The sequence below is a fragment of the Sus scrofa genome, chromosome 4 (assembly GCF_000003025.6).
Source record: "Sus scrofa isolate TJ Tabasco breed Duroc chromosome 4, Sscrofa11.1, whole genome shotgun sequence".
In the NCBI taxonomy this organism is placed as follows: Eukaryota; Metazoa; Chordata; class Mammalia; order Artiodactyla; family Suidae; genus Sus; species Sus scrofa.
Genome location: NC_010446.5, coordinates 109,099,316 through 109,243,494, shown reverse-complemented (window position 1 = coordinate 109,243,494; position 144,179 = coordinate 109,099,316). Strand labels below are relative to the sequence as shown.

The following is a 144,179-nucleotide window of genomic DNA, read 5'->3' as shown; positions in this document are numbered from 1 at the left end:
TCCATTTCTAATTTTAATAACTGTATCTTCTCTATTTTAATCTTTGCCAGTCTTGCTTTGTAATGTTTATTGATATTTTCGAAGAACCAACTTTTGTTCAACTGATTTTTCTTTATTGGTTTTCTATTGTTTTATTTTTTATTACTCAATGAATTTATTACATTTATAGTTGTACAATGATCATCACAACCCAGTTCTATTTTGTTTATTCCCACTCTGTTGATTATTTCCTTCCTTCAGTTAGCTTTGGTTTTAATTTTATCTTTTTCTTGTTTGGTGTAAAGTTAGGTTATAAATTTGAGATCTTTCTTCCTAGTAATTATATGCACTTATCACTACAAATTTCCCTCTAAGCACTGCTTTTGCTGCATCTCATAAGTTTCTGTATGTTGTATTTCCGTTTTCATCTACCTTCAAGTATTTTCTTTTTAAAAAAATTTAATATACTTGATTTACAATGCTGTGCCAATTTCTGCTATATAGCAAAGTGACTCAGTCATATATATATATATATATATATATATATATATATATTATTTTTAATATTATTTTTCATCACAGTCTATCCCAGGAGATTGGATATAGCTCCCTGTGCTATACAGTAGGATCTTATTGTCTATCCATTCTGAATGTAATATATGCATCTATTAACTCCAAACTTCCAGCACATCCTACTCTCACCCCCCACCCCTGGTAACTATAAGTGTTATTCATGTACGTGAGTTTGTTTTTGTTTTGTAGGTTTATTTATTTTTGATTCCATATATAAGTAATATCATACGGTATTTGTCCTATTTCTAACTTACTTCACTTAGTATGATATCTAACAGCATCCATGTTGCTACAAATGGCATTGTTTCATTCTTTGTATGGCAGAGTAGTATTCCATTGTATATATGTACCACATCTTCTTAATCCATGTATCTGTGTTGATGGACATTTAGGTTGTTTCCATGTGCATAGTGGTACATATTTTTTTTTTTTTTTTTTTTTTTTTTTTTGCTATTTAGGGCTGCAGGTACAGCATATGGAAGTGCCTAGACTAGGGGTTGAATTGGAGCTACAGCTGCCAGCCCATACCACAGCCACAGCAACGCATGATTGGAGCCATACCTGTGACCTACACCACAGCTCTTGGCAATGCCGAATACTTAATCCACTGAGTGAGTCCAGGGATCAAACCTGCATCTTCTTGGATACTAGTCGAGTTTGTTTCCACTGAGCCACAATGAAAATGCCCACATGCATCTTTGTGAATTATAGTTTTGTTCAGATATATATACCCAGGAGGGAAATTGCTAGATCACATGGTAGTTCTACATTTAGATTTCTGAGGACCCTCCATACTGTTTTCCATAATTGTTGTACAAATTTACATTCCTACCAACAGTGTAGGAGGGTCCATTTTTCTCCACACCCTCTCTAGCATTTGTTATTTGTACAATTATTAATCATGGCCATTCTGACCAGTATGTAGTGGTACCTCAATGCAGTTTTGGTTTCCATTTCTCTAATAATTAGTGATGTTGAGCATTTTTTTCTTGTGCCTACTGGCTATCCGTATGTCTTCTTTGGAGAAACGTCAATTTAGGTCTTCTGCCCATTTTTTGATTTTTTTTTTTTTGAGTTGCATGCGTTTGTGTATTTTGGAGATAAGCCCTTGCTTGCATCATCTGCAAGTATTTTCTCCCATATCATAGGTTGTCCTTCTTATTTTTTAAATGGTTTCCTTTGTTGTGCAAAAGCTTGTAAGTTTGACTAGATCTCATTTGTTTGTTTTAATTTTTATTCCCATTGCCTTGAGAGACTGACATACTAAAGCATTTGCATAGTTTATGTCAGAATGTTTTGCCTATGTTCTCTTCTAGGAGATTTATGGTGTCGTGTCTTATGTTTAAGTCTAATGCTAAATATTTTCTAATTTCCCTCATGATTTCTTTTTTTTTTTTTGCCAATTTGTTGTTTTAAGATTGTGTTCTTTAATTTCTAATTTAATTTGTGGGTTTTCCAACATTCCTTCTGTTATTCATTTCTAACTTTGTTCCATTTTGGCTGGAGAAGATAATTTGAATGACATCTGGTTTTTAAAATCTACTGAGAACTCTTTCATGGTTTGGCATATAGTATATCCTGGAGAATGTCCTATGTGAACTTGAGAAAGAAAAAAAATGACAGATCACTTTGCATTCAGAAGGATAGCTAGAATTAAAAGGTCAGTTAAGTTTCAGTCTGATATGTATGGAGATTGGAATACTTTAGTCCAGTAAAAAGCTGAAACTAAAAATTAAACAACTCTTTTCAGATCAGTCAGAGAAGTGAGGTCACAGGGCAAATCACCACCTCCAAAATTGGAGAGACACACAGATACAGAGAATTGCAACTTACCAGAGCAGAAATCCCTGTGAGAACCATACTGCAATAGTAAAGCCTAAAATTTAACTGCCTAGTTGCTGGACAAGTCTGAGAGTTAAAAATTCTGGGTGAGTAGGGGCTGTTTTAAGGTTGCCTCCCATGCCTTTGACAATTTACCTCTAGGAGCTCTACTAGGTTCACAGAGTGAGTACTAGAGAAAAATCCTCTTGTGCTTCCAGCAGGAGTTGGGTAAAAGTAACCATTTTGAAACATGCTAAAGAACTCTATTTTTTAAATTTTCTTTTTAAATTTAGTTTTTGGGTCACACCTATGGCACGTGGCAGTTCCCAAGCCAGGGACTGAACCCATGCCATGGTTGTAGCCTGCACCACAGCTGAAACAACACCAGATCCTTAGCCTGCTGCACCACAAGGGAACTTCTAAGAACTTTATTCTTCTTAAGATCTGTCTTCAAGAAAAACTATCCTACCAGAACCTAACCTACTAGGGTTTTTTCAGAACCTAACTGTTATGGTTAATTTTATATGTCAACTTGACTATATACCAGGATACCCAGATATTTGGGTAATTTTTTTTCCCTGGAATTTTCTGTGAGGGTGTTTCTGGTTGAGATTAGCATTTGAAGCAGTAGTCTGAGTAAAGAAGATTGCCATCCCCAATGTGAGTGGACATCATCTGATGCTTTGGTGAAAAGAACAAAAATATGGAGAGAGAATTTGCTCTATCTCTGCTGACTGTAAGAGCTGGGACATTAACCTCTTCTTGCCTTAGGACTGAAACTTACAGTGTTCTTATTCTCAGGTCTTTGAACTAGAACTGGAAACACACCAGTGGAATTCCTGAATATATAGCATGCAGAGGGAAGACTGTGGGACTTCCCAGCCTCCATAGTCATATCACATGAGTCAAACCTTTATAGTAATTTACTATATACAAGTGTGTGTGTGTGTGTGTGTGTGTGTGTGTGTGTGTGCACAGGCACATGTGAATACTTGTATCTCTTATTGTTTCTGTTTCTCTGATGAACCCTGCCTAATACACAAACCAGTATGTGGGAAGTGAAATATCCAACTCCCTGTCCCACTTAATTGGGAAACAAGTGAGAAGTACTTTTAAAGCCCACAGCTTAGTGGAACAAGCTTACTGAAGGACTAAAATGTAATTATGGGATTATCACATTACTAAATCATACCATTACATTACTAAAAGCCCTTTGGGGTTTTCTTTTTCTTCCTTCCTTTCCTAGGTTTTCTTTTCTCCTGTCTTTTCTTCCTTCCTTCCTGGGTTTTCTTTCTTTTCTTCCTTTCTTCTTTCCCTTTCTTTCTGCCTTCCCTCCCTCCCTTCCTTTTTGCCTTTTTAGGGCAGCACCTGCAGCCTATGGAAGTTCCCACAGCTGCCAGCTAAAACCTCAGCCACAGAAACATGGGATCCAAGCCACATCTGTGACCTACACCACAGCTCACGGCAATACTGGATCCTTAACACACTGAGTGAGGCCAAGGATTGAATCCATATCCTCATGGATATTAGTTGGGTTTGTAACCTGCTAAGCCACAATGGGAACTCCACAGTTTCGTTTACCTAGTACATTATGTCTGTGTTTCAACAAAAAAATCACAAAGCATACTAAAAGATAAAAAATACATATGAAGAAACAGCATCAAACCAGACTTAGATACGAAAGGGATGAGGATTTTCCCAAATTAATATCAGACAGCAAATTATAGGTCCACTAAGAACAGAAAACGTGGAATCTCCCTGTGGTGCAGCAGCTTAAGGATCTGGCAATGTCCCTGCAGTGGCTCAGGTCATAGGATTGATTCCTGGCCTAGGAACTTCCACATGCTGGAGGCATAGACAGAAAAAAAAAAGAAAGAAAGAAAACAAGAAACAGAATTAATGTTGCTCCCCCACCCCAAAAAAACCCCTACATCTAGGCATATCATGGTCAAAGTGTAGAAAAAAAAAATCTTGAAAGAAATCACAGAAAAAACCCTAAAACTTACTTCTCCTCAGAAACATATAAGCAAGGAGAGAGTGGAATGAACCATTCAAAGTATTGGGAAGAAAACCTCATCATCCTGATATTCTGTATTGTGCAAAATTATCTTTCAACATGAAGGAAATACAGAGTTCTAGTAAGATGACAGGGTAGAAACATGAGATTTCTGAGTCCTCACCTAGACAACTGCTTGGCAGAATATGTCTGATTTAACTATTTTGGTACTCTGAAGTCTACTGAAGACTCTTCAATTTCCAAGAAGTCCTGGATGGTAAATATCAGTTAATATTAATCAACTTCAACAGTTGAATCTCCCCATCACTCAATCATCAGCCCACAGCAGGCAGTTGAAAAAGCTTTTCTGGGGGAACTTGCACAAAGCTTGCAGGATCCAACCTGACCAAAAAGAACCCTGTCTTCTAAACACTGAGCATCTGTACTCTGACCACTCATTGCTTCTTCTATACTTTATCTTAGCCAAAGTCCGAAATGCAACTGATTGCTGTTTCTGATCACAGAACTGTGAAGAAAAAGTTGGCAGTCATTGTTGCAACTCCTTCCTTGCTGCAAACCCCTCTTCCTCTGGCTGAATTTAAGTAAAAGACGCTTAAAGGAATAGAACATGACCATCCATTTCTTTTTCTATTTCCCCGTTTTGGAGCTGTATATTGAAAACTACAACCACATATGAATGTGGCTGACACATTCAAGGCAACCACATATGTGGAGGAAATTAGAAAGGCACTGTGCATGACTAAGGGAAGGCACAGTCTCAGAAAAGACCTCAGTATTGTAACTCAGTCTGATCCTCAGCAGAGGTAGCCTACAAACAATGAAAACTAAAATAAAACAAAAGTAAAAAAACTGTAGGAAGGGAGTTTCCGTCGTGACGCAGTGGTTAACGAATCCAACTAGGAACCATGAGGTTTCGGGTTCGATCCCTGCCCTTGCTCAGTGGGTCAAGGTTCCGGCGTTGCCGTGAGCTGTGGTGTAGGTCGCAGACGCGGCTCAGATCCTGCGTTGCTGTGGCTCTGGCGTAGGCTGGCAGCTACAGCTCCGATTAGACCCCTAGCCTGGGAACCTCCATATGCCACGGGAGCGGCCCAAGAAATGGCAAAAAGACAAAAAAAAAAAAAAAAAAAAAAAAAAAAAAACTGTAGGAGGAGTTCCCATTGTGGAACAGTGGAAATGAATCTGACTAGTAACCATGAAGTTGTGGGTTCGATCCCTGGCCTTGCTCAGTGGGTTAAGAATCCAGCATTGCTGTGAGCTGTGATGTAGATTGCAGAGGTGGCTCGGATCCTGCATTGCTGTGGCTGTGGCATAGGCCAGCAGCTATAGCTCCAATTCAACCCCTAGTCTGGGAACTTCCATGTGCTGTGGGTGTGGCCCTAAAAAAAAAGAAAAAAAAAACCCAAAAAACAAAAAACAATAAAACAAAACACAACACAACAAAACAAAAAAAACCCTCAACTGTTGGGAAGGGGAAGGTTTTGATTTCCAGAGTCACCATATTATTAGATCAAATGTCTGCTTTTCAACAATGACAAAAAAAAGGCACACATCATACAAAGAAGCAGGAAAGTATGGTCCATTCAAAGGCAAAACAAAACCAAAGACCAACAATAGAAACTGTCCCTGAAAAAGGCCTGATGTAGAGTTCTTCTGTGGCACAGAAGAAGATTAAGGATCCAGCATTGTCACTGCAGCAATCTGGGTCAGTGTTGTGGCATGGGTTCAATCCCTGGCCTGGAAACTTTCACATGCCATGGGTGTGGCCAAAAACAAACAAACAAAATGAACCCATGATGGTAGATCTACTAGACAAAAATTTAAAAACAATTATCATAAAAATGCTAGAAGAATTAAAATATGTGCAAAAGCCAAGAAATGACATAAGAACAACATTTAAAAAAGCAATAAAGAGAAAAAACCTAAAAAAAAAAAAGCAAATCAAGAGCTGAAAAATATAATAACAAGAATTTAAAAAAAACCCCAAAACCTCAGTGGAATTTAACAATTGATTGAATTAATCAGAGGAAAAAACAGGTGAACCTGAAGATAAAATAATGGAAATGATCAAGTATGACGAAGAAAAAAGGCTGAAGAAAAGTGAAGAAAACCAAAGGAACTTATGCAACACCATCAGAAAGACCAACACATGCATTTTGAGAGTTCCAGAAGAGTAAAGATAAAGGGAAATTTGAAGAAATGATAGCTGAAATTTTTCCAAGTTTTAAGACACTCATGAATATAAACATCCAAGAAACTTAAATTCCAAGTAGAATGATCTTTAAAACATTGACACTGACATAAAATATAATAAAATTGTCAAAATTCAAAGACATAGCAAATTCAGGAAACAGTATGAAAAAATGCAACTTTACATATGAGAGATCTTCAATAAGATTACAGAAGATCTCTCATCAAAACCTTTGGAGACTAAGGAGTTCCTGTCGTGGCTCACTGGTTACTGAATCCGACTAGGAACCATGAGGTTGCAGGTTCAATCCCTGGCCTTGCTCATTGGGTTAAGGATCTGGTGTTCCTGTGAGCTGTGGCGTAGGTCACAGATCCGGCTCGGATCCTGCGTTGCTGTGGCTGTGGCACAAGCTGGCAGCTACAGCTCTAATTAGACCCCTAGCCTGGGAACCTCCACATGTCATGGGTGTGGCCCTAGAAAAGATAAAACAAACAAACAAACAAACAAAGCCTTTGGAGACTATGGCCTGATATAGCCAAAGTGCTAGAAGAAAAAAATAAAATTCCCTGCCAAACAAGAATTCTAAATCTGGCAAAACTCTTTCAAAAGTAAGGAAGAAATTAGTAAACTCCTGAATAACAACAACAACAACAAAGCTTAAGGTGCTAAATACAATTAGACTTGACCTATGAGAGGTACTAAAGAGAATCCTGAAGGATGAAATAGACAATAATTTAAAGCCACATTAAGATAAAGATCTCAGTAAAGGTAAACAGGGTAATTCTAAAAATTAGTATTATTATAACAATGATGTATAACTTCATATTTTATGCTTAAGATGATTAAGAAATTAATTTATTAAAAATTATTGGTCTAAAAGCTATTTTTATTGGATTTAATTTCTAACTTCAGTAGACTTTAATTATGCTAATTTTGTGTTTAATTTTTTTTACAGAATTAAAGAGACTACTGGAGTTAAAATTATTTTGTTTGGTTACACAATGTCTAAAGATGTAATTCTGTGACATTAATAACTAAAAGATGCATGGACAAAGCTGTTAAAGAAGCAGAATTCTGTATATTATTAAAGTTAAGCTGGTATAAATTCAAATTAGGATGTTATAACTTTAGGATGTTAAATGTACACCCCATGGTAATGATAAAGAAAATAGCTAAAGAATATCCACAAATGGAAATTAGAAAGGAATTTCGCTGTTTCACTATTTAAAAAAAATCAACTAAACATTAAAACTAAACAGTAATGCAGGAAATGATTGATAATAAAGCCATAAAGGCTACAGAAAACAAATATTAAAATGACAGAAATAAGTATCTCAACAGTAATTAAGTATAAATCAATAAAACTTTCCAATAAAAAGACAGAGATTGGAAGATAGATTAAAAAAGACAAATCAATTAAAAGTGAAAGGATAGAAAAGGACATCTCATAAAAATAGTAATCAAAGGAGTTGTAGTGGACATACAATATCAGACAAATAGACTTTAAAATAAAAGAGGTGTCAGGAGGTAAAGAAATACATTACATATTAATAAAAGGTTTAATGCAGCAATAAGAAAAACTAACTATAAATAGTTATAGACCTAATAACAGACTATCAAAATATATAAGCAAAACCAGATACAACTGAAGGTAAAATAGATAAATGTACAATAACATTTGGAGATTTCAATATCTTACTGTTCATGTTAGAAAATCCAGACAGAAAAAAAGTGTGTGTGTGTGTAGAGAGAGAGAGAGACTTGAGCAATACAACAAAACAACTAGATCTAACAGATACAAACAACACACACTATGCAACAATGGAATACACATTCTTCTCAAGAGTATATGGAACATTTCAAGCAAGTGTAGACCATGTATTAGGCCATAAATTGTTTTGACTGATTCACAAATTTGTGAAAATTTAACAACACACTCTATTTAAAAATGGATAAAAGACATAATTAGAAGGGTAATTAGAAATAATTAGAGATGGATGAAAACAAAAAAATACAACCTACTCAAATTTATGTGATGTAGTAAAAACAGTTCTAAGGGGACATTTTATAGCTATAAACAACTATATTAATAAAAATGTCTAAGGACAACATTCTAATTTTACAACTAAAGGAACTAGAAAAAGAACAAATGAAACTCAGAGTTAGTAGGAAAAAATAATACAGATTAGAGATAGAGAAAATAGAAATAAAATAGAGATGATAAAACAAAAATTGGTTCTTTGAAAATAAAAAATGAGACAAATGTTTCAGTAGATGGACTAAAAAAGGATTCAAATTACTAAAATCAGAAATGAAAGTGGGTACATTCTAACGATTCTACAGAACTAGAAATACTCATAATAGAATGCACGGCAACAAATACGATAACCTAGGTGAAATGGGCAAATTTCAAGAAACATAAAACTATCCAAATTGAGTCATGAATAAATAGAAAATCTGAACACACTGATAACTAGTAAGGAGATTAAGTCAGTAAACAAAAATTTTGCAATCAAGACAAACTCTAGACTTAATGGCTTCATTGGTGATATCTACCAATCATTTAAAGAATTAACAATAATCACAGCAAAAATTTTCCAAAAATTTTTCCAAGTGAAGAGAGAACACTCCCTAACTCTACAATGCCAGGATTACCCTGACACCAAAGGTGGACAAAAGCACTGTAAAACTATTCATCAATCAATGCCCCTTGTAAACACTGATGCAAAAATTCTCAACAAAATACTAGCAAACTGAATGTGCTACATATGAAAAAGAATATTATATGGCACAAGTATATTAAATTTATTCCTGGAATGCAAGGATGGTTCAACATATGACTACCAATCAATGTAATACACCATATTAACAGAATAAAGGGAAAAACCATATGATCTTCTCACTGATCCATAAAAATAATCTGACAGGATCGAATATACACATTTATGATGAAAACACTCAAAACGCTAGGGATAGAAGAAAACTACTTTAATAAAAGCTATAAATAATATATTCACAACAAATACCATACTAAGTGCTGAAAGAATAAAACCTTCTCATCTAAGATCAAAACATAGCAAGGATACCCACTTTTGCCACTTCTATTTATCAGAGTACTGGAAGTTTTAGTCAGAGCAATTAAGCAAGAAAAAGAAATAAAGCATCTAGATTGGAAAGGAGAAAGTAATATTATTTCTACATATGATATAATCTAATATACAGAAGGTCCTAAAAATACTACAAAATTCTTAGAATTAGTAAATTAATTCAACAAAGGAGCAAGATACAAACCAACACCCAAAAATCAGTTGCATTTCTATATACTAACAATGAAAAATCTGAAAAGGAAATTACAAAATCTATTTAATTTGAAATGTATCATAAACAATAAAATACTTAGGAATAATTAGCCAAGGAGATGAAAGACGTGTACAATTAAATTTTAAAAATATTGCTGAACAAAATGAAATATCAATAGAAAAACATTATAAACTTGATTTCAAAATTTACTGCAAAGCTACAATAATCAAAACAGTGTTGTATTGGCATAAGAGCAAGGTATAGTCCAACAGAATAGAAAAGAGAGTCCAGAAATATACCCTCATATATAGTCAAGTGATTTTCAACAAGGGTACCAAGACCATTTAATCTTTTTTTTTTTTTTTTTTTTTTTTTCCTTTTTAGGGCCACACTCATGGCATATGGAAGTCCCCAGGCTAGGGGTCAAATCAGAGCTACAACTGACAGCCTATGCCACAGCCATAGCAATGAGGGATCCAAGCCATGTCTGCAACTTACACCACAGCTCATGGTCATGCTAGATCCCTGACCCATTGAGCAAGGCCAGGGATCCAAGCAGCATCCTCATGGATACTAGTCGGATTCATTTCCCCTGAGCCATGATGGGAACTTCCAGAAAACATTTTCAAATAGTACTGAGACACTGAGTATTCACAACGCAAACAAATGAAGTTGAACCCTTACCTATCACTATATATAAAAATTAGCTCAAAATGGATCCATGACTTAAATGAAAGATCTAAAACATAAAATCCTTTGAGGAAAACACAGGAAAAGAACTTCAAGGCACTTGCTTTGGCAATGATTTCCAGGATATGACACCAAAAGCACAGATATCAGAAGACAAAACAGAAAAAATAGAAAAATCCAACATTCATTCATGATAAAAACTTTCATCAAAGTGGGTATAGAAGAAACATACCTCAACAAAATAAAGGCAGTATATGAAAAACCCACAGCTAACATCATACTCAACAGTGAAAAGCTTAAAAGCATTTCCTCTAAGATCAAAAACAGGACAAGGATGCCCACTCTCAAACTTTTATTCAATATAATTTTGGAAGATCTAGCTACAGCAATCAGAGAAATAAAAGGAATAAAAGGAACCCAGATTGGAAAGGTAGAACTAAAAATGTCACTGTCTGTAGGCAACATAGAAAATCCTAAAGATGCCACTATAAAACTACTAAAAGTCATCAATGAATTTGGTAAAGTTGAAGGATACAAAATTAATGGACAGTTCATTTATATACGCTAACAAGGAACTATCAGAAAGAGAAATAAAGGAAAGATTCTCACTTATCACTGCATCAAAAAGAATAAAATACCTAGAAATAAACTACCTAAGGATGCAAAAGATCTGTACTCAGAAAACTAAAAGATGCTGATGAAAGAAACTGCAGATTACACAAACTAATGGAAAGATATATAGTGTTCTTAGATTGGAAGAATTAATCTTGTTAAAATGACCATACTACTCAAGCCAATTCACAGATACAATACAATCCATATGAAAATACCAATGCCATTTTTCACAGGACTAGAACTAATAAAAACACAAAAGAATAGCCAAAGCAATCTTGAGAAAGAAAAACAAAGCTCAGGAATCATGCTCCCGACTTTAGAATATGTTACAAAGCTACAGTAGTAAAAACGGTATGGTACTAGCACAAAAACAGACACACTGATCAATGGAATAGAACAGAGAGCCCAGAAATAAACCCACACACTATGGTCAATTAATTACAAAGGAAGCAAGAATATACAAAAGAGAAAGAAAATCTCTACCATAAGTAGTTGTGGGAAAATTGGACAGATACACGTGAAAGAATGAAATTAGAACATTCTCTAACACCATATACAAAAATAAATTCAAAATTGATTAAAGGCCTAAATGTAAAATCAGATACTCTAAAACTCCTAGAAGAAAATATAGGCAGAACACTCCATGACATGAATCGCAACAGTATTTTTTTGAATCCATCTCCTAAAGCAAAGTAAATAGAAGCAAAAATAAACAAATGAGACCTAATTAAACTTATAATGTTTTACAAAGCAAAGGCAACCATCAAGAAACAAAAGACAACCTGCTGAATGGGAGAAAATATTTGCAAATGATATGGCCAATAAGAGATTAAAGATCTGATTAAAACATTGGCAGAAAATGCAGATGGCCAAAAAGCACATGAAAGGATGTTTAACACTGCTAATCATGTGAAACTATAATAAGCTATCACCTTACACCAGTCACAATGGCTATCACCAAAGAACACAAACAATAAATGTTGGTGAGGATGCAGAGAAAAAGGAATCCTGTACACTGTTCATGGGAATGTAAACTGGTACAGCCACTTGGAAAATGGTATGGGGGTTTCTCAAAATACTTAAAACAGAATGACCACATGAATTAGCCATTCCACTCCTAGGTATGTATCTGAAAAAAATTTAAAAAACACTAATTCAAAAAGGTACATGCACCCTGATGTTCACAGCATCATTAATTACAATAGCCAAGATATAGAAGCACCTTAAATGTCCATCAACAGATGAATGAGTAAAGAAGATGTAGAATCTATAGCTATATATCTATATCTATATATATCAGAATACTACAGAGCTATAGGAGAGAATAAAATTTTGCCATTTGCAGCAACATGGTAGGACTTGGGGGACATTAGGCTAAGCAGCATAAGTCAGAGAAATACAAACACACTCACATCATTTATTTAGAGAACTAGTGGTTAAGAGTAGGGAGAGGAAAGGGGAGGAGCAACATAGGGGTAGGGCAGTAAGAGATTAAAAACTATTGGGTATTAAATAAGCTGCAAGGATATATTGTACAACGCAGGGAATATAGACAATATTTTATACGAACTATAAATGGAATATAACCTTTAGAACTTGTTAATCACTGTATTATACACCTGTAACTTACATAATATTGTAAGGCAATTAAAAAATAAAAAGTCCTTAAGCTAAAAAAATTTTTTGCTTTCCCACAGTTGCTAATATTATTCATAATACTAATTTATAATTTTTATTTTTAGCATTCTTATATAGATCTCTAATGAATTTAAAATAAATATTTTGTATAAGACATTAAGTAATTGTCAGTCTTTCATTTCTGTTTGACTATTCAGTTGTTTTAGCACCACTTAATGAAACAACTATGCTTTTCTTATTCTTTGGCACCTATGCTAAAAGTAAATTGACCAGATATGTGTGAAGTGTATTATTTATTTTTTCCTTTTATGGCTGTGCTTGAGGCATATGGAAGTTCTCAGGCTAGGGGTCAAATCGGCACTACAATTGCAGGTCTGTACCACAGCCATGGCAACACAGGATCCAAGCTGCATCTGCAACCTACACAGCAGCTTGTGGCAATGCTGGATCCTTAATCCACTGAGTAAGGCCAGGGATTGTAATGACATCCTCAGAGAGACTATCAGGTTTTTACTGCACTGAGCCATAGCAGGAACTCCTGAAGTATATTATATTTATAAGTTAAGTTTTGATAAAGCAGGTCTTATTTCCTCACTTTCTGCTCTCCAAAATGTAGACTCCTGAGAAAGAGATTTATTTAGATAATAGGCTTACATGATTGTGGGTCTGGCAAGAATCTTGTCTTGGCAGAATATTCTTACCTCACTTTTTAAAACACTAAACATATTTTTCCTAAAAGGTGTCTTGGAGAACACCTCTGGAATGGTAAAGTAAGGACTTCTGAGAATCAACTCTTCCACAATAGAAAAAGAGAGATAGAGGGAGAGAGAGAAACATGGGGAAAATGGTCAACATTAACTTTTTCACAACTCTGGAAATTAATCAAAGCCTACAACAAACTGGAGAGCATTTCTTCAAGAAAAAAACCCTAAAGCTCATAAGAACTGTGAGCTCTGATGATGCTTTATTCCCATCTACTTCTTCACAAATCAGTGGTAGTCCTGAAATCTAGAGGCTTAAAAACAAAGGTAACTATAAGCAGTGTAGCAGCTAATTAAGGGATAATATGTTTGGGATCCCCAAAAACCCATCACTGGAGAACTACTACTTTTTGACCTACTTGGCAGCTTCATGGAAAAAACTCATTCACAAGGTTTTAAATTGACTCAGAGTCCATGAATTAAGGAAACTCTCGGTTGTTGGTTAAAAAAAAATCAATAATGTCAATTATTTAACATTGCAACTACCTGTGGCAGCAAAACTACTAAGGGGGAAAAATGGCCCAAAGTAATTACAGAGGAAAACCCAGGAGACAAATGTCCACAGATGGCTATGAAAGGCTACTATTATTAGATAGCTAGGAGACAGAACATGTGTATAAGGATATGAGTATGCTTAGGACCATATGAAAAGACTTTAATCTTTCACCTATGCAACAGTGAATTACTGCATAAAGCAGGAAGGAGATGCTAATAAAGATATGTAAGCTGTCAAAGCATTGAAGACATACTGTAAAATATACACAGAGCCTCTTGTTAAAGGATAGGAGTTACACTAGTTTAAGGAGTTACACTAGCTGACCATGATGTTAAACACTTTATTGGCTTTACTCAGCAAAGGATATAGACTTTATAGAATTAATTGAAGAAAGTAAATAAGAAAACAACAACAATCTTTGGGAAATTGGGGTGGGAAGGAGTGGGGCTGATTTTCAATTTTCATGTATTACATAAAATAACCTGTTTCCAACAAAAAATTATAAAGCATGGAAAGCATGACCCATACAAAACAATACAGCAGTTAATGGAAACTGTACCCAAGGAAGCACAGATGCTGGACTTACAAGACAAAGATTTTAAAATACCTACTATAAATACAGTCAATAAGCGAAAGAAAACCATGCTAAAAAATTAAAGAAAAAGGTGAGAATAATATTTCACCATATAAAAGTATCAATAAAGATAAGTTATTTTTTTAAAAAGACCAAATATAAGTTATAAAGGAGAAGTTTACTAACAAATGAAAAAGCCAATAGAGAGGCTCAATGACTGATTACAACTAGCAAGAAAAAAAATTAGTGCAGCTGAAAACAGGTTAATTGAGATTACTCAAGCTGAAAAATTAAAAATAATAATGAAGACAAATAAAGCCCCAGAGATCTCTGAAACACCATCAAGCACATCAACAATATGCATTAAAGGAGTCACAGAAGAGAAATGGGCAGAAATAAATTGCCCCAAAAGGAAATACTTCCTCAATATAAAGGGAAACAATCTGCATATCAAGAAGCTCAATGAACTTCAAGTTAGATAAACTAAGAGATTCACAGCTAGACACATCAAAGTCAAAATGTCAAGAAGCAAGACTTCCACCCCCAAAAAGCTTGAAAGCAGTAGGAAATATGACATATAATGAATCTTCTTAGATTAAATGCTGACTTCTTATCAGATACCATGAGGGCTAGAAGGCAATCAAAAGACATATTCAAGTGCTGAAAGAAAAAGACTGTCAACCAAGAACACTATGTCCATGAAAACTATCCCTAAAAAATGAAGGTGAGAGTTTCCATTGTGGCTCAGTGGTGACAAACTCAACTAGTATCCATAAGGACGCAGGTTTGACCCCTGGCCCCACTCAGTTGGTTAAAGATCCAGCATTGCTATGAGCTACAGCATAGGTCACAGACGTGACTTGGAACTCATGTTGCTGTGGCTCCGATTCAACCCCTAGCCTGGGAACTTCCATATACAATGGGTGAGGTCCTAAAAAAAAAAAAGAAAAAAAGGAATGCCCTTATAAATGTAACATATATGAAAATAGTAGCACAAATGCATGGGGAGATAATGTAACTATACTGAAGCAAAATGTTTGTTTACAATTAAAATTACGTTGGTACTAATATGAATCAAAACTATTCAAGTTAAATGTTCATTTACGATCTACAATGTGATTGGTAAGAAAATAACAGAAAAACTAAAAAATATATGGAATTAAACTGTAGACTAAGAAATATCTATTTAAAGAAAAAAATTACAACCAAACATTGAGCAACCTTAAACCAAATGGACTGGAAACTTTCAAAAAGATATCCTACTCCAGAAGACAAAGAAGAGGTCTCATCATGAGGTAGGAGGAGTGATTACATGATGTAAGCAACCCCACACCTCCTGGGTGGGAAGCCCAACAGACTGGAAAGTAACTGTATCACAGAGACTCACCTACAGGAGTGAGAGTTCTGAGCCCCACATCAAACTCCCACATGTATGGATCTGGCACTGGGAGAAAGAGCCCTTGGAGCATCTGGCATTGAAGGCCAGTGGGGCTTGCTTGTGCACAGGAGCTCCATGGGACTGGGGGAAATGGAGATACCATTCTTGAAAGGTGCACAGACTTTCATGTGCACCGGGTCCCAGGGCAAAGCAAAGTCTCACAGGAATCTGGGTTGGACCTGACTGCAGTTCTTGGAGGATCTCCTGGAAAAACAGGGGGTGACTGTGGCTTGCTGTGGAAGAAGGGCATCGAAGGCAAAGCTCTTGGGAATATTCATCAGCATGCCTTTATCTGGAGGTGGCCATTGTGGGAAAATCTGGCCCCACTCATCAGAGCTGATAAGCCCAAGGCCAAACAATAATCCAGGTGGGATCACAGCCCCACCCATCAGTAAACAGGCTGCCTAAAGACACCCCAGGCACACAGCCAACTCTAATCTTACCCAGAGACAAAGCCCCACCCACCAGAGGGATAGGAATAAGCCCCACCTACCAGTGGGAAGGCACCAGTCCCTCCCACCAGGAAGCCTACAGCAGGCCCCCATACCAACTTCAGCCACAAGGGGGGCAGACACCAGAAGTAAGAGAGGCTACAACTCTATTGTCTGCAAAAAGGTCACCACACCAAAAACCTACAAAAATGAAAAGAAGGAGAACTATAACTCAGATAAAGGAGAAAGGAAAAAAAAAAAAACAGAAAAAACAGCTAAGTGATCAGGAGATTCTCAGCCTCCAGGAAAAAGACTGTAGCCTGTTGATGCTGAAGATGTTGCAAGACATTGGAAATAAACTGGAATCAAAGGTGGATAATTTACAGGAAACACTGAGCAAAGAGATACAAGATATAAAACTTAAGCAAGAAGAGATGCACAATACAATAACTGAAATAAAAAATTCATTAGAAGCCACCAACAGCAGAATACAGGAAGCAAAGAATGAATAAGCAAGGTGGAGGACAGACTAGTGGAAATCACGGATGCGGAACAGAAAAGTTAAAAAAGATTGAAAACAAATGAAGAGCATCTCAGAGAACTCTGGGACAACGTTAAACGCATCAACATCCATATTATAGGGGTGCCAGGAGCAGAGAGACAGAAAGGCACAGAGAAAATATTCCAAGAGATAATAGCCAAAAACTTCCCTAACATGGGAAAGGAACCACTCACTCAAATCCAGGAAGCACAATGAGTACCACATAAAATAAACCCAAGGAGGAACACCCTGAGACACATACTAATCAAAATGATCAAAATTAAAGACAAAGAGAAAATATTGAAAGCAGATAGAGAAAAGAAACAAGTAATATACAAGGGAACCCTGATAAGGCTATTGGCAGATTTTTCAGCAGAAACTGCAGGCCAGAAGGGAGTGGCATGATTTACATAACGTGATGAAAGGAAAAAACCTCCAACTAAGATTACTTTATCCAGCAAGGCTCTCATTCAGATTTGAAGGAGAAATCAAAAGCTTTACAGATAAGCAAAAGCTCAGAGAATTCAGCAACACTAAACCAGCTTTACAACAAAAGGAACTTCTCTAGGCAGAAAAGAAAGGTCACGACTAGAAACAAAATACCACAAATGACAAGGCTCACCTGTAAAGGCATATATACAGTAAAGATATGAAATCATCCATGCACAATTATGCTACCAAAATCAGAAATCGTGAGGAGGGTACAAATGCAGGACACTGGAGACACACTTGCAATTAAGAGAACAACTTAAACCAATCTCGTATGTATATACAGACTCCTATATCAAAATTCAGGGCAACTGCAAACAAAAAAATCTCAATTGAAACACAAACAAATAAGAAAAATCAACTCAAACACAACACTAAAGACAGTCATCAAACCATAAGAGGAGAGAACAAGAGAAGAAAGGAAGAAAAAAGAGCAACAAAAACAAATCCAAAACAGTTAATAAAATGGCAATAAGAACATACATATCAATAATTACCTTAAATGTTAATGGACTAAATGCCCCAACCAAAAGACATAGACTGACTGAATGAATACAAAACAAGACCCACATATATGTTGTCTTCAAGAGACCCACTTCACTTCTAGGGACACATACAAATTGAAAGTGAGAGGACGGAAAAAATATTCCATGCAAACAGAAATTCAAAGAAAGCTGGAGTAGCAATACTCATATCAGACAAAATAGACCTTAAAATGAAGCATATTTTAAGAGACAAGGAAAGTCACTACCTAATGATCAAAGGATCAATCCAAGAAGAAGATATAACAACTTTAAATATCTATGTACCCAACACAGGATCACCACAACATATAAGGCAATTGCTAACAACCTTAAAAGGAGAAATCGACAATAACACATAATAGTGGGGGACTTTAACACCCCACTTACAGCAATGGACAGATCATCCAGACAGAAAATCAATAAGGAAACACAGGCCCTGAATGAAGCATTAGACCAGATGAACTTAATAGATATTTATAGGACATTCTATCCAAAAGCAATAGAATACACATTCTTCTCAAGCACACATGGAACATTCTCTAAGATTGATCACATCCTGGGCTACAAATCAAGCCTCGGTAACTTTAAGAAAATTGAAATCAATATCAAGCATCGTTTCCAACCACAATGCTATACGACTGGAAATCAACAAGAAAAAAACTGGAAAAAACACAAACACATGGAGATTAAACAACCAATGGATCACTGAAGAAATCAAAGAGAAAATTCAAAAATACCTAGAAGCAAATGACAACAAAGATATGACACTCCAAAACATATGGGATGTAGCAAAAGCAGTTCTAAGAAGAAAGTTTATAGCAATACAAGCCTACCTCAGGAAACAAGGAAATATCTATTTAATGCGGGTACTTTCTGTTAAGAGAAATCAATAACAGAGAAACAGAGAAAAATAAATAAACAGAGATGTAGAAAACAAAGGATCATATCATGGTAAATATGTGGAAAAAAGCTCCAGGAATCCATCTATCCAGCAAAACAATAACAGAAATGACAAAAATTGTCAAAATCAATTATCTTGAAACTCTGGAATCTAGTTGAAAATGACCAATAGAATGCCAGTAGAAAAAATAGGCTGGTAAATATTGGTAAATTCTATGCTTGACATAGTAGTGATCCCCCAGTCCCAGCTCAGCAGCAGCCAGCCAAGAGGATAGTGGTACATATCCTAGTTTGGCTTAATTCCAGGGAGTCAGTAAGGACTTTATCCTCCAAAAATCAAGTTTGTATATTTTTCTTTTGACCATGCCCATGGCGTGTGGAAGTTCCTTGGCCAGGTATCAAACCCACACCACAGCAATGACTCAAGCAGATGCAATGACAGTGCCAGATCCCTAACCCATTGCACCACAAGAGAACTCCAGGTTTGTATATCTTCCTTTAGCAGTTCACTGTAGAAACATCACAGATGGTGATCACTACAAACTCTTTAGTTAGAAGTGATTTCCATGTGTCTAAAGAATTTAAGGGATGAAACAATTTTCTTTTATTTTCCCTTTGGGTCCAGTATTTAAGGAAATCTCTTTCAGGTCACTGGCTGATCATGTAGACAGGGAAACAGATATCAGTGACCACACATGACAAGGAATACAGTCTTTTTAAAAACAGTTGGAAAATCCACTAAAAACTAATAATTTTGGTTCTCATCAACCAATAAAACACCATGATCAGGGGGAGAATCTGGTTTCCAGAGTTACCATATTACAATATTCCATATGACTTGTTCTCAACAAAAAAATTTTATAAACTATTCAAAAAAAAAAAAAGACAATAAAGTTTCTTCAAAGGAAAAAAAAAGAAACGAACATAATCCTAGAAGGAAGTCTAGACATTAAACTTAACACAAAGACTTTAAATTAAATAAACATGCTGAAAGAGCTGAATAAAATAATGGATAATGGACAACTAACGGAAATCAGGAGAACAATCTATGGGAGTATCAAGGAAGGGATATGAATTATAAAAAGGAACCAAATAGAAATTCTGGAGCTAAAAAATTTAATAGCTAAAATGAAAAACTCTCCAGAGGAGTTCAACAGTAGATTCAAACAGGGAGAAGACAGAATCTGAGGATTTGAATATTAAACAATTGAAATTACCCATTCAGAGGAGCAGAAATAAAAGCAAACAAAGAAAAATGAATAGAGACTAAGGACCTAAGGGACCATCAGGTGTATGAAGAAGACCATCAGGTGTCTGAAGAAGAGAGGGAAAAGGGAACAGATGAAAAATGTGGAGGAATAAAGATAAAACTTACCAATTATGAAAAAAGGTATGAATCTACATATCCAAGAAACTCAACAAATTCCAAACAAGATAAATTTAAAAAGATCCACACCAAGACACATTTAATAAAACTGTTGAAAAACAAAGTCAAAGAAAGTATCTTAAAAGCAGGAAGATGTGGGAAGTTCCTATTGTGGCACAGTGGAAACGAATCCAACTAGTATCCATGAGGATGCAGGTTCAACCCCTGGTCTTGCTCAGTGGGTTAAGGATACAGTGTTGCCATGAGCTGTGGAATAGACTGCAGATGTGACTTGGCTCCTGCATTGATGTGGCTGTGGCTGTGGCAGGCAGCTACAGGTCCAATTCGACCCTAGCCTGGGAATTTCCATATGCCGTAGGTGGGGCCACCAAAAAAAAAAAAAAAAGGCAGGAAGATAGGGAGTAGCAACTCATCACATAAGGGATCCTTAATGAGATCAACAGGGAAATGAATATAGGAGCCATGAGGTTGTGGGTTTGATCCCTGGCCTTGCTCCTGGGTAAAGGATCCAGAGTTGCCGTGAGCTGTGGTGTAGGTCGCAGATGCAGCTTGGATCCTGTGTTGCTGTGGCTATGGTGTAGGCTGGCAGCTGTAGCTCCAATTAGACCCTTAGCCTGGGAACCTCCATATGGCACAGGTGTGGCCTTAAAAAGCAAAAAAAAAAAAAAAAAAAAAAAAAAAAAACCAAAAAAAATCAACGGCCAATATCTTGCCAGAAAAAAAGCAGGTAAAAAAGTAGTAGTAACAACTGAAAATAAAAATCTTTCAATCAAGAAATGTATAACCAGCAACATTATCCTTCACAGATAAAGGAAAACTTAAGATATTCTCACATAAATAAAACCTAAGGTACTTTGTCAATAGCAGCCTTGTCCTACCAAAATAAAACAAAACAACAACAAAAAAATAAAGGCAGTCTTTCAGGTTGAAATGAAAGTACCATGCGTGGTAACTCAAAAGACTTTCAAAGAAATAAAGATCATTAATAAAAGTAATTACATTGGTAAATTTAAAAGGTAATATTGTTGCTTTTCTAGTTAGAAAATCCTTTTTATACCCTATGTGATTTCAAAGAAAAATGCATGAAACATTAATTATAAAGTCCATGTTAAAAGATGGAATTTGTGGCAATAATATAAAGGAGGGTTTAAAGCTGAATAGGTGCAACATTAATGTATACTATGAAGCTAGTTGGTGACACTTCAAACCAGATTTTTAAACATTTGACATGTTATCTGTAATCCTCAGAAAAACAACTAGAAAAGTAACTTAAAAATATACATAAAAGGAAATGAAGAGGCAATCAAAAATTTATACCAGACACACACAAAATCCATCAAAGATAAAAGAAGACATCATTGGAAAGAGGAAGAAAAACTGAATAAATGATATAAAAATTGTATAATTACAGAAGTGCTTCATTATCAATAATCATCTTATTGATTTATAGACTGATTGTCTTTTTAGGACTGCATCCACAGCAGATGGAGGTTTCCAGGCTAGAGGTAGAATTGGAGATGTAGCTGATGGCTTATGCCACAGCCACAGCAATGCCAGATCTGAGCCGAATCTGCAACCTACACAACGGCTCATGGCAATGCCGAACCTTAACCCACTGAGCAAAGCCAGGATGGAACCTGCATCCTCATGGATACTAGTCAGATTCATTTCCACTGAGCCATGACAGGAACTACCCTCAATAATCATTTTAAATTTAAGTAAATTTGAATCATAAAAGATAGTTTGACAGATCCAAAACAATGATCCAACTATATGCTGCTTTCAACAGATTTTATACTCATAAATATGTTGAAAGTGGAAGGTTTTTTTTTTGTTTGTTTGTTTGTTTTGTTTTTTTGTTTTTTTTTTTTGTCTTTTTGCCTTTTCTAGGGCAGCTTCCCACAGCATATGGAGGTTCACAGGCTAGGGGTCTAATCGGAGCTGTAGCCGCCGGCCTACGCCAGAGCCACAGCAATGCGGTATCTGAGCTGTGTCTGCGACCTACACCACAGCTCACGGCAACACCGGATCCTTAACCCATTGAGCAAGGCCAGGGATGGAACCCTCAACCTCATGGTTCCTAGTCAGACTCGTTAACCACTGTGCCATGACGGGAACTCCCCAGAAAGTGGAAGAATTTTTTTAAAAAAATTCCATGCAAATAACGGCCAAAAGAGAACTGAGTGTGTACATTAATATCAGAATAGACTTTATAATAAAAACTATAACAAGTTCCCATTGCGGTACAGCAGAAATGAATCTGGCTAGGAACCACGAGGTTGTGGGTTTGATCCCTGGCCTCACTCAGTGAGTTAAGGATCTGGCATTGCCATGAGCTGTGCTGTAGGTCACAGACGTGGCTCAGATCTGGCATTGCCTGGCTTAGGCCAGCAGCTGTAGCTGCGATTAGACCCCTAGCCTGGGAACCTCCATACGCTACGGGTGTGGCCCTGAAAAGACAAAAAAATAAAAAACAAAACTATTACAAGAGATAGAAGTACATTATATATTAATATGAGGCTAATTCACCAAGAAAAAATATATACCTTTATGTAGCAAACAATGGAGTTCTAAGATACATGGAAAAATATTGACAGAATTGAAGGAAGACATAGTTTCATTTCAGTACACCGCTTCCAAATACGGATAGAATACTAGACAGAAAATCAATGAGGAAATGGAAGACTTGAAGAATATTATAACCAACTAGACTTAACAGACACATACAATAACTACTATCCAATATCGGTACACATTTTTCTCAACTGCACATGAAACATTATAATGAGTAGAGCATTTTACTCTACCATTTTAGAGTAGACCAATTCCAAATATATGTACTTTTTCTCTTTTGGCCACATCTATGGCATATGGAAGTTCCCAGGCCAGGGACTGAATTTGAGCCAGAAACAACTTATATACCAGCTTCAGCAATGCTGGTTCCTTAACACACTTAGGCCAAGAATTGAACTGGACCATCCACAGAAACAACCTAGATCATTTACCCACTGCACCGCAGTGGAAACTCCAATAAATTTTAAGATTTAAATCATGCAAAACATCTCCAAACACAATGGAAATGAACCTAGACATCAAAAATATGCAAAATGGGAAAATTCAGAAATGTGTGGGAATTAAACATATTCTTCCACAACAAATAGGATTAACAAGAAACCACTATGGAGATGAGAAAATGGTTTGATATGTAAAAATGAAAAGAAACACATGAAAATTTATGTAATAAAGTATATTGTTTCATGGGAAATTTGTATCTGGAAACATCTATATTTGAGAATAAAGATGTCAAATCAACAATCTAATTTTTCACTTTAAAAGTACTAGTAAAAAGAGGAGCAGAGTATCCCAAAGCCAATGGAAGAAGGAAATAATAAAAATTATAACAGAGACAAATGATACAGAAAACAGAAAGACAAGAGAGAATCAATTAAACCAAAAGTCAATTCTCTGAAATGAGAAAACTGACAAAATTTTACCTAGACTGACTAAGAAAAAAAAGAAAGATTCAAATAAGCTAGAGATGAAAGTGGGGACATGTAACAACCTTAAAGAAATTTAAAAGATTGTATTTTTAGGGATAGCTACTACTGCTACTTCTATTCTACATTGTACCACAGGATGTTCCTGGGGCAATTAGGCAACAAAAAGAGGAGGAAAAAAAAAAAAGGCATCAAAGTTGGATAGGAAGAAGCAAAACTCTCCTGGCACATAGATTATATGACTTTGTATTTAAAAACTTAAGGAATCAGTTCTTGTTTCATCTTTTCCATTCCTTGTTTATTTGGGTCCTTCTCTTTTCTTCTTGGCGAGCCAGGCCAGAGGTTTGTCAATTTTGTTTATCCTTTCAAAAAACCAGCTCTTGGTCTTAATGATCTTTTCTATTTTACTTATCCCTAACTTATCATTCCCTCTCTGATTTTTATTATTTCTTTCCTTATGCTGTATTCAAGTTTCATTTGTTCTTATTTTTCTAATTCTTTTAGGTGGTAGGTTTGGTTGTTTATGAGATTTTTCTAATTTCTTGAGGACTGCCTCTATTGCTATGAACTTCTCTCTTAAAACAGCTTCTGCTGCACACGTAGATCTTTTACAGTTGTTTCTCCATTTTTTTCTTTTTCGTAAAGAGGTATTTTCGGATTTCTCCTTTGATTTCATTATTGACTCATTGGTTTTTTAGCATCTTGTCACTTAGTCTCCATGTGTTTCTTTTCTCCCGTTTTTCCTTCGGTGGTTGATTTCTGTTTCAAACCATTATAGTCAGAAAAGATGCTTGAAATAATTTCTATCCTGTTAAATTTGCCGAGGCTTGTTTTTTAACCTAGTATGTAATCTATCCTAGAGAATATTCCTTTTGTGCTTAAAAAGAATGTTAATTCTGGGGTTTTATTTGTAAGGGAAGAGGAATATGTAATGTCCTGTAGATACCAATTATGTCAAACTGGTCTATTGTGTCATTTAGAACCTCTGTTGACATATTTACTTTCTATCTGAATGGTCTGTCCAATGAGGTCAGTGAGGTGTTATAGTCTTCTACTATTATTGTATTCCTGTCAATTTGTCCTTTTATATCTGTTAGCATCTGTTTAATAATTTAAATGCTCCCTTGTTGAATAGATATATTTAATGAGGGTAATTCCTCTTCTTGTATTGATTCCTTCATCTTTATATAATGTCCTTCTTTGTTTTTCTTTATAGCCTTTAACATCTATTTTGTCTTAAATGAGTATTGTTACTCCTGCTTTCTTGTTGTGTCCATTGCATGAAATAACTTTTCCCATCCTCACTTTCAATCTGTGTGTTTCTTTTGCTCTGAACAGCAACTCTTGTAGGCAGCTTATTGTGAGTTCTTTTTTTAAATACCACTGTATGTATGTCTTTTGACCATTTAGTCCATTCACATTTAAAGTAATTACTGATAGGTATGTATTTATTGACATTTTAAACTTGGTTTTTCAGGGGGTTTTTTTTTAGTGCTTCTTGTTCACTTTTTTTTTTCTTTTGTGATTTGATAATTTTCTTTTGCTTGAGGTCCTTTCTTTTTTTTGTGAATCTCCTGTGCTTTTGTTTTGCAGTTACACTAGATTTCAAGTATGTTGGTCCATAGCTATATCTATACTTGCCTTAAAGTAATAGTCATACAAGTTCAAATACATTCTAAAAAATCTACATTTTTGTACTCCACTCACCTATATCTTGTGATTTTTGACATCCTATTTTACATCTTTGAGCTCATCTGCTTGCTACTCATTATAGTTATAATTACTTCTACAAATTTTATGTTTTTATACCCCATGTACTGTCTTCCAAAATGAATCTTCAGGAGTTTCCATCATGGCTCAGTGGTTAACAAATCCCACTAGGAACCATGAAGTTGCGGGTTCGATCCCTGGCCTTGCTCAGTGGCTTAAGGATCCGGTGTTGCTGTGAGCTGTGGTGTAGGTTGCAGCATGGCTTGGATCCCATGTTGCTGTGGCTTTGGCATAGGCTGGCAGCTACAGATATGATTTAACCCCTAGCCCGGGAACCTCCATGTGCTGCGGGAGCGGCCCAAGAAATGGCAAAAAGACAAAAAAATAAAAATAAAAATAAAAATAAATGAATCTTCAATCCTTTGATATAATTCCCTTTCCTATTCTAATTTTCCCATTCACATAGACTTTTACTTCTGTTGTCTTTTTTTTTTAAGGGCTGCATCTGTGGCATATGGAAGTTCCCGGGCTAGGGGTCCTGCAGGTGAAGGCCTATGCCACAGCCACAGCAACGCCAGATCCTTAACCCACTGAGCGAGGCCAGGGATCAAACCCACATGTTCACAGACACTATGTCAGATACTTAACCTGCTCAGCCACAACAGAAATGCCAATTTTTGCTTCTTTTCTATTTAGCAAAGATCTTTTAGGTCAGGTTTAGTATTGCTAAATTATTTTATTTTATTTATTTTTTTTATTGTCTTTTTTAGGGCCACACCCGTGGCATGTGGAGGTTCCCAGGCTAGGGGTCTAATCTAAGCCACAGCCACAGCCACACCAGATCTGAGCCACATCTGTGACCTACACCACAGCACACGGCAACACCAGATCCTTAACCCACTGAGCGAGGCCATGAATCGAACCTGCAACCTCATGATTCCTAGTTGGATTCGTTTCCACTGTGCCATGACGGGAACTCCTTTATTTACTTTTTGGCTAAATTATCTTGGGTTTTGCTTGTCTGAGAAATTCTTTCTCTCTCCTTCTAAATTATAATCGTGCTGCATAGAATATCCTAGGTTATAGATTTTTCCCTTTCAGGGCTTTAAATATATCATACCACTCCCTTCCAACTTGCAGTTTCTGCAGAGAAATCACCTGACAATATGGGAGTTCCCTCGTAACTGACTCTTTGTTATTCTGTTGTGTTTAGAAATATTTATTTATTTATTTATTTACTTATTTTTTATTTTGTCTTTTGGGGCCACACCCACAGCACACGGAGGTTCCCAGGCTAGGGGTAGAATTGGGGCTACAGGAAAGCCACAGCAATGCAGGATCTGAGTCACATCTGCAACTTACACTATAGCTCACAACCATGCCAGATCCTTAACCCACTGAGTGAGGCCAGGGATCAAATCCACGTCCTCATGGATGCTAGCTGGGTTCATGAACTGCTGAGCCACAACAGGATCTCCTGTCTTTATCTTTATATTCTGCCGTTTTAATTACATAGTATACTTTGGTGTGGTTCTGATTGGGTTCATTTTGTTTGGGACTTGCTGTGTTTCCTAAACCTTGGTGTCTGTTTTCCTCTTTAGATTTGGGAAGTTTTCAGCCATAATTTCTTCAAATACATCTTTGATCCCCTTTTCTCTCTTCTCCTTCTGGAACCTCTATTTTGTGGAGTTTGGCATGCCTTGTATTATCCCATAGATCTTGTATGTTGCTTTCTTTCTTCTTTTTTTTTTCACTTGCCTTTCTGGATACTACTCTGAATGTGTGATTTTGATTCTTCTATCTTCCAGGTCACTTTTTGTTTGTTCTTGTTTTTTTTTTTTTTTTTTTTTTTAGGGCTGTACCCATGGCATGTGGAAGTTCCTAGGCTAGCAGTCTAATTGGAGCTGTGGCTGCTGGCCTACACCACAGCCACAGCAACACCAGATCCTTAACCCACTAAGCAAGGCCAGGGATCAAACCTGCATCCTCACGGATGCTAGTCAGATTCGTTAACCACTGCACCACAATGGGAACTCACAGGTCACTTTTGAAAATAGCTCCTCCGCATTTTAATTTTTCATTACTTTCTTTGTCTCTATGAATTCAGGAAAAACAGTCATCTACTGTGGTCTTTATGGAGTTTTTATGTGGGAGTGTCCCTGTGTTAACTGTGAATCCAATATTTTTGGTGTCAAGGTTGGTTTTGGTATGGGTGCTAGACAAGTCTTTCCTCAAAGTCTACTGGCTGTTATCCCCTTGATAGGGGAGTAGGAGTGATGTTGGGATGTTCAAAGTATGCGCTGGATGAGGGTTGAAGCCTCCTCTTCACTCTGTGGCTGTCATTGCCCTATAAGTGAAAATGGTCATACTACCCGGTCATCCTGCCCAAAGCAATCTACAGATTTAAAGCAATCCTTATTGAAATGCCCATGACAGTATTCACAGAACATGAACAAATAATTTTTTTAAAATATAACTTTTAAAGATTACTTTCATTTACAGTTTTCACAAAATATTGCCTATGGTCCCCAAGATGTAATACATCCTTAAACCTACCTTACACGCAATAGTTTGTATATCCCACTCCCCTACCTCTGTGTCACCACTTCCCCAGTGGTAACCACTAGTTTGCTCTCTATATCTGTGAGTCTGCTTATTTTGTTATATGCATTAGTTTGCTGTATTTTTTCTAGATTCTGCAAATAAGTAATATCACACAATATTTATCTATTATATCTGACTTATTTCACTTAGAATGCCCTCTTAATTCCACTGTTGTTGCTGCAAACAGTAAAATTTCATTCTTTGTAATGGGTAAGTAGTATTCCTAAATATATATATAAAGATGCGTGTATATATTATTATATTTTATATATTACCATTTGTTTATAATGTATTTATATATTTAAATAACTACTATGTGTGTGTGTATACATATTTTTGTCTTTTTAGGGCTGCACCCGCAGCATATGGAGGTTCCCAGGCTAAGGGTGTAATTGGCGCTGGAGCTGCCACCCTTAACACAGCCACAGCAATGCCACATCTGACCCACGTCTGCAACCTATACCACAGCTCACAGCAATGTTGGATCCTCAACCCACTGAGCGAGGCCAGGGATTGTATCTGCAACCTCATGGTTCCTAGTCGGAGTTGTTTCTGCTGTGCCACAACAGTAACTCCTATATAACTATTATATTACACACACACACACACACACACACACATCTTTATTCATTCATCTTTTGATAGACAATTAGGTTGTTTTCACATTTTGGCAACTGTAAGTAATGCTGCTATGAATACAGAAGTACTCAAATGAATGATTTTGGGGTTTTTTGACATATACCTATGGGGAGAATGGCTGGGTCATATGTTAGGTTTTTTTTAGTTCATGGAAAAACATACTTACTGTCTCCCACAGTGGCTGCACCATAGAACAAATAATCATAATTTATATGGGACCACAAAAGACCAGAATTAATGAAGCAATCATGAGGTAAAAAACAAAGCTGGAGGCATAACCCTTCCAGACTTCAGTCTATATCACAAAGCTACAGTAATCAAAACAGCATGGTAGGGGGACACAAGCAGACATATGATCAATGAAACAGAACAGAGTCCAGAAATAAACTGACACATCTATGGTCAATTAATCTATAACAAAGAAGGCAATCACATACAATCGAGAAAAAACAGTCTCTTCAACTAGTGATGTTGTTGCTACATGTAAATCAATGTAATTAGAACACTCTCTCACACCATATACAAAAATAAACAAAATGTTTTAAAGACTTAAATATGTGACTTCATAAAACTAGAAAAGAACACAGGCAAAACATTTCTCTGACATAAATCCTGGTAATATTTTCTAAGACCAGTTTCCCAAGGCAAAAGATATAAAAGCAAAAATAAACAAATGGGATCTAATCAAACTTAAAAGCTTCTGCACAGCAAAGGAAATCATTAACAACAACAACAAAAACCAAAAGAATGGGAGAAACTAGCTGCAAACAATGAGACCAACAATGGCTTAATATCCAAAATATATAAACAGGTCATATAACTCAATATTAAAAAACAAACAACCCAATCTAAAAAATGGGCAGAAGAGTCAAATAGAAATTTTCCAAAGAAGAAATACAAATGGCCAACAGGTACATAAACAACTGTTCAACATCAATAATTACTACAGAAACACATAAAAACCCCAATGAAGTATCATCTCACACTGATCCAAATCACTATAATCAAAATATCTATAAATAACACATGCTGGGGAGGGTGTGGAGAAATGGGAAACCTCCTACACCGTTGATGGGAATGTAAGTTGTTGCGCCACCATGGAAAACATTATGGAGGTTCCATAAAAATCTAGAAACAGAGGTGCTATTTGACCCAGCACTCCCACTCCTGGGTACACATGGAAAAGACAAAAATATCTAACTCAAAAAGATACATGCACCACAGTGTTCACAGCAGAATGATTTACAATAACCAAGACACAGAAACAACCCAAGTGGTCATCAACAGATGACCGGCTTAAGAAAATATGGTATATATGTACCTAATGGGATATTAATCATAAAAAAAGAATAAAATATTGCTATCTGTAGCAACATGGATGGACACAGGGTACGTCATACTAAGTGAAAAAAACTGAAGACAAATACATGATATCACTTATATGAGGAATCTAAAAAATATTACAAATGAAACTATATACAAAATGAAACAGGCTTACCAACACAGAAAATAAACTTACGTTTACCAGAGGGAAAGAGAAGAGGGCAGGGATTAATCTGGAGTATAGGATTAACAGAAACCAACTACTATACATAAAATAGATATGCACCAAGGATTTAATGATTAACACAGGGAACTATATTCAATATCTCGCAATAACCTATAATAGAAAATAATCTGAAAAATACACACGTAACTGAATTATTCTGCTGTACACCTGAAAGTGACATGGTACTGTAAATATATCTCTATTTAAAATATCTTAAGGAATGCACAAAACTATCAGAAGTAATAATTAAGTTCAGCAAGTTTACAGGATCAATTTATAAAAACAATTCTATTTCTATATATTAGCAATAAATAATATAACATGAAATTAGGAAACCAATTCCATATACAAATGCATCACAAATACTGAATAAATTTAAAAAAACAGGTATAAGATGTGTACACAAAAAACTACAAAAACCTTGCTGAAAGGAACTAAACAAAACCTAAATAAATGGAAAAGTATGTTATGTTCATAGGTTAACACGGCAGCACTCTTGAAATTGATTCACAGATTCAACATAGTCCTTGTCAAAATCCCAACTGGCTTGTTAGCAGAAATTCACAATATGACTCTAACATTCATGAGGAAATGCAAGAGAGCCAAAACAGTCAAATCAACCATTAAAATAAAGAACACAGTTCGAAGACTCACCTTTCTCCATTGTAAAGCTTAAACTACAAAGCTACAGTACTCAAGACAGTATGGTACCACTATAAGGATTATCTGTCTGTCTGTCTGTCTGTCTATCTATCTATCTATCTACCTATCTATCTATCTATCCATCCATCTATCCATCCATACATCTATCCATTCATCTCACTCAATGGAAATACAATGAGTAGAGAAATAAACCCATACATCTACATAGACTTATTTTTGACAGGGAAGCCATGACTTCTCAATGGTGAAAGAGTTGTCTTTTCAACAAATAGTGCTCAGACAACAGGATATTCAACATGCCAAGAAATGAATTTGGACCTGTACTTCATACCATATACAAAACAATTACCAATTTTGCATGATACAACAAAATTTAAGAGCTAAAAATATAAAATTCTTGGAACAAAATTTAGAAATCAATCTCCATAATTGGGTAAGGCAATGATTCCTTAGAAATGACACCAAAAGCACAAGTGGCGAAAGAAAAAAGCAGGTAAAATGGACTTCATAAAAATTAAAAACTTTTGTGTGTTGAAGAACATCAAGAAAATTAAAAGTAATCCATCAAATGGTGAAAATATTGTAAAATCTTGTATCTGATAAAGAACTTTTATCTAGAATATATGAAGGATTTTGACTTCTCAACAATAAAAAGAACTCAGTCAATAAATAGCCAAAGAATTCAAATAGATATTTCTCCAAAAAAATATACTAATGGCTAATAAGCTAATGAAAAGATATAATACATAACTACTTATTAGGGAAAAGCAAATGGGCTATCACTTCACTAGGATGACTTTAAAAAAAAAAGCAAATAATATAATTGTTGGGGGAGATGTGGAAAAATTAATATCATAATTTATTAGTAGGATTGTAAAATGGAGCTACTTTGAAAAAAGTTGCAGAAGCATTATTAACAACAGCCCCAAAGTGGAAACATATATTCATAGCAGTATTATTTACAATAGCCCCAAAATGAAAACATATATTTCCACAAACTGATAAATGGATAAACGAAGTGGTATATTTATACAATGCAATATTAAGCAAAAAATTAAAAAAAGGAAGATTAAATAATGCATCATGCTGAAGCATGGGTACCATCTTTTCCACAACCTTATTATGAGCACTTTTTGTCTTTTTTTTTTTGGTACCCATCCTAATAGGTGTGAGGTGGTATCTCATTTTTGTTATGATTCACATTTCCCTAATAATTAGTGATGTTGAGCATGTTCTCATTGTTTACTGAATATATCATGTATCTTCTTTTGAGAAATGCCTATTCAGGACCTTTATCCATTTTTGAGTTGGGTTATTGGTTTTCGTGGTTGAGTTCTCATATATTCTGGCTATTAACCTCTTATCAGATATTACATGGGTTGCCTTTTTACTTTATTGGCAGTATGTCTTCTAATGCATATTTATTTATTTATCTATCTATTTATTTATTTATTGTCTTTTTAGGGCTGCACCCATGGCATGTGCAAGTTCCCAGGCTATGGGTCAAATCTGAGCTGTAGCTGCCCACCTACACCACAGCCACAGCAATGCAGGATCTGAACTGTGTCTGCACCTTAACTCATGGCAATGCTGGATCCTCAACCTACTGAGCAAGGCCAGGGAGCAAACCCACATATTCTTGGATACTAGTTGGGCTCATTACCACTGAGCCACAATGCATTAATTTAAAAAATGCATTAATTTTTAAAAAAATTTTTAAGAAGTTCAACTTGTCTATTTTTACTTTTGATACCTGTGTCTTTGGTGTCACATCCCAGAAGTCAATGCCAAATCCAATGCTTATAAAGGTTTTATTTTCCTCTAAAAATGTTATATTTTAGGTCTTACATTTAGATTCTGGATGCAATTTAATTTTTGGATATGGTTTTAGGTAGGGTCCAACTTCTTTCTTTTACATAGGGATATCCAGTTTTCCCAGCACCATGCACTTAAAAGACTGACATTTCCCCATTGGTCTCAGCACCCTGTAAAAAATCATTTGACCACATATATAAGAATCTATTTCTGGGCTCTCTTCTATTAGTTTATAAGTCTGTCCTTATGTCAATACAACACTATTTTGGATTATTGCATCTTTGTGTTAAGTTCTGAAATCTCTTTGTTCTTGTTTTTCAGAATTGTTTCGGCTATTTAGGGTCCCTCGAGATTTCATGTAAATTTTAAAACAGCTTTTCCTATTTCTGGAAAACAAAAAAAGTCACTGGGGATAGGAATTACACTGAATATGCACGTCACTTTGGGTGGTATCAGCAATTCAGCATAGGAAGTCCTCCAAGCCATGAAATATAGGATGTTTCCACTTACTGATGTTTCTTTTAATTTCTTTCAACAAGACCTTGTAGTTTTCATTGCAAGTCTTTCATCTTTTTGGCTATGTTAATCACTAAGTATTTTAATGCAATTTCAAATAGAATTGCTTTTGTAGTGTTCTTTCCAAACTGTTCATGGTTAGTGAAGAGAAGGGCAATTGATTTTAATTTGTTGATTTGAATCCTGTTCCTTAGCTGAATTAATTAGTTCTGAGGTTTTTGTGGAATATTTATGGTTTTCTATATATTAGATGACGTAATATGCAAAGTGAGATTTCACTTTCTCCTTTCCAATTTGGATGCCTTTTACTTTTTTTATCTTGCCTAATTCTCTGGCCAGCACTTCCAGTACTATCTTGAATAGATCTAAAGAGGGTATTCTTGTCTTGTTCCTGATCTTAGAAGAAATACTCATAGTCGTTCACCATTGAGTATGCTATTCACTGAGTTTTTCTGTAAATGGTTTTTATTATGTTAAAGTAGCTTCCTCCTACTGTTATTTTTTTTTTTTTTAGTGCTTTTCAGGAAAGTGTGTTAAATTTTGTCAAGTACTTTTCCTCTATCAAATGAGATATTCATGTGGGCTTTTTCCTTTTCATTCTGTTGATGGGCATATTACACTGATTTCCATGTTGAACCAGCCTTTCTTTGCAGGAGCAAACTCCACTTGGTCATGGTGTCTAATCCTTTAAATATGCTGCCAAATTCTGTTTCCCAGTAATTTTTTGAGGATTTCTGTATCAGTGTTCATAAGGAATACTGGTCTATAGTTTGCTTGAAGTGTCTTTTTCTTTGGTATAAAGGGAATGCTGACTTCATAAAAGTGTACTCTATTCTACAGATATTGGTTGGTGTAAATTTTCTATTGCAAATATATCAATTTTGGTAATTTATATAGTTTATGAGAACTGCCATGTTGTTGAAAACATCAAATTTATTTCTATAAATTTATGTAAAGTAGTCACACTACTTTTTCAATTTACTTTTGCAATTTACTTTTTGCTTTTTCAATTATTCTCCTTTGTAGTTCTCAGTTTGTACATTTGTGTTTTAATATTTTTAAAAACGTTAGCCCAGTAAAGAACCTCAATGTTATATGTAAATTGTTTTGACAGAAAAACAAAATCACCAAAATTTTGCATGAAGTATAATGGAAAAACATTCCTGCATTAGTTTGCTAGGGTTTCCACAATTTGGACACAGATTAATGAAATAGGTTAATGAAACAGAAAAACAGTATAGAAAATCAAGAAAACAAAACAATAAAACAATTCCTTTTTTTTCTGGTCTTTTGTCCTTTTAGGGCCACACCCGCAGTATATGGAGGTTCCCAGGCTAGGGGTCTAATCAGAGCTGTAGCCAACGGCCTAGGCCACAGCCACAGAAACACGGGATCTGAGCCACGTCTGTGACCTACACCACAGCTCCCGGCAATGCCGGATCTGTAACCCACTGAACGAGGCCAGGGACTGAACCCCCAACCTCACAGTTCCTAGTCGGATTTGTTTCCCCTGAGCCACGATGGGAACTCCAGAACAAAAAAGTTTTTGAAAAGACCAAAACAAAATTGACATATCTTTAGCCTAATGGACTAAGAAATAAAAGGGGGGGTTAAGATTACTAAAATCAGAAATGAAATGAAGACATTACTACTGATTTGCATAGAAACAAAAAGGGTTATTGAGTGCTATGAATAGTTACATGCCAACAAATTAGATAACCTATATGAAATGGACAAAACCTACCAAGACTGAATCATGAAGAAGATCCATTCATATTTTAAAGAAGAACTAATACCAATTCCTTTTTAGACTTTTCTCACATTTGTGAATTGTTTCACTGTACACTGGCCTGGTAAAACAAGTTGAAAAGTTCTCTATTTCTTGAAAGAATTTGTGGACTTAGTATTATTTATAACTTAAATATTTGATAGAATTCGACAGTGAAATAATCAAGGCCTGGAGTTTCTTTTGGGAAAGACATGAATTACAAATGCAATACTTAATAAATGCTTAATAAATGCAGAGCTATTTTTCAGATTTTCTTTTTCTACTTGTATCACTTTCGACAAGTTTGGTTCAAAAGGCATTTGTCTATTTCATAAGTTGTTCAGCTTACCCACATAAAGTTGTACATAATAGGCTCTTCCTATTTTAATGTTAATAGCTATATAGTGATATCCCTAATGTCAATAATGTGCTTTCTCTTTTTAACTTATTCATTTTTTAAACAGAAGCTTCTTAGGGAGTTGTTTTGTAGTGCAGCAAGTTAGGAATACAGCATTGTCAGTGTAGCGTCTCAGGACATTGCTGGGGTATGGATTTGCTCCTGGCCCAGGAATTTCAACATGCTGCAGCTGCAGCCAAAAAATAATAGTAATTAAAAATAAATAAAATGAAAAAGCTTCTTAGGATGTCATGACAAGTTAGAATAAACTGGGTGGCTTGAAACAACAGAAATTCCTTCTCTCATATTTCCGGAGGATAGAAATCCCTCTAGAGGTTGTAGTGAAAGATCCTGCCTGGCCTCCTCCTAGTTTCTGGTTACTGGCAATCTTCAGCATTCTTCGGTTTGAGGTTGCATTACTCTATTCTCAGTCTGTCTTCATTTGGCCTTCTTCTGTTTCTATACAGTCTTCTTATAAAGACACCAGTCACTGAATGGTTAGGGCTCATCCTAATCTATTATGATCTCATCGTAACTAATGACATAAGGTCACATTCTGAAGTTCTGGGTGGACACAGCCTTTGGGGGAATACTATTCAACATAGTGTATTAGTCTTGCTAAAAGTTTATCAATTTGATAATTTCCAAACCTCACTTTTGATTTTGCTGATTTTCTGTTAATTTCTATCAATTTTGCAAATGTTACCAGTCAATATCTTTTTTTTTTTCCCCTTAGGGCCACCCCTACAGCATATGGAGGTTCCCAGGCTAGGGGTCCAATCATAGCTGTTGCCGCTGGCCTACACCACAGCTACAGCCATGCCAGATCTGAGCCGTGTCTGCAACCCACACCACAGCTCACAACACCATCAGATCTTTAACCCACTGAGTGCGGCCAGGGATAGAACCTGTGTCCTCATGGATGCTGGTCAGATTTGTTTCCACTGAGCCATGACAGGAGCTCTGTCAATAGCTTTCAAACATTTTTTTCTATATCATTCTATCCTCTTCTTCTGAAACTCGATTATAAGATTAAGATTACATAATTCTGTCTTCAAAATTCAGATAGTCAATTCTTTTGTTTTCATTTTTTCTTTTCCAGTTTTTATACTTTTAATTGCCATCTTCAAGTTTACCAATCCTTCTGTGTAAAACCTACTGTATTCCAGAATTTTTTTTTGTTTTTCAAAATTTACATGTATTTGCTGAAATTCCCCATCTTTCATGAATGTTTTCCACTCTTTTTACTAGCTCCTTCAGCATTTTTATCATAGTTATCTACCACTGATAACTGCAACATCTGGGCAATTTCTTTTTTTTTTTGTTGTTGTTGTTGCTGTTGTTGCTATTTCTTGGGCCGCTCCCGCGGCATATGGAGGTTCCCAGGCTAGGGGTTGAATCGGAGCTGTAGCCACCGGCCTACGCCAGAGCCACAGCAACGCGGGATCCGAGCCGCATCTGCAACCTACACCACAGCTCACAGCAACGCCGGATCGTTAACCCACTGAGCAAGGGCAGGGACCGAACCCGCAACCTCGTGGTTCCTAGTCGGATTCGTTAACCACTGCGCCACGACGGGAACTCCTGGGCAATTTCTGAGTTTGTTTTTATTGACTATGTCCTATCTACATCAAATTTTCTGCTCCTTTGCATGCCTTTGTAACTTCTTACTGTATGCTGCATATTTTCCATAAAAGAACAGTAGGCACAAAAAAAGGCATGTAAGTTTTTGGTCAGGTTTGTAGAGTGGGAAGCTGAGTTAATGTGATTTGTAGCAGAGGTGGAGGTAAGTTTTGTTACTACTTTAGTTTGATTCACTTTACTACTGGCTTCAAACATTTTAAGTGAACAGAATTTCCTTTCAGCGGGGACTGCAATCTGGTCATCGGTGAGATTCCAGTGGAATCTCTGTGCTTTTCAGCTGCGCTGCCAGCTTCCTAAACAGGGACTATCTCTCTGCACTACATCTTAACTGCATATTTTATAGTTTCTGTGGCATTCTCTTTGTACTCTACTTGGGCCTTCTGAGTAGGTGAACTCTCAGGTAAACTCTATTTCAAACTATGATGATGCCTTTTGGAGGACACAACTGTTTACACTATTACCCATGACCTCAGAAAGAGCGTTCCTTTGTTTTAGTTCTGTTCTGCAGTCTCATTTTCCTAATAAATGAGGACATTGTTTCTAAAACCAGCACTTTGGCTGGCTGAATAAAGGCAAAACAGACATCATGGATTTTCAAGGGTAGTAATCCAACATTTACTCAACTTCATTTCACGGTGAGCCTGTACAGAACATTGCACAAGAGATAAAACAAGTCTTTCTTTCATAAATCCACTGAGCATTTACAATATATGACACTATTCTAGAAATGTACACTATAATTTAGTACCTAGGATAAATAAAAACAGAGTTCTTAAATTATATCAGATCTCTAGCTGGTATTCTAAAATCTGATTACAAGTGGACTAGTTCAGGTTCCTTACATGTGATTGCTGTCATCAATATACAACCACTAAAGGAGAAAAAATTGGGAAAAAGGATTCTTGTTTTTTTAAAACCTTAATATGAAAATTGCAAACACATCCATTCCATTTCATTTACACTTTACCAGCTAAAATTCAGTCTTATGCCTATACTCAGTTGAAAGTGGGGCTGGGAAATGTAGTCTTGTTGTGTACCCAAGGACAAAGAGGAAATAGTATCTGCTAACTTTGTCAGCTTAAAACCTCCTATTCCTAAAGCTAAACATGCAAAACAAAATTGGATGCATTTAACTACATTATCCATTTATCCAAGCTACTGTATCTGACAGTGCTGGCAAGGCATATTTTGACGTAGGATATGGTTGTCTTCCATTATTTCAACCTTAAGATGAGGGATGAAGGCACATTCGAAAATTTCTCTTTATTTATAATCCATGTTTGAACTTAATGTTTTCAGCCCATGTTATTTCTAAAGGTAAAAATTAAATAATAGAATTAAATACTCACCAAGTAATACGTTTTGTTTTAAAATAATTTCTTTAATGGTTGTTAGTGTATCTCTAAGCTGAATATTCTCGTATGGATATACATCAAGTCCCTGTTCCTCCCTGTGCCATCTTCCCCACACATAATTTATAATTTTATGTACTTTGATTCTATCAGTTTCCTTCTTACCAAACTGTGGTCCTTCACAACTTGAATTACAGCTTCCTCAAGGTACAGCAATCAGGACTGGACATTCTTTCCCAGATGTGGTTGCACCATGATTTTCAGAGGCATGACAAAAATGTTTTCTGCTTTTATCACAATTTTTTTCCTAGTGATGTCAGATTTCGATGTTTATTAAAATGTCTCCCATGTTCACTGTTGCTTGACAGCTTTTATTCCATTTTCTGTCTTATGAGTCCATAAGTCTTCAGATCTATTATTCCACCATAAAATCATTTTCCCATAAATTACTCCCTCTTACACTTTAAGCTTGTTCTTATCATCTTTTATTCTGGCCATGGAACCACTGGTTCCAAAAAGATAAATTTTACTGATCTTCTTCAGAGATTCTTTTGCAAACCAGTTTATCACTGGGTACCTTCCAGACGAGCATTTTCTTCTTTTGAATTTTATTTGGCAATCTGTAAACCATTCTTTATCTGCACAGACAGGCATCCAAGTAGAAGCCATCCATCACTTGAATGACCAGAGAGAAAGAAAATTATTTGGTGGATGCATGTATCACAATTATTCTGTACCCAGTTTTTCTGGATTGCTGATTTTGTCCTTTGGAATGGAGGGTCTACAAAGATCACATCCCATTAAAAAAGGCTCAACATTAGCCTATTCAAGATTACTTTTTCAAGTAATTGTAATTCGCTATAAATGAAAATCTTAAGAAGCTCTCAACTGCAGTTTGGGGTGACTTTTATTTGATGTTAATCATATCTGGTGTTACAAACGTCTCAGCCTTGTGTAGGAACACTAACCATTGTTCATGCAAAACATAACTGAAGTAAATTTAACTATAGATACTTTTCTCATTCATTAGTAATTAAAATCTCATACCAGAGACTAAGCTTCATGAAACTATTGCAAAGCACATGTGATGGACCAGTTACCATAGTATCTGGCCTTGGGGCAGGAATCAAATCATTATCTATAAGATCTCCTGTGCAAAGCTTAAGCAATGAAAGTGCTCACATGAGTTCAGGTCTGTTTCCCTTTCAGGCTGGATTCCAGAAGAAATATGTTTTATAAAGACTATAAGAAATGTATTAATATGATAAAACTATTACTTCAAAACCCAATTCTATTCTAAAGAAGCTCCTGAGCACTGTTGATTATTTGTGGTTGTAAAAAATCCCTCTCACATAAGTGCCCCAAGGAAAACATGCTCTGAAATGATTAAAAAAAAAAAAAAAAAAAAAAAAAAAGGCTGGGTTTTGCAGACTGCTTGGTACACTTCTGGTTGTTTCTCTTAAAAAAAAAAAAATAGAAAAAACCTACAATGTTGTAGTCCTTTGGTTTTATTTTCTGGGATAGAAAAAGTACAGGCATTAATGTTTTTACATGGTCCTCTTGAAGATATCCTTTAAAATAATATCAAATGGCTTATTTCATGTCTCTTGATTATCAGATTCTTAGATGTTACTGTCAGCCTTGATTAAGTGGTTGAAAATTTCAGAGCAAAATAAGTTAACTTTCATGATTATTTTCCCAATCCCTGAGAATCATGATCACCACAGGTATATTTTGTCCTTTATCATATATCTCTGGAAAGTAGCCTTGTTCGTTCATTGTTAACAGGGCAAGGAGCAGTATCATAGAGCGTTAATCCATGTAAATTGGCTTCCACCCGTAAAGAAATTTTCTGGAACAGAAAAGAAAATTACATATAGAAGTTTGCTCCTTAAAGACAGATCATATGTTCAATATGTTCTGAGGAATATCTTTTGGGATGAGGAATGTAAATAAGTTCTAATGAGTAACAAGAGAGAGACAGCTATTGTACTGCCAAAGATATCATCTGTAGTTCCAAGAGAATTGGTAAAAACAAGCTTCTTAACTCAGAAGTTCCTTGATTTTCTTTGGTTTCTATGAAGAATCAAATGTTGAGGATGGCCTACGTAAATGTAGGCAAAATTGATAAAAATTCTCTGAATTTCTGCAAAGTTAATTGTTTTACAGCTCTATTTTCAAGGGTGGATCTTGCTGGCAAAACATTATTTCTTCAAATACAGAACAATTCACCTGAGAAGTTCTTCTTCTGACATCACTGTTTATGAAGTTAATTTTCAAAAAGGTGAGAGACTTGCCTATAGAAAGCTTTCTTATTCCACCAGAAGATTTGACTGCATAAATTTAATTCTACATTTTCTTACCTGAAAATCACGGATATAAGTCAGGAAAAAACCAAAGAAGGAAAATGACATAGACCATTCTGCTGCAGCAGTGATCATATGAAGCGCATAACCCTTAAGTGACAACAAAAAAAGGAATAGTTCTGTGAAATTTCATTCAAATGATCTATAATTTCTCCCAAATAAAAAAATCTATAATATTTATAAACCAATCTGCATTCTGAATAGCAACCCCTGATTTATTTAATATAGCTCCAGAATTAAAGGCAGACATTAGAAAAGTCCTCCTAAATAATCTTTTATAGTTTTATCTACAGCAAATAAAATTTTCATTTGAATAACTAAGGAGAACTTCTACTCACAATCAAGAAGTTATTGCCTTTCCCAAAGCCATTAGTAATTAAAAGCCACTTTAAAAAATTTAAGTAAACAACACTCATGGTAAACTTAGTGCTATTTTTTGAGCATTAAATAATATATGGAATATAATTGGGAGATCCATGTAAATTATTTCATTCAATCGTTCTCACAAACATGGCCAATCTAGGCTGATACTTTAAAAATAAATAAAAATAAAGTATCACCTGAGTGGTTTGTGAAAACAGATTAATTCATTTTATTATTTACTCAAGAACATGTTTCACCTCTCTTTTGCCCAGGATCAAAGACAGTATCTCCACTCACATCTTCACAATATTGGAGTTCAAATGCAGAGTCCATAATAATAAATTTTCAGATAACAAAAAGTGGGAGAATTCTTTTCAATTCAGAAAACAAGTATTCTACTAATGACAGATTTCAGTTGAGTATACTATATTTAGAGGAGTCAATTTCTGAGAAAACTCTCTGCCACCGTAATTCCCTTCAGGTCTTGAAAAATGTCCACAGATCATAAAGTGACAGGAGATTATGGATGGGTCTGCATAAACTCTATCATTTACAGAAAATAATCCTAATACATTACTGATTATTCCACTGAAAAAGTTTCATGGTTAGTAGTAAAATGAAAAATACATCAGAATCAGGAGTTCCCATTGTGGCTCAGTGGTTAACGAATCCAACTAGGAACCATGAGGTTGCAGGTTCGATCCCTGGCCTTGCTCAGTGGCTTAAGGATCCGGTATTGCCGTGAACTGTGGTATAGGTTGCAGATGCGGCTCGGATCCCACGTTGCTGTGGCTGTGGCTCTGGCGTAGGCTGGTGGCTATGGTTCCAATTAGATCCCCAGCCTGGGAATCTCCATATGCCGTGGAAGTGGCCCTAGAAAAAAAGGCAAAAAGACAAAAAAAAAAAAAAAAAATCAGAATCAACCACAACAATCATCTTTAATATCCTATTAAGTTTTATAGACTCTCAGTTCTTACTTTGTCCTCTGGGTTCCAGTGGAGTTTCTGTACTATATCAGTGCCAAAACTGCTACTGTACAAAAGTGATGAGCAAGTCAGCACTATAAAAACAGTAAGTCAAGGAACAATCTCAGAGAAGACTTGTAAGTTTAAGTTAGATTCAAACAAAAATCACTTTAAAGATCTAAAAGGATGACATAAACATTTGTTTCCAGAGTCCAAACTTATTTTCTTAAAGAATTCATGTTATACGGCAGTAGTAAAATTTTAAATGTCACCAGAAGATTACTATGAAATGGTTTGCATAGTCCATCCCTCTTTGCTCAATAAATCAGCAGTTCTACCATTATTCTCAGGGAGGGCTTTAACTCATCCTTCACATCTTTGAAGTGAGTATGATCAGGCTAAACATTACTTTTGTTCCAAGCACAGTTACTAGGCCCCATGTAAAATCTAAATTTCACGTTTCAAATTCTTTAATTTAGGGTTACTAACCCCAGAACCCCTCCCACAAAAGGCCTGCTTATGACATGTCAACAGTGTTGACTTACATTTTATTTGATTCCCTTTTAAGTACAGCCACATTTTACAGCAAAGGATACTGATCAATGCACTTACTCCACACCAGATAACCAACAGTAGTCTGATCCAGAAGACTTGTTTGCCATGAATCTTGGGCTGCATTTGGTAGGAAAGGATAGTCTGAACAAACATATATAATGAGCCCATGCCAAAGGTGAGTATAGCTCCACACACATGTACAGCAAAAAAGGTTGTTTTCTGAGAGGTGGAAGGAAGAAACAAGTAAATAAATCTCAAATGCACTGCCAGCACAATATTTAAAAGCATAAGCCCAGCGATTTCAATAGGACATTCACTGAGTGGAAAAACTCTGCAGATTCTAATTACTTCCTGAGGTAGTTTTCTCTCTTAGTACTCAGCATAAACCTGTGCAGGACAGTAATCCTAATTACTTCATATGCCACGAGTGAAAACATGAGCGATTATTCACTTACTCATTTAACAATTATTAAATGTTAAGTAGCCTCTTATGTGTCAAGCTACTCTTCAAAGCACTCAGATATATTAAACAAAACAGACAAAAATTCGGCCCTCAGAGTTTACATTCAGGTGAAGGAACACACACAATAAACTTTAGAAATAAGTAAATTCCATAGTATGTTAGATGGTGATATGGGTTATAGAAAAAAGCAGAACAAGGTAAAGAGAACTAGGATGGCTGGGAAGGCAGGGGATAGGGAGTTTCAACTTAATTAAATCTAGTTAGAATCTAAATGCAATTGAAAGGCTCAAGAAATTAAAACATACCCCCTTGGCTCTAGTTTGACTGGTTTTGATCAATTATACAATCAGAGATTACCATGAATGGTAACTTGTTTTCCTGTACCTTACTCTCAACGGTATAACTTACATGTTACTTTTTATTATCTATGCCCCCGGTTTAAAAGTGCTAACAGTAGCTCTCTAAAAATTCTACCATCAAAGGCCTTTGGTTGAACTACTCTCTTCTTCTGAACTGATGCTGTCTGTATGTCCTTTGGTTGAGAAGGTACTAAACAGCACTCGGTAAAGAAGGTATGATTAAGGTAATAGGAAAAGAGAGGTTAAGTTAGGAGTTGGTTCCCTCCTTCTACAATCAACTGCACTCATTCACAAACACAGGGTCTACTTTTTTTAGATGAAGGTGTAAGAAGTTTCCTTTTGTAGAAAGGAAAGGGCTACTTTAATATGGTTTGGGGTGTTTTAGCTGGCAATACGTTATGAGCATTGGGAATGGAAAGAAAAAATCAGTGTGTCATTTTGGTTAACAAAGAAAAAAAATTCAGCACCTATAAAACATAATATCAAATGGTAATATCTTTTTGGTTCATGTGAATTTATATGTATATATGGATAAATCCTGCAAATATGCAACTATTTTAGGGCTAAAAGCAGGGATATGGATGAATTTTTCTCCCTAAAATTGTTCTCACATACTAATGAAGCTAAATAAGTAGCCTGATCAAGGCCCACATGTGATCACTACACAGTTCCATCAACAAAATCCTGTAGTTGAAAAGAAAAGAATGGAGAGCATTTACTATTTTTTATAATAAAAAATGACACATAGTAATTACATTTAATCAATTCAATTTTGTCATTTTAGAGACTAAGGAAATAGCAAAAGATCTTGAAATAGGCAAGAGATTATTCTTTCAATGGAATGCTAGAGTCTTTGGGAATGGTTCTTTAAAAATGTGAATCTTACTTGGTTTTGATTAGGCTATTTTGCAGAGAAAACTTATATGATAATAGAGGTTATGTTTAGAGGCCAGAAGTTAACTTACTGAAAATACATAGTAATGCAAAAAATCCATATGAATAGAAATGCATAGTGTCCTATTGAATGCAACTGATGATCATTCTGTAAAATGACCAGTTTTGCATCTATTTCTCAATTCATTTGAGCATTCCTTATCTGACTATAAATGAGTGGTACTTTGACTTCTGTTCTGAATTTGTTTGTAGTATCCATTTTTCTCTCAGTAATAAATAAAATCTCTGACACATGTGCAAAAGTCATGATTACATCCTCTTTAAAAACATGCCCTTTAACAAAACAAAGAAAAATACTTTTGAAACAAGACAAAGAAATCAGATATGTGTGATCAGAGGCAAATGTCTGCTACAGAACTTATAAATTATGTATTAAGTGGTCTGTAATCTTTAACTAAAAGCAATTAATGAAAATTAAGAACTCATCTTCTGCTTACTTATCCTTATCCCTTCCAAAGTCTCCTTGAGGGCAAATTTTCTAGGAAGGGAGAATGCCACATGACAGCAGAAGCATAACTATAGAGTTTTGCTGCCACAAGCCATGAAACACCACAGACACTAGCAGTGCGGGAGAGATTCTCTCCTGATCCCCCCAAAAGGGAACCAACCCTACCAACACCTGGATTTCAGATTTCTGGCCTCTTGAACTTTGAGAGAATAAATTTCTGTTATTTTAAGCCACCTAAATTGTGTTATTTTGTTAGGACAGCCCTAGAAAATTAATATAGATTTCTGCTTGATTATCCCTTCCAAGTTTTCTTGGGGATACATTTCCTAGGGCCGGCTAAACAATGTGACTGGCCCTCTGGCTGTACGTGCATTGAGTCATTAGCCACTGTACTCGCTGACCTTCAACACGCCCCGAAAGGGGTTCAGAATGAACATCAGGAAGGAGGCACTCTGTGCTCTGGGAAAACTGGCAGAACAGGCCTTCAGACAGATATTTTCAGGAGATAATTTTATGAACTCAATTTCTGGCATCTTCCCTTCTTTAGTAAAGCACTAAAATCATTAGCTCTTAAGATACCTGTGCCTTGTGGCTAGCAGCAATCCTCTAGAGATGTGTGTTTGCACATACCCTTTCTCCAAAAGCACATATATGCTGGCCTCTCCCTTACCTCTGCGGAGCAGTTCCTCAGCGCTATCTCAGAGGCTGCCTCCTGGGCCTAAGTCCCCAGATAAAACTGCAACTTGAATCTCTCACACTGGGTGTTTTTATTTTGGTCAACACTAGGAAGGATAAGATTCCTAGGCAATGAGTATTTGTTTTGCTGCATATGTTTATACATACTTGTTTTCGAAGAAATTAAATGTGTATTTTTTCAGTTTTCAAATGCCATATTACAATTACTAGGTCTCTTTAAATGCGGATAACCACAGTAATCGCATGAGAATTTTTTATCCATCCTGCTTTGCCCCTTTAGTCTCTCTCAATTAAGTTCCTAAATACTTAGTAGGAGAGCATGTTTGTGCTGACTGCTATGTTAGGTGCTGGATATACAATAGTTAACAAAACCACTGCGCTATAATTAATGGAGAAATATATCAACCAAACAATTAAAATATGTTATAAACATAGATATAAAACTAGACTATAAGAAGTGCTACAAAGAATTAGTTTCCAGAGGCTTGGAGAATACAAAGAAAGGAAAAAAAAAAAAAAACCAACTTGAAATATATAGGAGGAAATCTATTGCCAAAAAAGATTTCTCTGAGGAAGTATAGTCTGTTTAGGCTTGGGGCTGTAGAATGTGCAACAGAAGAAACTATATGAAACTATATGAAGTTAAGAAAATGTGAAAAAGGAACACAGATAGACCTGTGTTGTGTACAACAGAGATATTAGTAGAGGGAAGATGCAGGAGCCAGATCATAGAAGACTTTAGAGTTAATTAAGTAGTTTGGTAGTTTAACAAATTATTTTTTCTCTCTTGATTACAATCTCTTCTCATGCAACCTTGGATTTGTAAGCGTTAAGCAGGGGTTAAAGGAAACAGGATGAGGTGTACATACATCTCCAAAAGGTTACTTTGGCCGCAGCATTGAATTAAAGGGATGCAACAGTGGATGCAGAGGAACTATTAAGGAGGTTACAGCAGTAATCCAGATGAGAGGTGACAAAATCTAAACTGGTTGAAAAGGAAATGGTTGAGAGAAAAGTAGAGATGAAAATGGGGAGAAGCAAAGGGTTTCAAGAAATATTTAAAAGATAAAACTAACAAGTCCCTACTTTAAAACAAAATGTTTGCCTTTCTTCCAAGTCAAGCTCAGTAAGTAAACCATCTATAGAACTGGTTTGTGTACAGTTTTTCCTCTATGCGTCAACTAGTTTGTCTCTGCGAGAGAAATGGAGAGAGGAGAAAGAGGTAATGCACTCACCTTAAATAAGCAGTAAAATTTACATTAAAAGGAAGGAGAACTGTTTGATATTTGAGTAATGCTACAGGTTCTGCTTATAAATAGGGTCTAGCAATGAAGCCATGGGAAAAGAGGCAGAGAACATTCAATAGGTCCAAAGCTGCATGAAAACAGTTGTTATCAAGAGAAAAAAGTATGATTCAAAATTACAGAGTCAATGAGACCCTTGTGATGAAGGTGATTAGAATGAAAGCTGAAAACAAAGCAGAGAATGCATATAACTATAAACTGCATTAGTAGGTAATGAGGTAAAGGTAGAAAGGCAGCTTGCACGGGTGTATCAGGAACTGCAATGGGAATGTACTGCATTATATAAATCTAAACAAATGTCAGTTACTAATAGAAGTAGTATGTTACATGTGGGATCACTTTGGGATCCATTTTTACCATGAGAGATACTGTTAAATTGATCAAGGGATAACAGGAGCAAAGAATCACTATCCATTCACTACCCTCCCCAGCCCCCGAGCACTTGTATTTTTAACACCCTATTCATGGCAGACAGCTAGCGAGCTGTCCATCAAAATTTCTGTGTCCCTTCTAAATGATGTTGAGCAAGATCACCTTTCCGAGCTCCTCTTGCATCTAGCAAATGAATGTCAGTGGAATGATGTGAGTCACTGCCAGGTCAAAGTCTTTATGAAGCAGGAGTGATTTGTGCATGTTCTCTTTGACTGTCTCAGGCAGCAAAACACAGAAGACAATAGGGTCTTAGGGAAGGGCAGGGCCCAAAGATGGAGTGTCTGGGCTTTAAATCTCCGTGGCAGGAGAGCCATCTATCAACCAAAAAAACCCGTACTGGATGCATGTATTGAAGAAATAAACTCCAAGTACGTTAAGACACTAAAACTTTGGACTTTGTGACAGCAGCAAGCATTACTCTCAAATTCACTTGAATCGTACTTAGAAAGTTTACTGGTATTAACCATTATTTTTTTTAAAAAAGCTGAAAAATAGGCAAAACCAATCAGAAGCATGATGGGAATGGAGAACTCTGAATAAGAGAGATGGAATATTCTCTATGTGTGTATTTCTATGATGAGTGTGTATGTTTGTACGTCTCGATGGTTATTAGGTGACTAAAGAGGTTATCAAATGTCCAAATTGAAACTTTAACAACTGCAGGGATTAATCAAAAAGGACCAAATGTCCCGGATACAGCTGATATCACTAAAGATTCCTTTGAAAGAACACCAATAGAAAGGGAAGTGGAGTTTGCAAACATTTGCTGAAGGCTGACTAGCTACTTTAACATTAAGAGTTCCTGAAAAGAGTTCCCTTGTGGTGCAGCAGGTTTAGGATCCAGTGATGTCAATGCTTGGCTCAGGTTGCTGCTGTGGCCCAGTTCAAACCTTGGCCCAGGAACTCCCACATGCCACAGGTGCAGCCAAAAAAAAAAAAAAAAAAAAAATCAGAATAATTTATATTTGTTCAGGAAATTACTGAGCATGAATTTTTCTGATTTCTAAGTGGGTCAAATAATTTAAAGACAGTGGATTCCTTTTTGTTAAGGCAAAGAAACGATAACTACATGTAACTGAATGTTTCAGGTTTTCGATTTTAAAACATATTTTTATGTACTTTAGGAAAATACCTATGCTGGGCTAGAACACAAACCTGGAAGTTTGCCACAACAGAAAGTCCTAAACAACTCAGTAATCCAAGTACAAGGCCAGCCTTGTTTAATCTGATGATACAATTCTCTTCAGGATTCAGAGCATGAACTTGCTTATAACGAACATAAATGGTTGCAACGCCTGGGAAGAGATAATTGGAAAAACAGCAAAGTAATAAATAACTAAGGAATAAAGTTGCCAATAAAGACTTCACAAAGGTCACTGCTATCCAGAAACACATTTTCCTTTTAAAGATAATCTAAGAAGAAAAAAACGACAACAACAAAAAAAACAGCTGTAGATTTTTAAGAATTTTTAAGGTTGCACTGTGAAATTACTATCTCTGTATGACTAAGTCATTTGCCTCTAGAAGACCACATAATAAAAATATTTTGGAAAAATTTAAAGGTAAGTTTGATGTTTTCTGAAAATCTCCAGTAAGTGTTATACAAGTATGTATAAAATACAAATATTCTATATGATTAGTACTAAAGCCTAAAGTAATTAATTCTAGAATGTGGATAAAATGGACATAGGCAAAAAAAACACCAAAAGATTATTTACCTCGCTCTCATTTCATTTTATTTAAAATTACTACAACTTGACTCAGACAGAGCAGTCATATACACAGGAAAAAAAACACCAAAAAACAAAAAACCCCACCTGACTCTTCTCTCTGGTTAAGAAAGGGCCAAATCAAACTTTACACTGCAAAAATACTGCCAAAGAATCAAAAGTATAGAAAATGCAACAGAGATTTTGTAGACACATTTTTGAAAACTTTTGTCATAAGATGAAATTTTTGTACACTGAATCATTTTTTACTTCAGTGTTTGACCTGAGCAAATAATAAACATTATATGAAAAAATGTAAATATTTAAAACAATCAAAATCGATGGAAAAAGTATATTTTTGTAAACCATTATTTAAGGTTCAAAAAATAAATAATGAAATGGAATGTAAAATACTGTAGTAGAACTCCATTCCTTTGGTATTAGAATATCACTCAAAAATCAAAACAGGAATCCACAGCTGTTCTCAAACTTCTAAATTGTTCATCTTGGAGTTCTCACTGTGGAGCAGTAGGTTATGGATGTGGCATTGCTGCAGCTGAGGCTTGGATTTGATCCCTGGCCCAGGAACTTCTATATGCTGCAAGGTGGGGGGGGGGGGCAAATAAATAAATAAATTAAAAAAATTGTTTCTTATAAAGGAATTTCATAGGTGTGAATTGTGGTCCATGTGTTTATAGCTCTTGGTCCTCTCCTGGTTGCTTAATAAATCCATTTAAGGCCTCACGAAATATTTGGTTATACTTTACAACTTCTATTTGGATGAGCTATTCAAACAGGCCTATAGAAATTTTTTTAAGATTTAGTTCCGTAACTTAGCATTTCTAGAAATTATCTTTCTTTTAAAAGAAACATACCTGTAATCGATAATTTAGTGATAACATTCCTTCAATTCTGACTAGAAAATAAAGCATGTAACACAATAAATGTTAAAAGATGAAAGGGACAATCAGCTCTTCACTTTGATTGTTAAAGCCACTCTCAGTACTTACATAAAACTGCGGCGATATTCAGCATTGCCCCAAACAAGCATTTTTCTGGAGCTACTGTACCAGTGTCACTGTAAGAAAAAAAAAAGGTATGTGGATTTTACATTAGATATACACATGTATTTCTTCTAAGGGATACAAAACAAGGGTTACTCAAAGTCCTTTATCTTTTCATAAATCTATGAGGTCAACTCTTCCATAATTTTATAATGAGAACATGACAATTTGAGCTTGCAATATTCGACTCAATCACTTTTTTCTCCTATCGCTTAAAGTTATTTTTTTTCATATAATAGAAATCAATATAAACGGATAAAAAAGCTATCCTTGTCATGTTAAGGCTGTGTTAATAACTTATGTCAGGTGATATGTTCATCTATCTCTCCTGAACATTTCCTAAACACCACAGGGCCTTTTGTGACTCTGTCTTTTGGCATCTGCTGTTCTCCACCTATAATTCAACTAGCATCTAATCATTTCCTTGATATTTATCAAGCTCCCACCATGTGTCAGACAGCATTTTAGGGACAGGAATACAGTGGTAAGTAAAAAGAGACAAAGCCCTTGCCCTCCTGGAGCTTCCGCTCAAGCCCAGCTTTGAGTCCCTTCCTCTCTACAGCCTTAGCCATCTCCTCTAGCAGAAAGCCGACTCACAACTCAGCCCGGATTTCTAGGAAAACCACCGATAACACTCAACTGCAACATGTTTGCTACACACCTGTCTTTCAGCGCAGGGTAAAATGCACAGATTCCAATTAACAGCCCCCCAGGTACTAACTGTGGAATCTGCAAAATGGGGCTACGAGGCCCCTCCCAGCCTCAACAGATCTGCATGAGGAAATGAAACTGGTCGTGCATGTGAGGTATCTAAGTACAGCAGCAGGCACATGGGAGACACCCGTTAAATGTTAGTTCCTATCCCTTCCCTCAAACTTCTGTAAAGATTAAGAAGACAAAGTCTGTACCCTTAAATGGAAGTACTATAGGAAAGAGATAAGAAGGATCTCAACTAAGACAATGTGATGGGAATAAAAAAGAAATGGAAAGTCCTATCTGTTAAAGAATCAATAAGATAGGGTGAACATTTGGATTAGATTTAGGAACAGTATCAACTGTGAATTCCAAAGATTGCTGCCTCCCACTCTAAAAATGTACCTTACATTTTTAGGTACATTTTACATTTTAGATACAAAAGATTCTGTTACTCTTAATACTCTCTTCAGGGAGAAGAGGTTATGGTTTTTTGCTACTGTTGTTCCTTCTACCTTTCAAGTTCTCAAGAATAATGCATATGTATTATTCTTACTATCAGAAAAAAAAAAGTTTTAATAGTCATATTCCAAATGATGCTCCCGTTCTGGATTACCCCATAAATAAAAAACAGCATGCACTTCCAGGATGGCTGGCTACACTCTGAACTCTCTGGATCAGAATGACAAAGTGGCCTACAAGTGAAAACAGCCACCCTGACCCCTCGGAGCACTTCAACCCAGTGGTCATCATACTATTTTGATCACACATCATCAAAGAAAATTGTGTGATCATCAATATGTTACGTATTATATTATTACACATGTACTAAATGTAAGTTTAAATATTTTGAAATAAAAAACATACACAGAAGTTGTAATAATTTCTTCTTGTACCCTAGTGGGGCTAGTCTCATGCACCCTACTTGAACATTCACTACTTAAACTAAGAGAACACCTGAAGCACACCTGCAGTGGAATTATCTTTGAATAGTTTTTGAGTTGTGAATTGTCTCTGAAGTGAACTGTACATTTGGTTATGTCCTTTGGGGCTATAACAATTAAACCTTTTAGACAGAGTCTATGAACTGAAAGAAACTTTGCAGAGTACGTAGGCTAATTTAATCATTTTCAGACAAAGTAAATGAGCCTAGGTAAAGTAAAAATAAGTACCACTGAGTTTAAACATATTAGAATGTTGGAGAAAGATCCCTGGGTATTAATACTAAGTTCATTAGCCCCCCCCCCCCAAAAAAAAAAAGGCAGAAGGACAGAGACAGAAAAGGAAGTGTTTTGGATTCTATCTATCTGAAAATCACATGCAGTACCATCAGAGAACTGAAACTGAAAAAGAACTTAGTGGCCTCTTAAATTATTAAAACCTCTTTAAAATGAAAGGAGACAAGTTCTCTAAGGGGAAATAAAAATGCTGAAGGACCCTCAGGAATATGTATGTTTTCTTGGAGTTTCTAAAGAATGAACTGGCTCCTTAGGCTACATGTTCCTCTAGCAGAGTGGTGAACAGTGGTGACTACTTGCCAAAATTATTCCTAGTACTGGAACACTTAATTCTAAAATATCTTTGAGCTTTGTAAACCTTCCTAAAGTGGGCTCAATTTGTTGTTTGTTGTCCTTTGTGCCATACCATAGTGGGAACAACAAATGCAGACGGTAATGCCCTGATCTCTTCTTTTTTTATTTTAATTTTTATTTTACATTGGAATAGAATTGCTTTACAATGTTGTGTTAGTTTCAGGTGTACAGCAAAGTGATTCAGTTATGCATATACATACATCCATTTTTTTTTCTGATTCTTTTCCCATTGAATTCTCTGTACTATACAGTAGGTCCATGTTGATTATCTATTTTATATACGGTAGTGTGAATATGTTAATTCTAAACTCTTAATTGATCCCTCCTGCCTCTAATCTCTTCTTGACATTTAAAAAAGATAAATTTAGCCTTCTGGTTTATCATCCTTTAAAAATTTACTATTTTTTGTGTTGGAAAGGCTATTTTTCAGAAGGTAAACAAATAAATGAAACAACTACAACAAACAACAAAACAAAACAAATTCTGGAAAGAAATCAACGAAACCATCAACCAAACCTCTGGAGGGGCAGAAACTAGACAGAAGGTGGAAGAGACTTTCACTTTTTATTTTCATAATCACATTAGTACCACTTAAAATTTGTTATAATAAGCACATATTGCCTTTATAATTAGAAACAAAAGAGGGTTATGAACATAGCATACGTAATTGACTACTCATACTTATATCATGAGTCTTTTGAGATTTCAAAAGTATTATCATTAAATTTAACATGACATTAATGATACTTAATGATACAGGATACTGAATGTGTCATAAAAAGTAAGAGCACAGCCTCAAGAATCAAACTGAATCTTGGTTCCATCAATTACTGAGTCATGCGCCCTTGGACAAATAACCTAACCTCCCTGGACCTCATTTCCTAAGTGGGTAAATAATTCCTACCTCAAAGAACAGTTGTAAGGATTCAACCATTTAAGACCTGAAGAATGCTTAGAACATTTCCTTGTTATGCAGTAAGAGATCAATAAATGTTTGTCATTACCATTATCTTTTAATATGTTAGCTGTTGTTCTGGCATTTTGAATTTTAAGGGAAGAATAATTCCAATTTTTTTTCTTTTTTTTTTAGAACCACACCCGCGGCATATGGATGTTCCCAGGCTAGGGGTCGAATCGGAGCTGTAGCTGCTGGCCTACACCACAGCCACAGCAACGGGGGATACGAGCCAAGTCTGCAACCTACACCACAGCTCACGGTAATGCCATATCGCTGACCTACTGAGCAAGGCCAGGGATCGAACGTGTATCCTCACGGATACTTGTCAGATTCGTTTCCGCTGCACCATGATGGGAACACCTTCCAATTTTATTTTCTGAGACCTTGAATGCTTACTTGGAAGACAAGGCACTATGGTGTCACGATTCACTAAACTGAACCTTAGCTCTCTGTCGCCACATTTCTCTGTCACATGAAAAGGGCCAAATACAACTTCCTTTTTAATGTTCCTTTATTGCTGTAATATCAAACATAAAATCTGAATTTTACAAAGTTAAAATTAAATGTTGGGTTCAATGTTAAAATATGAATGAGACAAACATTCTCCTTCAGAAGAATACATCTCACTGACCTGATATAAGGCAAGACAGGATCAACATGGTGAAGTGTTATAGCAGTAATATATGAAAATATGAAAGCAGCAGCTGTCCAAATTAGGAGAGCTGAAGGAAGGAAACTGAGGCCTTGCTGAAACCACCACATCTCAAATAGGTCTTCTGAAGCAGAAAAAAACAAATTAGAAAAGATTATTCACAAGTATTTCATCTCTTTTACTTTAGCCATCCCGTCCCACAAGCTTGTACTTACCATGCTCAGCTGTTTCACTTCTGATCAGCCCCCACACCATCTCCTGACACCTGCTCTTCTTCAATTTCTCAATAGATGGAACCAAGATTCATGCACTTGCTGTACCCAGAAACTTTCTCTCCCATCTTTCCACACATAATCAAGTACTAAGGACTATTTATTCCACCTCCTAAATTTCCTAAATCTACCCCCTTCTTTCCATCTTTACTGCCACTACCCTGACCTAAACCACCATCATTTCTTGACCAGATTATTATTATAATTTCCTAAATGGTCCTCTCCTCGTCTGGACCAAACCCAATCTAGACCCAACTGTGAACTCTGACCATTGTATTCCTCCAAAGAAACTTTCAGTGCCTCCCGTGCACCCTTAAAAATGTCTTTCCTTCTTGACGTGGTCTGCAAGGTCCTTTTATCATCTGACCTATCTACCTTTCTATATTCATCTCTGGCCACTACTTTTAGGTCTGCTCCCAGTTCCTTGCTCTAGCTACTACCACCTTCATCATCATTACACAAGCAAACACAGTGTTTACTCTGTGTCAGCACCTTACAAGATCTCATTTACTCCTCACAACAGAAGGATAGGGGTTAACAGACTTGCCCAAGGCCGCACACGGCTCTTAGGACTGCAATAGAGACAGGGTTCCAACTCAGGCAGTTCCATCCTAACACCAATCACCATGCTATATGCCACGGCAAACTTCTTCCAGACCGTCAAATGCATCTTGTCCTCTTGGTACCTGAGGACCTTCGTGCACAATGTTTAGGCTGGATGGCTAGACTACACAGCTGTCAACTCTTCCTGCCCCATTACCACCAGTTATCTCCCACGCATTTTCAAGTCTCAACTCTTGTAGCTTCAGCAATGTGTCCCTGCTTTGTTTCCAACAGCACTTGTACTTCCCTGACCAGGACAGTCATCACACTTAACTGTTTCTTGCTTGCTTGTTTGCCTTTGTCTTCCTCGCTAAACTTGAGAGGGCTTAAATGCACACCCACCACTCATCACCACTTTCTTCCTTAAATTCCACACTGACCATGTTGGTAAGTAATAAAGAATCAATAACATGAATCAGAAAACATTAAGGCCTCTTGATGCATTTAACTTTAAAAAAGTAAGCATAGAAATATTTTCAAATTATAAGAAATTATTCCTACACATGTGAAAACAATTTCATGTTTGGAGGCGTATCTTCTCATAGTTTGATGGACTAAAATTCCCTATTTCCTATAAGCACTGTACAAACTTCCAACTCTCATCTCCGTGATCTGCCAATGTGCTCAGCTTCCTCATTTTAGGTTGTCCTTCCAAATAATGAAATCTCAGCCATTTTTGACTCGTACTTGCCACTTACCCTGATCATCTGACTGCTGCTAAATACGTACATTTACTCTTGCCAAATAAGTTTCTTTTCCTTTACCCCCAAAGTCACCATTATAACTTGATTTGAGAAATTTCCTGTCTGAATGATCATAATCTCCTCTTTTCTGTTCTTTTTTTTCTTGGCAGCCCTTAACATTCCATTAAGTTTACTCCTCTACTTAGTGACAATTCTAAGCCAGGTTCCTTTCCCCAGCAAAAGTTTCTGGGACAGTAACTCTTAATTTCCATAAATTTTGAATAACCCCTAAAATCTTTCACGTTTCTCCTTTTATCTCTTTAAATGTTATTTTGTTTATGATAAATTCGAATCTAAAACCTTTAGTAGGAGTCTAGTTCCTTATTTGTTGGTTCTGTCAATCCTTGCACGTGTGTTTTTTGGTTTTTGACTATGAGCTTGTGCTTGAGTGATCTTAATGAGGAATATTCTAAAACGCTTAGATTGAGGGTGAAATATTCCAGAGAGGGTCTTTATTTATTTCTGCCAGGCACTGTGGCACATTACCAACCTCGGCCAATTTTAATTTCTTGACTTCCAGGGGTTTTTTAGCCCATGCAGGTAAGAAAATTTGAACCGTAAATCTGAGTGACGACAGATCCTGAAGATTCAAGTTCTTATGTCGTATCTTTATTCCTCTACCTGGGGCTGCGATGAAAATTAACAAATTTCTTTGTGATCCTCCTTTGCCAGCAAGGAGTTACTTTTTTTGTTTTCTAGCTCCTTTTCATTGAGTGCATAGATTTCTGAGGATTCTGGCTGATTTAGGGGAAGGTGGTTCTCCAGGGCCACGAGTGGAAATATCTACATTTCATTTTTTTATGAAGAATCATCCCCTGACACACAAGAATCATCTACACAAACTATTTTCCATGAATGGTGTCTCCTGGAGTTATATATATGGGAGGTGAAAGGAGTATGAATCCCATCTCTCTACCTTGGGTGGGGGGCAGGGGGAGCCTATCATTTACCCTTAATGGTACTTTATTTCTGCTCTCAGACAAAGGCCCCAAAAGAGACAGGCAGCAAGTTTCCTGCTCTGGTTTCAGCTCTCTTGACTTTTTAGCCCTGGGAATTTCCCTTTCTTTTCTACATGAACTGCTATGCATTTAAAAAGCTAATATAATTTATTCAGCATTTGGGTAGTTTGGCAAAAGGGATTTTCAAAACATTTTGTCCACCACATTGCTGGAAGCATAATCTCCTCCTTTGTTTTTGCACGTCCAAATCCTTCCTATTCTTCAAAGTCAAGCTGAAATACCATCTTCCACACACAACCTTTCCTATTCCCTTTGCATCTGCAGATAAACAGCCCCTCCTCTGAGACATTTAGTTTGCACATCTCTTACAGCTCATTATCTTCTATAGGATCAAAATTTGGGAGAGTGTCTGAAGCGAATAAAATCCCTGATGAGGGATTCTATTTTTCCACCCAAGCAGAGAAAAGGGCCTTGCCCATAATAATTATTCAATAAATATTTTTTGAAAGGACAAATAGCTCAAATCAAATCTTAAGCCTCAAAAAGGTTCATGATTTTCCTATTTCACCAAACAGTACAGGTGATCCCTGACTTAACGATAGTTCAACTTAGATTCTTTTCCACTTTATGATGGTACAGAAGCAACAAGCATTCAGTAGAAACCATACTTCAAATTTTGATCTTTTCCCAGGCTAGTGATATGTGGTACATACTCCTGTGACAGCTGGGCATCAGCAGCTCCCAGTCAGCCACACAATCACAAGGGTAAACAACCGATACACTCACCACCATTCTGTAGCCATACAACCATTGTGTCTTTCACTTTCAGTACAGTATTCAATAAATTACATGAGATATTCAGCACTTTGTTATAAAATAGGCTTTGTGTTAGATGATTTTACCCACCTATAGACTGATGTAAGTGTTTTGAGCCCGTTTAAGGTAGGCTCAGCTAAACCACCATGTTCCCATAGGCTAGATGTATTAAATGGGTTTTCGACTTGGGCAATTTTCAGTGTACGATGGGTTTACTAGGATGGAGCCTTATTATAAATGGAGGAAGATCTGTACATATTGCCATTTTTCCAGCTATCCAGATTCTAAGGCCTCACGGTAACCTTAGATTCTCTCTTCCAATCCTTCACACGTTGTCACTAAGTGATGGCAATTCTACCTCCAGTCATTTGCAACCATGCTTCCTCCTAGTTACCTGCATAAATACTCAAGTCAGATTCTCAGTTCTCTTGGCCTGTTTTTCTCCTTCTCCCCCATTCATTCTATATTCACTGACAAATTAACATTCCTAAAACTTTTTTTTTTTTGCTCAAAAAAAATTTTTTTATAAAATTGTGTGAACTTGGGCTTCATTAATTTCTCTGAGCCAGTTTCTCCTTTGAAAAAAGGGAATAACATCATTGGCAAAGGCTGCACTGTCCAATATAGTCACCAATGGCCATATGTGGCTATTTAAATTAAAATTACAATTGATTTAAAATAAAATATATTACTAAGCCCAAGAAAGTACTGACTTGTCCCTGTGATGCAATGGAAAGAACACAGCTCTAAGATCAGATTTACCTAAGTGCAAATCCTAGCTCTACGGTGTCCCCGCTGTATGATTTTAGGCAAGTTACCTAGCTTCTCTGGGTTACAGTAATCTTCTTTGTAAAGTAGCTATTCCCTAGAGTAGAACAGAGTAAAGCATACAATGTAATGATAGGTGATTTATCAATTCTGTACAACTACAATTAGCCACAGGGATGGGGAATGACAACATAACTCTTGAAACAAATGAATCATCTTGGATTCCTGTCTCGTTATAGGCTCTCAGGGTTCCAGTAATCTAAACTGATAATTTAGAGGGGAAACAGGGCTTACGATGGTTTACCAGTTTGCTAATGATTACTGAGAAATTTAAATGCACTGACTAGGTGAGGAAGACACTATTGCCTATGTATCACCACAATGGTAAGCTGAAAGCATGGCTAGGTAGCTGCTAACCAAGCAAAATTAGAATTTTAGTGGTTAATAATTTAAGAAACCTTTGATACTTGAAAAATATGCAGGAATAACCTTCACAGCACTGAGAGTGTTTAACAAAATGTTCTTTCATCTCTCACCTGTCTTCTCAGATTTCCTGGATAACCCATGAATCAGAACTACAGTCACAATTTTTAAATTTCACAAATATTTCAATGCCATCGGTAAAAAAAAGATGAATTCCTCATGCTGTCTCCTCTAAGGGTGACTGCTTAGAAACATAAGAAAGTAAATTCTGGATATTACAAACGAAGAAAGCCCTAAGCTTCTTTTGGAGCTACACAGAATCCTCAGGCCCAAAGCAAAGCATAATAGAAAACGGTTATTTTTCTAAACTCCAATTTGGTCTTCTAATAAATGCAATATTCTTGTAATGGTTAAAAATTAAATAATCTAGAAAACCATGTAATTTTAAAGAAGTTGGTCAAATATTACAGGGAGAGAGAAATGGGGAGAATCTGGTGTTGTAACGCAAATTAGAGTTGCCTGTGGGTATTAATTCCTACATTTAAATTTGAGAGAACTGGAAAAATGCGGTGTTTTGCAAAAGTATCCTATCAGAAGCACGGTTGTGCAGATACAAAGGACTAGCCATTTACCTTTCCGTATCGCACGCCCCTCGATAGAACTGGGCGTAGTAGACTTGAGCTTCGCGTATACACAAGGTCACCACAGATTTCAATTTCGAACCTTCCTCCCCACCCTCCCATCAAGAAATCTGAGCCCTGGATTGACAATGGGAATACATCCTCAACAGAAGTCTTTGTGGGACTGGAGCGAAGGTTCTCGATAAACGCTTAAAACAAAACCAAGGAATCATTTACACCCACCGCTGCCTTTAACCGGAGGCGAAAAGCTCAGGGACAGAAAGCTCAGCTACGCTTTGCCTGCTGCCAGGAAAAGATGTGAGAGGCGGAGCTTGGCCGGCCTTGGGACAAGCAGGCGGGATTCGGACGGTAGTGGAAGAAGAGACCAAGAACCGAGGAAGAAAGGTGAGACGCGGACACCTGAGCGCCGCTTGCAGCCACTCCCACCACCCTCCACGGGGTCCCCCTGAGCCCACCCGCGGCTCCGGCCACCACCTAGTCCCTCTCCCTCGCGTCGCAAAACATAGTCCCTAGAGGCAGGGCGAGCCCGCACGCGACTCGCACTCCCGCCATGGGATGAGGAGCTCCGGCAGGGTCCGTGTCCCTGATCCACCCGATTCCATTCTCTGATACACACCCCTTAGTGGGGGCTAGGGCCGGTCCTCATCCCCTTTTCGGCCTACCTTGCTTGGATCACTTTGCCAATACCGGCAGCCGGGTCCAGCGCCTGCCGGCAGGACCGAAACGAGGGAGAACTCCCGGGGCGCGCTCCCGAGCAGCGAAGCCGGTCCCGGAGCGCGCTCACCACCGGGAGGTGCGCGCTCGCGCAGCCGCCTCTTCCGACCCTGTATCCCTTTACGGCTATCGCGAAAGTGTCGTGAACGTGCTGCCGCGGATCAGAGTCACCCAGTCGGCTGGAGTCGGAGGTCTTATTTCTAGGGGCGTGCTTTGGGGGGCCGGGGTAAGGCCGCGGGGCTCGGTCTTGGGAAAACGGCCAGGGTATGAAGGACTTGTTGGGGGGCACCACTCTCAAGAGGAGTGGAGAGAGGGCTGCAGGCTCTGGGGTGGGGCATTGGAATATAGCCGTGTATGCACTCGCGTTGGGCGAACGCTGCCCTACCTCGCGCGCGATAGCCTCGCGCGCGGGCTTGTGGGGGAATGCGAGGGGCGGCTGTTCCTCTAGCCCCGGATGGAGAGATTGCGGTGGCGAATTGCCAGCGCGAGAGCCAGGGGACTGCTGTGGTGGGAGTCGGGGTGGGGAGAACCTCGGCGGCCAGAGCTGGGCGGGCGGAAGGCTGCGGGTGCTGCCTGCGCGGAACCGACCTTGCCTAGCGGGTCCACACCCTCTTGCTCAGGTGCTGCCAAGTACGCAAACCGTGTTGCATCCTGTGCCGGGTTTGCCTTCCTTTTGAAATCTGGTGCTGGTGTTTTTTGGCTGGGCCATACTTCTTGGTCAGCAACTTTTCTAGAAATTTCAGCATATATTGACAAGTTCTGAGGTTGCCAGCGAGGGTTTATTTCAGCAGTGTTCTTGGAAGGAGAAAGGACGGGATGGTGTGTTATTCTTTGCCGGTGTTCCCAAGAACATGCAATGAATGGGATCTTTACATTTAGCTGTGTTCAACTTGTTTTTTCCAGTTGGGTGCTTGGTATTTTTGTGTCGTTTTTTGATGTTTTGCATCATTGGTATTAGTATATAAATTTGCCTGAAGTTTCGTAGTTCATTGATGAATCCCATGTTACTATAGTAGGCAAATGCATAGTTATCTTTAAACAGATATTAGTGTTAGGCATGTGGACAAAGAAAAAGATTCGGTTACTACTCTCGAACTAGGAGGAATGTGTTCAGTGGAGGTGTCGAATTGACTAACAACACAGGTGAGACTGTGAGAAGGGCATCTAGAGCATAGGTACTTTAGAACCATTGGCATTCAGGTCAAATTCCAGAGATTGAAGTTCTGAAAACATTTTGCTGCGTATTTGTTTTGTGCTGAGCAAAAAATAGTCAGAAGGCCCTTGTACAACTTGTCTTTACAATGCTTTCATTTAAGAAATGATAGCAAAAAAAAAAAAAGAAGAAGAAGAAGAAGAAGAAAGAAGAAATAAGTTAGATAAACCTGTCTCTTGTATCAGCCTATTCTGACAGAGGTGTCTTTATTTGCTGCCCAGTTAATAGGTTATTATTGAATATTTATACCTGTGGTTTTATAAATCCATTCTCTTCCTCTCCTACACTCAATCTCTCTTAAAATTTACGTTATAAACGCTATTAAATGTTTGATATTTAACTTTAAACTTATTTTATAACCTCAGTTACATTTTATTGCATAGTCAATTTGCTTTCTAGGCAGCAGTAGATTTGTTCTTTAAGCTGCCTGAAAGTGCAACTACTGTTTCTTGTTGAGGTTCATACTGTGCTGACTCTTCTAAGGGAATAGGAAGATAATCCACAAAATGCTAGGCTTTGGCTTTTTTTTTTTTTCCTGGAAGACATTGTTTCCTTTTTTTTAAGGAATTAACAATTTCACTTCAACAAAACAGTAGATCTGAATTGTGTTACACAGTACCGTTTTAGCTCCCAAGTCTGCTGAAAAGGCTTTTGTTTTTGCTAACTTGTTCTATGTGTCACTTGTTAAATAATGCTGAATGTAATACTGTGATCTTATTAGGGTTTTTTTGTTTTTTTAACTTTTCAGTAATTTTCTCAGTCTCCCAAATAGTGTTAGCCATTCGTATTTTCTTTTAGTCGTGTCTTAGAAGTGGAAAGAGCTGTGTAGTCACCAATTCCTGTGAAAGGACTATAAACATACTGCTGAGTCAACATAGCTCAAAACTTGGCATCCTGAGACCTGGAGGGGGATGGGAATTCTGGAATTTTAACTCTACAGGTTGGATATTGTGTAAGCCTACCTTATGCTCTGCTGAGCAGTTGGAGATCCCTTTTTTAATGTGATACTTGTCACATGTTCCCCAGTGCTGAACATAGAAATAATGTGGGCAGCATGCTATTATCCTCAGCTTTTGTAAGCACAGATGTTCTGCATCGTAGATTTAAGGTCCCCGATTTGTGTATAATCTTAGTAAAGGTATTCATTAACTATCTCTGATTTTATTTTTGTTCCTTATTGGACTTTTCATATAGTCCAATATAATGAATACATAAATATTCATGCCTGCACAAAGAAGAATTTTGTTAGGCCATATTGTGCCCCCTTCTCTGGACTCCCACAACAATTGGTTCACAGTATGTTTTAACTTAGCGGTTTGTAAGACTCCCTGCCACCACTTTGAGCTTGAGGGCCTGGGTGGCATATTTTGTATTTCTGTTTCCCAGGGTCTAGAACAAGTAGGTGCTCATTAAATACTAGATATGTCACATTTGTTCATTGTTCCATAAATAAGTACATTGCCTACCTAGTGTAAGGTATGGTATGAGATTCTGGGAAAAGAATATTAAGACTAGCATGACCACTGCCTTCCTAGCTCTTACATACCAGTGTGGGGAAAAGACCAAAAAAACTGCAGCTAACAAAAAAAGTTTAAAATGTAATAGGTGCTATGAAAGGAGTATCACATTCCAGCAGGTAATAGCAGAGGAGGGGAATTTGCTGATTACAAGTGGGAAGGTCACAGTAACTCTAGGATAGTGATCAGTATCAGAAACTCAATTTGAGGTGATAAGAATTTTTAACTATTTAAAAATTCACTTTTACGGAGTTCCTATCTTGGCTCAGTGGAGATGAATCTGACTAACATCCATGAGGATGTAGGTTCGATCCCTGGCCTCACTCGTTGGGTTAAGGATCCAGCGTTGCCATGAGCTGTGGTGTAGGTCACAGACATGGCTCAGATCTGGCATTGCTCTGGCTGTGGTATAGGCTGGCAGCTATAGCTCTGATTCAACCCTTAGCCTGGGAACCTCCATATGCCGCAGATGAGGCCCTAAAAAGACAATAAAATAAATAAATAAAATAAAAATTCACTTTTACTATTAGTTAACAAAGTAGGCTTGCTGCAAAATTATAGGTTTCTTTATAAGCTCACTGATGTTTTTCAATAATATCAGAATAAAATCTCAGCTCCTTGCTGAGGTCTATAAACATCTTCATTGTCTGGCTTTTTAAACTTTATTTTATCCCAGCCTTTCATCTGATTTACTCCTGTAAAATGATCCCTGAGGGACCTGAATGCCTCAGGGCTTGTTCTCTTTTCTTGGACTGTTCTTCCTCTTGTTCTTGGAATGGGCTGGCTCTTTCTCTTCCTCTGAAGTCAGTATAAATGCTTCTTCATAGTCTTCAACCACCTTATCTAAAATGTGCACCCTCATTGACAGAACACTGTAAATCAACTATGATGGAAAAAATAAAAACCTTAAAAAAATAAATAAAATGTGCACCCTTGGAGTTCCCACTGTGGCTCAGTATCCATGACTAGTGTCCATGAGGATGCAGGTTCAATCTGACCCCACTCAGTGGGTTAAGGATCTGGTGTTGCTGTGAGCTATGGTGTAGGTCACAGACGTGGCTCAGATCTGGTGTAGGCCAGCAGCTGCAGCTCCGATTCAGTCCCTGGCCTGGGAATTTCTATATGCCGCAGGCCATAAAGAGAAAATAAATAAATAAAATGTGCACCCTCAACTATTTTCTGGCTCCGCACCTTATTTTCTTCATAGTGCCCATCACAGTGCATACTGGTATTTGCTTGCTTATCTGTTTTTAATTATTTTCCCATCAGACATGGGAGCTGGGACCACGTCTGTCTTGTTTGCCACACATATATTGACTGAATGAATTTGGAACTTGGAATCCATTTTCTCATAAAAATTTATGACTGGTAACTAGGTTTCTAGGCTAACTAGCAATAATTTCTTGCATTAATTTTTTAGTTCCCTGTGGTGTAGATAGAAAATGACATTTTCTCCTCAACCTTTTGGGCCCAGGCTTGACTCTAGATACAGATCTCAAGTAGCCAAAATAATTTGTCATGTGTGACTTCCTTTCCATATTCCCATCTCACATCCTTTCCCCCTTTCTCTCCATAGAGTCTGCTCTTCTGTTGTAGCAACCTACTCTGTCCTGTTCCCTTGACATGCTTGCTTTTTTTCACTGCTAAAATTGAGAAACTTTGGTTTTTTTCTTGAGATAATGTTCAGGGCAGTAACCTCCTGGTCTCAGGTATGATGAGAGGAAGGAAGCAAGGAGATGGGTCTGTGGCAGTGACAGCAACTTCTCTGGCTGCTTGCATGTGTTGAAACTGAAGTAGCTATCTCTATGTCAGGGGCTACATGTATCTGAATTTTTATATGCAATCTGTTTGCTTATAAGCTTCATAGAGACATTGTTGCCAAATTGAAATACTCTTTTCATGTATGAATTATGTAATGACTAGATCTAGAAAGGTTTGTGAAAATGTAGATTTTTCTAAAAGAGAAATAGAAAAAAAATTAGGTCGGAGGTGGAAAACACTTAGAAGGAAAGTATCATATAGTCCTGCCAAATGCCCAAACTTAAAACCAGCAGGATCAGTTGCTTGTAGCTGTTTAGTGCCAGAGGCAGGCCAGCATCCTCAATATGTCACTTTTTTTTTTTAAACCATAGGAGAATGTAATGCTACAATAGTAAAATATACATTGAGTTGGATAAACTTTTTATTCCCATTTTAAGTTGAACTCCATAAGAGCTGATTGATTATAGCTCACCAAATATGAAAATGCATCATTCAATTTGACTTTTAAAAATTCAGCTGTTACAGTATAATATTTTGGTGGTTATCAGCCTGTCATTTTGACTCAGTGTCCCCCGAAAACCACCTCCCCAGATTGCCAGCATGCTGATTAAAGGTAACTTTGCTTTCTGCCAACATTTCTCAGTATTGATTTTGTAGGTGGTGAGCAGTGGGACCCAGCTTGGTGACAATTTCATCTAAAATGATTTTGTAATCAGTTGTTTTGACATTATATAAATATTGCTTTAAAATGATTTTAATTAATTGTTTTATGATACAGTCCAATATGTGGAAGAAGTCTTTGAAATAGGATATTAACTTTGCCTTCATTTGAAAATTATTTCAGTATTTTTTATTTCAGAGCACTTCGGTCACTTAAATTGCAGCACTAAAGACTCTTGTGGTTTTTGAAAATTTAAGTCAGATAAAGACTAGAGTAATTATTTTATAAACCAATTATTGAGATAACACGACTGAGATTTTGAATGGCACTTTAGATCATTACTGATATTGAAATTTCGGAATTTGTTCTATATGGGATTAGAGACCAGACCTGAGAATGTTTTAATACTAAGTCCATTGTTGAGATGTTCTAGATGTTGTATCACTTTCTGTATTCCCACAGTGCAGCATTTTGGATAATTTCATATTGCATTCTGGATAGCTTTCTGCCAGAAGATCAAAGTACTCCTGCCTTGGTTCAATGACACTGCCTTTTTAGTTTTATTAAGATTCTTCCTTTCTTCCTTTCCTGCTTGCTTGCTTGCTTGCTTTCATCCTTTTTGACTTCTCTTCTTCTCACTAACCATGAGTTCCCACAAAGTTCTTTATTCTTTTCTTTTTCTTTTCATGCTTGATCTCTTAGAGAAATTTTTTACTTTCTAGTCATTAACTAGACTTTAGCTTCTGAGTTAAAAATTTGAAATTTTGATCCCTTACCCAAACTCCAGTCTTTTGAGTTTGTCTAAAACATCTCCACTTAAAAGTTGTGTCTTTCCTACTCTTCTCCTGAGATCCCCTCTCATCCCACATCCCCAAGAAGTGGGGAAGAAAAAAAAAAAAACTGATTTTCCTTCCAAACTCTCCTTTTGAGAGTAATACCACTAGTTTCTGACTGTTGATTTCTTTTTTCTTCTGCATTAGACCCTTCATGTCTAATTCCTAAGTACTTATTCTTGATTCTTCCTTCTAAGTAGAAATTACTTACAGAGTTGACTGTTGTATTTGCATTTTTACCACCCTACCCTAGGCCTTTACCACTTCCAGGTTTTGAGGCACTATACTAACTTTGAAGGGTTCTCAAACCGTTGATGTTTTCTTAATTGGTTAATAACTTACAATGATTGTTATTTCTAATCTTCTGTAATTCAAGTGCAAGTACTTTGGGGCTCTTTATGAACATGCATTATTTAATGCACTTATAATTTTCTTCTTGCTACCTAAGTTCATCAGGTCACTCTGCTAACACATAAATACGGTCCTCTTAAAGTGAATTGTTTTCATTGTTGTTTTTTCCCTCCTGGAATATCATCTATATCCCTTTCTACTAATAGGTTTTATTTTTTAATTTAAACTGAATCTGTGTGTTTATTTGAACATCACTAACCAGCTGTATGAACTTCAACAAGTTAATTAGCCTCTCTGTGCCTTAGTTTCATTTTCTATAAAAACGGGCATAATTAGTAGTCCTTACCTTCAGTGGTTTTTGTGAGAATTAAATGAGTTAATATACAAAACTTGCTGAAAGTGTTAGTGTGTAGTAACTGCTCAGTAACTATTAGCTGTTAGCATTAAATAAAAATCGAGTTTGATTCATTCTATTCACATCATTCCTTAGATATTGAAACTAATGTGCTGGCTGCCTTTGGGCCTCAGTTTCTGTATGTGTGAAATGATGAAATGATTTGTTCAGTTTATACTATGAAAGTGTTAGGAGATAGAAAAAAAAGAACATGAGCTTTGAAGTCAGACAAACTCTGAGGTAACCAGAAGCATGTTATTGTTAACATTTCTTAACATTTTTCACTTAAAGGTGAGATGAGATGACTTCTTTTGACCTCCACTGTCAGTAAGGATTAGAACTAAAACCAGATCCCTGGTTTTCTGATCCCTGTTTAATACGGATTACTCTATTACCAGTTTGATTTTTTGTTTTTTAAAAGTACTGACATTGATGTAAATAGAGGCTGACACATGTATCTTTTTTTCCCCCCAGGTACAGACCATCCACAAAAAGCTCTAAAGGAAGATAAATTATTCTTTCCAAATAAAAGAAAGCCAAGATCCATGAGTGGGCATCGGTCAGCAAGGAAACGATGTGGAGATTCTCACCCGGAGTCCCCTCTGGGCTTCGGGCACATGAGTACTCCAGGGTGTGTGTTAAATAAATTGTTTCAGTTGCCTACACCACCACTGTCAAGACACCAACTTAAGCGACTAGAGGAACACAGATATCAGAGTGCTGGACGGTCCCTGCTTGAGCCCTTAATGCAAGGGTATTGGGAATGGCTAGTTGGAAGAGTTCCCTCCTGGATTGCCCCAAATCTCATCACGATCATTGGATTGTCAATAAACATCTGTACAACTGTTTTATTAGTCTTCTACTGCCCTACAGCTACAGAGCAGGTAAGAGGACTTTCTTTAATAACAGATATAAACATCATGTATTACATAGCAGAAACACTGTATTTGGGATTTTTAGGTCATTTTAGCTAAAGGTAAAAGCTGCTAAATCTCGTAACAACAAACCACTTTATATGCTGTGCTTATGAGAAACCAGAACTCTGGTTCATCAAAGTGTGAAGTCTGATCCCAGTAGGTAAATTAATGTTAGTTGGTATCGACATGTAAAATATTTCTTTAAAATGAGCAAATCTCAATTCTTTTCAAAAGAGTTTTATCCTATTGTTTAAAAATGGCTAATAGAATCTTAACAAGCTTAAAATGATCAGAGAGGAAAGTCTCTGGCAGTAAGATAGCACAGCCATAAATCAGTCTTTTCACTCACCCACTCCAGTCCACTGAAAGTTGTTGAGTGTCCTTTTTCTCTTCCTGTAAACGTATGTGGCCGATAGCCTCAGGTATATCTTTACTATTCTAACAAGGTGAAAGAAGTGTAAGAAAGAGACAATATAATGTGTCTCCTACTTTGTATCTTGCTATGACTGCCATTAAAAAGGGAACCATGTAAGGAGTTCCCATTGTGGCTCAGTGGGTTAAGGACCTGATGTTGTCTCTGTGAGGATGCAGCTTCAATCCCTGGCCTTGCTCAGTGGGTTAAGGATGTGATGTTGCCACAAGCTGCGGCATAGGTCACAGACGTGGCTTGGGTCTGGTGTTGCTGTGGCTATGGCATAGGCTTAAGCTGCAGCTCTAATTCGACCCCTGGCCCAGTAACTTCCATATGCTGCAAGTGCAACAGTAAAAAGCAAAGGAAAAGAAAAAATAAATAAATAAAAGGAAGCATGGTATACAAAGACTCTGTCCCTGGGCCTTCTCAAATATGTCTCTCCACTGCAGTTCCCTTTTTCACCTCCTCTGCTCATTACTTAGAACCAAAACTGAAACTAGAGCCCTTCATCTGAATATGTAAATTGATGTTTATTTGGTTGTAAAATTTCCTTGTTGTAGTTCCCTGGTGGCTCATTGGGTTAGGGATATGGCATTGTCACTGCTGTGGCTCAGGTCTCTGCTTAATCAGAATGATCAGCCATAGGTAACCCAAGAAGATAGAAGGTGATCCTCAACTAAAACAGTTAAAAGTGACTGAACCGTATGAATCATAAAGGCTACAACATTCCTCGTCTTGAAATAATTTTTTGAAAGCATAGTCTTTTCAAGTGATTCGGTTTTTTTGAGATAAAATTATACCATTCAATCCTTTATCCCTTCCTGTTTTTATTAGTTCATTTGTTTCCACCTACAGCTCTTGAAGTAAATAGCTATTGAGGGTCACAAGTACCTGTGAACATAATCTGTTTTTGTTTTTTGTCTTTTTCCAGGTGCTTCTTTTCTCCCTACCCTTGAATACCTTTAATTCCTCTTTTACTCTATGAATATGGTTTATATAGGTTGTATGGATATATTTCTGGTTTCCTCTCATTTTTTTTAACTGTTTTGCTTTACATCTCTCAGGAAACTAAAAATAAATAAATAAATAAACACCTGTACAATTATTTAAATATGTCCTGGGATTCTTTGTCACATGTCCTTCAGCTCTTTTACTTGTGGCTTACCTGAAGACCTGACATGTACTTTCAGAGGACTCTGGTCCAGATCACACACATCCTTAGAGGTGCAGAAGAAAAAACCAGGGAAGTGGGTTGGTTTTAGTTGAAGCCTTCTGAATGCTAAATTAGGTCCAGGATGGGGATCAGGGAATGAGAGCAGGTTGCAAGGTAGCTTGGCTACTAATAGTTGTTTACTGCATGCCCACAGTATACCAGGCACCGTGTTCCTTAGGATACTTTTCCTCAGCTTTCGTTCTTAAGTGATTTGGAATTATTGGAAATTATTCCCTAAAAGTAGTTAAATCTTTGGGAAAACTTCCAGAATAGGAACTACACTAATCACAGAGAACTTTTCAGAGTTGCTACTGGGAAGAATCAAGGTGAAATATGACTGAGCTACCATTTGGTGCTCTGCAAGGGAAAGCAGTGTCCAACAAGGGCTGTGCTGTGTGCATTTGTAACGGTATGGTGGAAATCCCTGTTTGGCTGAGATCAGAACGCATTAAAATGGGTCATGGCTGTCTTCCATGGTATGCTCTCATTATCTTTCTCATCTTCAGTAAGTTATGTAAATTCTCTATGTCACAGTTTATCCTTTTAAATCTAATTTTTTTAAGATAAAGAAGTCCACCTTTCTACCTTAGGAGTTTGAAAAATATCGACAGATTTTCTTTTCTTATCTACTAGAAAGTCTGTTTTTTCTAACAAAAAAGGCAAATGGGAGAAAACATTACAATAGTGACATTCTTTTCTTTCTTTTTCTTTTTTTTTTTTTTTTTTAGGGCCGCACCCACAGCATATGGAAGTTCCCTGGCTAGGGGTCTAACTGGAGCTGCAGCTGCTAGGCTACACCACAGCCACAGCAATGCCAGATTTGAGCCGCATCTGTGACCTACACCACAGCTCATGGCAGTGCCGAATCCTTAACCCACTGATTGAGGCCAGAGATCGAACTTGTGTCCTCACGGATATTAATTGGGTTCGTTACCACTGAGCCACAATGGGAACTCCAGTGACATTCTTTTATACTGGAAAGATTGGTAGCTGAAACTCTAATGTGTTCAAAAAAGTCAGTAATATAAAAAAATATATGGAAAGTTCTTAATACCTGTAGACATGAAATTTAATGCTCACCCATTGGTATAAGGCATTAAACTATAACAAAAGAATTAGAACTATAGTGAATAAGAATTTCCTTAGGTGATAAGTTTATGGAACTCTCTGCAAAATACTGATAAAAAAAATAAAAGAAATGCGGTAAGTTCCTAGAGGAATTGGTGTTTCATAAATAATGTATTATTAGAAGAAACTGGGAATGAGAAAAGGGTTATGGGGAAGAATAGGATATTTGACCAATGAAACTATAATCATACACCATTTATTTTTTTATTTTTTTGTCTTTTTGACATTTCTTGGGCCGCTCCCGCGGCATATGGAGGTTCCCAGGCTAGGGGGTGAATCGGAGCCATAGCCGCCAGCCTACACCAGAGCCACAGCAGTGCAAGATCTGAGCTGCATCTGCGACCTACACCATAGCTCACAGCAATGCCGGATCCCTAACTCACCGAATGAGGCCAGGGATCAAACCCACATCCTCATGGATCGTAGTCAGGTTTTTATTGCTGAGCTACAATGGGAACTCCCAGATATATCTTTTTTCTTTTTATAACAGCACCTTCAGCACGTGTCAGTTCCCAGGCTAGGGGTTGAACTGGAACTGCGGCTGAGGCCTACACCACAGCCACAGCAACCCCGGATCCAAGCCACAGCTATGACCCATGCTGCACCTTGCAGCAATGCCAGATGCCTAACCCACTGAGTGAGGCCAAGGATTGAATCTGCATCTTCACAGAGACAACATTGGGTCCTTAACCCACAGAGTCACAATGGGAACTCTTAGAATTTTTAATGTAGAAAAATGGAAAGATAATTAAAATGGCACATTGCCCATGTCTGGTTAACTTCTATTGACATTAAAATAGAAAGGGGAAATTACATAGTTAGAAAAGTTCAAACAGGCATAAAACAAAAGTAAAATCTTCCCTTTTTTAATCTGACTTTCCTTCCCACCCCTACTTCCAATTCTTCCCCTCATACGTATAATTTATTGTTGAATTCTGGAGTTGGAGAATCACTATTGCACCAGCATGTGTATATATATATTTCTGTGTATATAAATCTTCAAGTCTCTCAGTTCTGTTTCAGTAGCTCAGTGAAACCTTTTGTTTCTTAACCTGAGTTGACTCATAATAAGAACATCTTTTTAAAATTTTGCAAATTGGTTAATTGCCAGTTTGTGAAAAGACTATTTGCTAATACCACTTCTTCCCCACCCACCTGTCAGGGTGTGATGGTTTCCTTGATGGATACATTTGGTGTATTAGGCTCTTAACCCAACTGAGACCATACTTGCTCCTCCTGGAAAAGAACACTTTTTTTTTTCCTAAGACACCTCTGAGAGTTGTGAAATAATGGAAACAAGGAAAAAATATATAAACATTAGTTTAGTGTTCTACAGCTTCACAGGACAAAAGAAAAATCCAAAGACAAGGAGGCTTTTCTCTCTCTTATGTGTGTAATTACCATCACGCTGTTTTCTAAGATTACATGTCTACTAATAGCTGAGGTGTCTGTTCCAGAGTAACACTTTTCCCCATTAAAATCCTAAGACCCCTCAAGATGTTCCTTGTTTTCTAGTCTCCAAAAGCAGTACAGTTGAGTAGAAATTATAGAAATTTCTGTGATGATAGCACAGCGTTCTGCATCTCTGTAGTCTGACCTGGAGGCCACAGACACTTGGAACTATTGAGTATTTGAAGTATACCTAGCAAGTGAGAAACTGAATTTTTAGTTTAATTTTAGTGAATTTAGAGTAAAATAAACAGATGGGTAATGGCTACTAGAAGCAATAGACCCAAAGTCTAGAAGGTAGGGCTCTTAGTCACACAAGATGAATGACTTAGGCCAGTGTGCTGGCATGTAAACTATGGTTACATAACCACAGTTACTGCTTTCTGGGTTTGTAACTCGAGCTCCGGGGAGGTATATACAATGGGCCTTTTCGCAGCCTCAGTATTTTTAAATATGAGACATCAAGAAAACATTTATAAGAAGAGCTTTACTTTTTTAATGACTAAGATCTAAATAGATTGCTTTCAGAGAGATACCTCTTTGCAGCACAGATTATACTGAATATTGTTTGCAGATCTGAGTGGTTTTTATTTGCAGCTCAGAGAATTTAGTATCCCCAGTTTAACTTGATAACCAATATCTGACAAAATATTCTGTGGTTATAAAAATTTTTTTATGGCCTGAGCATGGGAAAATAGTAAAAAGTGATACCAAACACTCTTTTTACATTCTTACGGAGAACAAATCAAAAAAAAGCTCTCCTTTTTTAATGCATAACGTTGAAATTCAGTATTAGTGGTTCAGTTTCTGTCTGGGAAAAGAGGAACCAGTTCTTGAAAAGGTGACCATAAATATTTGAAAAGTAATGTAAGGGCTCTAGCTAGTAAATCGTTATTTCCCTCATGTTGTTGTCTTGGAACATTGAAGAGGTGTGTTTAAAAATTAGTTACATGCTCAAATAAATTTGGAAAATAGCAGCATGTTTTATCACCTTTGAATTGTCACAAGCTGCATTAGCAATCTGAAGGGCTGGAAGAAGTCCTGCAGTAGAGAAGTCTGTTTGACATTGTTTAACCCAGTGTTTCCCATGTGTTTAGCGTGGATATTTTCTTTTCATGTAATACCTATAAACATCTTGAAAAATGAAATTTGGGAAAAACTTTGCTAGGTTGTTTATTAGTTGATTCTTAGAATCTAAATGTTAGGAGGAATCTAATGGAAGTTACTCGTCTAATCTCTCATGGGATTTTGTCGTATCCTCGTGAACTAGTTATCTAGCATCTGCTTGAATACTCCTACAAAGCAGGGAATTTAATTCTCTTATAATTCTGATGGTTCCCAAAAGTTTTTCATTATGTAGCACTTGGATATTCTCTTCCATGGCTTCCAACCAGTAGTACTTCTCTGGAGAATGCAGACAAAATACCTGCAAGTAAAAACATAATAGGAATATGTCTTATTACTCTTGCTTTTCTTATTTTATTTCACAGGCACCTCTGTGGGCGTATATTGCTTGTGCATGTGGCCTTTTCATTTACCAGTCTTTGGATGCTATAGATGGGAAACAGGCAAGAAGAACCAATAGTAGTTCTCCTTTGGGGGAACTTTTTGATCATGGTTGTGATTCACTATCAACAGGTATTGTTGATTTTTTTAAAATTAATGATTAATAGTGATAAAAGGAATATGCTAAACAGTGTTAGAATAAATAATAAGTTCATGGTGTTAATATAGTTCTCAGAATAAGTAATTTTGTATTAACTTTTGGTATTTTTGAAAACAATGTAAATCTGGTTAATATTTATTCATTGTTTGGTGGTATTGGGAAATTTAGAAAATAATTTCTACTTGTTATTTTTAACCCTAAATATTATTGTTTTGGCACCTGTTGGTTTTAAAAATCTTAGGGCATAATTGTTATTAAAAATAAAATAAATTAAAGATGAGAATTCAGTGGTGGAAGACTAAGAAATTCATAGTCTTTATGTTGAAATGGATATTATGTAGATATTTAAAACTATGTGGTAGACTTGGAGTATAATGGTGATAATGGGCTCGGATAAAAAGACTAGCAAACAATACATTAAGGTGCTAGCAATAGATGAGTTATTGTAATTAGATTATATATGATATGTATTTGCACCATTTAAAAATAATATTTCAGGAGTTCCCGTCGTGGCGCAGTGGTTAACGAATCCGACTAGGAACCATGAGGTTGCGGGTTCGGTCCCTGCCCTTGCTCAGTGGGTTAACAATCCGGCGTTGCCGTGAGCTGTGGTGTAGGTTGCAGACGCGGCTCGGATCCCGCGTTGCTGTGGCTCTGGCGTAGGCCGGTGGCTACAGCTCCGATTCAGCCCCTAGCCTGGGAACCTCCATATGCCGAGGGAGCGGCCCAAGAAATAGCAACAACAACAACAACAACAACAAAAAGACAAAAGGAGGAAAAAAAAAAATAATAATAATATTTCAGTGCTTTTTTAGAGAGAAAAAAGAAAAGTAGAAATTAAATGACAGTTTCTAATTAGGCTTCCCTTCAGGAACTCCCCTGCTCTTGACTTCCCACCCTGCCACCACACACCCTGCTCCCCCCTCAAACCCACACAATTATTTTTATTTAGTTCTTCGGTTGGTTTCTTGTCATTTGGCATAGCATTTACAATATTTTAAAAGAAACAAACAAAACCCCTTTTGGTTTTAACCTTGTGAACTCAGATTCACAGAGGTAGGTGTATGTTAAAATTGTGTCAGTGTATCCTGACAGCAGCTTGCTTAGTAGAGGGGAAGGAACAGCTAAGCTCTTATAACTTCTAAGACTCAAGAAAAACTCAAAACTTCCACTGAATAAAGGATAGTCGGGCATCTCGAAAGACTTTTATATTTAATTGGGTGACAACAGAATAGCATGCCCTCTTTTTTATCTTAAGAGATGGTAATTTTTGTGCTGTAGTTTGAGTTGCTAACTTTTATAGGGAGTCCTTTTTAAAATGTGTATTACCCAAAATGAAATCTGCTAAATAAGAAAAGATAGCTTTCTAAAAAAGACAAAAAAAAAAAAAAAAAAAAAGGAGTTCCCGTCGTGGTGCAGTGGTTAACGAATCTGACTAGGAACCATGAGGTTGCAGGTTCGGTCCCTGCCCTTGCTCAGTGGGTTAACGATCCGGCGTTGCCGTGAGCTGTGGTGTAGGTTGCAGACGCGGCTCAGATCCCGCGTTGCTGTGGCTCTGGAGTAGGCCGGTGGCTGCAACTCCGATTCAACCCCTAGCCTGGGAACCTCCATATGCCGAGGGAGCAGCCCAAGAAATAGCAAAAAAAAAAAAAAAAAAGAAAAGAAAAGATAGCTTTCTGTCTAAAGCCAGTAGATCCCTTTGTGAATTATCTAGGCCTTTGTTTTTCTTCTTTTTTTCTTTCTACCTTGTAACTTTTTTTTTCTTTTTTGGCTGTACCCATGGCATGTGGAAGTTCCCCACGCCAAGGAATACATGCTGCAGCAGCAACCCAGGCCACTGCAGCGACAATGCCAGATCCTTAATCCACTGTCACAAGAGAACTCCTACTTTGTAATTTTTTACTACTCATTAGTACTCTACCCCTGAGTTGGGAGAATACAGTTATACCTCAAAGATATTGTAGGTTTGGTTCCAGACCACCGCAACAAATCGAACATTGAAATGAAGCAAGACACATTTTTTGGTTTCCCAGTATATATAAAAGCTACATCTACACTCAACTTTAGTCTCTTAATTGTGTCTCAAAAAACAATGTACATACTTCAAAAAAAACTTTATTGGAATTCCCTGGTGGCTCAGCAGGTTAAAGATCTGACGTTTTCACTGCTGTGTCTCAGGTTACTCCTGTGGTACGAGTTCAGTCCCTGGTCATGTGAGCAGCCCAAAAAACCCCACTTTATTGCTAAAAAACACTATCATCTGAGCCTTCAGCAGGTCGTAATCTTTTTGCGGTAGTAACATCAGTCATCACTGATCAGACATCACCATGGCAAATATAATGAAAAAAAGTGTAAAATATTTCAAAAATTACCAAAATGTGACACTGAGATACAAAGTGAACAAATGCTGTGGGGGAAAAAATGACACTGATAGGCTTGCTCAATGCAGAGTTGCCACAAACTTTTAATTGGTAAAAAGCACAATATCTAGAAGCACAGTGTCTGTGAAGTGCAATAAAATGAGGTATGCCTGTAGTCAAAAAAAAGCTCAAGTATTTTAGTTGCTTTTACTTTTCTAGTAAGTGGTGTAGTGAGAGAAGAGATTGAAATTTCAAGGTAAAATGATGATGTAAAGAGAAACTGTATCCTACTTTCCTGTTGGCATAGGTAACTGAGAGAAGTTCGTACATTGATGGCATATCTTCTTTTTGCTTCATCTAAAATCATTTCCAGCTCAGTTAATATCTGTTATTTGTTATTTTAACTGTTATTTTTCAGTCTGCATTGTGATCTTTCTTTTTGCAGTTTTTGTGGTTCTTGGAACATGTATTGCAGTGCAACTGGGGACAAACCCTGATTGGATGTTTTTTTGTTGCTTTGCTGGGACATTCATGTTCTATTGTGCACACTGGCAAACCTATGTTTCTGGAACATTGCGATTTGGAATGTAAGTAGCATTTCACGGTGATTTTCTTTTCTCTTTCAAATTTGAGGAATGTTGCTCCTAGGTATTTAACTATTGGAAGTTGATCAAATCATGACTAAATAAAAGATGTTTAAAACCTTCATTATTTTAGTTTTATGTAATGGTCTCTATCATGTGTCCTTCTGTCACACTTCTTGAAAGGAAGTATTAGAACCTCTCAACCAATATTTTAAAGTAACATGTAAAACTAGCCCCTTCACTCACATCCAGTGTATTTTCTCAGACAAATTCATTTTTCTTTGTCCCCACTATTATTCACCTTAAGTCTCTGTTTTATTTTGACATAGGATAGTTTCTGAAAGCAAAGAGCAACTCTCATCTCTAAAATAATCACAGTTTAATTAGATTTTCTTTTTTTCACATTATTTTATTTCTGAATCTGTAAATACCTAAGCTCTTGATAATTCATTGGATATGAGCACACCATGTAGATTTTTATTACTGCAACAAAATGCCCAAATTTTAAAAAATAAAATAGAAACTTTTTAAACTCCAAAGGAAAAGTTCCTACCTGGTGACCAGTACTTTTCCATAAATATTAATGAGTAAACCAGTTTTGGAACAAGGTTAAGGATGGAATTCACCAACTGCTGTTTAATTAAGTATCACAGATCCTATTTACACTGATCAAATTAGTCTTTGATTTTTTTCATGGTGTAGTGTTTTTTGTTTTGGGGGTTTTTTTTGTCTTTCTGTCTTTTCTAGGGCTGCACCTGCAGCATATGGAGGTTCCCAGGCTAGGGTTCCAATTGGAGCTGTAGCCTCCGGCCTACACCAGAGCCACAGCAATGCAGGATCCGAGCCGCGTCTGCGACCTACACCACAGCTCACGGCAACGCCAGATCCTTAACCCACTGAGCAAGGCCAGGGATCGAACCTGCAACCTCATGGTTCCTAGTTGGATTCATTAACCACTGAGTCACGACGGGAACTCCCATGGTGTAGTATTAAGAGGAAAAGAACTTGAGAAAAGATTCTGAATACTTCATGAAATTTCAAAATAAAAATCTGATGGCAAATGATAGGAGAACATCTTAACCTAGTCTCTAATTAAGATGAAGCATTAATGGATTTTTAAATTTTAGAGCACTAATAAATTTAGTTTTCACCAGAATGAATAGAAATTTAGCTGTTCACTACAAGTTCATGTCAGGTGATTTTTGTTAAACCCATATTTAAATAGAATTTGAGATGTTCTTAAGACAGTAAGTGAATAATTGTTAAAATTTTAGATGTTAACGAAAAGATGTGTCTCAGAATAATTTCAAAATCAAGAGACTTAGAGAATGTGTTTAAGGCATGTCTTGAGATGATAGCCTTATTTTAAGTGACAGTAGTGAACATGAGTGTCCAATTGAAAGCTGTATGCCTGTGCATTCACCAACAGTTTATAAAATGATCTATGCTCAGAAAATATTGAAGATACCTGATGTTATAAAAAAGCAGTTATCAAAAATATATGTAGTTTTTTTGTCTCAGTATTGTTTTCATAGCCTTTATATTATGTCAGTAATGTTTTCATAGTCTTTTTCTGTATTAGGTAAAACCACAAAATGTAATAGAATTTTAAGACCACTTGGTTTGCTCTAATTCAGTTTTAATTGTTAGGGATCTCAATGTTTTCAAAGATAGCAGAATTTATAGTATCCGGATTTCACATACTCTGTGTTTCATTGGTTATTATCTCATAGTTAACTTTCAGGTCCTTATTTTGATGGCTTACTTGTCATCTAGACTTGATTTATTTTCTTTCTCTTTCAAGTAAAGCAGCACCAACCGTATAGTGTGGGAACTGAAGGAAGGAAAGAAAATGAACCATGGAAGCAGGGGAAGTTAAATAGACAGTGTTTTTAAGAGTGACTCGCTATCACAGCTTTCTATTTGCAGTCTTAAAATTTCCCTTGTGTTTTCCTTTGATGGAATATGTGCTTGGAAAACTGCAAGCACTTCGTATATTGTTAGATCATAAGATGCCTCTAGGGGTGTGGCAGAAGATAAGGCTGGAGAAGATCCAGAAAATCTATGTCCTGCCAAGAACTGTGGGCTTTTATCCTGAATCTCTGGGGATCCTTTGCATGACTAAAGCAGGGAAATGACAAAAGTACCTTCTGGAAAGATCAATCTGGCAACATTTTGGAGGGTGAATTGGAGTGGGCTGTGACAGAAGTAAGGAGAGCCCTTAGGTGGCATAAGCAGAATTCACATGAGGAACGATGAAATCTGAACAAGCACAGTGATGGTGCTACTAGAGAGAAAGGCATAGGTTGGAGAGAGACTTAAGAGTTCACAAGTACAGGACATAGTCTTTCTGTGGATATGGAGAGTAAATGAAAGAGCAGAGACTAGAATGACTCCCATTTCCCTGATTTGGGTGGTTGGATGAAAGATGGAGAAAGGCCCTGCAGGGAGAGGGACCTGTTTGAAGGACAGTTTTATCTAGAACATGTATGGGAGGGCTTTTAGACATGCATATAGAATGAGAGTAGCAGAAAACATTAAAAAAAAGAGCAAGTCTAGAAAGAAGCTCATGAAAGTTATTGAACAGCCAGAGGAGGAGGAGGCATTCCAGAATGAAAAGCCAGAAGGAGGATGAATTTCTAAAGAGAACAATGCTAAATGCTGCCAAGACTCCAAATGAGGACAGAAAATTGTACATTGAATTTGGCAGTGCGAGGCCATCAGAGTAGTAATGATGTAGAAGCCAGACTGTAGGGGATGGAAGTGAATGGAATAAACAAGCGCACAATGAGTGCAGGTTACTTACAAAATGTATGGTTGTGATGGGAAGAAGCGAGGCATCAGAGGAGAGAACATGGACTCAGAGGAAGGAGGGTTTTGTGTTTTTAATGGGAAAGTTTTGAGCATACAGAAGAAACTGATTTAGAAAAGAGATTGAAGATAATCTGGGGAAAGGGGCGTGGGGGATGATTTTTGGAGCTTAGACTGCTGAGAACGCAGGACCCAGAGGAGTATCAAGCAGGAGGGACCAGATAGGAGGACACTCTGCCCCTGAGAATGTAGTGCTTCCTTATACTGGTGTGAGAAAGAAACTAGAAATATTGAGGCCAGTTTGAATTTAATATCTCACTTTAAATATTTGTATTAAGAGATTGGTTTTGTTTGGGAAAATTGCAGTTTTCTGAAATCTTGCGTTTACATTAAAGCAAGACTGAACTTATTTTTAAGATTAAAAGCAGGCTACAGCACTAACAGATACGTGGCAGGTGCTTTACATTCGAAGAGATATTTATCAAAATACCAAGGTAATAGAAGCATAGGGAATAATATAGCTATTCCTAAAGTAGTCTTAGAAATACCATTTTAGAGTTCACATATTTTTTCTAGAGCAGATATAATAGGCAGATTATAATAGCTTAAATATTGAAGTCAAGTTTATACATGTGGAAGAGAAAGTCCAAATTTTATTTTACTTGATTAGGAAAGGCCAGTTCTCAAATATAATTTGAGAAAAGGAATTTTTAAAAATCACTTGCTTTTTCTTCCTCCTTAGGGGAAAGTGAAAGCAGCCTTAAGTACTTTAGACATTTTATTTAAAATATTTTATTTAAAATATTTTTATTTTAATTGTTTTCATATTTATACACAAGAGAAAAAAAATCATGAGGTATATATAAAATAAATCCAGGTTGTTCTATGTTCAATAACCTTATAAAGTAGTAAGTTTACAGATAAGGAATTTTATTTATTTTCATTAGTGTCCTAATGTCACTGTTCTTAGTTTTTAAACCTGCTCATGGTATCTTGAACAAAAATAGCCATAGTAATTTAATCCATCCATAAATTAAATAATTTTCATTCACAGTCAAGTATTACGAGAAAACCAGTGTGATTTGGGTGCATCTCCCACGAACACGTGAGTGCTATATCTTCCAGCACTTCGCTCAAAGCTGTCTTGCACAGAGAATATCAGTGCCTGTCACATCTAGACAGACCTCTCTCCTGACAGTGCTTCTGGACTGAGCAAGTAGAGATCTGATGGGAAGGAGTGCTGCTCATTGGGACCCTTCCAGACCCAGCTTAGACCTTTAGAATTTTTGCTAGTCTGGATAGGAAAAACTGAGGAGGAATATGGGCTTAGAGGGATTGGGTTAGAGGAAGAAGAGAAGAACTATGAGTTGAAGCTCATTTGCAGACATTTGTGAAATATTCTTTTAAATGTTTTGAATTCTATTAAATGGAAAAGTTTGCCTTCCTTAAGGCCTAAACTCCTCTATATCTAGATATTTTAAATATGTAACTTGTAGATAGATGTATGTATAGAATCATTTTTCTAAATTAAATGCTAGAAACCCTGAACAGTCTTTAATATATGCAAAACATGGGCCTGGAAAACAATCTTACACACTGACAGGTAGAACTCTTAAATTACTATTTCGAAAAAAAATGCTGTTGTCTTTTCAGGAGAGAAAAAAAGAAAGACATTATAACAGATTGAACTCAGGCCAGTATGTCTTGCCTCAGGTATTATCTGCAAATTATCATATCTGTATATCAGCATGGGCAAGGCCCACAACTTCTGTGGGCCATATTTCCCAACTTGTAAAATAAGAGTTTTGGGTTACATGATAGCTAAGATTCCTTCTGTGAGTCTACTACTTGTAAAGATTTCTAGTGCGCTTATTGTTTATCATTACAGCAGGCAGAGTATTTATCTTCACTTTGTGACATTTTTCTATTTATGTGTCTAGGGTTTCACATTTACACTAGCTAAAAACCCTGCCACCAACATTTATTCCTATGTAAGTAAATAACTACTGACTTTTTCTGTAGTTCAGTGAAAAAGTTAATGAGCTATGTAGTCAACTGACAAATCTAGTTCATCCTTTTATCCAAATAATCTCTAAAGAATAAGTATTTAAAGACTGTTGTCTGTTAATATATAATCCACTTTTATGTGGATTAGGAATTAGGAGATTTCCTACATATATAAAAGATAAACAGCAAGGTCCTACTGTATAGCACAGGGAGCTATATTCAACGGAATCACTTTGCTGTACACCAGAAACTAACACAATATTGTAAATCAACTATACTTCACTTAAAAAAAAAAGAACTAGGAAATTTCTTATTCAGTGCCCGTATAGGATCTTCCTGTCTTTAAATGTTTAATAAGATTTATCACATGAATTATTAAATACCAGAGATTTTCCTTTTAGTTTCTAGTTTCCCTAATTTTTTTTTTCTTCAGCAGTGATCATTCATTTGGACTCTGCCCATTTAAATTTTATCAAATTAATAAATGTAGAACCTAGATTGTAGTTTGGTCTCACAGATCATCAGGTAAAATCATAAATCATTACCATTCTTCAGTTTTTAATTTTCATTGTGTAGTTTTGTTTTTGTTGTGGTTTTTTTTGTTGTTCATTTGTTTTTTCTTTTTAAGGCTGCTCCTGTGGTTTATGGAAGTTCCCGGGCTAGAGGCCTAATTGGAGCTGCAGCTGAGGCCTGTAGCACAGCCACATCAACACCAGATCTGAGCCACTCCTGTGACCTACGCTGCACCTTGCCGCAACACTGGATACTTAACCTACTGAGGACACCAGGGATCGAACCCGCATCCTCACAGACGTCGGGTCCTTAACTCTGACGGGAACTCCTCATTGTGTAGTTTTTATTTGAGGCCTATTTTTTTTTTTTTTTTTTTGTCTTTTGTCTTTTTAGGGCCCCACATGCGGCACATGGAGGTTCCCAAGCTAGGGCTCGAATTGAAGCGATAGCCGCCAGCCTACACCACAGCCACAGCAACAGGGAATCCGAGCCCTGTCTGCGACCTACACCACATCTCACGGCAACACCAGACCCTTAACCCACTGAGCAAGGCCGAAGATCGAACCTGCGTCCCCATGAGCACCAGTCGGACTCGTCAACCAATGAGCCATGACGGGAACTCTAAGCCTATTTTATGCTGCTACTCTTTTTTTTGTCACCGTCTGTGTTTTGAAACTTATTTAGTGGTTGAATTGGATATTTTACTTATTTTTACCACTAATAAACTAATCCCATATAGCAGAGAGTTATAATGCTGGTGGGGAATTAAGGAAAGAGAAAGGAAAAAGAATTAGGATTCTGGACTAGAGATTATCAGGATAAGGAGATGGCCAATTTGATTTTTACTCTAGTCATATTGAAAGAAGTCACACTTTCACTTTCTCACTCGCCCTTTTCACATCTATGTAGTCATCTATGCTGTCATCTGAGACACCAGAGGTAGGAGTGTGATGAGATGTGGGGCAGGGAAGGGGTGTGAGATGATTAGTGATTTTTCAGACACATAGATAATTATACACCGGGGTTTGGGGGAAGTGTTCCTATCCACAAGGAGGTCTGGATAGGTTCTGGCACTGAAGGGGACCTATGTCACAGACAGTGTAATCACAAGCAGCATTCACTGTTCCTAGGTAATTGAGAATTGACTGTTTTGGGTTCCAGTTGTTTCAACTGCCTATTATTAAGTCATTTGTTCCGCATATAACAGTTTCCGTTTTTAAACTTTTGTATTATTTTTATTTGGTTAAGAAATATACCTGTATGCATAAGGATAGTAATAGAACTGTATACATTGTGTTGTTGAATCTTTAGATGTCTTTATAAGGAAAATGCTACATTTTAAATATGTTTTTTTGCTACCTGATTTAGTAGGGCTCTTTAGCAAAAGCTCTGAGTAAAGTTATTTTGAAATGTTTGTTTCCTTATGCATAGATTCGATGTTACAGAGTCCCAGATCATAATTATAATATGCCAGCTTCTCACAGGAACCCTGGGACCTTGGTTCTGGAACTTCACGGTAACCGCTAGAATATTCATGCTGTCCAATAAACAGTGGCGTGAACTCAATAAAGACAGCACCTTTGTCATGCACAGAGTAATTAAAAAACAAAAATTCGAAAGTCTTTCTGATGATATTTCACAGAGAAACAGATTATTAGACAATGAATAATTTTAATGTATAATAGGGCAATAAAAATCCACCCTATTAAACAAAATTTTTTGAAATACAGTATTATTACTGGTGATTTGATGTTAAAAAAACAGCCCTCTCTCCCATTTACCTACTATACCCCGTATCCTTTTTGCTGTATAATATTTTTAATACAATTACCTTTCCACCATTAAAAGGAGGTTTTTTTGGTATTTATATTTTGAAAACAATAAAGCAGCAGAGTTTTCCTTAGGTAGGTAAGTTGAAAGGACTCTTTATAGTAAGGTAGGAAAGATTCTGTTAATTCTGGTAATATTTTTTAGAAACCTGGTACTAGTTCTTGTGCTTCTATGAAATGATCTTGATTTTTTTTAAAAATTTAGTGCTAGAAGCTATTCTCACTTCTGTTTGTTTTGTGTGCTGTTTTCCTCTCTCAGTTGTGCTTTTAAAACTAAGTATTCTTGGCATTTCATGTCACTATAGCCATTCTTTGAATACCCTCCTTTTTCCATTTTGCTTTAGTAAATACCTATTTCCTTAATGCTGAGAGTAATATATCTTTTTTCTCTCATTAGAATTATAATTTTGACCTTATGACTTTTAAAAGTTCAGAAAGATTTATTAGGAAATGGTTTCCCAGTAGAATAGTCCAGAATCCCTCACACTTTAGTATGAAAACGTTTATTTACAAGAAAAATAGATTCTCTTTATTTTTCAGTTCGGGGGTGTTGGGGAACTGTTCACATGAACACCTGACCCATCATTCCAGCACTGCAAAGCTACCCGTACCCCCCAAATGCTTCAGTAATATGAGGGAAATAGTCTCTGATAGCAGCTTTCTTTCCGAAAGGTATCTTGCATCCTTGTCAATGCAGTCACTCAGTGGTTGCAGTGATGGCTTTGGGGACAAATCAACATTGAGGATATCCTACATCATTTTTTTTTTCAAATAACCTCGGAATATAGTGTATACTTAGAAGTACTATAGGCATGTTTTAGGAGCAAAACTAAAGCCATTTTCAATTGACTCTATGATGTATTGGCATCATTATTTGTGTGATTTCCTCCTGGAATAGAATAATGTGCATAGTCCAGGATGTCATTCTTTAGCACTCTTATATCCTTAATCTGTTGCTGGTACTTTCTCCAAAGACCTGAAGCTTTATGCTCACTGCATTTATAAAATTCGATAGTTCATTTATTATTAATATTAATTATACTAACCAAGGTTTTTTACCCACCAATGTTCTTGATGAAATTAATAGGATATTGACTATTTCATTAACCTTCATCTTTTCTGTCTGTGTTAACAAAGTATCCTCTATTTACAGAGCCCTTCCTATTAAAATTTTTCTAGAACTGATGTACTTTAATTTTAACACAATGAAAATGTTTTTGGAAATACATTTTTTTTCCTCCAGATATAGTGTCTTCACTTTTATCAGTTGCTAACTTGCAGAGATTTTTCCTTTGCTTTTAAAATATGTGTTGCTTTAACTGATTTGATCATTGAAGTGAAATTGTCAGATGTGCTTTCTTTTTTCTTTACAAAGCTCAGAGGAAAATACAAACTTCAGAAAGAGTTGTTTTTTCTCATTTCTTCCCAAAGTATTTTTTAATTTATTAGCATCTAAACTTTCTGTATTAGCTATTTATTGCCTATTGTATGCTGCCACTTTAGGAAAAACTGTTCAAATATAAGAAACTTCATCTTGAAATGTATGGACATCTTAGTGATAACAAATTAAAAAACATATGACAAATGTCTGTCTTAGTTGATTAGTAGGCTAAAAATTTTAGCCTACTAAATTTTAGCACTGAGTAGGAACAACATTCTAATTTCTTTCAAGGCTCTGCCACTTATCATTTCTCTCTGCTTAGAAAAGTCACTTACCCTGTCTAAATTTCTTCATCTATGCAGTAGTGATATTTCCTACCGCCTAAAATAGTTGTGAAGATTAAAAGAGTAAAGCATGTTATGTGCTAGTTGCAGTGCTTGTCATATAAGTATTTATTATCGTTATTATGTTTAAGACCTGTTAGTAACTTCTAATAACTTCCAGATTTCTTCCAAAATTGATTGTGCTAGTTTGAGGGGAAGACATGATCCCTTTATTTAGTTAGCTCCAAGGTTATCACTGAATGAGGTGAGAGGACTCTTCTAATTCTTCTTTTTCCAAAGGTGGGAGGACAGGATGCCCCTTAAATTTGGGACCTAAACTTGACTTCCTCTTAGAGGACTTATTTTTTTCTACCCTTTGCCTACTTTTCTCTTATTCAGAATCACTGGATGGGTGATTGTTTTGTTTCAGTCTTCTCAGATAATCTAAAGATCCATATAGTCACTCGGGGTAGATAATACTGTTTTAAATAATTAAGCTTATCTCAAAAAATAGACGCTTAGACTTTCTCTGTATGTAACCCTTGACTTTAAAATACTCAATAGTTATCACTTAGCTGCATGGCTAATGTTATTTAACATTAAGCTTGTCATCCCCAGTTTGCCCCTTATCAAGGATAGAAAGTAAAATATTGGAAGGCAGTATGTTGAATTTCTAGGTCAGTCCTCATTCCAGTCTGCCAATACTTCACCCACCCATGGTACTTCTGGTAAAGTATATGATTATATATAAGTTCCCTAGAACATCAGATCCATTTACAAATAATTGTGACTCTGTAGTTAAAGCAGTCCAGTCCTTGACTAGGATTCTAGCCACCTTCAATGACTTTGTAAACAAAATGCTGCTTTTTAAATAACTTACAAGTCAGACTGTACAAATCAGAATTACTATGACAGTATGAATTGAGGTCTAGCATATATTTTGTGATAACCAATGTAGTAGCCAACCCCTTAAAGTACAACAAAATTATGTTTACTAATTATGTTCACGAATTTTAACCAAAAAAACTGTGTTTATTGGCGTTCCCTGGGGGCATATTGGTTAAGGTCTGGCCTTGTCACTGCTGTGGCTCAGTTTTGTTCCCTGGCCCAGGAACTTGTGCATGCCGCAGGCATGGCCAAATGTATATATATTTATATATATATATATATTTATATTTACTGTATATATGTATTTACAAATTAACTTCATGTGTATCTTTGAAATGCATGTGTCCTATATAGAAGAAAACTAAATTAAATTGTCTTATTTCTGATATTAGAAGGAAAAGACACATGAAAAATGCTAGGAAATTACGATTAACATGTTTATCAACCCCCACAGGATGTCAGTTAAATAAATCCCTTCTCATCCCTCAGTTAATACTGATTCTTGTTGGAATTCAGACCAAATGCATTTGTTAGGAATCTCTCTGAACACTAAGAAATAAAAATGAAACATTTGAAATGGAAATTTTCTTTAGAGTTAGCTAGCTTAGATGGTTTGGAGTTTTTACACCCTTTTTCACTTTTAAAAGCTGTACTTCTTATGTAGTAACATCCTGACCAGGAAGCTTTCTGAGTTGCCCTTCCCTGGTGATGGAGCTCCCTAGGCTTCTCCCTCCAACTAGGAAGATTCTGTTTCCTGTTCAGAAGTTAAAATTGCTCATATTTATTTAGGACACCTTTGTGTCTTTACCTCTCAATGAATAGACAGGATGTTGTAAGTTAGTGATGGGCCCAAGGAGTTAGTTATGAGTGCTGGAGGTTATTTTGACTGTGGACTGCCGCACTTACAGCCTCCCCATCAGAAACATGGGAGAGCTTAATTTCCACCACTGGTTTGCTTTTTTCCATTTTTCTTCTGTGAGAGCCATCAGAATGCTGTTTGTTGCTGGCTTGCTATAGTAATTTAAGTGTGTTCTGACCAGAGTACTTGTGGATTATCCACAGTAATCGGGATCGTTCTTTTTGTCCTTTGGCAATCTATACTAAAATAAAGAAGAAAGAAGAAATTATTTAAGCAATACCAGTCAAGATATTTCAATAGTTTCATGGTTACAGAAAATTGTTTATCATCATCTGGTTTTCCCCCTGAAACCTTTAGGATGTGGAAATCTAATGATAGAGATATGAAATTTGCTTTCCCGTGTCTTTTTAAAAAAATCACTCTGGTGTCTTAGGTGGTTTTCGACCACATAGCTCTTGTTCCTTGAAGGGCTTATTTTTGGTATAGTTGCGGACATTGATTTTTTGTTTGTTTGTTTGCTTTTGTTTTTGAGAAGTAGTTCCAACAGTTGAGAATATTGTCACCCATGTTATTATTTTGAAAATAATAAGGATAAGCAAGGGACCACAGAATGCCAAATTCCTGCCTTTATATAGTGTTCTGCCTCCAGACAAGTATGTCTTTCCTGCATAGCCAAAAAAGAGTAAGATGAACCCCCTCCTCATATGTTAGAGTAAATTCAGCCCATCCTCAGAGACTTCTTAGAGGAAGGGTGGAAAAATGGACTGTCCCATAACCACTTCTCTGCTGAACAGAATCATGAACTCTTGCTCGCTGTTAATCATTTCTCCCACCTCTCCCTCTTAGCTTGCTTAGTTTCCGCCTGTGTGGATGGCCTCGCACTGCACCCTTTTTCATTGACAGTCGCCATTAGAGCCACATGTCCAGGAGTGGGGATAGACAGTTCTCATGACTCAGAGTAGGAGGGCTTTATTCTGGAGTACAGAATGTTCCTCCAAATCAGATAATCACACAAGAAAAAATATTCTTAACTAATTAAAACTGGTAAGTAAGTTTTCCCTGACTATCCCTCTTAACATGAAGGCACTGTTGATCTAAATACAACGATAATATCTGAATGGTTTAGAAAAATTCTGTCTTCCAAAATTTCCAAACAGGCTAATCCATAAATCTTTCCCGAGGAGTCCCAATTTGGGGCTTTGTAAAGATTTTTCGTATTTCCTATTCTCTTTTACATTCATCCAAGGTACAAAGATTAATTGCATGAGGTTCCCTCCATTTTTATTTTGTAATTCTATACTTCTGGCCCTTCCCCTCCCAGAAGGCTACTTCATATATCCAGCAAAATGTTGTAAGATGTCTGCCCTCCTCCACCCAAGACAGAGTCGATCATCTTTGACACCTGCTTAGTCTCCTGAGTCTGCTACTGAGTAATTCCCCTTATTGGCAACACCACTCACCAGGTCAGCTCTATAGATTCTTTTTAGCCTGATTCAGTCCATTTTTTTTCCAATAAATGTGTTATATCAAAATAACTACATCACTATATGTTTGTAGCTTAATGCGCTTCTGTTTTAAAAACATTCTTGAGCAAAGATCAGTTTTTTAGTTGTGAGAGACTAGTTTCAATCTAGTTACTTACGAGCATGAGAGCTTACATAGCTTAAGCTCACATTATAGATTGTCTGCTTGAAGTATCAGTTTTAGAAATGGGGGCTTTATTCTGCTCTGGGAGTAGAACCCCTTTGCTATTGTTGCTATCAATTTTCTTAGACTGATTTTTTTTTTCAGTTTACCTTCGTAATAGATAAGTTACTCACCTTGTTTAAATACTAACATTATGAAAAAGGTATGCAGTGAACAGTCTCCTCATCCTCATCTCCCAGCTGTTCAGTTCCCACGCTGTCCTCTCCAGTAGGTACCCACCGTTCTTAGTTTGTAATGTATCCTTCCAGAAATTTGTTATGTAATTATTGGCAAATATTAAAGTGGAGTATTATTTTTCTTTTTTTTTTACACAAAAAGTGGCATATACACATTCTGCAACATCTTTTTCACCTAATATAACTTTGATATTTTTCCATAGCACATAGAGAGCTGCCCAACTCCTTTTTAAAGCTACCCAATTGTCCATTGTATGGAAGTACCGTAATTTCTAGAACTACTCCCTCATTGAGGGATATTTTAAAAATTCTGTTACTATAAGTGATGTAATGAATAACCCTGTACAGACACTTTGTGCAGGCACATCTGTAGGCTAAATCATCACAGTTACAAGGCATTTCAGATCCAGTAATCTGAGAACGACAATCTCAAAATTTTATAAAGTGCTATCTTGCAGAGGGAAAGGAACACCCGTTTATGCTTTGCTCCTCAGTCTTTTTGCCCATATTCTTTTTTCAGACTCTCAGACTTCTAATTTCTACTGCCCTTTTTTGTACCAGGTTTGTCTTTTCTTGACTCTTAAGATTTTTAGCAACCTCAAAGCTAATTCTTGGCTGCTTTCAGTATCTTCTTTCCAGATGTCTTAGGGTAGTAGACCTGATAAGCAGAAGAATTTGATTGAGAATTGGGTGGATTTTTTTTTTCCACACCCATGCTGTGGAAGGTGTTAAATGAATATATCTAAAAGGGCAGTAAGTTTTGCAAGTTATTGGTGATATATGTTACTTTAGGAAAAGCTTACCATTTCTTCCATTTGATACTACAAAGCACTTATTTCAAGATCTCATAGTGCACAGTGCAGTCCTCTGGCACTCACAGTTTAATACATGCACACATTTTTTTTTTCTTTTTTTTTTTTTTCTTTTTTTTTTTTTTTTTTTTGGTGAGAAAGGTTAAGCTACAGTTTCAGCCCAATTTCAATTAAATCAGAAATTTCCTTTAGAAAGGAGGGGTTTTTATTGCTCTGTGAAATTCAAATTAAATTATAAAAGGCTCTGGATTTTATTTGATTTTGCTCATAACAAATTTTTGACACCTCCTTTTCCCCTTTCCTCAGTATTTGAGATTTTTTTCTATTGTGCATGATAGAGGAATGCTGCTAAGCTTGCAAGTAATTAACTTGAAATTGTTTTGAGTAATTCTGCTTTTTTTGGCTTTTTGTACCTAATCAGAATTGATGTGACTGAAGTGCAAATCTTCATAATAATCATGCATTTGCTGGCAGTGATTGGAGGACCACCTTTTTGGCAATCTATGGTAACTCTTCACATTGTATAACCCATGTGATGCATGTTGTCTTCAGCTTGTGTTTTTCTAATATAGGATAATCTAGTTAAAGGGTGATGTGTAAAATTATTTTACTCTTTCTGAAAATGAAAAGTCACAGCAATGGTAGGACACAAACATCTCTTTAGGGCACAGTGAATTTTGCTACTTGGGGTTAATGTGGTATTCAGTAGTAGGTCCATTTGGGGGCTCTTTTTGAAGGCTATCAGAATTATTATTTGTCATCCTTTTTTTACAGTTGAAGAACCAGTGGGTAGTGTATCAAGTTAACCAATGACAAGATTAAATCAGATTTTTTATTCTCTTTCTGAACTACATGGGTCTACAAGTTTTCTCTCTCATATGCTTAAAGCTGAATAACAAATTTTGATAGTACATTAACTCTGGCCCCAGAACAGAATAAATGCTTCTTGAAATCAATGTCATAGTATTGTTTCAACAAGCCAGGACCTTGGTTTTCAACCTGACCTGAAATATAGTCACCCTACAAATATAAATTCTTTTCTGAAAGAGGGAATATAGTATGTATAATACAGGGGCCAAGAACCACAGGCTCAGGAACCAGACTGCCAGAGTTTGGGCCTGGCCTCACTGCCTACTATGTGAACTTCATCTGTTATCCAACCCTCTCTGGCTTAGTTTTCTCCTCAGTAAAATGAGGAAAATAATACCTGTCTTAGAAGGTGATTATGTGGATTAAATGAATATGTGTAAAGCATTCAGAATAGTGCCTATCAAATCATAAGCCCTCAATAAAAGCTGTTGCTGTTCTTACAGTTGGAATGTTTATTACTGCTTAACGAACACAGTTTTTAAAAATCAGATTCATTCTAAGGTATAATGGAAATTTACTGAGCAAAACTTTGCCCTTACCTAATTCGCTTTATATTGGTGAATCAGATACTTGAGGAAGTGTAATTAACACTCCTCCCTAAGTATTTATTACCAGAAATTGTTTAATGCCTTTTTTGGTGCGTAGGGTTGTGAGGAGGGAGGAAATAAAGGAATAGAAATAATCCATAGTCAACCAGGAAAATTCCAAAACTGTTTATGCATGTACATAATATTATTAAAATCATTTTTTCCTGCACATTAGTCTCAAAAGCCAAAACAATCTCTAGTGCAGTCTGAGATGCATAGATAGGTATCTGTGTATCTCTGTACATCTCAGATTTCACTAAAAAGTATTACTACTTTCGCTCCCCTGTAGGTTAAATAATTAACATTTTTTAAATAATTATAAAACTACTAAATAGTTAATGGTTTTAAACAATTTAGCTGTGGAGGAAAGAAAAGATTTTCTTTTCCTGAAACTAGATTATAAAGTCTAAAGCCTACCTCCCACTTAAATTTTTTGTATCGCTTAACTATATTAATTATTATTTTCATAGGCTTCACGTTTCATACCAAAATCTCTTCCCCCCCAAAAATTATTTTATATATCTCACACACATATAAATTACCTGTAATGTTTCAGCACATCGATAACAAAGAAAAAAAAGTAGAATTTCTCGTTTGATCATCCCCAAACAAGTCAGCATCAGGTGTGTTTACCTAACTATCCTTATCAATATAGGAATACATAAAGCATTGTTGTCAGTGTAGTTATGTATTCATGTAGGTTATACACAAACCCTTATTTTTTTAGATGGTGTCTGGCTTTTTTGCTTCAGGTAAACTTGCCACTTTTTTATTAGGATTTATACACATAATCTGCACACATACATCACAGATGTAATTTTTTTTCTTTTAAAAATATAAAGAATTTTGTTCTATCTTTACCGATAATTAAGATAATATAATCACTTTTTTATTATATGTTTAGAAAAGTAATCTGAGAAATTCTCAGATCCAAGACTGAAAAGGAGGTTCCAGACCCAGCAATCCAGTGCCAGGATTAGTGAGGTTAGGTTGCAGCAGGGAAACAGATTCCCAGGCCCCTGTTTTATTATTAGCATCACTGGTTCCACTCTTAACCATCATTAAACTATAGGAAAGGACTTGACTTCTCTGGTAATATTTGGAGGCTTAGAGGAATAGTCTGTGTTCTTTGACCAGTTTCCAGTACAGATTCCTATAACTGACTTCAGACCGTTGTATTTCTTTTTTTTTTAACCCGGCCCTATGCACTCATGCTGAATATGCTGTTTTGAATCGCATTGTATTAGTTCAGGAAAGACTACTACATGCAGTGCTCCAATTTATTTGTATGCCAGAATGGAGAGAAGATATTTATTTAGGGCCCAGGTGTAAAATTTTTATCTCTTTTGAGATTGAGAACATAAAACGGAAATTGCTGGAGTTCTCACTATGGTGCGGTGAGTTCAGGATCCCACATTGTCTCTGCGGGCATTGTGGGTTCAATCCCTGGCTCAGCGCAGTGGGTTACAGATCCAGCAGTGCTGCAGCTGTGGCCTGGGAACTTCCAAGTGCTGAGGGCGTGGCCAAAAAAAAAAAAAAAATTACCTTCCAAATCCTTTTACTGATATTTAAGAAAGCAACTTTATGGTAAAAACAAAAATAGTGCAGATGTCTTCATAAAGCTGATTTTAAAAAACCAACTATTTTGCAAAGGTAAGTGAGGTTCCTGGGCCAAGGATCAAACCTGCACCACAGCAGTGACCCAAGGCACTCCAGTGATAACGCTGGATCCTTAACCCACTGCATCATAAGAGAAACTCCTCTCATTGCCTTACTTATTTTCTTTTTTCCTTCAAAGAGATGGTTTTTTACCTAAAGGTTATAGTTTTTGGTTGGTTTTGGTTGGTTTGGGGGTGGGTGTGTGTGTGGTTCATGGTGGGGGTTTTCCCCCCATTTTTTAATTTTTTATTTTTATTTATCTATTTATTTATTTATTTTTGCTTTTTAGGGCCGCACTAGTGGCACGTGGAGGTTCCAGGCCAGGGGTCGAAATGGAGCTACAGCTGCTGGCCACAGCCACAGCAACACCAGATCTGAGCTGCGTCTACAACCTATACCACAGCTCACAGCAATGCTGGATTCTTAACCCACTGAGCGAGGCCAGGGATTGAACGTGCAACCTCATGGTTCTTAGTCGAATTTGTTTCTACTGTGCCACGACGGGAACTCCCTCCCCATCTTTTTAAAGTAAGAAATTATTTTCATGTATAACGGTTAGTGCATGGTTTACACATTGCAAGCAACAAGACATTTTTTGTGTGTGTATTGCTTCCCCAAAAGAATATATCCTTTTGGGGATGTCTTGGAACTATCTTCTATCGTATATAATATCACTCTTTAAAAAAAGCATATAATCACTTTGGAAGGGATTCACATGTAATCCCCTCATGGTTACTTTTATCACGACATTTGATTCTTTTAAAAGTAGTAGTTGATTAAAGGTGTGTTAAATCAAGAGACATGTTCATTTATTTATTTTTATCTTTTTAAGGCCACACCTGTGGCATATGGAAGTTCCCAGGCTAGGGGTCTAATTGGAGCTGCAGCTGCCAGCCTACACCACAGCCACTGCAACACCAGATCCAAGCCGCATCTCTGACCTACGTGGAAGCTCTGGGCAACACTGGATCCTTAACCCACTGAAAGGGGCTAGGGATTGAACCTGCATCCTTATGGATGCTAGTTTGGTTTGTTACCTCTGAGCCACAATGGGAACTCCATAGGTATAATTTATATCTCACTCTTAAACTGAAAGACTTAAGAAGTGCCATTATATTCAAGTAATTCAGACATTACAAGTAGGCATTCCTGCATTATTTGGAAGGAAGTATCTAATCTCAAAATTATACTTTTTATTCCTGCTGAAACTTACAAAGCCTGTAAGAACTTTTTATTATGCTCATAGGAAAACTAGTCTTAACAGTGTAGAAAATGATACTGTGCATTAATCTAAACAATTGAACCAAAACCTGTGTCCATTTTAATCTGATAAATCTGAGAATTTGTTTATCTCAAAAATGAACCACCTTAGATTGATATTATCTGACTGCATAATTGTATGGCATGAATCCAGAGGGTTTTACCCTACCTGTAGAGCAGACACCATGACCCGAGGGAGTTCTTACTCTTCCCAGTCCCAAAGGCTACGGATACTGAGTCTGCTTGACATAAAGGCGTTTTCAGTACAGCTTTCTGGCTGTTTCTGTGGAGTAGAAGGCACTTTGATCATCTCAGATAACTTGCAGGAGGATGAGGATAGAAAGAGAAAGATAGGGAAAAACAGAATGTGCGCATCTTCCTTGATCTTGAGTGTGAGATGAAAATGGCAACACTTGTAGTACTTTTTATAGGTGTTCAGTTGGTGCTGATTTTTAAGGGACCACCTGGTGAAACTTGGGATTCCTCTGACTTCAGCTTTCCCCATATGTTGTGTCAGATTTTCTTATAGCTAACTTCCACTTCCTTTTTCCTTCTTCATGTGGAGGCAAGATATGTCTTCATAGTATCTCAAAAAAAAAAAAAAAGGTCATTCTCTGTAGAGTGATAGAAACAGAGAACGTCTTAACCTTCATTTGACAAGTTTATGTGGAGCACCTGCAATATCCATGGTCTAGAGAGGACATAAAATCAATTCAAACATAACCCTGCACTCAGGAGCTTTTGGTTTGGGGTATATAGCTATCAAGTGAAGAGGGCCCTAGAAGTGTTTATGACTCTTTGCTCCTGAGTCTGTAGCTTCCTTAGTTTGTGATCCAAGCCATTTAGTTATTTGACTGGCTTTTCTAATGTTGCTGTTTATTCTTTCTTTTTTCAAAGAACAGCAGTTTCCATGAGCCTAAAGCATTTTCACCAGATTTTAAATACAGGTGTGACACTGTTCAGTTCAGTTGTGGCACAGATTCCTACTGTACCAGAGTTGGCACTTACTTAGTTCCCTGGCCCTAAAATAGGCAGGCCCCTGTGATGGATTAACACTTTGCTTCTTTCAAAATCTGAGGGAGTGTAGTATTTCCTCCTTTGCCAGACAGGTCCTTTGTCTCTAGAGGGAAAAGGAAGCTAGCCAGAGTATTAAATTTCAACCAGGTGCATCAGATTTAGATTGTAATATCCTTCGTTTCCTGAACTAAAACAAAAAAAATTCTCTTGGAGTTCAAAGCAACCATGGCGTCGATTTTCTCCATTATGGAAAACAAGCTTTGGATTTGGGTTCTAGAATTTAGAGATCAGTTAGGGAAGGAAGGAGACCATTTAAGATGCTCCATAAAGTTTATTTAAGACTACAGTTTTCCAAGAGGTCACAGAGTTATATAAACTCAGTTCTTGAGAGTTTCAAAGAAATGGAGTATCTAAACATTAATTTCATATCAATTTTATTAGTTTTATACAGACAAAAAATAGGAAATTTCACATTGCTTGTTTGACCTAAAAAGCATAGGCAGATGACAGCCCTAAAAATCATACACTGCCCTAATTGAAATGTCTTTATTGAAAGAATTCATTGCCTATTAAACTATTATGGGCTTTTGGAATCTTATTCTTGGAGGCATTTGTTTTTATTAATAGACTATATCATTTTACTGTTGCTTTCTTTTCAATCCATATTGGACAAAATTGGCAACTTTAAAAAGGCTAAAAAAGAGAAGTGCAAAAGGAAGAAAATCTTAAATGATTTTTTTTTTTAATGGCGACACCCACAGCATATGAAAGTTCCCAGGCTGGGGACTGAATCCAAGCCACAGCCGCAGCCTGCACTGCAGCTGCAGCCATGCTGGATCCTTTAACCCACTGTGTCAGGCTGGGGATCGAACTCTCACCTCCTTAGTGACCCAAGCCACTGAAGTCAGATTCTTAATCTGCTGTGCCATAGTGGGAACTCCTTAAGTTATTTTTTAGATTTAGAATAAGTGTATTTCATTTCAAATGATGGATATTGTGCTTGTAGATTAGATACATGAGGAGTTCCCATTGTGGCTCAGCAGGTTAAGAACCCGATATGGTCTCTGTGAAGATGTGGGTTTGATCCCTGGCCTCCTTCAGTGGGTCAAGGATCTGGCATTGGCTGCAGTGTAGGTTGCAGATGTGACTTGGATCTGGGCGTTGCCATGGCTGTGGTATAGGCTGGGAGCTTCCACTCCAATTCCCCCCTTAGCCTGGGAACTTCCAAATGCCACATGCATAGCCCTAAAAAAAAAGAAAAGGATTAGATACGTGATCTTAATCCACTTAGCACCCCCTTACTTTAGGTAAATCAATTCATATTTTCAGTATACTATAAAAACTTATTATTTACTTCTTTTGGGAAGTAAGCTTATATGTTACAATTTTGGATACTCGGTTATAGAGCGGTATCTGCTTGGGTGTGCTTCATATGCTTCACACCCCCCACCTCCCTCTGAGTTTGCTCTCCTCCTATCAGAATCTCTTGACAGCAACATTGGAGGTGTTTTTACCATTTGAGATTACCAGAAGCTCCTTAAATACGAATGCCTTCTCAGTTGCTCTCTCCTGCTCCCTACTTTTACTAGCTGCCTATATCCTAACAGTTTGGAGTTGGGAACTCTTCTGAGTAGAACTTCTGTCTTTCATTTGCTAGTTTGCAGATATGTTAATCTTGTTGCAAATATTCTAGTGCTTTAATGTTTCATGCTTTCTCTCCCATAAACTTAGTAACAAAATACAGATTTAGAGGTAGAGTACAAAAAATGCACAAAGTAAAAGGCAAGTACACTCTTTTATGACAAGGCCAGAAGATAGCCTTGTTCACTGTGGCCATACTTCTGGGATGCATTAGGTGAGCTTTACTTAGTTATGACACAAATTCATAAAATTGGATCAGTTGGCTTTTTAAAAAAGTTGGTGTCAGAAGTTAGATTAATTTTCATATAGTACCACATCTCTTGAAGACTTGTTGTATTGCATATAATGGAAGGAATAGGGAGACTCCCATTAATTTAACTTAAACTACAAGGAGTGACTGTATCAGAATATGAATCAAATATTTTTTGTTTTCTTATTAATTTGTATAGATATTAATTGTTCTCTCTCTCTACCCATTAAAGATTCCAGTGCTGAATATTCAAATGAAAATTTTTCCTGCACTTTGTACTGTAGCAGGGACCATATTTTCCTGTACAAATTACTTCCGTGTAATCTTCACAGGTGGTGTTGGAAAAAATGGATCAACCATAGCAGTAAGTACGTCTTAAGATTTCCAGTGATTGTCTGTGCTAGGAGTTAGTTTTGTAGTTGCTTTTTCATTTGAATTGTTAATTAAAATCACTTGTTAATTGAGAGTTTCCACTTAAAGAAAAAAGTAGTATCTGAAACTTATGTTTTATTTACATGTGTATACATTTACATGCTTATATTTGCATATTTTTGTGCCTGCACACACACACACACACACAACACACACACACACTTTTATACACATAACATTTTTTTAAAAGTGTGACCTTTGTGAAATGAATCTGGTTTCTTAAGTCAAATCCCCAGTTTATTCCCGACCAATCCATGCTCCTGCTTTTCCTTAGCTGTTCTTGTGTTCAGTTATAAAACTATGGCCTTGTCAGATACCATGAGGTTCTTAGAAGCTGAAATTTCTCTCTCTTACAGCACTCAGATCCATACAGTATCTGATGGGTATAGAGTACCACTAACTCCTCATTTCTCTTTACTTTGTACAGGGAACAAGCGTCCTTTCTCCTTTTCTCCATATTGGATCAGTAATTACATTAGCTGCAATGATCTACAAGAAATCAGCAGTTCAGCTTTTTGAAAAGCACCCCTGTCTTTATATATTGACATTTGGTTTTGTATCTGCCAAAATCACCAATAAGCTTGTGGTAAGCACCAAAGTTTTGGTTTGTTTTGCTTTTCACTTTAATCATATTTTATTTTTATGGCCATAGTTTTCATTTCATAGCTTCCTAGGCAGTCCTAGAGTTTGCCCTCCTCCGGTCAAATATCTTAACATCAGTTGGGAGCTGTTTTTACTCTTTTTTTTTTTTTTTTTTTTTTTTTTTTTTGTCATTTCTTGGGCCGCTCCCATGGCATATGGAGGTTCCCAGGCTAGGGGTCCAATCGGAGCTGTAGCCACCAGCCTATGGCAGGACCACAGCAATGCAGGATCCGAGCTAAGTCTGCGACCCACACCACTGAGCAAGGCCAGGATCGAACCCACAACCTCATGGTTCCTAGTCGGATTCGTTAACCACTGCGCCACAAGGGAACTCCTGTTTTTACTCTTATGTGAAGCTACAGTTTGAGATTACCAGAAACTACTTGAACTTCTACAACTCTTCTTTCTATCCACAAAAATAGATTAATTATTTATTTATTTATTATAATTATTTATTAAATTACAATGTAATAATATGGATTAAATTATAATTTGTTTATTAATTAATAATTAACCAATAATTCATTTGGTTATTTAGTTTGCCTTCTTCACTCTCAATCTGTACATCAATTTAAGGCTCTTGTGAAAAGTGTATCTAGGGGGACTTAGTTGACATGGTATATCATTTTGATGGGTAGCTCTCATACCCACTTTGTGTTGTAATTTTAGTTTTGGAAATTCAACAGGTATTGCTAAAGAAGCTCTTGAAGCTTGATATTTGATCACAATATTGATTTACTATGTAGCTCACAACTGCTCTGATATGAAAATGCCTCCATCACTGATTTTCTTCTATTCGTAGGTGGCACATATGACTAAAAGTGAAATGCATTTGCATGACACAGCATTCATAGGTCCAGCACTTTTGTTTCTGGACCAATATTTTAACAGCTTTATTGATGAATATATTGTTCTTTGGATTGCTCTGGTAAGTTTTGTACTATATTCTTTTTTTTTTTTTTTTTTTTTTTTTTTTTGTCTTTTGTCTTTTGTTGTTGTTGTTGTTGTTGTTGTTGTTGTTATTGTTGCTATTTCTTGGGCCGCTCCCGCGGCATATGGAGGTTCCCAGGCTAGGGGTTGAATCGGAGCTGTAGCCACTGGCCTACGCCAGAGCCACAGCAACGCAGGATCCGAGCCGCGTCTGCAACCTACACCACAGCTCACGGCAACGCCGGATCGTTAACCCACTGAGCAAGGGCAGGGATCGAACCCGAAACCTCATGGTTCCTAGTCGGATTCGTTAACCACTGCGCCACGACGGGAACTCCTGTACTATATTCTGTTTCATGATTTGGAGGCTACTTGTTTTCTTATTTCATTGGGCCAGTCCTGAGAGATGGATAAGTGTAATAATTTGAAATACCAGAAGACCACATTTATGGGACTTCATGAGAGTTCCTTGTGGCTTCATCTTTGAGTCTTTTTTTTTTTTTTTTTTTTTTTTTTGCATTATTCTTATTAGTCCTGTCTACATTATGGCTCATAAATTCTGTGTTTCTGACTTTGCAGGAGTTGACAAACTACACCCTGTGGGCCAGTGGCCAGTTTTTGTAAATAAAGTTTTATTGGAACACATTCATGGCTATTCATTTATGTTTCGTCTATGTCTGCTTTTTTGCTACCATGGCAGAGTTGAGCAGTTGTGACAAAGCCAGTTTGTTGTTCCTTGATGTAAAGGAAAAATTGTGAGGAGATTGAGTTATTGTGTGGAATGGAAATGACTTTGAAGAAAGTCAGAAGCCACTCCTTGGCCTTTAGGAAGCATAGGGATAGCCTAAGCAGGTCCCGAAAAACCTAATAGTCTCTTTTTTTTCCAGGTCTTCTCTTTCTTTGATTTGATTCGCTACTGTGTCAGTGTTTGCAATCAGATTGCATCTCACCTGCACATACATGTCTTCAGAATCAAGGTCTCTACAGCTCATTCTAATCATCATTAGTGATGCAGTTGATGTTATATAGGAAACTCATGTTTTCTGCAGAAAAGAATCTGAATATACCAAGAAAGGGGCGGTTAAGAATAAATATAATTTATAATAATCAATGTTGTATAACTTTTATTCTTTGTTATTGGTAACACTCCTTAACTATGCTGTGTAAGAATGGGAATTTCAAGTTCCATCTTGTATATTGTGCGTGTCGGTCATACAGCATTTGGCCCAAGAAAGCATGCAGGAAAAAAATGCCATGTGTTTGTCATTATCCTGAATTCAGAGTAAAATTGTCGTGGGGAGCAGATCCCCAGTGGTGGAGATTTCTACTGTAGAATATTTGTGGGCCAAAAGATGGTTGCTTTATAATTTTAACAAATCATCATCTTTTAGTGGCATCCTTGTTTCATGTCTTCTCAAGCTTTCTTTACTAAAGCATTCAGCTTGTGGCACAGATTTATCCCACTAGCTTGTGGGGTGGCACGAGTGATAAAGATCTTGAATTTGGATTGAGAAGTTTCCTATCTTTACACTGTTGAGGAAGTCATTTTTTTTTTTTTTTTTTTTTTTTTTTTTTTTTTTTTTTTTTTTTGCTCAAGAAATGGTATCTCATGGGCTTGGGAAATCCTGTTAGCATGCATAATAATGTGGTAACTTTGTCGATTCATTTTATTTTTTTAAATAAATATATGATCTGAAAGCCAGTCTTTTTCTCAGTTTTATTCAGTGGAAAGGTAAACTAAGTTTTAATGTCATTTTTAACATTTTTTAACAAAATTTATTTCTGTTCTTTAATAAATAAGGAAATTCAGTCAGTTGAGTTATTATGTGTCCTGTGACCTTTCTATTTTGTATGAAACTGTTTAACTTAAAACACAGGAGTGCTATGCTCCTTTCCCCTCTCAGTAGGTTTTTTTGGTTGTAGTTGTCACCGTTGAGATTACAAGTGTTTTAGGAATCTCAAACCCTTCCCCAGATTTTCAGTAAGAGGCTCAGGCTTCTCTGGGCAATTATTGACAATCTGCACTCTCCTTTTCTGGCTGCTCAGTATCTGTACAACAGTTTGAGATGAAAACCAAGTATCCTCAGTATCTATAAACCAGATCTGTTTCCTTTGTATATAGATAGTTCCGTTGCTTGAATGAAGAGGCAGACAAGAAGATTTCAATTATTGACTAAAACGAGGTGTCTTTTTTATTGAGTTTTATTTACACCTTGTTTCCATAATCATGGATAAACAGCAGAGCTGCCTTGCCTAATAGCCAGAACTCTTTCTTGCACTTTTAATAGTTCCATCAGTTCCATGTAATCATGGTTAGCAGTGACAGTGAAACCTTCTGTTTCTTTGCTAGAAGGTAGCAGGAAAGGGAAATTTCTCACTACCTTTGCTCCGAAACAACTCCTCAGGCATCTGGGGTAGAGAGGTGCATATAGGAAAATGCTAGAGCAGATCAAATTTTGTAGGTTAGTACAGAGGAAAAAGAAGGAAGAATAATTAACTTGTTTGGCAGAGTTTTGCATCACTGTCTTGTTAGGTAGACATAGCAGATGTTAATTACCTACAGCGGACATTGACGTCTGGAGAGGCTAGATGGCACAGCAATGTCACAACAATTGCTCCTTTTCCGAACGGGAGCTAGAATCCAGAACTTCTGAATTGTGGTCAGGTGTTCTCTCCTGCACCGTAGGAGCTGTGCTGGAAGCTATCTATGGTGGGCTGAAACTACAATTTGAGACGCTAGAATCTTTCTCAGCATAAAGGGAAGACGTTCAGGTTTTTGGTGTGTGGTTCCTTCAACTCCAGACACCATCAGCATCAGATTAAGGGTACATTTATAGTAAACTGCAGTTGGTCCTGAATCTCCTTAGGATCTTATATCTCATTAGGTGTCAGAATCATCTGAAGAAGTTTAAAAAATACAGGTTTCCATGTCCTGTCTCTAGAGATGATTCAGTAGGTGTGATATGGGGCCTCATATGTTCATAAGCTCCCTAGGATTCTAGTCCTTGTAACCAAGTGAGGCACAATTAGGCTTAGGAATCACTGCCATAAATGACTTTAAAAGGTGCAGTAACTTCGAAGCTGTGAAGAGTAGCAGCGTAGTTAGGGGTGGCATGCGGATGGTGGAACATCTGCCACCTGCAGTAGGTCTCTGTACCCCTCAAATAAAATGATGTTGGCTTTAACTTCAATTTGCTAGCCCCAGTCCCCAGTCCCACCCTCTAACAACATTTGTGCTCTTTGTACAGAATTCAGGGGCCTCTGAGGACCATACTCGTATACACCCATTAAAAAGATGGAATTTGTAAAAGATAAGATGCTTCTATAAGTTTCCCTTCCCTTCACAGTGTTTAAACAGAAGCTGCCAGTAGAGGTATAGAGGGAATATGGACCAGGTGACACTAAATTCCTTCGGCTGTTTCAGATTATGACTCTCTTCTCTCCAAAGGAAAACATGTCAATGTGGGGATCCCTCTACCTTGAGCAAAAGAGCTGAACTGGGCTTCTCAGGATAGTGAAGTAGGAAGCAGGATGTCTAATGGAGAAAGCTCCAAACTGGAAATGATAGACAGACAGACCTATTTCTGGAAGTGTTCTTCACTGGCTTCTGTCAACCGAAATGCTTACCCTCAAGTTACCTTAGACTGCAAATGTTTCACTTTTCTCCCAGGATTCTGGAAAGCACACCTGACTAGAACCAAGAGCTGCTGCCATGCCCCCAGTGCTGTTGCTGCTTTTACCGGTATCCCTTATCCTTCTGGTGAGAAGGTCTGCTGACCTCTACAGTTCTGCACTCCGCACACAGCCCCAGAGTTCTGGGCACTATTACCAGGTCTTCCACTTCTAGTCCAGTTTATTCTCACATCTATTGCCTTGTTTGTCTGGTCCTCTCTCCCTAGCGGAAGCTAGAGATAACACATTTAAAGGACAAAAAGATTTTCATCTTTATTCTTATCCTCACATGTCCATAGACGTCTTTTTTTTTATGTGGAGAAACTGAGCTTTCTCTGTGGAGGATCTTGTAATAGTGGTTCCTGGAAGAGGGCGGTTACAGCAACTTCTAAGACTATAGCACCTCTACTGCTGTTTCCTGCCCTCTGTCACCTCTGCAGAAAAGGCAGCTTTGCGCCCAGCTCTGTGAGCACAGAGGTCGGAGCCTTCTAGAGTCCTAAGAAAGCTGATTCCAGGCATCTAGAACTCAAAAGACACCCACTTGAAGCAAGACCTGGTTACCAGGACTTGGAAGAAGGCTGTGAATTCTGGGGGCTGAGAGCTTCACTGAGCCTACCATCATGGCAGGGCCCAAAGTCCACAACTGGCCCGGAGGTCTAGTCACTCCTCTTCTCCACAGCTCTTATTTCACAGTCTTTTCCTTTGATTTCTTCTGTTTCTTCTGTTCCTCATATTCAAGTATTTTCTTCTGGAAATAGCCTGTGGGTTCAGACACAGGTGTCAGAGGCATCTCATCTGGCCAGGCAGACTAAGATGAACTTGGGAGCGAGGGTCAGAAACATGGTCTGTCTGCTGCCCTTGCTGCCCCCCTGCACCCACATACCTGCCAGGATCCCCATCCCTTCACAGGCCCTTGGAGATCCTGGTATTTGATAGGACCCAAAAAGGGGCCTAAAACAATAATTAGTAGGAATAAGCTCCAGACTACAACAAAGAACATAGGGCCTCCTGCTGGTTGATGAATAGAGCCACTTCTGCAAAACGTCAGCCCAGGAGGCATTCTCTCGGGCCTCAGGTTATCTCTTTCCAAGCCCACTTGATAAGACTACAGCTATGGTGTGGGCCTCCCAAGAGAGATGCTCTTTCCTCCCCTCCTGGTCATTGTAGGGCCACACCCAACTTGGAGGCAGTGACCCCCTCCAGGCTGAGATTGAAAGGGCACTGTAACTGTATACCTGCAGGTGGGTTCTTGCTCTTCTCAGCTTCCTGGATGAAAAGGGAAAAGAGCTGTGTCTTCACAAACTTCTTCACAAATCGACGGTTGGCCTTGGAGGGCAGGGCCTTGTAGAAGGCCCGTTCTTGGAAGTGGCCTTGCCCATTTGCCTCCCGCTTGATGTAGGAAGCATAGTGGCCCACAGTCTTGACAAAGAACTGCACAAAAGGTCCTGAAACGTGCTCGTTGATTTGTTCTGAAGCTGCAGGGGACATGTAGAGATGATTGCAAGCTGAAAGCTCTCAGGGAAGGGGTGGAGTAGGGTTCATAATTACTGTTTAAAGTGGGGGACGAGCTGCGGGTTCACCACTGCTTAGGAAGCATAAAATCTCATATGCATACGTGCCCTAGAACAAGGCCTCTGGGACTAGCCCAGGACAGCTGAGTGAGTTTATTTTATTCTGGAAGGGAATTGTCAGAATAAGGGAATCATGCCCTCGAGCTCTTTGGAGAAAGCCAAAATAAGGGGGGCTTAGGACTTACTCTGTAACTCCTTGATCTTATGGCCAAGAGAGTCTAAGATGTCATCCTGAAGCTTGGGTGGTAGGATGTGCTTTTCATCACCAACCTAGGAGAGGACAGAGCTCAGAGGTCAAGCAGTCAGGGAGCAAGCATGGAGTGAAGTATTGCAGCGAGTGTGAGGAAGGCATGAATTCTATAACCACTCCGCCCCCCAATAATTGGCCACATAGAAGAGAAACAACAAGTTGTTTCTTGGTCATCAGTTTGACTCTGAACATGAGCAAGTCTCTCTATCCCTGTGATACTTGGTTTATATCCATGCTCCAAAGGTATTAACAGCAATTGCCTTGTAAAGTCATCTGTCTTTGTCATGGGAGAAAAGAGATCTTGTTAACCTGGGTTCTCAGTCAACAAAAGTACTTAAAGTTTGCCAAAGCAAGTGGAGCATCGTGAAGACTAGAGCAACTGAATTGGCGGTGGGCCTGCAGGGCATCTGAACGCAGACACTTACTGACATTAAGAAGGTTCCTTCACAAAGATCCACCAACAGGACCTGAAATAGATACAGCATAGCTTTATCTCTTCCCCTTTCTCCATTTCTGCCTATGGTCGTACCTTTCACCCCAAGTAGCAACAAAATCAGCATCTTCAATTCTCATTTCCTGTCTGATACTCTCCTTTCTTTCCTTACTCTCTCTCCTTTCTCCTTTCCGGGGAAAAGGGTATGAAGGTGTAGGAAGTGAGGAGTAGGGGAGAGAGCTAGGAAGAAGGGATACAACATGGGTATATCAGAGCCAATCACTCCCTTAATAAACCCTTGATCACAGTCATGGCTTCTAGATATGGAACATTTAGTACACGGCACACACCACAAGTGCTTTGCACATTTTATCTCATTTAATCTCCCCAACACTCCTGTAGAGGCAAGTCCTGTGCCTGTTTGGCAGGTGAGGAATCAGACTCAAAGAAATGAAGTTGCCTGAGGTGATAACTGCTAACAAAGAGTAGATCCAGTTTCCAAGCCGACACTGGGCCATTCTTGGGATTGCATCCTTCTCCCTCCAACTCTCTTGGTGTTTTTTTGTTGTTGTTGTGGTTTGGTTTTTGGTTTTTGGGTTTTTTTGCTTGCTTTATTATTTTTATTTATTATAGTTGGTTGACAATGTTGTGCTAATCCCTGCTGTATAGCAGAGTGACCCAGTCATACACAGATATATACATTCTCTTTCTCATTATCTTCCATCATGTCCTACAACTCCTTTTCAACTGCCTTCCCTCTGGTCAGCTTTAGGACAGGGATGGGCATCTTTTTGATTTTTTTAATGCTTACAACAATGTTATGTACAATTGTCTCGACTTCCATTTTAAAAACTCCACAGAGCTTTGGGCCTTCCAGCAGGAAGAAGAGAATGAGCCCAGGATCAACAGGAAGAGAGAAGGAAAGGCAGAAATCTTGTCTAGGGGCTGCTAGTGGGACAAGCCCAGGGCTGGAACTTGGGGGACCTGAGTTCTAGAGCCAGCTCCATCATTGCCTGAGGGGACTTCAGTCTAGACTAGAGATGACGAGTAGGCATCCCACTGGTTGAATTCCAACCTACAGGTCTGTCTCTTTGAGTGTCAGTATATTTAAGTACTTGAATCCAAGATTTAAACTGGAAAATTTCACATAAAATTTGGATTTAGGGCTTCTTCTGAAAAGTCAGGAGTTCCAACACTGGTCCACCTTTAGATGAAACTGAGCACAGCTGCCTCCTTTAGGCAAGGCATGTGCTCAACAGTTTATCATAATCCCCCAAAGCCAATATTGGCTATTTAAATGCCTGTGGGGTCCCTCTTTTCAGTTTGTGACCCTTGGTCTCAACAGAAGGGTGAATGATCCCTCCATGCTCCCTTCTCCCAAATAAAAATAAAGCGAGCACCTGCAAAGTGTGTCAAGAGACAGGGCAGGCTCTGTTATTTTCCGTCGTCAGGGGAGAAAAATTGAACTAGTTCAGGCCTGAAACCACTTGCACACATGGGCTCAGATGCCCTCCAGGGCAGGCTGTTCATTTCAGGCGGTAGGAGGCAAGAGTGTGTGAAGAATTTTCTTGTGAAGTTGTTTCCAGAAATCTCTCCAGCACTTGGGTATATTGCTGTCTGTCAGGTGGTCCCTTCGAGAGAGCTGACGTGAGGCATCAGGGGACCCCCGCTAGCCCTTTCTCTTCCTCATTCCCTACCCACCTCACAAAGAAGCTGCAGAGCAGTAAAATAGGCCAAGAGTCTTAGATACCAGGAGCTGCAGTCTGACTAGCCTTCGGGTGTCTTCCCGCCAGGCCACTGGAGGAGGAGCCGCAGCTTCTGAGGAGCTGGAGCTGCAGCATCAGGAAGTTTCATAACTTCTGGGGTTGAGACATTTTAAGTCTTATTGCTAAACATGAGGTTGATACTCTGTCCCAGTTAGTCACAGGCAAAGGCTGGCGCAAAGGGCATGTGTACTCAGCAGTTCTAAGGAGGGCTGCGCGGTCTGGGGAAGCCAGGAAGGGAACCTGCTTCTTTACCTCCCAGCAGCGCTTTGTGCAAGAAGGGCTTTGGCTCTACCTTTGCCGGATCTTGCTCTTGCCTGTGCAGGCTCAGAGAAGTCACTTGGCTTCCATGGACCTCAGTTCTTTCTTATGTAAATGGAGGAAATCCTCCCACTAGGGCTGGTGGCATGCCTTCAGTAGCTTATTTCTAGACCCTGCCTGTCCCCCTGCCCCCGGTAGACCCTTCGTCCACACAGAGGGGTCAAGAGTTAGCCAGTGCAGACATACCTAAGCAGCTCTTCTGGCTTGAGATTGTAGTCACATGCTATCTCTAGAAAGATCCTAATGGCAACTCAAGCAAAGCACGGGGTTGCTCTTCCCACGCTGGAAACAGATCGATGTTACTAATGCTCATTTGCACCACCGAGCTCCCTCTGGTGTAACTGGGACAGTGCCAAGAAATAAGCTGACAATCAAAGGGGATTTGGACCCATATCCTCATTAGCCAGCTGAGCTCTGAGCTAAGCAGAAAGATGACCCTTGCTACAAAAAAATTTTTAAAAAAAATCTGCATTTTCAAGACGTATTGTTTGCAGGAAAGCTATGTTAGTTTCCTTCCAAGCCATGTGAATAAATTCCAGTGGGGTGTATGTTGTATAGACCAGCTGTGCTCATCCGTGCAGAAGAAAAATGGGACACCTGGGGCCTGCTCCCTGGGACTAGCTGGCCTGGGAGAGTTGGATGTCCCCTGAATAAGCTACATGCTGCCCCTTAAGCCCAAAGGGAAGTCATTCAGGAAGAGGGAGCAGACACTTTTTTGGAGTGTGAGTTACACGTCAGGCACCAGGCGAGGTGCTCTGTGCAGATTATTTCCCCGAGGGTCCCTAGGAACTGAACACCGTCGTTCCACTTCTACAGATGAGGACACTCAGGCTTAAAGAGGTGAAGCGACTTTGCCCCTGTTAGTAGTAGAGCAAGGATCCGGATCCAGGTCTGCCTGGTTCCAAATCATGCCCTCTTCTGGCCGCACCATACCTCTTCCATGGGGCTCTCCATAACCTTCTCCCGGAAGCGCATTTGTACTCCAACCATGAAGGGAGTGGGGCAGCAGACAGTGTCCAGAAGGCTCTCGGGGACGACGGGGATGTAGGTGTGGGCCCAGCTGAAGGGGTAGAGCAGCGCGGCAGCAGCATGGATGCACTGAGACAGGGTGCTGGGGACAGGGCACAGGAAGTGAGGGTCAGAGGGGCCTCCCTGCACCTCCACCCTCGCGCATCCCCCACCCAGCCCACCACTGCCGGCAGCTGCTGATGCTGCCTGTGCCGACCCACGAACAAGTCTGGGAGCCATGCTGGTCACAGAGCTTGTGACTGCTTGTAGCTGGGAGGGGAGGGCCAGAAACCGGGAGAGACTGGGGCTCCTCCCATCAGTGAGTATATAGATGCAAACTATTGCATCAGGGTTAGTAGATGCAACCTATGACATTTAGAGTGGATAAGCAATGAGGTCCTGCTGTATAGCACGGGGAACTAGATCCTATCACTTGTGATAGAACGTGATGGACAATAACATGAGATAAAGAGTGTATATACATATGTCTGACTGGGCCACTTTGCTGTGCAGCAGAAATTGACAAAACATTATAAATCAGCTATAATTTTAAAATGCGGGGTGCTACTTGATCCTTCTTTTCCCAGTTAGTCGTCTCAACTCACTACTGGGGGGAGACTGTTGCTCTAAAGAGAGAAGGGAAGAAACGCCCCCACTCCCACAATTCACTGATCAGGCCCCTTCTCTCTGCTCACCACTAAGCTAAGGGTGTAGCTACCAGGAAGCTAAGAGCCAGCCTGTTTTTAAAGACCTCACAGTGTAGTTAAGGAGACAAGCATGTAAACATTGGGGTGCAGAAGAGAAGTCAAGCCTTATTTCCTCCTTTGGCCTCGCCCCCAGTCTTTAACTCTCACGGCTCCCTCTGGCCACTTGAGGTTATTTAACGTTACCAGGTTGGTGCCTGAGTTTGCTGGGGAAATTCCTAGATTCCAGGAACCTCTGATCAGCAATTCCTACCCGGAAAGTCCCACCGAGGTGGCTCCCCCACCCTTTCTAATGAAGTCTTCCCCATGTAATGATTGCCCAACTCCCTCGCCACCCCCCCAAACCTACCCAGCACACGCACACAAGCCCACACTCTGTCTTCTCTATTCTCCACTAGCTTTCATGGCTCTTCATGTCTCCAAATTGCCTCAAAGCCAAGGCCAATAAAAACACAGATGCGGAAACCGTGTTTCAGTTCTTGGTATCAAGCTAGCACTTCCTGAGTTAGAAAGATGGAATCTCTGAGAGTCTAGCCAAGGTTTAGGCTGACTGGAAGTCCCCTTCCTGCCTGAACTGCAAAGATCTGGAACTCTCGGTGTGGGAAGGAAGTGGGGAGTGGTGGGGTCACGCCTGAGGGGTGAATCCTGCCAGCCTTTGCCCACCTCCAGGCCCGCTGACACCCGGAGTCACCTGCCCTCCCGAAACACTGATCTTAGGGGGAAAAGGCCCAAATCCCAGCTCCAACCATGGCAGAAACATGTAATTTCCCTACAGGGCAAGGGTGGAAGAACTATTTCCAAAGTGAAAGATTACACCACTTCCCTGGAGAATTAGCCTATAGCTGGTGCTTTTTGGTTACCACTGATTTTTGCAGAAATTTCTCCCCACAAACCCCGTTCCCTGTATGAGCTTCCTTTCTTCTAAAACTCATGACATTCACCTGACCCTCTGGCCTAGCATTTGAGGCCCTAATGTTAATCCTTTTCTTCTTCTTCCCTAAAAGATAAAACCAAGGTTATTAGCCTAATATCATCAGTCTTTTCCATCCCCAGACACAAAGAGGTCAACTTTCTACTGTTTTATGAGTTTTCTCGCATCTCCATTCTGGTTTTTTTTTTTTTGTCTTTTTAGGGCCACATCTGCCACATGCGGAAGTTCCCAGGCTTGGGATCAAATCGGAGTTGCTGCTGAGGCCTATGCCACAGCCACAGTCACGAGGGATCAGAGCCACATCTGTGACCTACGCCACAATTTGCAGCAACACCAGATCCTTAACCCTCTGAGTGAGGCCAGGGATCAAACCCACATCCTCATGATACTGTCAGGTTCTTAACCCACTGAGTCACAATGGGAACTCCTCCCTTGTCCATTCTGTCACATCTGCCCAAGGCTTTCTCAGACTCGAAGTCCCTAAGAGGTAGAGACCAAGACATGACAGTGTTTTGTTTTGATTATACCCAGGGCTATGTTTGAGCCTATTATTAAGAAGAGCAGCTGGCATTTACCCGTGTGTGCCTGGTAGGGTGCTAGTTACCTAATGTGCCTTATTTCATTGAATCCTCACCACACCCTTATGAGGCTGGTACAGTCAAGTCAAGAGATCATGACTTCAAGAAGGGAAGAAATGCACCCAAGGAAAACCATGTAGCTGAAGGTCAAAGAAAACGACTTGCACCTTGGTCTACTGATTTCAACACCTATGCTCTCAATCACTACAAACTTCTACATCCCCTCAAGGTCAAGGCCCATGTCTTGTTTGTATCTTCCTAAGGCCTGGCATCTGGTAAACAGTTGACACACAGTGCATGTTTGTTGAATGAGTGACTAAGTGGACAGATGAGATGTTTGCCCTTAGGGATGATGCTTGACCTCCATATCATGACCAGATGCCTCCCTGCTCTGGCCTCCACCCCTGCCCTCCCCCAGCCTTTCAAAAGCAGAAGCCTATCCGCAACCACGCTCACTGGTCTCCACCTGGGCTGGTACTGGAACACTTGACACCCTTCTCAGAGCGAAGTCAGGAACCTCCTTGAGGCTTAGGCAGCAATCAAGTTTGGAGGCAGAAACAGGGGGACTGCAAGAGCTGTCTCTCCAGGTTTAGAGCAGATCAAGACTGGGAGGTGGGAAGATAAGCCCACAGGTCCTATAGCCTGATTTCCTTCGAGAACCCTGCGGTGTGCTCCCTGGAATTTGGCGATGGCCGTCGGTTCCATGGCTGGACCCACCTGAGACCTTCTGCCAGGAAGATGATTCTTCTCTCCAGCACTGCAGAGGCAAAGATTTGAAGGATCTGCTCAAAACTGAGACAGTGCAATAGAGAACTGAAATCCACATGCTCTAGGTGGGAGTCCAGGGGCCGCGTCAGTGAGATAAACTGTGGGGAAACCAGAGAGAGAGGGGTGTCACTGAAAAATCACGCAAACCCCAGAAAGCGGGGTCGCTAATGCCCTCCACCCCGCACCCCACAAAGGAGTCCATCTGAACCTGCCTTCCCTCTGCTAAAAACCCGCTAATGGTTTCCCTCTGCTCTGAGGACAACACTGATGTCCCTGCTTGGCTCACAAGGCTGTGCTTCCCTCGCCAGCCTCACCGGGGGCTCTCCATGCCCTCACCTCACTGTGCCTCCTCGATTCCTTTCTGTCCCTCAAGCATATCATGCTCTTTCCTGCCTGCCTTCTCCCCTCCTCTGGGCTGCTCGGCCCCTCCATTCTTATCCGCATTTATGTCTCAAAGACCTGCCTTGGTCGCCGATGTGTTTCTCATCATTTTCTCATGTCGCATCCTGTTTTCCTTTCGCCACAATCACACAATTTTTAAGCATCTATTTATGTGTGTATTTACTTCTTTTTTCTTTTCTGGCTGCACCGGCGGCATACGGAAGTTGCCGGGCTAGGGATCAAATCCAGGTCACAGTTGCAACCTACTCGGCAATGCCAAATCCCTAACCCACTGCACCAGGCCAGGGATCAAATCCACACCATCGCAGAGACGAGGCCAGATCCTTAACCCCTGAGCCACAGCGGGAACTCCTGTGTGTTGACTTACTTAAGTCTGTCTCTCCCACAAGACTCCATAATGTCAGGGACAGTATTCATTTTATTTAGCACTTTATGTGCAGAAAATAGTACAGCTGGCACACAGCAAGACTTCCAAGACTTCCACACATAAGTCCCTCCCCCTTATTCTTACACATGGGGAAGCCAGGTTCAGAGGGACGCCGAGGTTATCTAGACGGGAATTCTTAAAAATCTTTTACTTGCTGCTTTGTCTGCTTAATGCCTTAAAACAGCAGCATCCTCACTGTGACGTGGGTGGGGACTCGGGGTGGGGATGGATGATAAGAAAAAGTCAGGTGGAGGCCATAAGGTAGAGATATGGGACAGACGCGGGGAGATAAGGGAGGCGAGGGGGGAAAGTGGCGGTTTGGGGGCTGGGAGCAAAGTCCATTCTAGCACCAGGAGCCTCAGCTTCCACGGTTTCCTTATTATAAATAAAAGTGGCTTAAACTGTGACTAGGTCCTTGCGAGCATCAGGCTGGGGGAGGGGGGCAGAAAACTTGGGTTTGATATCTGGCTCTGCCAATAATTCCAGCCACGTCCTGGTCCCTACCTGGCTCTGTTTTTCTGAAAGTTAGCCACGTGAATGGAAGCACTGTGATGAAAGGAGCCACAGAAACCCGCCCGCCCCCTCCAGCCAGGGAGGGAGGGTCTGGCCCGTTTTGCTCACCCACCTCCGTGCCCGAGTCGGGGATGAAGCTCTTGAGGGTGACAGTCTTCCCAGGAGCCGGGAAGGCTGCCTCTCGGAGGCCCTGCATGAATGGGTAGATGACGGCCACGGAGATCTGATGCCTCTTCTCCACTTCATCCAGGATCTGGGCGGCAGAGAGCACAGGAGACGGGACTCAGAAGGATGCTCCTTGGAGGGTGGCAGAGACCTCGTGTGTGAGGCTCCTACGCTGGTCCCGCCAATCCTCAACTGGTTCTCTTTCCTCCCTGGCAGAAGGCTGTCTGCTGTTTATCTCCTGCATCAGATCCACTTTTTCCTGGCCTTCTTTTCATCCTCTCTCTGCTGATCCACGTTCCTCCCTTCTCCTAACATCCACGTAAACTAGTTTCCGCAGGAAGCCATCCTAGACAAACGCATCAACCGTGATGGTACCACGGTTGTGGGTGGTGTGTGGGTGAGAGGGGGAGCCTGGAAGGCTGGGCCTCTTGGGTGCCCCTCTGCCCTTCAGCTTCCACTGGAGGCTCCCCTGGACCAGGCACGGCCTCCATCCTCAGGCCCTGCACAGATGAACCTTCTGCCCAAGCGAAGGCTGCCAGCGTTTACTGCCTTCATCCTCCAAGGGGCCCGGCTGGGCCCTTGACTGATGCCCTTTCCTGGCCACGAAGCCATGCCCCTTCCATTCTGAAGCACTCCTTTCGGATCCCAACTCAGGGTGGCGCTCCACTTAGTGCCAGCAGAAGATCCGTTCTGCGCTTTGCATATATCATGTCCTCTGAGCCTCACAGCAGCCCATGACATAGGAAGGTGAGGGATCATTACACGTGTTTGACAAACAAGGAAACAGAAACTCCCGTTTGCTAACCTGGAGCGCTTCCCCATCCACTCCAGCTGCTTTCTTTCCTGCCTAGAGCAGGAGCAGCGGACTCCCTGCAGGGGACACCGTCCTCCAAGGTCAGTTCCTACTTTTCCCTAAAGCCGAGTCAAGTCCAGGCCCCTCTCTGCCCCTTTCCCCGGAGTGCCTCGCCTGACCCCCGGCTGCGGGGGTGGAGCGCAGGGAGCACAGGCCGGGCAGGCGGCCAGGCAGGGTTGGAAGCTGAACAGGCCCAACAGGCGCCCGAGGAATCCCGTTCCACCCCTACCTTGGAGAACAAGCCGAAGCAGCCAATGCAGCTGATGATGCAGTACACCTCCGGGAGGCGAGGGCCGCGGCCGGCGGGCTGGGGACAGGGGACGGAGAGGCTCCTTCAGGGCTGCAGCCTCCTCAGGGCCTTGGCCAGGCTGAGGCTGATGGGGCATGGGGATGGGGGCTGGGGGCTGGGGCTGGGGGGATTCATGGCCAACGGTGGGCCGGAGGGAGGAAGGCCTGGCTGTGCAGAGGTCCCATTCATGGGACAGGCAGCAGGAAGGCATGAATGGGCACCAAAATTGTAAGACCCTGAGGGGCCCTGATTGGCTCCTGGGCAAGCACTGCCACCATCGACCCCATCGGGTGGGCAGAGAGGAAGCAGGAGTGGTGTAGAGATGCAGAAGTGGCTTGGGTGGGAGGGGAGCACTGTAAAAGTGTCTTGGAGAGACCAAAGGAATGAACCTCATCTTCCAAATCCCCAGGGAGGCTCTGGGAGGCCCTGGGGGGGGGGATCGGGGGGAAGGGTGACGAGGCCCGGATAGAGGCGGCAGAGAGCGGGTTAGGGTGGCGCCTCCCACATGGAGGAACAGGTGAAAGCCTGGGACAGGAAAAACCAAAGCATGGCCTCAAAGGTCCCCTGTGGAGGTGAGATGGGGGCCTGTGTCCCCGTTCTCATGAGGCTGCGGAGAACACTGACATGGCAGCAGAGCTGGGCTGTGCTCTTGCTACAACCAGCACGGCAGGGAGCCTTGGCTTTTGCAGCCGAGGTTTGAGCAAACCCAGCTGTGGAGCAGAGCAGGCTGCAGAGAGGAGGGGGTGGTTCTGAGCTGCACAGACCAAGAGGCGTCTGCAGTATCCGATCTTCCTGCTCCCATCCACATTGGTCAGAACAAACGAGAAGGTCTCCCTGAGGAAAAGCAGACAAGGCCTAGTGGGCACCTGCTCACTGGATTCTAAAACAAGAAGGCTGTCAGTCTCAGAGGGTCAGTGGGGGCGAGGAGGACCAAGGGGAGCTGCGGATCAACCCTGAGAGTAAGAGTAACAGCAGGAATTTATTTAAAAGCGCTTCTTGGTGTCAGAGTCTAATTGCATCATCTCATTTAATTCTCAAAACAACCCTTTGCAGTAGTACTTCTCAATTACTATCCCCACTTTAAAGATGAAGGAACTGAGACTCTGATGGAGTGGGATTTTTTTGGTTTTGTTTGTTTGTTTTGCTTTGTTTTTTTGCTTTTAAGGGCTGCACTCGCGGCATGCGGAAGTTCCCAGGCTAGGGGTTGAATCAGAGCTGCAGCTGACGGCCTACAGCACAGCCAGAGCAATGCTAGATCTGAGCCGCATCTGTGACCTACACCACAGCTCAGGGCAATGCCAGGTCCTTCACCCATTGAGCGAGGCCAGGGATCAAGCCCGCATCCTCATGAAATCCTAGTCGGGTTCGTTAACTGCTGAGCCATGAAGGGAAATTCTAATCCAAGGTCATTCAGCACATAAATGGTAAAGCCAAAATTCAAGCTCAGGCAAATCCCAGGACGCGTCTAGGTCCATCTTCTGCCAGAGGCAGTCAAAACACGGTGATTTTCACGCCTAGGACCGGTGACGAACCTGGCCCTTCTTCAGACAGAAGGGACTGGCCAATCTGGTTAGCTTAGATCTCTTGCCTCAATGGACCCCAGGTGAAATGTTTATAAATGAACCAACCCCAGTCCCTCCCCATCAGGGAGGGAGCTGGCGAGACATCAGCACACACTCCAACTGAGGGGGCGCAGGAGCCACGTGACTCATACGTGTCCCTCTCCTCCAATCCCAGAATCCCCTGACCCCGGGCCGAGAGATTACCTGGGATACTCAGTGAGGGGGGCCCACTCATTGCCGTCTGGGAAGCAGAACAAGGGGATGGCTCCCAGCAGCCGCTCCTCCTCCTCCTGCTGGCCCCGAAGCAAGTTCTCCCGCTAGAAGGAAAGGGAAAGAGGCAGATGGACTGTGGAGGTTGGAGCAGGTGGAGCGGGCTTGGGGGCTGGCGGGCTTCTTTAGAGGCTCTAAAGCAGTCTGAGAATCAGTGTTTCCACCAGGGTAGCATTCAAAGCATGCCTCTGCCCGTCCCTGCCCAGAGACGGCATTCTGGGTCTGGCTGGAACAACCCCAAGGCTGAAACAGCCCCTCCTGGGCCAAGTCTATATGAACCCGGGTTGGACTTCAAGATCCTAAGGCTCTACATCGTCAGGAAGGGGGCCAGGACCACGCTGAATACACAAAGGCCCAGAGACTGACTGCCCAGCTTCTGGGAGGACCACATCAGAGAGACACCACATCAGACAGGAGAAGCGGCTGGCTCAGTGGCCGCACCGTCAGGGTGAATGAAAAGGATGCCCTCGCCCCACCCCTTTACCCACTGTGGGGCCAGACAAGAAGAAGCCTGACGCTTGGGCTGTGGCCATGGGGCTGAGCTTGCCCCCCAGCTCTGTGCCTGCCCCTCCCCTCCTTCCCGCCTACCCCGCATCCCTGCGAGGACCTCTGGAAGAAGGTAAGCTTCTCTACAGAGAAGGGTGGCTGAGGATGGGATCTGAAAGGCGGAGGGGGTCCCCCGAGGGGCACAGGACTAGCCCAGTTTCCCGGCGAGGGAGCCCAGGTCGGTTCCTCCCATAAAGGCCAGATCTAGATGCTGTGGGTGATACCAGAAAACAAAGCTGGGCCTGAAGGAACCGGGAGCAGTGGGCTCAGGGCAGCTCCCGGCTCAAGTCCTCCCAGGGCGGGTGGGGGAGGGGGAGGGTCAGGGAGGGCCCCTCCCCCCACTGCCTCTCAAACTCCCAGGACCTCCATCCCCCACTGCTTCTTCCTCCAGTCCTTACCTTGGGAAACTGGTAGGTGATTGTGGGCTCGTAATCTGGCCCCGAGTGCTTTTTTTTGAGGGAAACCACGAGGAGGTATTCAAAGAAGTGCTGCCCTCCAGCAAAGTTGGGTAGACAGTGCTCCTGGGTCCTTTCTGGTTCCTTTACTCCTTCCCCTAGATGGTCCTGGGGAGATCCTGAAACCGAGAGACCAGGGCCCATGGGTATCTCACTGATGCCGGCCCCGAGTGCAGGCTGGGAGGCTCCGGCAACTTCCGCACCTCTAGGCCGCCCTGCCAACGCGGAGGTCCCCGGAGCCGGCCCCTTGCCTCAGGTCCTGGGCTCAGAACCAAGTGGGCCCTTTCCGAGCCTGCCTGGGAGATTAGGAACCACGAGGAGCCAAGAGGAGGAAAGAAACCAGTGATCCGGAAGCCAAGGCAACATACCAGGGAGGCTACCATGGGAGGCCAGAGGCCCGGGGGTAGCAGGGACTCTGTCCACTTGAAACGGCATGCTCTGAGTGCACTTGGACTCAAGACATCCGAACAGGCCAAGGGCCACGTGGCTGTGACCACACCAACCCCCAGAGAGGGCATGACCGGCTCTGAAAACCAAGAGAGGAAACCTCCCAGCCCAGTCACATGGGGAAGCAGGTGGAGGACGAGCTATAAAAGGAAGAAAAAGAAGCCTTTCATGGAAACAAGAGCCACCCTGGAAAAAAAGGAAGTGGGCCATCCAGTCCAGACCTGCTCCGTGTCGAGGCAGCCACTGTCCGAAGCGCCCGAGTAGCCTGGCTACCGCTTGTCTGTCCATCTTCTGGGGCGCATAAGGCATGGAGGGCTGCGCTTTCCTCCGACACAGACTGGCTACAGAAAGCCTGAGAAAGCGGCGGCCGTCTCCGTCTCCAACCACAACGCTATGAACTCAAGCCACGCGCGGTCTTCCAGACAGGGGAGAGCAGTTTCCATCCTGTGCACCCAGTGGTTGAGCAAGAAGGCTGACGGGACCCAGGAAGGCAGCAGAACGCCTGCACTGACAGAGGCAGCATCCTGGCACTGCAGCTCAGACCTCAGCTCCTCCCAAGAGCCCCAGGGTGTGGTGAGAGAAAAGGTCATAGGCAAACACCTCCAAAAGCCCAGCTACTTCTGGGCTACGGGCTGTCAATTCCCGGCTGCAGGTTGTGCAATGGGTTTATTTACAACTCAGGACAATGACGAATGCCTGATAACATCAGACTGTGAGCACTGGACCTCGATAGCACCAGGAAAGGGATCTTCTATCTCCATAATTGATTGCCGACCTTTCGCTTCTTAACTTGGTCAACAGCGGCAGATAACCCCAGCCGGGTTGCCTGCTGCACCCTGGGACTTCCAGAACTTTAAGGCTGCAAGCAAGAGCACAGGACCCATGGCTCCTCACAGCAAGGATGCCACTGCCTCCCCTGATTCAAATCAATAGACTTGGCCCCATTCATTATCGAAGTGGAGAAATTGTTCTAGCAAGAGGAATTCCTGGATATCAGTATGACCTCCTTCTCGGGATGAAATAGCAAAGTCCATCTCTGGGCTGGAGAGCTCCTGCCATCTCAGGACATCTATGATGGCACATCTCTCACCCCTGCAATATGTCCCAAGGCAGACATGTCTCACTGGGACCTGTTCCAGGGCTCCAGCAAAGACACCCTCCTCCCACATGGGAAGCACTGACTCAGGACTTTCTCCCCGGCCTATAGCAGGGGACTGGTTGCATCAGCAGCCTGAGGGTCACTCTGGGTGATCTCCATCCCACCCTCTCCATCCCAGCCCGCTCCTGCTTAGGTCAGCAGTTCTGGCCAAGCTAAGAGCAGAGCAGCTGACCCCTGGGGCACCAGTGGTGCTGGGGGAGAGGGAAAGAATAGCAAGAAATCGCCTGGGAGTCTCACTTAAACCCTTGAGTGTGTAAATGCACGCGGTAAGAGAGAAGGACTTTTCCCAGACGGCTGCCCTAAGAGGAACCAGGAAGCAAAAGCATTGGGTGCCAGTGTCTGCCACTCTTGCAAAGAATTAGTAGCCCTCTGGAAGAAAGTGGGGTGCCAAAATAGGGCCAGCGGCTGCTTGCTCTTAACAGCTCCAGACCTGGCTTCTGTGGACATAAAAGCCAGCACTCAGTGACCCAGCCATGACTCCTGGGGAGAACGCCAATCACAGTAAATAAGGATGTTACGAATGCTGTAATGGTGAGAACAGTGACCTGGAACGTTCAGATCTGTCACAAGAGCTGCCTGGCAACCTGCACAGACTGGCTGCTCAATCCTCGCCACTAGTCTGAGGAACAAGCATCTCCTGATACACATGGGGAAACTTACGCACAGAGCGATTCAGGGACTATTTGGGGACTACCATAGAATCGGTTGGGGTGGGAATTGTGAGAGTTTCAAGTGAAGGCTCCTGCCTTCTGGATGCAGCACACACCAAACATCCTACAAACATGGGATGCCTCCAATTTGCCAAAGAACTTGAGAACCAATCTTTTTTTTTTTTTTTTTTGTCTTTTGTCTGTTTTGGGTTGCACCCGCAGCATATGGAGCTGCAGCTGCCAGCCTACACCACAGCCACAGCAACTTAGCATCCAAGCCGTGTCTGCAACCTACACCACAGCTCAGGGCAACGCCAGATTCTTAACCCACCAAGCGGGGCCAGAGATCGAACCCGTGTCCTCATGGATACTGCTCAGGTTTGTTAACCACTAAGCCACGATGGGAATTCTGAGAGCCAAAATATTTTCACTGATTATTCCAGAACCTCAGGAAATGATTCCTTTCCCTAAATCCTTTGGGTTGCACTTTCAGCCCATTTTTTCCGGCTTTATCAGGAGAGCCAAGAGAACAGCAAAATTCACAAACTCAAACAAAAGAAGTTACTGGACGTTGGGGCTGAGGTTCAAGAAATCCAGAAAAGCACAGCTTTCTTCTCCTCTTTCAAAGGGAATTATCAACAGAAAACACCCATCAAACGCACGTTTAATATAGGTCATCTCTTTAATCTCCAGTGCCCTAGAAAGGAATTTTTATCCTGAGTTTTCAGTTGAGGAGGGAGCCACCCTTTCTAGGGAAGTCAGGAGTCTGGTTACACTAGTTTCTCCACCAGGAAGCTCCTCCCACAGCCCTCTGATGAAAAGTCCCAGAACCAGCTAGAATATAGGTGAGGGGACTTTCTGTAACTTTGATCTGGAAAGCTGGCCCTTCTTCTTCTGGCTCAGCTGCTCTCAACCCGGGACCACCAGCACTGCCCCTCCTCCCTACCAGGTTGAGTCACATCTGCACCTATGTGTACACACACACACACACACACACACACACATGCACACACACCTACCACGTAATTGCCTTGGGGCCAAAAGAGCAAAGGAGGGAGGGGGAACTCCTTAGGAAGAGAGAGGTCAGTATGGAAGATGAACAGGTGCACTCTCCTGGCGGGACGGGTACCAGACCTCAGGCACCTCAGACAGGTACCTGAAACAGGGAACCCTGGCTGTATGTCTTACAGTTCCTCCATGTCCAGGAAGCTCCCCCCAGGCACAAGCATCAGCCCTGTTTTGGGACCACATGGGTGGAACAACCGAATGTCTCCTCTGGGCTGAGAGAACTGACTTCTTCCCTTCACACAGGCTTCTGAGGGTTGAGGAAAACCAAAAAAAGACCAGGCCAGGGACATCCAGAGAAGGGAGCCTCCAGCTCCATCCTGCACCTGCTCCTGGCACTGCATACACCCAGGCCTCTGTCCCCACCCATGGTCTCTGACCTCTCTGCCTTGCTACACGTGGAACAACCAGATCGATAACAGTAGCCTGGACACCAGGCTTCCAGGGAGAAGGGGGGCAGGGCAGGGGTAGGGGCAGGAGGAGCAGGGATCTCCCCTCTAGGTCTCCACAGCTCTGGGCGGAGTGGGTGCAGGGGGTCTCCCGCGCAACCTTTTGACTGCCAGTGTCAGAAGGGATGGATTTCTGGGAAGGACACCTGCTCCTTCCTCTCAGAAGGTGGGACCTCTGGGCAAAGTATCTCAGGGTTGTGGCCGCAGCAACAAATGTTTGAATGAATGAAAAAAACAACAACAACAACAAATGAATTCCTAATGCCCTGCCTTCCCAAGCCCGGCGTCCTTGCTGAGAAGAAAATGAATACTGACTTCTAACCCCCACAATCCTGGAAGGGAGGCATCGCTCTGGCTTCGACGATGGGGAACTCAAGGGATCGGGAAGCTTGACGTGTCTGATTCGCACGCGGAGGAAGCGGCTGAGCAGGAGGTGTCGCAGCTCTGCCCGAGGCCACACTCGCCAGGGATCCTCGCCGCCCTTGGGTGGGGGTGGAGGGTAACGTCGTCGGGGAAGACCAGCTTTGCGGCGGGCGGCTCTCCGGGGGGCAGGGTCGCGGCTGCCACCAGAGGAGTCGCGGGGCGGCGAGGCGGGGCGGGGCGCCGGGCGGCTGGGGGCCGAGGCGGGGTCTCCCGGAGGGAGCCGCGGCAGGGGCGCTGCAGGCACGCTGCGGTTGCCCCACAGGCTTCCTGGCTGGAAGACACGTGGCCCCGGGGCCCCACAACCGTTTCCTTCTGCCAGCAGCCTTCCCCTCAGCCCCGCTGGCGTGGCTTCTCCTCGGACCTCCACCCGGTCCCCACCAGCCGGTTTCCACCTCTACCTGCACCCTCTCTCTCCAGCTCACCTGATCCCTGCCCTGCCCTCCCCACCTTCCCCGTGCCCTTCCGACTGCTTCAGGATCGCGGCCCTCCGGGCCCCCCCCTCCCTGGCCCCCGGTCCCCGTCACCTCCTGTCCTGCCCCCCAACCCCCACCGCGGGCTCCCCGCTGCCCCCGCACCCTCGCCCCGGCGCGCCCCGGCCCGGCACTAACCCCCATGGCCGCGCTTCAGTCGCAGGCTGGCTCGGAGGCGGCGGCCGAGCCCATCCATGGCCCCTGGAGTGCCCGGAGCCCGCTCCCAGGTCGGCACCGGCCCCGCCCCCCAGTGCGCGACCTCCGCACTGGACACTTTCACTTTCACGCGGGGGGAGGACGAGGGGACAGGCCCGGGGCGGGGCAGCGCACCTTCCGGACTCCGGCCCAACCCCCGGCGCACCTGGGCGGGCCCGCTCTTCCCTGGGCCCCGGGCAGGGCGGCGCGGGGTGACAGAGGGCGCTCGACGCGCGTCCGGGAGGGGCGGTGCCACCTCGCTCCCACCCTCCTTGGGGCGCCCCGGGAAGCTTGGCTTTCCGAGCCCTGAGGTCCCCAAACGCGCGGGGTCGCCACGAAGTCACCCTCTGTCTCCGCAGCAAGCAGGGGAGTGCCCGTCCGGTGGGCACCCCTGCACCTTCCAGGTGGCTCCGGGACTTCTCCCAGAAAGGGACAAGGTTTTCAGAGTCGGCACACCTTTCCAACCCCTCCATCTCTCCCCCTGCAACTGCTTTAGCCTCGGGCCATTTCTAGGTCTCTTGTCGGATTTATGCTTCTCCCCCATGGGGCACCCGTCCCTGCGTTGCCCTTTTCCCTATTCCATTTCCCGGGGAACCGGCGGGATCCGCGTGGGTGCTTGAGGAGAGACTGGAGCTGGCAGTAGGGTCTTGACCCTGTCTTCCATCTAGCTTGTTCAGAAAGCTCTTGGTAAACTCTTGTGTGATGCAAATGCGAGGGTTGGTGACAATAATGACGACAAATTGTTGCAGTTATCCACATCCCCAAACAGCCTTTCAGGGCTTCCTCTGCCCTTCCCATTTTCATTGGCTTCCATAGCTGCCCAGATTCCAAGCTTCAGGGTCAGGCATTTGATAAGCCCCACTTGATCCTTGAGGATCTGCCTTGGCTCCCCTGTCCCTCCCGGGACCGCCTGTGTAGAGTGGAAGGGTAGAGAGAGTGCAGAGTCCATTTGAAATGTCTCCATTCGCAGAGATTTTAGCCTCAGTTTCAGGTGTGAGAGGTGCAGGGAAGAGGACATTACAGCGGAAATATGTTTGGAATCTATAGACATGACCGCTAGACCTACAGCCCCCTTCTTCTCCCTTGTGTGGCTTCCAGGTGACTCTCCTGTCCCAGAGGATGGATGAGCAGGAGTGAGGAATCCAGCCCTGGTATTAAACTGTCTAGTCTTAGGCCAGAGGTTCTAAAAGTTGCCTCCACTCTGGGCCTATGCAATTTCGTATTTAATTACACAGTCTGTTTCTGTTCCCTATTCTCTCTGACTTCCCACACAAGGGCACATCTTTTCCCTGCGTATCTTCTTTTGGCTGCATTAGTGTCTTATGCATCTCTGTACAACGATAGCAGTTGTTCATTATAAACTTGTCCAATTGGTTGAACATCATTGCGCCTTAATTTTGAACATACTTGGTTGAACATAATTGTGCCTTAATTTTCTCAACCTGTTTTATGGGGGTCCCAACCAAACTACTTCCTTCTTTTAAAAACAGATGAAGAGATGGGTGCCAAAATGTTCGTGTCAAATCTTATTCGAAATAGCCTCAAACTGGAAATAATTTCGAATGTCCGTAAACAGAGGCATGCTTGAGCTGCAGCATATTCTTATGATGAAATGCTATACAGCAGTGAGAATGAATAAACTGCAGCTGCATGCGTGCATGGCATGGCTACATCATACAAACATAAGGTTGCGCCAAACAGCCAGACACAAAAGAGGACACAACGTAAGTTGCCATTTACATAAAGTTAAAAACAAGCAAAACTAACATGGAATGAGAAGTCAGGATGATGCTGTTTAGGGAAGAAGGAGGAAGTGATGCTTGGGAGACCATCACAGGGCTTCTGGCCTGCCAGCAATGTCCTATTTCCTAACCTGGTGGCAGTTACAGAGGTGTCTTCACTACATGATCATTCTTTGCACTGTACATCTCCTTATATGTATGTGAAACTTTAAAAAGTTTTTTTAAAAAACCATTCATCGGGATGTTAGGATGACATAAATGGAGGCCTGAGCTAGTTGAGAATGAATTAAGAAATGATTGGGTTGTACGGAAGTGGAGTTAACAAATATAAATCTACACTTTTGAGGAATGTGGGTGAGGATAGGAAAAAGTTAATTGGTCCACAGTTAGAGGGAGATTTGAGTTTAAAGTGGTGGGTTAAGATGGGAAGGATAAGCACATATTTATGGGCATAGAGGGCATAGGAGCAGGCACGAGGAGGGCCATGATGTAGAAGACAAGAGCGTGGCAGGTGGAACAAGATCTGAGAGAATGGGAGAAAGAGGGAGTTAGGGGCTTTGGCAGAAGACTGGCTTTAAAGGGGGAAAGAGCTTTATTTGGAGGAAATGGGTATAGCTGGGTAAACTGTAGATAAGGAAGTGGGAAGTTAAAGGGTAAAATAAGAGCCCTCCGTTTCTGCCAAAAATTTTTTTCCCCCTTTTCTTCCTGTCTTTGCTGTCTCCCACTCTGTCCCTCTGCCTGTCTCCCAGAGTGTGGCAGTGGAGAGAAAAAAATGAGGCAGGCTTCTTTTCTGGAAGATCTCGAAAGAAGCACACAGGTAAGTTCTGTTTAGGGAAGGCACCCTGGCACACGAGAATGACCTTGGTGCATGGACTTGGCCCCAGGCTGCTGCTTACCTGCCCTGCAGCCTGGGGTTGGGCATTTCCTGTGCCTCACACTCCTAAAAGAACAAAATCACCTGGGTGGCTGTGACAACTAGAAGGAATAGGCTTGTAATCCAAATGTCCAAACTTCATATATCCCTTGATGCCCACATCCCTGTGGTCTCAACTCCATCTCTTTTTATCACAGAAGTGCTATCACCAGGCTCCTGCTCCCGGATATTTCTGGGAAATGCTTAAGAAGTGTTTCCATGTTCCACAGACCAATTCTGGTGGTTGCTTATCATCAGAGTCGGCAGTAGGAATCCAAACCATTAATTTCTCCTTCTACAGTATGCGTGTTTGTCTCAAGACAACCATTGCCCCTCCCTGTGCATTTCGCCCAACTTGAACATTGACCAGTCAGGACAGCAATAGCTGAGATAAGGATAAAAAGGATTATTAGTACTTTGCTGAAGGCTTTGTGATAAGAGAATATTACAATACAAAGAACTTAAAAACAAAGTATCACTGCTCTTGGGGTTTGCAGAGGGGTCCTCTCCCTGCCCTTCTCTGACTGCCCCTAGACTTGCTGACATGTTGCAGGGACCAGCTGACCTCACGGCAATGGAAATGCCCTTGAATCCAGCCCTGCCTCAGTAGGCACATATTCCAGAATGATCGACAGTGGCAAGGTTTGTGGTATTCGGGGGAACCCTGCCCCAAACACAGGCTGCGATCCTGTCCTTTGGCACAAAGCACTGGAACAACAACCACAACAAAAACAAGAACTGAATAGCATTGTCCATAATGGTCTATACAGTTCTTCTTCCCAGCCTCAGGGGCACAGAAACTCCACTATCTGTCCTTCAAGCCACCTTGGAGTCTTGGTGTCTGACCTCCTGTGAGATGCGACTTGATCAGTGACCCATACATCCGCCAGGAATGATCAATGAGAGCCAGGATTAGGAAAAGTCATCTGAATGTTGGCAACAAAGACCACCCTTTCCATTCCCACAAGAATCTCCTGGAGCCACACCTCTCAAATCTGCCTTCTTGACAAAGGTATCTGCTTTATATTTGGATAAGCTTGACCAAATCTTAACTCCCTCCTCCCCAATTAGGTCAGACCTTCGTATTACAACCTTAAATAATGTTCCGGCTACAACATTGTTTCCTTGGTCTTTTTTCTTTCTTTCTTTCTTCTTTTTAGGGCCGTACCCACAGCCTATGAAGATTCCCAGGCTAGGAGTCACATCTGAGCTATAGCCACCGGCCTGCACCACAGCCACAGCAATGCAGGATCTGAGCCACATCTGTGACCTACACCACATCTTACAGCAACGCCGAATCCCTGACCTTCTGAGCAAGGCCAGGAATCAAACCTGCAACCTCATGGTTACTAGTCAGATTCGTTTCCACTGAACCACAATGAAACTCCCTCCTTTGTCTTCTTAAAAGCACAAAATGATTTATAGTTACACATATATTTCTGAGATTAGTTGTTCAACTATTCTTTCCTTTTTTAGACTCATCTCCAGAAGGCATGGAGTGTGTCTCTTTTGCTCACCTCTGTGTCCCCCGTGCCTAGCACAGTGCAGGACACATACTAGGAGCCAGTAAACATTTCTCCATTGGATGAATGGGTGAATGACTAGACGGGCAGTCTGCCCTGAGCTTCCACCTCGAAGGAGACAGAAAATTAGTTGAAACATTTTGGTCTTCTGAGTTCTAGCAGGACCAACACTGAGATGGCTTAACCCCCATTCCGACTTTAATCTTTGCTGGAAGAGACTTTGAGCAGAGGTGCATCTGATTTAGAGTGAGTGGGCGTGTGAGTCAGCGCTGGCCCAGTGAGAGGTGGCGGTGTCTGTCGTAGTCAAGGGGAAATCTGCTGGGGACTTCTGGTATAGGTTTCTCTAGAAGGGATGGTGTTTTTCTGCCTCTGGACATATGATGACAGGAAATGCTGAGTTGCAGCCCCACATAATACTGGAACAAGTCCAACCAGCGATCAGAGTTAGAGGGCGGGACCAGGTACAGATGGGCTGGCAGAGCAGCTCTGCACTGCCTGTTACTTGAGGTAACAGGTCTCCTTATGGATTAAGGCAATGAGTTTTCTTTCTTTCTTTCTTTCTTTCTTTCTTTCTTTCTTTCTTTCTTTCTTTCTTTCTTTCTTTCCTTCTTTCTTTTTCTCTTTCTTTCCTTCTTTCTTTTTCTCTTTCTTTCTTTCTTTCTCTCTCTTTCTTTCTTTCTCCCCTTCTTTCTTTCTTTCTCCTCTTTCCCTCCCTCCCTCTCTTACTTTCTTTCTTTCTCCCCTTCTTTCTTCCTTTCTTTCTTTCTTTCTTTCTTTCTTTCTCTTTCTCTCTTTCTTTCTTTCTTTCTCCCCTTTCCTTCCCTTCCTTCCTTCCTTTCTTTCTCTTTCTTCCTTCCTTCCTTCCTTCCTTCCTTCCTTCCTTCCTTCCTTCCTTCCTTCCTTTCTTTCTTTCTTTCTTTCTTTCTTTCTTTCTTTCTTTCTTTCTTTCTTTCTTTATTTCTCTCTTTCTCTCTTTCTCTCTCTCTCTCTTTCTTTCTTTCAAGGCTGCACCTGCAACATATGGAAGTTCCCAGGCTAGGAGTTGAATCAGGGCTGCAGCTGCCGGTCTACACCACAGCAACACTGGATCCGAGCCGCATCTGCAACCTCCACCACAGCTCACGGCAACACCATATCCCTAACCCACTGAGCGAGGTCAGGAATCGAACCTGGGTCCTCATGGGTCTAGTAGGGCTTGTTACCTCTGAGCCACAATGGGAAATCTGGAAATGAGTTTTCTAAGTACATTTTACCCGGCACCAATACACACACAGGTAACGCCCCCAAATCACAAAAAAGTTGCACAAAGCGATACCACTCCTGTGTACGATGTATTTTCACTTTTTTTCTTCCATTCTATTATTGCATTAAAAATGTGCTTATTTAAGGCATTCTGAAATGATTTCATCACCCCCAAATATGTGTGACCTGCAGTTCAAAACATTGTGGGGTTTTCTGGTATATTTTTCTGCAAACTCTGGAGTCAGACTCCCTGGGCTGGTACCCCAGCTCTGCCAATTACTAGCTTGTTACATTAGACAAATTTCTTAACCCCTCTGGGATTCCACTTTCTTGTATTTGATGGGGACAGGAATGGTACCTAGGGTTGTTTTAAGGATCAAATGGGTTAATATGCACAAAGCCATTGGAATGGGAAGCCACTGGGTTCTGAACGGAAGACTGACATGATGTGATAAGGATGAATAAGCCATGGTCCCTGTCCTCATCAAGTGTACATCCTTGTGGGAAAGATATTACGAGGGGCAGGTGCTGGGATTAAAAGAAATACAGAGCAGTCCAGGAACATGAAGGAGAAATGTGCATTCCAGCTGTGGAATCGAATCTAATCTCCAGTAGGTAGGACTGGAAGATAAAAAGAGTTGTGAACATTCCACTTACTTAAAAAAAACGAATAGTCTAATTTTTAGAGCAATTTTAGGCTTATAGAAAAATTGAGTGCAAAGTACAGAGAATGCTTATGTATATCTTGCACTCCCACCCTCGCACACAGTATTCCCTATTATTAACATCTTGCACTAATGTGGTACCTGAGTTGCAACTGATGAGCCAATAGCAACACAGCAATATTAATTAAATCCTGTAGTTTATATTAGGGTTGACTCTTGGTCTTGCAAATTCTGTGAGTTTTGATAAATGTATAATGATGTGTCTGCACCATTACACTATCCTATGGAATAGTTTCACAGCCCTAAAACTCCCTGGGGTTCCATGCTCTTTTCCTCCCTGGAATCCCTGGCAACTACTGGTCCCTGTACTGTCTCCATAGTTTTGCCTTTTCTTGAATGTTCTAGAACTGGAATCATACAGCATACAACATTTTCAGATTAGCTTCTTTCACTTAACAATATCAACTTACTTTTAAAACATCTCTCTGAATAACCGAATACATTCAGAAGAAAAAGGACAAAGAGTAAGAATTTGGAAGTATCTTTCAGCACTGTCCAGGGCTGTGAGCACCCAGCGGGCATAACCAGTATCCTTAACCAGCATCTGCGGAATATTTGCTGAACAAATATGAATAAATCCCCAGAGCTATGACTACAACATGCAACCATGATTAGTACGTATTTGTGGAACTGAACCGGCGTCCTAATACCTTGATTATAACTTGGGAGTTTCCCAGTTCTCCTAGGCCATTCACTTAATAGGAACAGACAATTCTCATGGTTTGAGCTCTTTCTATGTTCTGGGAACTACGCTAAGCATTTTACAAATATTATTTCAAATCAGCATTAATAATAAGCCTTTGAGCTGTGTGTTACTTTCTCTGCTTTATAGATGAAGAAACAGAGATGTTAAGAAATTTGCCCAAGGTCACACAGCAGGTAAAGTGAAACTTTCATTCACACTCAGGTGGGAACTTTATCTCCAGGCTCCACTAGCAGTTGCTGTGGAGTCTTCAATGGAGCTGACCAGTGGTCTGGTCCTGACAGCCTCCTCTGAGGTCCTCAGTCGGATATCCTGTGTGATTGCGGTCAGGCCAGTCTGCTCAATGCTCCTAGATGCCCTACGTTCCACACTGAGAAGTTTCCCAAAGTCTATGTGGGTTTTGGTGGAGGTGGCGTTTCTTTTTCCTGTAGGGACAGAAGTCCATCATAACTGGTGTCACACCTACTAGAAGCCCTCAGAGATGTAAGTGACCCCCTAGAGAGAAGGCAGACAGATAGTTCTTCTTACATTCACCAGTGTAAGAGGAAAGAAGGGAACTTAAAGATTATGTAGGGCTTAAAATCCTTAGATGTTTCTACACCTAGAAATTTAAAATATCTATGTTCTCCAACACTTCAAACTTTTGGCAGTGAAGACACATTACTCCAACAAATGAATCTCTTAAATATGTAAATATGTCTTGCAAATCAAACATACGGACCTCCTAAATGTGGTAAGCAGACAGCGCATAACGAGAGTTGCACCATGAAAATAAATCACTTTACCTGAATGAGCACAATTTACCAAAAGTACTGATCCCACATCAATCTATTTACTCTCTTCTTGTTTATTTGTATATTTCCCCAGAACTACATCTATTTCTCATCAACCAAGGAAATCTTAAAAACCATCTAAGTCCCATGACTACAGTCACTGACATTTCAGAATCAGAGTTTGGTCTGAGACTCTGGATGGCTGCACAAGTCTTGCACAGTAATTCTAAGCTCATTCTAGATGAGCCTTACATTAAATAAGCTGAACTCTTCTTATAAAGTCTCCTCAATCTTATACCTTATCTTACAATGCAGTGCATCTTCTATCAATTTTTTGATATTTTGAACAGTAACCTAACACTTTTTTTTTTCTTTTTTAAGGCCGCACCTATGGCCTGTGGAAGTTCCCTGGCTAGGGGTTGAATCGGAGCTAGAGCTGCCAGCCTACACCACAGCCACAAGCAATGCAGGATCTGAGTTGCATCTGTGACCTACACCACGGCTCACAGCAATGCTGGATCCTTAGCCAACTGAGCGAGGCCCGGGATAGAACTCACATCTTCATGCATACTTGTCGGGTTCATTACCACTGAGCCACAGCAGGAACTCCTCTTATAACACATGTACTGAAATGTCTTCCACATGAATTTTGATTGACTAGTTTGAAATTCTCTCCTCCTTGCCTAAATTGCAGTGCGATGTCTTCATTGCCTACGGTGAAATCTCTTTATTTCACACCCTCTTTGTTTCTCTGTGTCTCATTCATTTCCTTAAGCATATTCTGGCCATTTATTGACCGAAAGAACCTAGAACTGTAAATGGCCAGTCAGAAGGGAGAGGATCAGTGGCATTCCTATGCCCCAGACTGTCCCTGTCAAGGGCTGCCACCTCTGCAGGCACTGTCTCAGCAACAGGAAAATTTCCACCCTGAGAACCTAGAGTCTGCCAGTCCAGGGTCTCCAAGTCCACGTGCATGTGTGCATGCTCATGCATGTGGGTGCGCATATGTGTGTGTGTGCGCGTGTGTGTGTGTGAGTGCACATGTGTGAAGCCTTGTCATCACACAGCTTAGTTAGTGGCGGTCAGGACCCCCAACTCAGGACATGGCTCTGTCCAAGCCCCTGTCTTCAGCCCTATGAAGGGATCTGGTGGATAACAGTCTTTAATTTCCCACCTTTTTTTCCCATCAATGAGCAGATACTGTAGAGAACAGTGAGCCCTCAGCACGGCCCTAGAACACAGAGCTCAGTAAATACTTGCTCATTGACTGATTAATGCCATTGACCCCAACGGTCCACCTCCACCTTAACAACGGAGCCCAGGAAGGTGTGAGCCCCACACTCCATGAGTCTCTTCCTTTCCCCTTGCCTCTGCCGGGCTCAGAAAGGCGCTGTGTTGAACAACCTTGACCATGGTCATCCTGCAGGGGAAGCTGAGGAAATGACGAAAGGCTTCGAAAGGCAAGTATGTAAAGAAAGGGGGAAGGTCACGTTGGGCAGAGACTTGCAGGGAAGAGAGCGAGGTGGTTGAGGAGAGAGACTGGGGGCAGCCTGGCACTCAAGCTGCCCACTTGGGTCTCAGACTCTGCTCTCTTCTCCTTCCCTGTGGCTCCTACAGGAAATAATTTTTGTCTTATGTCTGGGTCATATTTAAAGAGACAGATACACATAGGTATGTATATGTAAACTCGCCTAGGTGCCTATGTGTTTATTTACCTACCAAATTGACACCTGTCCCCACACTGGACTCTACTGCATAGAGCCACTCAAACTCCGTGCCCTCAGGGAGGTTGCGAGCTTGGAATGACACAAAGACTCAAGGCTAAGGCCAGCTTCCGCCTTGGTGGATGCTCAAATCAGGCTTTTCTAAGAGCTGAAGAAAGCTACAGCCAACTTCTCCCTTCTCCACGTCTCTCCTTGCTTTACTTCTCGAACGCCGCTTCATGCAGCTCTCATTTTCTGAGCATCGCCGGTGTTCTTGGCTCTGCCCTTTGAAGGCTGGGTAGGGAGAGGCTATAGAACCCCAGTGGCTATAAAACCCTGGTGACTTCTGGGTCCCGTGAATTGAACCACACAAACCTGAACCCGGCTCCAATAAGGTGGCATCTTAGTGCTCAGAGAAATTTCCACACCCATCATAAATTGTGGGCTTCTTGTGAGGACCAAGGGAGATGTTCACTTATGACAATACTTGCAGTAATTGGAATATCGAGCTAATATCATGGCCATAGCCTTCCAAGGTATATATAGCAGAGCTCACAAGTGTCCTTGCAGCTGACGGAAGCAGAAAGTATCAGTACTCAGCGCGTTCATGGACCACATGAAGAGTGTGAGATCTGAGCGGCAAATTGTGAATGTATGAGAAACTGTGAGCCTCACCTCCAAGGTGAATGGGGCTGTGCAATTAAAACGCGCATTGTTTTGTTTTTGTTTTCTTTCTTTTGTTGTAATACACAAAAGAACCCAAATGCAAATCGGTACTTATTCTATAGGGTCCCAGATCCAGTCCCCTGCTTATCAGGAAATAGAGACAGAGTATCAGTTGCCCGTAGCAACAGAGTCCCAGTTGCAAGAGGCCTGGCGGGGGGCTCACGGGAGGAGGGGCTCAGGTTGTTTACTAGCTTGTTCTGGGGAAGGAGGTGGAACCCTCACCCACAGCACTAACCAGAGGAAACTGCCAGTTCCCCAAGGTCATCATGGGGCTTCCTGTCACAGCACCTGACACTTCACGACCGAGGTGGGCCTCCACCTCAAAGTCTTTCCATAGATGAGATGGAAGGGTTTGTGAATGACCAACAGACTGCCTCTCGGCTCAAACTTGACCGCTTCCTCCTGATTGGGTGGGGTGGGGGTGGGGTGGGGAGGGTTGCAGGCAGAAAAAGCACCAGGTTTTTGAGTCCCTGAATTCCTGCTTTTCAACCCTGGCTCTACCCTTTCAAAGCTGTGTAGGGAGAGGCTATAAAACCCCAGTGGCTATGAGGGTTACATAAGTGTCTCTGATTCATTTGCATTTCCCCCCTTTTCTTTCTCACTTCCCAGGATCCCTTTGTCTCTGCTCTTGTGTCAGCAGCAATCAAAACTCGGAATTCTCCCTACTTTATTTTGCAAAACAATTGTGTTGTCTTTCATTTTTGGCTCTCTACACCAAAATCTGAGACTTCATGTTTAGGAATTGAAGGACTATGCGAGTGGTCTGCTAACAACAATAAATTCTCCAAAAGGAATTCTGCCTCAGGCTTTAATATAATATGCATTTTTCCCTCATGGCTACCATATTGGTTCTTCACTCCGTACTTCCCTGCCTCCCTTGTTCTGCAGATAACCTAAAATGAAGGAGATGGCCAACCCAGCCTACCGTCTCTACACACTTTGCCCTGAAGACCATGCGTGGCTTTGTAATTCATTGAACGGCCTTAGATATTTCTATGTTTAGGTTTCTTTTTTTTTTTTTTTTGGTCTTTTTAGGCCCATACCAGCAGCATATGGGAGTTCCCGGGCTAGGGGGGTTGACAAATCGAAGCTGCAGCAACGCAGGATCCAAGCTGCTTCTGCAGCCTATACCACAGCTCACAGCTACACTGGATCCTTAACCCACCGAGTGAGGCCAGGGATGGAACCCACATCCTCGTGGATATTAGTTGGGTTGCTTACTGCTGAGCCAGGATGGGAACTCCGCATTTCGTAATTTAAAATGACTCATTTCTTCAACACTTTAAATTTCTGGCTGGGGATGGAGTTCCCATTACGGCTCAGTGGTTAACGAACTGACTAGCATCCATGAGGATGCAGGTTTGATCCCTGGCCTTGCTCAGAGGGTTAAGGATCCGGTGTGGCCATGAGCTGTGGTGTAGCTCCCAGACGTGACTTGGATCCTGCATGGTTGTGGTGTAGGCCAGCAGCTACAACTCCAACTCGACCCCTAGCTTGGGAACCTCCGTATGCTGAGGGTACAGCCCTAAAAAACAAAAAAAAAAAACAAACAAAAAAATTCTGGCAGGAGAGACATATTAATTCAACAAGTCCTTTCTCTTCTCACAGGCCATTTTTTTTTTAAAATAAACTAAAATCAAACATGACCACCCTTTCCCCTTCGTCTCTCTCCTGTGTCTTTCTTTCACTCAGCTTATTTAAGTAGTCTTCCAAAAATCTCTCTGCTCTCTTGCCAACATCAGAGCAGCACAGATTTATTATATACATCTGCCAAACACTGTGGAGGGATGGGGTTGTAACAAAATTTCAAAAAGCAACCTATGATAGAAATTGTCCATCACCAATCACACATTCTTCCTGCAGCATGCCCCTTCACTCTGCTAATAGAACCTCAGTGTGTTCAGCTACTAGTAGAAACCCTTTGATTTTAGGGAGAGATGATGCCTTACTCTGGAGTGAATTGCAATTTGTAGGCCACTCATCGTAATCTCCTTCTCCTAAGATTGGCTACATGACCCACTGAGACACAAGGAGAAGTTTGCTCTATGTGGCCTCCAGGAACGTTTTTGCTTTCTTGGCTGAAAAGGGACAAATTCAACTGGCAGGACCCCTTTTGCCTCTTCGCCATTGCTTCTTTCCTGGAACACTGATATCATGCCTGGAAATGCGGGAACCACCTTGGGATCACGAGGCACAAGAAAAAGGGCAAAGATACAATCAGTTAAGTTTGATTTAATAGAAAGAGAGCAAGAGCCTAGGATATTAATGGTGACCTTGAGTAGCTGGCCAGCCGTGGTCTAACCAGTTATGTGAAACAAATAAGCCTCCATTTGTTTATGTCCTTAGGTTTTTAATCATATACATTTAAATGCAATCCTGACTGATATTTGGTTCTTGCTCTCAAAAAAACAGTTCATGGGAGTTCCCCTGTGGCACATTGGTTAAGGATTGATATTGCCACTGCTGTGGCTCAGGTTCCATCCCCGGCCTGGGAATTTTCGCATGCTGCAGGTGTGGCCAAAAAGAAAACAAAAAAAAAAAAAAAAAAAAAAAGAAAGAAAAAAGGACGCAGTAAATGGCTCAGTATACACTCCTTGATATCACTCTTCAAAAATTTTTTTGATTACAGTTGATTTACAAGGTTCTGTCAATTTCTGCTGTATTGATATCACTCTTGATTCCAAATTCAGTGCATGGAAAACTCCCATCTGCCTATCATCAAAATATATCCCAGATTTCAACCACTTCCCATCACCCCTGCTGCTTTTAGCCTGGTTTCAGCCACCATCCTCTCTCACACAGAATGGCGTAGTATTCTTTTAACATACCATCTGTGTCCATCCCTTTGCCTCTTCAGTCTAATCTCAACGCAGCAGCCAAAGTGATTCCATAAAGTGGAAGTCAGATGGTAACACTGCTCTCAGCGAAACCTCCCAATGCTATCCTGCTACTCAGAGTAGAAGCCGAACCCTTTAAAATGACCTCCAGGGCACCTGCATGTTTTAGCTCTTTCGATTCTTTCCGTTACTCTGCCTTTAAGTTTACTGTTTCTTTCTTCTTCAGGATCTAATCTACTTCTCTGCCCATCCAGTGAATTCATTATTTCGAATATTGTACTTTTCAGCTCTTGAGGTTCCTTTCTCCCCTCCTCGTGCTTTGTATTTCTCTCTTCATTATGCCGACTGAAATAAACACACACAATGTGAGAGATGTGAGGTTTAGTTTTATTTGGGGACTTACTGAGGATTACAGCCCTGGAGACGGTCTCCAAAGGGGCAAGAGGAGGCAGCGTATATGTGATTTCGGATAAAGGGTATATGTACACATTCTTGGTAGAAGATTGTGACTAGTCACGAGGAACAGATATCTCAGTTAATGATTAGTGCTTTTCTAAGTATGAGAAGATGCAAGAATCCAGGTTGATAAAAATTTCTCCTGGAAATATCTAACTATATGAAGACCTAGTCTGCCTGTTTTCCCAGAGCACAGAGGGCTTCATTCCTGATCCCTGCCCTGAGCTCCTTTCAGGGTGTGTTGAAGGTCAGTGACTGTAATGGTTAGTGACTCAATCATTGTAGAGGGAGGTGGTGTGACATTCCTTAGTTGGCAATTATCTTTATGTTTCCCTTTAAGGCCTTAGAGCCTTAAAGCTATAGTAAGAGTAGATGCTTTAAGGACTTTTTATGTCAATCTCTGTTTTCTAGGTCTGTGTCTATGGACACATTTTCATCCTGATTATTAGTCATGTCTTCTGTATTTTGGCATATCTAGTAATTTTTTTATTGGATGCTGGGATGTTACTGCTATTGCCGGATGTGTAGATTTTGTCATCAGGCAGTCAATTTACTGGCAGATTGGCTTGAGTGTTTTGCAGCACGTGTTCCAGCTTTGTTAGGAAAGGTCTCAAGCTGTCTTTAGGGCCAGGGTGTCCTTTACTAAGGATCAAAACATCTCAGGTCCCAGTTTAACTTCCCAACTGTTCAACCAAGACTTTCCTCTCTGGCCAGTCTTACCTTAATGTCTCGCACCCCTGTGCAAGCTCTAGTGGTGGTTTAGCTTTCAGCTCTCTAATGTTTTTTCCCCTTGGCGATGGGTCTTCACTCATTATTTTGGAGTTTCACCCTTTTGGAGTTTCACAGCTTTGCATTCAGCCAAAGATCCAGGGCAACCATACAGATTTCTGTAGTTCTTTTTCTGTATTTCTCCCTTGCCAGTGGGATTCTCTTGCACAATTTCCATACATCCCAGCCTCTTCCACCTCCAATCTTTGTCCTCTTAGCTCAGTGAGACCGGCATGCTCTTCATTGTGTTATAGATGGGAAATGGTCCCCAGGCAGAAATTTGGGGTGTTAGGGTTCACCTCATTTGCCTTCTTTCTCTCAATGTTCCCACTCCTGCACTGCATGCTGCCTATGGTCTGAAAACAATGGTTTCACATATTTAATCTAGTTCTCTAGTTTACAGCCTGAGGGTTACTCAGTCATAACTGGAAGTGGTCACAGACTGTTCTTGAACATTTCAGCCCCAATGCTAGTTACTAGGATGTGAAGTTGAGTGCAAGCGCCTTGGCACGTGGGAGGAACTGAAACTCAGAGTGGGGAAATCATTTGCCTAAGACAAAACTGTCGTTGGTACGAGGAGGCGGAGGCGTGCCCAGGTGTTTTGCATTCTCAGGTCGTTCTTTTTTGTTGTTGTTGAACCTGTTCAATTTTATTTTATTTTTTTTGTTTGTTTTTTTGTTTTTTCTTTTCTTTTTTTAAAAATTTATTTATTTATTTTTTTCCACTGTACAGCATGGGGACCCAGTTACACGTACATGCATACATACTTTTTCCTCCCATTATTGTGTCTCGATGTAAGTATCTAGACATAGTTCTCAATGCCACACAGCAGGATCTCATTGAAAATCCATTCCAAGAGCAATAGTTTGCATCCCTTAACCCCAAGCTCCCCAATTGGTTCATTCTTTATACTCAAGCCATCTCCTTTTTCCCCAGCTTAGCTTCTCTGAGCACTCCCTCCCCCTCGGTCCCTGTCTTCTAACACTTGAAATGCTGACTTCTTCAACTTCAGCCAGCTCCCCGCACCCCCAACACCTCCCCATATCTCTTTCAGACTCGATGGGGAAGGTCTTACAGGCCCACATGTAACAGGCCATTTAAAAAGACTGAGACCTGGAGTTCCTGTTGTGGTGCAGCAGAAACAAATCTGACTAGGAACCATGAGGTTGTGGGTTCGATCCCTGACCTCGTTCAGTGGGTTAAGGATCTGGTGTTGCTGTGGCTGTGGTGTAGGCCAGCATCTACAGCTCTGATTCGACCCCTAGCCTGGGAACCTCCATATGCCGCGGGTGAGGCCCTAAAAAATAAATAAATTAATTAATTAATTAATTAAAGGACTGAGACCTGCTCCTTCACAAGCCAGTGGGGTGATCTTTGTGATTCTTCCTCCTTTGACACCTGCTCAGATTTTCCCTAAAGGCCCTTCTCTCCAACCTGCAACAAGATGAGCCCACGTCTAGGAAACTGTGCTGAGAAGAACAATGCATAAGCAAATGGGATTCATCAAAAAATCAGTAAAGTAATAAACATCTGTGCCTGGGTGTCAGGCCCCAAGGGGCTGAGGTCATGAATAAAAGGCCTCTTTTCTCCAGGAGCACTCATTTTAGGGAGTTGCATTGGGGGGGTCTGGCTCAGACACAGATGTATCCCTTTCCCAAGGTCATGTCCTTACCAGGAGAGGGTAAAGCCAGGGATGAAGTTAGGTGGCAGGCTAAAGACCCAGGCATTTCAGCCTGAAGCAGGACGACTCAGATGGACACCCCTTGTTTCAGGGCTCCTGGCCAGGTTGGCCGAAGCTTTGGCAGGGCTGCATCATGACCCGGCTTCTCCCCCTGTCCAGTCCTCCCACTTCTGCCTTCCTTTCACAGGGGATGGTTCTCCATAGATTCCTGACTTCTCATCTGTTAGTGGAGAACCTAATCTGTGACGTAGGGAACCACCACTGAGCTTTGGCAGCTACGTTCAGTCCAGGTCCCCTGCAGCCCATGCCTCGAGGTCAGGAAGTTCAGCCTGGCTCACAGGTTCTGGCTCCTCACAGCTCTCCACCCCCCCTTCTTTGCCAGTGTGACAGAGAAGGACAATGAACATCCAGAATGGGTTATAATGTTAGGTTATGACAGTACATAATGAAAATAATGTTATTTATTGACGGTCCATTCTGATCCAGGCATGATGCTGAATGTTTCACATACAAATTTAATCCCCAGGGACAATTCCCTCCTCTTTAAAGAACTTCTCTCTTCCCTGACCTATGTCTACAAAGAGTTGGGGCAGGTCCATGGGCAGGCGAGATAAAATTATCTCAGGCCCCCTCCAGGAATCGGGTCCCACCTTCTAAGCACGAGCTCCTCACAACAGCTTCCCTTTCATCTCTGGCTGGTGCTTACATCCTTCTTTTCCTCCTTCCTCCCCCAACTTTCAATTCTGCAGATCTGGCAGCCCCTGCATGGGGCCCACTCACAAATCAGAGGCACTTTCAGCGCTCAACCCCCACCCTCGAAAATAGGAAGGCGAGAAGCACTCAGCCCACATCCTGTATTTGAGCCAAGTTCCCACCAGCGGTTCAACCTAGGTAAGTCTTTATGTAACATCTTTCGGTTTCCTGCGACCTTAGTAAATACCAACCTGCGCTCCTGAGAGGTCCCTCATTCATTCATCCATTTATTGATGGCACATTACCAAGGATGGACTCGCCGTGGCCAGGGGCCGGCTGGAAGGACACTAAGGAATGGCCTATTCATTTATTCTTACCCTTATTTATTTAACGATAGCTTACTGAGATCCCATTCCGTTTGAAGCACAAGTTCTGAAGATATGGGGTTGGGGCGAAAACCCGTCTTGACCTCATGCTGCACTTAGTAGAAGAGAGAAGGGCTGGGGTCCATGATTAAACTATTTTAATCCCGCCTCACACACAAAATCCGGAACAATGGACAAGATGTTTTTAGTTCAGGTTTTTTTTTTTTTTTTTTTTTTAACTTTTATGGCTGCACCCACGGCATAGGAAAGTTCCTGGGCCAGGGACTGAATCTGAGCCACAGCTGCGACCTACGCCACAACTGTGGCAACCCTGGAGCCCACTACACCGGGCTGGGGACCGAACCCTTACTTCCACTGCCGCCCGAGTCAGTGCAGTTGGCTTCTGAACCCACTGTGCCATAGCGGGAACTCCTTAGTTCAGGTTTAACAGCAAAAAGGAGTTCTCAGACTGGTGAGTCGTTCTCTTATGGGGCCGGGTTTTTCTATTTAGATCCTCTGGGTAGTCACAGGCCAACTCCTCTCACCAGGGGACAAATACCTCTCTCTGAACCTGCTCCCTCCGCTCTTTCCCAGGGACCCTGGGACACTTAGCCTCTTTCCCAGCATCCTGCCCCATAGCTGGGCTTCTCTCAGCACACATCCCCCGGTCTCCCCCGTCTCTCCCCCTGCCTTGAGGCACGTTAACAAAAGCCCCTTTCTGCTACATCAAGTCTAGGCCTGAACCAGGCCCCAGAAAGCCAGGCGGGGAGGTGCCAAGCCTCAGGAATGTGTGCAAGTTGGGGCAAACAAGAAAAAAACATTTTACCATATTTAGAATAGACCGGTCCTTCATCCTTTCTCTGCATTTTCTCCTTTGACCTTTCCTGGTGTTCTCCTTCTGCTCCCTTCTCTTTTTTGGTCCATCCTTCTTTGCATCGTGAGCCAGGCCGTGAACTCATTCCTCTCTCCCTGTTCATCCTCTCAACTGTGCTGAGACAATCTGTGTCCCAGGGAGAGGCGAGGGGTCGAGGGAGACCGCACCTCCTCAGGACAGAAGCCCAGGTGCGGAGCCACGCGCTACCGCCAGAGGGCGCTATTTCCTCGGCCTCGCTTTTCCTCACTTCTCATAAAAAGCTCTCCTCCATTTTTTTTCCTTCCTCTGTCAGAACGGGGTTCTGAATTTTCCCCTCAAGCAGATCCCTAAAAGCATACATCTGAGCAAGCCCTGGGTTAATAAATATTGTTTTTACCACGTTTAGGGATTCAGATCGCGCCGGCGTTGGCATTGAATCTGGCCTTATAACCTAAATGGACATCCTCACACTCACCCTTGGGGGAGGGGGTTCTTAGCTCGTTTGATTCTCCTCAAGGCTCTTGTTCCCACCCTGACACTTGCCTGAGGTCTGGCTGCCTGCCATCCGCGTTTCTGACTCTTCCTCTGCCCCTCAGCAAAACCCTTGCCCTCTTTTTATTGTTGTTGTTGTTGTTGGCCATACCCATGGGCCAGGGTTCGAATCTGAGCCCCAGCCAGCTGGGACCTATGCTGAATCCTTAACCCACGGTGCCAGCTGGGAATCAGACCCACACAAGGCGCTGCGGCCGTTGTCCAGGCACAGTCCTCCGTTCCACTGGTACCGCGGTGCTGTGTGGGCTTCATTCCTGGTCCCTCCGTTCTGTGTTCTGACAGATCTCTTACCTACGTCCTCTTTCCTGGGTGAGACGTGCAGAAGGTATAAATGCAGGTGGACAGATCGGACTTCTAAAAAAATGTATCTAGGAGTTCCCGTCGTGGCGCAGTGGTTAACGAATCCGACTAGGAACCATGAGGTTGCGGGTTCGGTCCCTGCCCTTGCTCAGTGGGTTAAGGATCCGGCGTTGCCGTGAGCTGTGGTGTAGGTTGCAGACGCGGCTCGGATCCCGCGTTGCTGTGGCTCTGGCGTAGGCCGGTGGCTACAGCTCCGATTCGACCCCTAGCCTGGGAACCTCCATATGCCGCGGGAGCGGCCCAAAGAAATAGCAAAAAGACAAAAAATAAATAAAATAAAATAAAATAAAATATGTATCTAATTGTACAAAGAAAATACAAACAAGATATAAAGCAAACAAAATGGATTATATAAATAAATAATCAACAATTTTGAATGGTTAATTCAAAAATTAAATATGAGAGAGAAAAAATGAATGTATATAATACAGAGAAAACCCCGAAAAAGAAATACCCAAAAGATAGACAATCCAATGGCAATGGGCAGGCAATAGTATTGGCCAATAAACAAATAAAATAATTATTCAATGTTTAATTTTTCTTTCTCTCTCTCTCTTTTTTTTCAAGGGCCACTCCTGAGGCATATGGAGGTTCTCAGATTAGGGGTCGAATCTGAGCCATACTTGCCAGCCCATGTCACAGCCACAGCAATGCCAGATCCAAGCCATGTCTGTGACCTACACCACAGCTCGTGGCAATGCTGGATCCTTAACCCACCGAGCAAGGCCAGGGATCGAACCCGCATTCTTAAGGATACTAGTCAGGCTCATTACCCCGAGCCACAATAGGAACTCCGTATTTATTTTTATTTTATTATTATTTTTTCTTTCTAAGGCCACACCTGTGGCATATGGAAGTTCCTGGGCTGGAGGTCAAATTGGAACTGCAGCTGAGGTCTTCACCACCGCCACAGCAACACTAGACCTGAGCCACATTTGCAACCTGCGCCACAGCTTGCAGCAATGCCGTGACCTTAACCCACTGAGTGAGGCCACGGATCGAACCCACATCCTCATGGACTCCAGGTTGGGTTCTTAACCCTCTGAGCTACAACAGGAACTCCTGCAGGATGCATTCATTGAAAAAAAAATGCACATAAATGGACCCATGCTGTTCCAACCTGTGTTGTTCAAGGGTCCACTGTATTTACAAATTTGTCTGCACAAGCACAAGTTCCTTGAGGCAGAGACTATGCATTCCCTATAAGCTCCCAATAGCTTCTCGCAAGATGAAAGACTTTCCATAAGCTTTGCTGAACTTGGGTGCTGAGTGATTGCAAACCTTATCCCTGCTCAGGCCTTGACCTCTCCACCCATATTTTCTGTCTCTTCCACAGAGAAATTTTCCACATAAGAAACATACTAATGTCTTTTATGACTGGGAGAGAGCATCAACCTAGTAAGGAAACTCTCTTAATTTAGGCTTTGAGTCAGAATAGATACTGTAACAATGGAGCAGAAGACATTGCTTGGGACAGAATCCAGAACATGGACCTGGAAGGAGACTTTAAGAAGGTCTGAAACGATGGTCATGATCTTGATAAGGAAAACAAAAATAAGATTGACTAGGTTTCCCCTTTGAGTCTCGGGGACAAATTTATTATTTTCCAGAATTAAAATAAAGGGCAAGAAAAGATACATCTCTTCTACCAATAATCTTAAGACATAAATAATGCCAAGGAAGAAGAGATAAATCCTTAATTCCTTCTTTAGGTTACTGTCAGGGCCTGGTCATCTGATTAAAATACTGAGATGAACATGGCAAAGAAATGCAAGCTAGCGTGCGATTCACAGGCACACTCACAAAACGCTACGGTTACTAGGGTTACCTGGTCTAGCAAGACAGGAAATACCTACCACACAATGGGAAGACCTCAGTTCAATTGAATAAACTAGGTGATGAGATCTTGTGGACATACTAAAAACAACCAAATTGAAGTTAGGAAGCCAGGGGTTTAATTTTTAGGTTCCATCTTTAACCAGATGTGGGATTTTGGACTGTAATTAAGCAATTCTAGGCCATGATTGTCTCTTCTCTAAAATGAGGGAATTAAAATTGATAAGCAGGTTTCAACATTTTCGTTGCTGTTTTGAATAGTTCAGAACACTTTCTTCAAGTGCAAGTTTGGAGAAGCTCCATGTGTACAAACATAGAAATGAAACTACTCTGAGTGACGCTGGTGTGGGTTCTTGGAACCATCTGTTCCCACACGGCTGCCTTTGGTGAGAATCCAAGGAATTTTAGACTCCACAAAGCTCAATGCGAATGTTGCTGGACAGGCTAATCCTTGGAATCACTTCCATGTTTGGCTGACTACGACTCAAGGATCCTAATAAAATTAATTGTTAAAAGTTGCAAATTAACACATTCGAATTCAAGTCAGTTAGGAAAAGATGGATTTTTAATAAATACTACTTAAGCATGTCACTATTTGGGAAAAAAGCTAGATCCACATCAATTTTTTAAATAAATGAACTCCGTATAGGTCAAAGATCGAAGTGTAAAAAATAAAAAACAGAACGTTAGAAGAAAACATAAGCAATTTTTAAAATATAACCTTGAGTTAAAAAGGCCTGTTTGCTTAAGCAAGATACCAAAGCTAGAATTCGTTAAGAAAAAAAAAAAAAAAGACTTTTAACTACTGCATATAAATTAAAACCACCATGGGCCAAAGTACCACAGACCAAATAAAAAATAGAACAACTGAGAAAATCTATTTGCATCACACTTGGCAAAGCTCTAAGATACTTCATATACAAAGTCAGGGCTAATTTACTTATTTATAGAGCTCTTTCAAATAAAAAAAGAAATCCAGTGGAAAATGGACAAAAAATATATGCAGGCACTGCTCTGACAATAACCTGCATCTGATTAATAAATGTAAACAATAACACTCATTTAAAAGAATGCAAATTAAAACAATGAGGTAACATTTGTCACCTATGAGACGGACAGAGATAACAAAGTTGAATGATGTACAAACCCTCAGAAGGGAGTTTTACAAGAGTGCTCCAAATTTTAAAATTCCAAAACCCTTTGACCAATCAATTCTCCTGTTGGCGATTTCTCCTATAGATAGACTCCTCCTCTATTCTATAAAGAATAGATCTTTTCAAGGATGTTCATTTTAGCTATATTTTAAATAACAAAAATGTCTAGAAATAAGCTAAATGCTTATCAATAGGAGATGATTAAGTAGAAGAAGGTGTAGCTGTATGATGAAATACAAAGAGGCCAGTAAAAGAAAAAAAAAAAAGGAGGTGGACAAGGAATGTTCTGGAATGATATCTAAGTATATTACATGGAAAAAAGGTAAGAAATGAATACCTTATGCTCCCACTTAGACGCAACTCTAGATTTCTTAAAGAGTGAACAAGTGTGGCTGGTACACTGACCTGGCAGGACGTAGGGGGTAAGGTCATCAAAGCAGCTTTCCTTTTGGCCCCAGTCCCTTTAAGTTTTCTGCTCAGTGAGAGTGGTTCTGCCTTCTTCCTCCATTTTTCTGGTGACTTGTAGGTAATTACATTTCTCCAGCCACTGTACGTTGTAAACCCCACTCAATTTCCTAGCCAGTCCCAAGTGATAACCAAGACTCCAACTGGATCCAACCTTAAATCGGATCCCTTCCCCAGCCCAGCCCTGGGGTACAATTCAACGCTAACAAGTTAATGGAGGAACCTCAATAAACATTTGTTGAGGTTTTTGTTTTTCTCGTTTCCCTTAGATCTTGTACTTAAAGACGACACAGTCAAGGTGGGGAGATGGGCATGTACACCAGTGTGTTACAGTGCAGTGTGGAGCTATGAGAGGAAATAAATTGCACTGTGAGCAGAGGAACCAGCTCCCCCAGGCTCAGGGAGAAGCAAGAGAGTCTCCACGGGGAAGGGGATGGTGTCCTTTGAAGGTATCAGGTGAAGAAGAGCTGTAGGGTGGGACCAACTGGGATGGTAGGAGCTCTGTTTGATTAGATGAATGAGAATAAGCAGGCTGCAGATGACGTGAGTGTGAGGAGGTGAGTTAAAAAGAAGACAGATCCTGAGTGATGGGGAAGGGGCATTTGGCAGCCAGAAAGTGCTAAGAGGAGGCAAATGAAAGAAGTACCATCTCCTTCCCTTCTCAGGGACCAAATTCCTTCTGGGTGACA

At 40.3% G+C, this 144,179-nt stretch overlaps 3 protein-coding genes across 15 annotated transcripts; 1 reads left to right on the top strand and 2 right to left on the bottom strand.

Moving 5' to 3' along the window:
* Positions 37,760–60,106, bottom strand: DRAM2 (DNA damage regulated autophagy modulator 2). 4 transcript variants are annotated; one of them, XM_005663559.3, is made up of 8 exons: positions 59,977–60,106; positions 54,069–54,213; positions 50,141–50,208; positions 48,577–48,716; positions 42,807–42,882; positions 42,223–42,305; positions 40,880–40,972; positions 37,760–40,368 (listed from the first exon to the last, which is right to left on the bottom strand). In XM_005663559.3, exons 2-8 carry the CDS (start codon positions 54,197–54,199, stop codon positions 40,261–40,263), a joined length of 699 nt encoding a protein of 232 aa, XP_005663616.1. In that variant the 5' UTR covers positions 54,200–54,213; positions 59,977–60,106; the 3' UTR covers positions 37,760–40,260. The 4 variants fall into 4 exon arrangements, with proteins under 4 accessions (XP_005663616.1, XP_005663615.1, XP_020944287.1 ...); XM_005663558.3 differs by having other exon boundaries at positions 39,976–40,368; positions 42,807–42,984; positions 54,069–54,210; positions 59,977–60,094; NM_001243696.1 differs by having other exon boundaries at positions 40,223–40,368; positions 42,807–42,984; positions 59,977–60,072.
* On the top strand, positions 57,998–100,783 carry CEPT1 (choline/ethanolamine phosphotransferase 1). 8 transcript variants are annotated; one of them, XR_002343512.1, is made up of 10 exons: positions 60,173–60,254; positions 67,233–67,642; positions 73,368–73,515; positions 76,349–76,490; positions 83,250–83,334; positions 90,215–90,299; positions 97,310–97,441; positions 97,937–98,095; positions 98,954–99,079; positions 99,969–100,783. XR_002343512.1 is itself a non-coding variant. In XM_005663567.3 (9 exons), the coding sequence occupies exons 2-9, from the start codon at positions 67,304–67,306 to the stop codon at positions 100,086–100,088; spliced, it is 1,251 nt and encodes a 416-aa protein (XP_005663624.1). In that variant the 5' UTR covers positions 57,998–59,698; positions 67,233–67,303; the 3' UTR covers positions 100,089–100,783. The 8 variants fall into 8 exon arrangements, 7 of the variants coding, with proteins under 7 accessions (XP_005663624.1, XP_020945703.1, XP_003125905.2 ...); XM_005663567.3 differs by lacking the exons at positions 60,173–60,254; positions 83,250–83,334 and adding an exon at positions 57,998–59,698; XM_021090044.1 differs by lacking the exons at positions 60,173–60,254; positions 90,215–90,299 and adding an exon at positions 57,998–59,698.
* On the bottom strand, positions 101,242–121,619 carry DENND2D (DENN domain containing 2D). Of its 3 annotated transcripts, none has more exons than XM_005663560.3 (12): positions 121,364–121,619; positions 116,506–116,681; positions 115,496–115,608; positions 114,494–114,563; positions 113,670–113,747; positions 112,535–112,675; positions 111,030–111,178; positions 108,025–108,202; positions 105,000–105,041; positions 104,510–104,594; positions 103,989–104,228; positions 101,242–103,512 (listed from the first exon to the last, which is right to left on the bottom strand). In XM_005663560.3, exons 1-12 carry the CDS (start codon positions 121,419–121,421, stop codon positions 103,436–103,438), a joined length of 1,407 nt encoding a protein of 468 aa, XP_005663617.2. In that variant the 5' UTR covers positions 121,422–121,619; the 3' UTR covers positions 101,242–103,435. The 3 variants fall into 3 exon arrangements, with proteins under 3 accessions (XP_005663617.2, XP_003125902.2, XP_001928976.3); XM_003125854.5 differs by lacking the exon at positions 121,364–121,619 and adding an exon at positions 117,231–118,514; XM_001928941.6 differs by lacking the exon at positions 121,364–121,619 and adding an exon at positions 116,931–117,208.

What these genes read in the sequence shown, in the direction of transcription:
- DRAM2 (XM_005663558.3), bottom strand. Translation starts at nt 54,199, where the DNA reads ATGTGGTGGTTTCAGCAAGGCCTCAGTTTCCTTCCTTCAGCTCTCCTA. An exon ending in GAATATCGCCGCAGTTTTAT is followed by an intron (nt 48,717 to 50,140) that starts GTAAGTACTGAG and finishes ATCTCTTCCCAG; the next exon opens with GCGTTGCAACCATTTATGTT. An exon ending in CTTATATCCGTGATTTTCAG is followed by an intron (nt 40,369 to 40,879) that starts GTAAGAAAATGT and finishes TTTCTGTTCCAG; the next exon opens with AAAATTTCTTTACGGGTGGA.
- CEPT1 (XM_013997268.2), top strand. Translation starts at nt 60,483, where the DNA reads ATGGAGAGATTGCGGTGGCGAATTGCCAGCGCGAGAGCCAGGGGACTG. An exon ending in GCCCTACAGCTACAGAGCAG is followed by an intron (nt 67,643 to 73,367) that starts GTAAGAGGACTT and finishes TTTATTTCACAG; the next exon opens with GCACCTCTGTGGGCGTATAT. An exon ending in GGAACATTGCGATTTGGAAT is followed by an intron (nt 76,491 to 83,249) that starts GTAAGTAGCATT and finishes CCTTATGCATAG; the next exon opens with ATTCGATGTTACAGAGTCCC.
- DENND2D (XM_003125854.5), bottom strand. Translation starts at nt 117,318, where the DNA reads ATGCCTTATGCGCCCCAGAAGATGGACAGACAAGCGGTAGCCAGGCTA. An exon ending in GCTGCCTCGACACGGAGCAG is followed by an intron (nt 116,682 to 117,230) that starts GTCTGGACTGGA and finishes TCTCGGTTTCAG; the next exon opens with GATCTCCCCAGGACCATCTA. An exon ending in GCTTCGGCTTGTTCTCCAAG is followed by an intron (nt 112,676 to 113,669) that starts GTAGGGGTGGAA and finishes TCTGCCGCCCAG; the next exon opens with ATCCTGGATGAAGTGGAGAA.